We start from the raw sequence: 117,924 nt of genomic DNA on the forward strand, positions 1-117,924 counted from the left end.
GACTTATCTAGCGAAGGGCCCAAAAAAAGGTTTTGTTTTACCCCTATTCTTTACTTGTGCATGAACCTTCAACCGTTTTATATCAATTTTAATAAGCAGAAGCTTATGCAAAGGTATGCGCTGTTTTATTACTGTCGTAGATACTTATTTACACAACAGTTTGTTTTACCGTGATGAAAGCAAATGAAATAAAAGCTGGCCATGTAAGTGAAATATTCCTGTCTATTCGCACGATGGTTTTCTGCACGGATTAGTGCTTTTATATATATATATCCAAGTTTATAGGTAGAAAGCGACCCAGTCAAGCTCTGAGGTAAACTACATGTAGAGCCTTTATACAGCAATCTCTCCCCCGTGCATGGAAAAGCCTTCAGAAGTTTTTTGTATCCCCAAACTTACATACAGGTGTCCAACTTTGAATGATTTTTGCATCAATGATAATAACTCCATTACTTATACAGATGTAGCTTTATTTTCATATCGCTACCGATGTTATTATTTTTTCATTCAGCAAAGACTTTTTCGATCTGTGGATTTGAAACTACTTATATACACACGAAGTTCGATATTTCTCAGCGTAAAAAATTCACTATGCTGTGTACCATGGAAGATCATAAATTTAAACATTTGTGGCATCACCATATATAGTTCTGTAAAGATTTGTAAATTTTAACCTTTGAGATGTTTGTTAACGATAGTAATGATATAGTCCTAGCGAGTTAACAAATAGGACAGGAGAACCTTATTGTAACCTACCTGTGTTTAGGTATAAGTCTGTCTGTCACTCTATCTTTACACTTCCTCACGGCTGGACTGATTGCCTTCTTCTTTTGACACATCTACAAGCATTGCAGGTTTATATACACGTAGAGCAGAGGGTCGTGTGTGGGGGTATCGAAATGCGCTGTTTGTGGCGTGTGGTGTGTGTATTTCTATCCCTGTCACGAAAGGATCTTTAAAACCTGTATCTATCTGATCAAAAAATATTTGTACTGGAAACAGTTTCTGTTTTGTACAAGAACGAGATATCTGAAAAATTAGTCATGTATGAAATAATAATCGGACGCCTGGATGCCGGATACAATCTACTCCTCCTTGTCCTGAATGTTCGAATCATGTCCTCGATTTATTTGTTTGATTTTATTGGTGTTTTACACCGTACTCAAGAATATTTCACTTATACAACGGCGACCAACATTATGGTGGGAGGAAACCGGACAGAGCGCCGGGAAGCCCATGACCACCCATAGGTCGCTGGGAGACCTTCCCACGTATTGCTGGAGTGGAAGCCAGTCTTGTCCTAGAGTTCGAAACTAATTGGTGATGTTTCCCAATATGTATCCCAAAAAGCTTAACAAAATCTTGATTGTGATTAGGGACATTGTTCTTTTGTGTCACTACTTAAAAAGTGCAAATGTCCGCAAACCTTCAAATGGTTTTATTTATTTATTTATTTATTTGATTGGTGTTTTACATCACCAATAGTTACAAATGGTTTGTAAACTGAGATATACATCGATGATGAAGGGCAAATCCACAAATTCTCCTTTGGAAAAAACATACATGTATTTTGTGAGCATTTTTGTTGATTGACAGGAACAAATAATGAACAGATTTTCAAATCCCGGTACATGAATGATTTTTAAAACCTACACTCGAGTAAGCGTATACACTGCGAGCAACTGATGTGTTTTTACATACCGGTTCATACATTTCACAATGGTTTGGTCCCGGTTTCACGGAAGTACTTAAGTTCCATACAAATTATAGAACTGCTTTCCAGTAAACATTAAGACAAATACCACTTAAATTCAGCTACCTTCCCTCTTCGCTGCGAGTTAAAGGCCAACCAATTCTGGCTTTCTCTCCGGTCGTGCGTGGAAAGGTCTACTGGCAGCCTTCGGATGATCGTGGGCATCCACCAAAACGAACATTCAGTCGATATTTAGTTCATGTGATGTTTTTTCAATTAAACTTAAGTCAAACACTACTTTGAATCAAACGTCCCTCGCTCTGAGCGGAGGCTCATCTCATGCACGCTTTCTTTCCGGTCATCACCCCCCTCCCACCCTCAACCCCGAACCATAATGTTGACCACCGTAGTACAGTCATAGATTCTTGAGTACATCGTAAGAGACTAATCAATAAAGTAAGTACGAAACAAATCAATCAGTCAAAAAATACTTGAGAGTAGTAATCAAAAGAACACCTTTGTACAAGCAATAAAATCGAGAGAAAAAGTTTGTTGAACCGGATATTGGTGTTTACGAGGGTGTGCTTGGTTTACGTGTGCTATGGTTTACGTGAGTAAAATCTATGTGTGAATTAACAAACGTCTAGCGCATTGATCACGAATGTTCGCAATTCGTAAATCCATACATTCAGTTTCAATACGCACTGTCTCGCACTGGTTTCAGTCTCAATTGGCAAATAAAAGTCTTTACTTGTTAGTTTCAATGCTCCAGTCAGTAGATACGGTGTTATTAGATTTAAGGTAAAAAACCATTGACACGTGACAAAATAGGATCCTTAAGTAGGAACGCCTTTACATTCTTCCGCTTAAAAAAGGAATAAGACCCGACTGGTACCGATAGTCAACAGTCCAGTGTACATGTAGGTCACTCAATGCAGTGCAGGTGTATGTGGACGTCCGACCTTGATGTTGAACTTTGTGAGGTAACGTCCCTCGGTCCGCCTATTATTTACCGGAAAGGCGTTGATTGGTTGAACGACATTTTTGTTGTTTTGAATGAATGGACGAGATATTTATAAATGAATATGTAAATCATGTAAGAGGATTGGCGAGCTCTGCATTCTTAAGACTTGCATGAAATATCTGGGATAGCAACCGCAGTCTTGTCGCGCAGAACTTTGCAGATAAAAAAACGAATGACAGTTTCAGATGTTCAGTTAAAAACAAACTCTATTGCTTAATTTCCCGTGGAATGTGGTTAGTTGTAAAGATTATTAGATCGAAGCAAAAGTGTTTACCTCCAGCCACATGTCATTTTCGCCTGGCTGTGCTAAAACAAATATAGTTTTTCAGATTATCTTATTTTTTAATAACGTATGCACCATCTGAAAAACCAGTATGTATCACTTTTAAATATGGTTTTCATGATTTTTCTTACATTTTTGGACAATGAATAAAATTTAGATATAGAGTGAGGTGATTCGGTGGATTTTTGGATTAATGGATAAGCTTTAGAACAAATGACGCAGAGAATATTTTAGATACTAAACAGTCTCTAATAGCTATATGTCATCATTAAATATAGCTCTGTAGGGCTGTGATTCCGTATACTATCACAGCCCTGTCTTGATCCATAAGCTTACCTTGAACACTTCTGTATTTCTGCCAAATAACGTGTCTGTCCACACTCATAATCATCTCAGCTATCGATTTTTGCTAGATGTCATAGTTATAGTATACGTAATGATACTATATGATACAGTATACGTATACGTAATCACAGCCCAAAAGAGCTACACTGAACAGAGATCCAGAAGTACAGACCTATGGCACTGGCAACCCTTCATTTATTTTATTGATTTTATTCATTTATTTTACCGCGTACATCAGAACATTTCACTTATACGACGGCTTCCAGCACTGTGATGAGAGGAAACCGGACAGAGTCCTTGAAAAACCCACAAAAATCCGCAGATTTCTGCCGGTTCTTTTCACGGTAAAGCCGGAGAAGAAGCCAGCATGAGCTGGACTTGAACTCACAGCCACCACATTGATGGAAGGCCCTTGAGTCAATTGCGCCTTGGCAACTATTAATTCTACAGTCTTATGTAGAAGCAATAAGGAACTGACACTGTCCTTTCAAGTCGGGTCACTGAGCAGATATGACAGAGATTGCGTATAGATAACAACTTTCTGATTGTGGTAACTTGAATGGTAAATTATTTACATGCAGTGTGTCGATACATGATATTGTAATGGTATATCATGTAATATATAATGTAATTTTCGTTAGACAGCACAATTACAAGTTTATGTATGTAGGAAGCAGTTGGCAAATCGTGAAGAAAACATTTCACCTAGATAGTCTATTCAAGCTTTGTCCCAAAACAGGGCATTTCGTACACCAGCCGTCAACCAGGATGGACGTTCCAGGTTAATAATCACAAGGTTAGTTTTTCCTAGCATGAGGTACCAAAGAACCAAGTATATAGTATACAAAGTACGAAAGTAGAACGGAATCATGCGAAGAGAAACAGTGAACAGATTTCAATAATATTGGAAATGACGTTGTAATCACCCGCTAAAGCAGGGTTTGCACTGAACCTGTTTGGAGCGCGCGACTGGCGAGGTATGGTCTGAAGCAACAGCCATAGAGGCTTGGTGTCGCCTTCAGCTGCGGGAATGTTACCTGTACGCTGGCGTGAGTGGATATTTCATTTATTTATTTATTTATCACTTGTTGCTTAACGTCATGCCCAACATTTTTCCAATCACACGCGTTTGATGGAAGTCAAGTTCATTATTTTCAAAACTGATATTGGCTCGTAAATGATCGCATTCAGCATTTTTATTTCCAATTTTGGACTTAGATCCAAAGGTTAGTATAGGTACTGTCATGTCACAAGTAGTCAGATTAGAAATGGCAATTTACAGGTAGTCAGATCTGAACTGTCATTTTACAGGTAGTCAGATTCCTAGTGGCATTTTACTGGTAGTCAGATTCCTACTGGCATTTTACTGGTAGTCAGATTCCTACTGGCATTTTACTGGCAGTCAGATACTATTCATTCGTGAATAGTATATAATCGTTTTTGCTTTTTACCGATAATATAACTCGTGCCTGGCCCGGCTACCTCTCGCGATAACATTGGCCTCTCTCGTGGAAGTCAATTTTATAAGTATATCAAATACATAATTAAATATGCGGATTCGTTTTTTCTTCTGTGACTGGGATGCATTTCGATCGGTATAACCATGATAAACAGGTTACATACTGACTATACCTCAAACGTTCTCACGTACCACGATAAATTGCCCTACATATTGATTGTACATGTACAATAGTAACCAGATGCTCCACTTATATGTAGGTTATATTTAGACGGTAAAGGCGTTACGTGTATTACTGGAGTATCTCACAAAATAAAAGAGGTTTTTTTACATCGTTTGTTGAATGTAGATCAAGGACATTGGGGTATAACCCATTCATGAATGTCGCGAAGTGTATTCCACCAAGTAGTCATAACAAATAAAGTAGTGCAGAGAGAACATTTCTTAACATGTTATTGATTTATTTAGTTGTATAATGATAAATAAATATATCATAATACATTCACAGCTGATGGTATATATATATATATATATATATATATATATATATATATTATAATATATATATATATATATATATATATATATATACGCTCGACAGACCTACATTAATGACCTTCATACTATGGAGTATGACTACCAGTAAAATGCCAGTACAAATCTGACTATCAGCTGTGATCGTGGGACTTTTAAGACAGATTGCCTCTGATTTTTGAAAACGGGGAGAGTGCTTCGAAAATCCATGACAATCCGCAGGTTGCTGGGAGACCTTCCTTTGCACGGCCTGAGAGCAGCCCAGCATGAACTTGACTGCAACTCACAACAACTCACAACTCATAATATGTATTTGAAATGAACTTAAATTACGGTATCAACCAAAGAAGAAATCAGCCTTGAAGGGATAACCTCTGTTGTATTGCTAGAATAGGCTCGACAGGCCTACATTAACCTCAATAAATAGAACTAAAAATAAATAAAGATATGCCAAGTGTCACTTTTTAGTAGCTTTTCTCCTCAATCCGCGCTCACTCACTTCCTTGTTTATACGGCCTTTTCCTCCTTTTCTAAGTGTATGGCAAATATACTTTTCGTACACCTTTAAAGCGTGTTGAACACCCGGACTAGCGTAATAAGGAAATTGCTCTCTTTTAGAACATTTGAGTCATGTAATGGAGATCACTGTTTTTACAGCAATACTTCTTTACAACGATTTAAAAGTTTTCATCTTAGTTGATAAGTTTGTCTCTTTGTGGGTCTTAAGTAATGTAATCATGTTCAATTAATATTTAGTGTCATTTCTTCGCTTTTGTTTTTGGCATTCACGTATGACTGATATGGCTGCTATAAAATATTTAATTTAGGAAATAGTGGAATAAACCTTCAAGTGCCTAGAAACCATGTGCCTAGAAACGCACAGTTTAAAAGTCAGGACAGGGAAAACCCTTCAAGAGTAAGAGAGTGAGTGAGTGAGTGACTGGGTTTAACGTCGTACCCAGGATTGACCTTGGATCTACCCGAAGCGGACGCTCTTACCAACCGTGCTATTGGAGCCTGTTAAGTGTAAGAGAAACCACGTGTCTAGAAACACACACTTCAAAGGACAGACAAGATAAAAGCTTCAAATGTAAGAGAACCCAAGTGTCTAGAAATGCACACTTTAAAAGTCAGACAAGGAAAAAGCCTTCCGGAACAAGAGACACCATGTGCCTAGAAACACACAGTTTAATAGTCAGACAGGGAAAAACCTTCAAGAGTAAGAGAGTGAGTGAGTGAGTGACTGGGGTTTAACGTCGTACTTAACACTTTTTCGGTCATATGACGACGAAGGAATCCTTAGGGTGCATGTACATGTAATGTGCCTCTTTGTTGCAGGGCGGATTTCCACCGCTCTTTTATCTTAGTGCTGCTTCGCCGAGATGACTTACCGAAGGCAAGTTAGCTGACCCGCCCGAGCCATTATATTGATACTGGTCAACCAGTCTCTGCACTATCCCCTTAGTGCTGATCGCCAAGCGAGGAAGCTAAAACTTCCTCTTTTAAAGTCTTAGGTGTGACTCGACCCAGGATTGACCCTGGATCTACCGGTCCCGAAGCGGACGCTCTACCAACCGTGCTATCGGAGCCGGTAAAGTGAAAGAGAAACCACGTGTCTAGAAACGCAAACTTTGACACCCAGACAGGAAAAAAGTTTCAAGTGTAAGAGAACCCATGTGTCCAGAAATGCACACTTTAAAAGCCAGACAGGGAAAAACCGTCAAGTACAAGAGAAGCCATGTGTCTAGAAACATACATTTTAAAAGTCAGACCAGGGAAAACATTCAAGTGTAAGAGAAACCATATGTCTAGAAACATACACTTTAAAAACAGACAGGGGAAAAACTGCCAAGTACAAGAGAAGCCATGTGTCCTGAAATGCACACTTTAAAAGTCAGACAGGGAAAAATCTTCAAGTACCAGAGAAGCAGTGTATCTAGAAACACGCAGTTTAAAAGTCAGACAGAAGAAAACCATCAAGTACAAGAGAAGCCTTGTGTCTCGAAACGCACAGTTTAAAAACCTGACAGGAAAAAGCCATCAAGTACAAGAGAAGACATGTAACCAGAAATGTACACATTAAAAGTCAGACAGTGAAAAACATTCAAATACAAGAGAAACTATGTGTCTAGAAAAGCACAGTTTAAAAGTCAGACAGGGAAAAACATTCATGTGTAAGAGAACCCAAGTGTCACGCCGTAAAAGTAAAACAAGTGAAAGGGAAACCAGAAGTTCTGAAATATACACCGTGGTAGTCAAATGAAAAAAAACAAGTAAGAGGTAATCCAGGTGATCAAAAATACATGAAAACCTTGGAAGACAGAAAGCCTTTACCCCGGAGGAGTATGACAGTTACACTGTGTATTTTTCGGAGAAGCTGTTTATTTTGAAGACTAAGACAATTCTGGACCACTTAGTCTTGAAATTAAACCTTTTTTCACACCTTCAATTAACCTGGGAGTTCCGTTTGAACAATATACTCTGTCGAAGATGCAATAGTAAAATAATCGATAAAACAGAACAAACGAGGAACGAACAAATCAGAAGAAAATTTTATAACATGTTATATTTTCGACGAACGTAAAGTACAGTAGAATAGTAATCTGGTGAAGGGAAACATCCTGGGACTTAAATCATAAATAGATTGCGAGGGAAAGGATCAGTTATCGTGGTGTTGTTCATGTTATTGTGGTGTCGAGCATGTGACTGTAGAGTTTGGCACGTTAAGATGATGGGCATGTTTTAGTGTTGTTGTTCATGTTATTGGTGTTGTTCATGTTATTGTGGTGTTGGGCATGTGACTGTAGAGTTGGGCACGTTAAGATGATGGGCATGTTTTAGTGTTCTTGTTCATGTTATTGTGATGTTGTTCATGTTATTATGGTGTTGGGCATGTGACTGTAGAGTTGGGCACGTTAAGATGATGGGCATGTTTTAGTGTTCTTGTTCATGTTATTGTGATGTTGTTCATGTTATTGTGGTGTTGGGCATGTGACTGTAGAGTTTGGCACGTTAAGATGATGGGCATGTTTTAGTGTTGTTGTTCATGTTATTGGTGTTGTTCATGTTATTGTGGTGTTGGGCATGTGACTGTAGAGTTGGACACGTTAAGATGATGGGCATGTTTTAGTGGTGTTGTTCATGTTATTGTGGTGTTGTTCATGTTTGTGTGTTGTTGATCATGGTAATGTGCTGTTTGGCATGTTATTGCGGTTTTGTTCATGTTACCGTGGTGTTGTTTATGTTGTTCAAGTTATTGCGGCTTTGGGCATGATATTATGATGTTATTCATGTTATTGTGGTGTTGTTTATGCTATTCTTTGTGTTGTCCATGTTCTTGTGGTGTTTGGCATGTCATTGTTTTCATGTCAGTTTGGTGTTGTTCACGTCATTGTGGTGTTGTTCATGGTATTGTGGTGCTGGGCATGTTAGTTTGGTATTATTGCTGTTGCTGTGGCATCGTTCATGTTGTTGTATTGTTGTCTATGTTATTCCGTTGTTGTTCATGCTGTTGTGCCGTCGTTCATGTTATTGGGTGTTGTTCATGCTATGGTAGTGTTGGCCATATTATTGTGGTGTAGTTCATGTTATTGTTGTTCTGGACATGTTGTGGTGTTGGGCATGTTATTGTATAATTGTTCATGTTATTGCGTTGTTGGGCATATTTTGCGGTGTTGTTCATGTTACTGTGGTGTTTTTCATGCCATTGTTGTACTGGGCGTATTACTGCGGTGTTGTTTATTTTATTGTTGTGTTGGACATGCTATTGTAGTGTTGTCCATGTTATTGTGGTAGAGTTTGTGTTATTTTGGTGTTGTTTATGTCGCTTTGGTGTTGTTCATGCTATTGTAGTGTTTTTCATGTTATTTTTGTGCTGGACATATTATTGTGGCGTTGTTCATGTTATTGTATTTATGAACCGTCAGTTCTTTGTCAATTTATTTATAACACTTGTTTCATGAAAACATATACAAACCAGAAGCAGAATATGCCAATTCATCAATAACAAAGACCATTTTGGTGGCTTAATGGTGAGAGCGTCCGCCTCGAAGTCGGGAGACCCGTGATCAGATCTGGGTCGGGTCATACGAAACACATCAAAAATAAGAAAAAAGACCCCAGTCATAGCATCAGGCCAAACAATCCTGTTTCCTTGTTCTAATCTCTGAGTGCTGAGCGGCAAATGAGTCAACAACAAGTACCATTTTTAAAGTCTTGGTATGGCCCGACCCGGGTTTGATCCTGGGCTTGTCAACTTCTCTTGAAAAAATATGTTTACTCACATGAAAGATTAAACAATATCACATAGCAGGTAGAACGTTTTTTTCAAAAATAAAATTATTATCCGTGGTTAAGCTTGTCGTGCAGAAATCATCAGACCTATTTTATATAAAAGTCTATGTCAACGGCAGTGAGGTAACGACTTTATCTGAGTTCTCAAGTCTGACATACGACATTTGCGAAGGCACGTGTTTGTTGAAATGATATGAGATTGTACCCAGCTTTACGAAGTTAAAGCCTAAGCACTCACTCACTCATTTTGGCTGCTATCACTAATACATTTTACACTGAAACTTTTAATAACGTCAAAGTCACTGAGGTCACAGAGATGAAGCAGGAAGCGATGTCATAAAAACACAAAATCTCTTTTCAAACGTTTGTTTTCCATTAATACTGTTTGCATATGTATTCTTTTTGTCGAAAAATGCATAATATGCTTGTAACGAATATTTGATTCAAATTTACAGTTCCGTATAAGGACATCAGTGATGAGGCTAACCCTGAGCATGTCTACATGCTTCGCAGTGGAACTAAAGCTCAAATTGGTCTGGTGATCGCGGTGATGGCGCGATTCCACATTCACAAACATGGCTCTCGCTTGGTTTGGGACCTCCAGTCAGACTCTTTCGTAAGTCTGCAAGACGACAGCCCATAAAACCCACACTATTTATTTTTTTTGGTTCACCGTTTGCGCGGTACCCAATTCCACTCGTAAGACCTCGGTAAACATGAGGTGGGGCGCAGGGCCCGCAGAAACCTGCGACCATACACGTACGAAACAATCCTTGACCCAGATGGTTTCGCGGTCCAATCCCATTTCCAGGGAAGATTGTACTGAAGGAGCCGAAGACAGAAACGATCGATTAGGTCGAGAAACCCTCACTCAATAGACAGAAGTGATGGAATGAGTGAAATGTAACTCTCAGAAGTCTAGAACAGCTCCAAGTACATAAAACTTACCCGCCGATTACTGGAGACACGACGGAAGGACATGTTGGCTTTAATCCATCACTGCTGCGGAATTCATTGCTATTTATTTTATTTAATTGGTGGTTTACGCCGTACTCAAGAATATTTCACTTATACGACGGGGACGAACATTATGATAGGAGGAAACCAGGCTGTTCCCAGGGGAAAAAAGCCCAATTATCAGCGGGATGGTGGCAGGCCTTCGACACGTACGACTGAAGAAGCCAATATGGGCGTTCTTTTTGATTCCTACTCAGAAAAGAGGAAACAGTCATGAGGTGGGTTTTGTACAGAGAAAGCCTAATGTAGCCTCTAAAAATAAGTACACAATAACCTGTCCCGAAGTCGTGCAAGGACAATCTCCGATCATATATACCTGCGGCACATTTATATATTTATTATTTATTTGGTGTTTTACGCCGCACTCGAGCATTATCTGATTATGATGGGAAGGATAGGAGGAAACCGGGCATTCAGAGCCCGTGGGAAATCTACAACCATCCGCATACGTTCCACATAGTTACGTACCATCATTGTAATCCTTTCTTCACCTGCAATCACTATAATGCTCACTGTATGAGCAATCCTTATAATTTTCTCCATATTTCCCAAGTATCAGATAAAAACCCACGAGATACAGTGCCATACTTTCCAGGCGGCAATATTCTCATTGGCTATTTGTAAAACCGTAAAATGCGACTCTATACGTCTACCTTGAGAACAGAATGGAATGGATGCAGTAATCGAGTGTCCAACAGTGCGTATCTGTATGGTCTCTGAAATCGGCTGCAGATGCCAACCATGCCTTTCGGGGCTAAGGACACATGTATCTAAAGTTCCCGTTTCAAGCTCCTGGCTACACAGACCTTCCAAGGCAAATGAAAAGGCCCTTTGATATCACAGGCGGTCACCAAGCCATTGCCAAATGTCATGTGATCACAACAGACAAGCTAGAGACAAATGGTATTTTTCGGCTTGACTACCATCCATTGCATGTATACTGGGTATAAGACTACTACGACTGATATAAAAACAAAACCAAAACAATTCGATTGGAATGTGAGTTCAGGTACTCTTTGAGTACGGCGTAAAACATCAACCAAATGAATAAATTCATCGTTTGTCTGCACAAATGATACTGTGTGCACGTATCAGTTCCTTTTTGTACTTTTTATTTCTCCAACAGATGACAAATAACATACTCCTAGTGTACACTGAAACGTCGAATCTGTCCTTTTGTTTGGGTAGATATGCTTTTGTATTGTGCTCAACTTATTGGCGTAGCAACACGCTTTAGTCAAATCCTCAACTAAGTAAGAAGCTGTCTTGGGATAATATATACATATATGTAGATACATGAAGTAAATGACTCAGTAAATGAAAACATAACAGACTTTTTCTTTGTCATGTGTATTGACAAAACGAGGAGATAACAAATCGACAAAATACAAACTCTCCATGTATTTAAAACACAATTTCTAGAGTAATGAACTGAACTAATGTTCAAATATCTCTCTGTCTCCTCTGGCGCCAACAGGACCGAAAGTTACCTTTCCAATGGAGGCCCTTCAAAAGTAACTAGGAAACAAGATAAAGTAATTAGTAAGTTCACTGCAACAGAATAGGATACATTTATTACACGTGATGAAAACACGGCGTTTTTAATAATTCTAGACCAGCGACGTCAAATATATTGCAATTAAGAACACGGCGTTATTATTATTATTATTTTTTTGTCTAATTCTTTTGCAGCCTTGTACGCGCCGAGGCTGTAAATGCCTCTTATTTAATCATTTAGAACAGTTAGACTAAAACCCTAACTGAGATAAATTGACTAGTTTCAGCTTATATGCTGACGCCGTTGCCTTTTTTTAAAACTCTTCATGCTGTACACTATTTTGTGTTGTGGTTTTGGATGATGCCTTCATGTACACAACACACTACAACAAAATAACTTGCTATTAGTCGAAGAACCTATATAGAAAGAGTGCTTTGACAGATATAGGGATCAGATGTATGCAAACATTTGGATAAGGTCAATCCAAATTTAACGAGTAAAAGCCAACCAGACTTATTTTTTAAAAAATTGAGATGAAAAAGAAAAAGTTTTCTCGTAATTAAAAAGACAGACACAGAAGTCGGCTCTGACTTCGACCTCGTCTCAATACTTTAAAACAACGATTAAATAAATAAATAAATGCTCTGGACTTACCCCATACACACCTCGCGGTGCACGTGTGACAGTTTGCCCTTGATAATATGAAAGACAGAGCATTGCAGTTATCTCATTTGGATACAAATCAAGACTGTAACTTAGGGTGATCATAAACGATGTGACAAAGTCAATCATCGCAGTTATCTCACGGGATACAAATCAAGACTGTAACTTAGAGTGATCATAACCGATGTGACAAAGTCAATCATCGCAGTTATCTCACGGGATACAAATCAAGACTGTAACTTAGAGTGATCATAACCGATGTGACAAAGTCAATCATCGCAGTTATCTCACGGGATACAAATCAAGACTGTAACTTAGAGTGATCATAAACGATGTGACAAAGTAAGTCATTGCAAATACAAATCAAAACTGTAAGTTCGTGGAATCAACGCATCAAAACAGACATTCTTATACCAGTCGTCAACCAAAAGGAGCAATTTCCAAACGACGCTTAACACAAATTACCAAAGAACTAAAACAGTATATGACGTACAAAAATAGGACGGAATCAGGCAAATAGAAGCGGTCAACAGTACCTAATTTCAGGACTCACCTCTGGAGTCTCAGGAATACTAACTTTCTCTACACCTTCTTTCCCCGCCCTCGCCCATCTCATTATGCCTTGTTTATTTCTATTTATTCGACATTTATTCTAGTAATTTGGAAAAAGAAAATGTGGACTTCGGGTGAGTAATTGTTTGAAAAATGTGACATACTCACTTACTTGCATTGGAAGCCAGGCTTACATGTTTGAATGGCACAGGGCTGAATCAGGCAGTTCGGGCATCCTGAAGCTGAATATTAATTTATTTATTCGTCTATTCATTTATTTATTTACTTACTCACTTCCTTACTATTTCAATCCATACTACAGGAACAGAATTTTTCACTGACATGACCGTGGGTCATTTTGCGGGTGAAAGATACCGTAGATTGCTCGAAGTAAAACCATCGGCAAGTTACTGACGAAATGTCCCACGTCTGACGCCCAAATATGCACACCATATTGGCAACAGACAACCAGCCACATGAGTGTCGTACACCATGCTCCAGATCTACAGATTAACTGTTCAAGGTCGTGTTTGAACCCGAACTTTGTGTGTCCTTGGGACTGAAAGATGAGCGGCTTAACGACTCCCCCACGACCCGCTCACGGAATTTGAACATAGCTTTATTTATTAATCGGTACATCATCGATGGACTGAATTAAATTCTCTATATGTAAACAATGGCTTGCTATATCTTTTACAACAAAGAAAATACAACTGTAAATACGTTACCGAGCAAGACGATGTAAAGGTTACATACAATTAACAGTGTGGACACCGTACACAAGTATGTATACAATTTTTGAATTATTTATTTGATTGGTGTTTTACGCCGTACTCAAGAATACGGTAGGAGGAAACCTGGCAGAACCCTGGGGAAAGCCGTGATAATGTGCAGGTTTATACACTTTTTGGCTGTAACTTTTAAGCTTCGCAAAAAAAAACAAAAAAAAAAACGTGCTACCTTCAAATTTTTTCCGTAAAACTTCAAATTTACATTTGATCAGAGATTTTCATTAATAACTAAACAAAAATTAAATGGAACGACAGCAACGGGGTATTTTAGTGACTTTGGATGCCATTACAAGCTTCTCTTTATGATGACCGTTCAGGACAATCAAAGTAGAGATGAAGACAGTTTGCGAGCCACAAATAATATAGAAGCATGTGAGGTACAATACAAAGTATATTATACTAGATGTGGCGAATGCCACGTGAAATAAGGCAGACATTGCTTATCTTATTTACTTATTTATTTGACTGCAGGTTTACGCCGTACTCGAGAATATTTCACTTATAAAACAGCGGCCAGCATTATGGTAGAGGAACACTCCATGGCCATCCGTAGACGGCTAACAGACCTTCCCACGAACGAATTAAAGCTAAAAAAGCGATGTGAGACACAACAGAAATTATATTAGAAGTAAAGAAAGCGATGTGAGACACAACAGAAATTATACTACAGATGAAGAACGCGATGTGAGACACAACAGATATTGCAGTAGTACTTACCTTGCGAGATGGCACCTGCAAAACCCAAAAGAAGGAAAAACATGTGATCAACACTAGCCAATCAGCGTGGCATATGGGTTAAACTTGTTTTATTTGAATAGACAAGGTATGAGGTGCTTTCGGAAGCCTAATGCCTCGTTCCCACCTAGATGAATTTGTGAAAGAGTCAGAGTCATTGCAGTTATCTCATGGAATATTTATTTACTTATTTGATTGGTGTTTTACGCTGTACCCAAGAATATTTCACTTATACGACGGCAGCCAGTGTTATGGTCGGGGGAAACCGGACAGAGCCCGTGGGAAAGCCAAGACAATCCGCAAGTTGCTGACAGACCTTCCCACGTACGGAGGGAGAGGAAGCCAGCATGAGCTGTACTTGAACTCATAGCAACCGCATTGGCGGGAGTCTCCTGGGCCATTCCGCCGCACTGCGGTGCTAACTCCGTCGACCACTGAGATAGGTTTTAAGTTCTCGTCTACACAGTGTTTAAGATTTAACCTTACAGAAGCAAATACTCCTTGAAATGTGGTACAAATAGCTCGTAATTTATCTGTATTTATTGATGTTTATAACAAATGAATTACTGTATGTAAAGTATGTTAATAAGTAACATAATATAAGGCAATGGTTTGAAAAAATAAGATCAAGAAAAAGGTATGTCAGAAAAAATCAGTTTGAACGTGTGACATTGAAGGTAAAAAATACAGAGCTACAGAAACCCAAAGATATACAAAATCAAACCCACATACCTCCGATAAGGAACATTAAAACAACAACTGGGAGGGGACTCATGTCTAAGCCTTAGTAGCAGATACGACCAACTGAAAAAGATTTATGTATTGATTTGTCTACCGGTATTTATTTATTTGATTACGCCATACTCAGGAATATTCACTTAAACGACGGCGTTAAAATCTACAGTTTTTCTGACCCGGGTAGTCAAGGCTGGAATGACATTTAGGTACAAACAACTCTGCAGGGGAAAGACTCGAACATTGGGCGCCAAATTAATCCCGCAGTTTATCTATGACGTCAATTCCGACAATTTACAACCATTGCTGGAAAATTTGAACAAAACAGAGACGTTACTAAAACATACCTCAAAAAGGTAAACGAGAAAAAATAGGATACATGCAACTTTCATCATTACTTTCTTCAAAACATAATTTTCATTTTAGTGTTTTCCTTTTCATGAATCCTCTAGTTTCACAGTGCTAAAGATTACTCCGCGATGGGAAAGTTGCTCAGAGGAACAAAGGTTTGCTCACCGCTAGGCAAGTAGTTTTCTGTCCGGATATAAGATTGTTCCGCCAGACATTTCATGTCGTTTTACTCACTTTTAGTGCTACATCGAGGAACATGGAACCGCTCGCCTGTACAAAACTTAAAAATTTAGCTTGGATATTTTGAAGAAAATTCAGTCCCGTGATAGCCTACCTGTGATCAGGTACAAGTTTCACCAAGTCTTCAGATCTTTCTGTCTCTGTGTAAAGCCGCCCAATGTCTTCAATTATAAACGCAACCAGGGTGTGGTTACACAAATACAGTGCAAAGGGTCATATCCCTGTTGGGCAATCTAAATGGTAAACCCCCCTCGTTATCAAAATGTGCGCTTGTGAAGTGAAAAGATATGCCTACCTAATGGACATATACTGTAATTCATTCGTTCAATATTAATAAAAGGATGTCGTTTTGAATAATGCATTACACGGCTTAAGGGTATTATGATGTGATGACTGTCTGAAAATGTTTACATCTGTAGTTGATTCTTTGTCACTAATTTACATCAAATTACCCCAAATGTGTCAACACTATATAAACCATATAAGTCGGTGGTATTATGTTTTAAGGGCATGCCGTGAATTATATAGCATACAAAGCTTTTTAAAATACACCCCTACCCCGGCAGAAATTTCCAAAATAAAAAATGCCATTTACTATTTAATCCCTTAGGGAACCCATTGCCATGTTAATTATTCACACTTTACTTAATTAAATTGTTTAAGCTGTTTAGAGGCATAAACTATTAAATTTTCAAAACGCGCATGTGGGGTACACGAGAATTGTTTGAAAACATACAGCACCGTATATGTAATGTGTACATGAAAGTGCATATGAGAAAAAGAGAAAATTATGCTCGATTTAGTCGATACCATAGTCATTATCGTAGAACATAGTTAATGTAAATTACTGATAGTTTCACGTACATTTATGTCGCATAGGTGTGCTGTCTGGTGGATATCCATCAATCAGTCTGGTGCTATGTTTAATATAAATAAAGATATGGTTGAAAAAAGTGCGTGTCTTCTTATCGTTTATGTGTCTTCTTCGAGTGTCCTTTTCGCTGTAAGCTCAAGTCCAGCTCAGGCTGACTTCTTCTGGGAAGGTCTTTCAGCAACCTGCGGAAGATCGTGCGTTTCGCCCGAGTTTCCTCCCACCGTATTGCTGGCCGCCGTCGTGCAAATGAAATGTTCTGGAGCACGGCGTAAAACAAAAAAATAAAAAATATAATCAAGTAAATCATATTTAAAAAATGAGGTGGGTTATTTCATTCAATTCGAGTATCTCTCTGACCACGTTTCTCAATACATGTTCCAATCAGTCGCAATGGGCCATGTTCCTAGGCATACTCTCTCCAAGATCTTCCACCGACTGCGGTTGATGATTGGTTTATGGCCCTGCCTTCCATAATGCTGGCTGCCTTTGCATAAGAAGTATTCTTTAGAACGTCTTAAAACACTAACTAAATCTAAACATAACACACCTGATTACTTCCCCTTAGTTGTGTGAGCGGAAAAGAGGTTTTTGCAGCTGGCTTTTTTTTTTAGGCAGTGTACAACCGCCATGGTTCACTTCCCGCTGGCAAATAGCTCACTACGGGCTGTGTGAGGAGTATAACTCTTCAGGTACAATTTGTAGTTACTATAAGGATGTTAAGTGTAAATTTCAAACCTTTGATAAAATTAAAATAAAAACATAAATAAAAAGAATGTTTCCCATTGGTTTCAGAACTGTTGTTTTATGCTGATCTTTACGTTGTCCAAAACAACAGAACTGAGACAAATACAGCAAGCGACAGTCTATCGGACGTTGCACTCAAGGGCAAGATTGCTAATGTCAGCTAGTGTCCTGTCCAGTAACTGGACGAGTGCATTTTCACGGTCTAAGAGTGAAAACAGTGCCCCTTGATTGCAGAACATTTTATCTTTACAAACATTTAAAGGAGAGGGTCTAAATGGAGACCATAGAGCAAGTAAGCACAGAATACGCTGCAACAACCAGGTCAAACCACACTCGTAAGAATCCTCGTTATATAGTCTTCTTACCATTTTGGCTTGCAATGCTCATCGAACATTTGGACGTTATTGTTTTAGTGCTTCATAAACTATTCTGAGTTTCATATCTTCACGGCAACCCATTTTTGGCAATCATTGATCAATGGTAGGCCTATAGTTTAAATTGGTTGGAGATTCATCCATTTCGAAACAGGACGTGTTTAAAAATTTAAATTGTTGTTGTTGTAAATCCCGTGTATCATGATGCCTTTGCTGAATTCAAGAAGCATGCAAAACACTGTCACAAAATTACTTTTGAGTCATAGATTGAAATTAATGACTTCCGGTCACCGGTTAAAACGTGCAGATAGCTCCAAAAGTGCCAATGCTACGTGAGCACAGTCGTGAGACGAACCCGCTCTCAGGTAGGCATGGTTATAGTTCCATTCATACTTTGTAGTATACATATGAACTGGATATTACACTCAAGTCTCTAAGTAAATCATATATTTTTAACTAAAGTGTAACAGTCACGAAACTCGGACCATGAAGGTAACATACCTGTCCCAGTAACAAATACAAACGTAACCAGAATGTCGTACTGGTAATGAATTCTCACGTGTCCAGTATTGTAAATAGCGACTGTTTTGTACTTCTCCCGTACAGTTTAAGTACGATAAAATTTAGTTACATTCTACAAGCTCTACATTCTAGTCAACATAAAAATAGATTTGTGTTTATATAAGGGACAAGGTTGCACTCAAGTTGCTTTTCACTGAACAAATAATACAAAAGAATGTATTTTTTCATGACGTTTATGAAAGTGAATTTTAATTTTTATTAGGTCGTTTTAGCGTTCTTGCTATTTCATGTCTGTGAATATGTGTTAGGGTGAATACTGAACATGTGGTCAATTCATCGGTTCAGAATTCAGTCAAATCGGTGTAATAATCTCACTCGTTCCGTCATATCTGTGCATTCGTCTATTATATTCCATTGTTCTTTTAGAACATAAGGTCTCACCTACATCATTCGTCATATTTCAGGTGATTTCACTGTCAGCTTCTACTTAACGATAAGCAGTACGCTATATATCTGGGTATCTTACAAACCTTTAACACGATACAATTTTATTTCATTTTATATTTATTTATTTATTCACCATATAAATATAACAGAAATTTACACACATACTTTGGCATTCCACTGGAGTAAAGTCTCCGAAAAACTTGTTCAATGTCAAAATCAGGACAGAGTAATAGTTAATGTTATGTCGGTTTAGATTTTAAGTTGTGTACAATAGATAGACGGAACGGTAAATAGTTCTACGTTCGCCGACACTTGATTTTTGATGCGTATATTGATGATGTGGAGCGATAAATTGATAGTATTTTAGAGTTGTAGTTGGGTAATTCTGTATTTCAGAGTGCCGTGTAAAAATTCACCAGAGCCCGGAGTAAACAGCTGTTCTTTGCAATGTACACCGAAAAAAATCACATAACATAAAAATTTAATTTTCTGAAATGAAGGGCAAAATACTGCTAAAAAGTCTTTAAATCACTCTTCGAAGATGGGCCATTATTAGAAAGTACACAATCTATATAACATCTAAAGCTGACATTTTCTTTTATATATGGATTGAGGTTTGCTATTAACAAGGACTGGTGTGGATATCGGATCTTTTATTCTACGCCTATATTATTTAGCATTGCTAAGGTATCGTTTATTGATGGAGATCGGAAATAAATTATTATTGTTAGAATTGTAGGCAGTTAACAGAGGTATATTTTTGTGTTACCTGGATTATTAGAACTTTTTCATAATTCACTGAAGGGTTTGAAAGCAGAGTCTTTACTGGTTAACACCTCAACCAAAACGGCCAGGAGGGATAATAAAGGTGTAAAAATACAAACCTTTCTTACGGCCAAATCTACCATTAAAGCGGAGGGCACATTGAGATTCCGTCGGGCTGTGCCCGGTTTCCTCCCACCATAATGCTGGCCGCCGTCGTATAAGCGAAATATTCAAGAGTATGGCGTAAAAGGCCAATCAAATCAATCAATCAATCAATCAATCAAAACAGATAAATTTGGTTGTTTCGAGATTTGATTGCTTTTTGTTTAAAACCATACCCAAGAATCTTTCACTCATGCGACAGCGGTCAGCCGGAGTGGTTTATCGACGGACGCAACTAATATTCAGGTTGACCCCACCTGATGACCCCACCGTAATTGAAAGTCATGCACCAAATAAACCAAACCACCTCACCACGTCATTAAAATGTGCAGACCAGTATTTAGAAACTCTGTCAAGGCAAGTATAAAGCTGTTCTCCATGGAAGTTTGAATTGCTAACCCTAGAATCTTTTTTTTTCTCTTCGAAATGATGAAACTTGACAGTACGCTTCTAAAGGATTTATATGGCTAATTAGTCTTTCACGCATTTATAAGTAATCAGTAAACATCTCTTCATCGCGAGATATACCCGAGAGAAAAAAATTACTCAACACAGCGACTTTATAGACTTATGGCAATTCGAAAAACCGACAATATCAACTGATAAACTTTTAGATAATAGTTTAGACAGCTTACATGGCTTTAGGGAAAGGAAAGACATTTAATTTAGAACGGCCTCCAAAAATTTGAATAGATGCTAAATTTTAAGATAAATACGTGACAAGACTACAGATGACGAGTTCGTCCTACTAATTATACACAAGCCGCATTTTTGACAAACATTACCCGAAACGGCCTGGTGGGATAATTAAAATGTCACAAAACAACCCTTCCCTAGGGTTAAATCTACCACTAAAGCGTAACGCAAATTAGCCTACTTGTATAACCTCAAACCTATCGTGAGAACGGTCAAATTATGATACTCCCCGATGTTTACTCAACCTATCTTCCCGTATATGCAAAACAAGTAATACTTCTTAACAAACCAGAATGGCTTTTTTCATAACTGACTTAAACATTATAAATCAACACTGAAAATTTAGTGTAGAAGTAGCAGCTTGACATGGCCTGATACTACGAAAACTGCAAGATGGGTTGTTGGAAAAGGCTATTTCAGTGAAATGACGGTTTATTTGTTCGCACACTAATCTCCATGCGATCATCTCGGGCTTTACTTAAGTAGCAAAGGTGAGGGAAACGAAATTTTCGGCTTTTTTCATGACCGACTTTAAAATTAGAAACCAATTATATATTTCTTGTTGGTGGCGTACTTCCAATGATTCTTTGTCATTTTGCATGCAATCTGTGGACTGTATGCTGACAACGGGGAATGATTGCAGCTGGCTACAAGGAATGCAGGCTGGCAACGGGGAATGACTGCAGCTGGCTATAGGGAATGTTGCCTGACAACGGGGAATGATTGCAGCTGGCTACAGGGAATGTAGGCTGGCAACGGGGAATGATTGTAGCTGGCTACAGGGAATGTTGGCTGACAACGGGGAATGATTGCAGCTCACTACAGGGAATGTTGGTTGACAACGGGGAATGACTGCAGCTGGCTACAGGGAATGTAGGCTGACAACAAAGAATGATTGCAGCTGGCTACAGGGAATGTTGGCTGGCAACGGGAATGATTGCAGCTGGCTACAGGGAATGTTGGCTGGCAACGAGGAATGATTGCAGCTGGCCACACGGAATGTAGGCTGACAACGCAGAATGATTACAGGTGGCTACAGGGAATGCTGGCTGGCGATGAGGAATGATTGCAGCTGGCTACAGGGAATGTTGGCTGGCAACGGGGAATGATTGCAGCTGGAAACAGGGAATGTGTTTTGCGGGAAGTAGTTTTAAATTTGCTTATGATACCATATACCTGAAGTCTTCTAATTTTTTGGTATAGATATTAGTAAGGCTGAAAGCAAAGAATAACAATTCTCTCCCACTTTTTGTGGAAAGTAAATATATTAACATATACCGGCACAGAGATTTTAAACTCTTTCCAATGCATTTTATAAAATTCCACACCTTAGGTAAAAGCAAAAAAACAAAGTAAACACATCTGGTTTCCATAGTTACATAATGTTTTATTACAATGAAAAGCTAGAACCGGTTATTACAGACATCAATAACAAGCCTCGACGGTCAAATCGCACTAACTGCCATTTATAAATAGATTATTCATTAATTTACTTCTTTATCACAGACTTGAGAACAGGACTTGGAATTCAAAGCCAGTCAGGCTTTAGTACGGCGGCTAAATATTAAGGATGGCCTCGTGCTTGCCATCATACGACCCTTGACCTGTGACTATAAGTCTCCTAGGCTCCTCCCCTAAAACTCCTTGAAACACGAAAACGGTTTCGTAAGACTCCGCATGTCTGAAAGAAAGTACAAAACAAAAACATAAAGAACTGTATCTGTCGTGAAAGTTCAAATCAGCTGTCTAAAATCAGGAGACGCTCTCACGATCGGACAAAATGAGTAAGTTGCCGATGGACAAAACTTTAGGTTAAACAGTGAAGGTATAACCCTGTTCTATCACAATTGCTATTTCTTGGCTGAAGCCTCCAGCATTGTGGAAAAGACGGCAGGATCTTACATGTAATACATATGTAAACAAAAACAAATTCCATACCTCTTGTATTCCTCACAATGTACCTCGCCCCTCCCCCAACCACATAGCCTTAATGCATGATTGTCAGGCATATACAGTTTTGGACACAAAAGGTCACAAAGCTAATAGAGTGTAATATGAACTTATGGCCTGACATATTGGTTGAACGGTCATTTGCAGTGTTTGTAATATCTGATCAGTTATGGACAGCTACCACCAATGGATCCATATTTGGAGTTTTATGGCATTTAGCTATGTACTTAATGGCATAACGGTTGCAATGGTAAGAAACAAAAAAATAGTATGTCAAAGGCCATTTATGCTGACCACACTCAATATAAATAATAGTCTGAGGCGACAACCAGTGGCTCCTTATAAACATGCACATGAATGAAATTTTACTGAATTTGGTTCGCTAATTTCGGGGCTATAAAACTTTCAAGTATTAAAACTGTGAACTCCCAGTAGACCTATAGGTCAGTTTTGCTGCCTACAACGTTTCCCTCTAGATGGTCAACACATGCTATTCCTCATACTGTACCAATAATAATGGCTCAGTAGTTTTGAAGAGAATAGCGTTACATGCCCAAGTGGACATGGAAATTGCAGATTCCTCCGTTTCAGTGCATGTGGGGCTTTGGCATGTGTCTGGTGACAAATAGTCATGATAGTTGTTCACCATGCTCGTATGGTTGGTTCAGCTTGTCTTCCACCAACATAGAGGGCATATATGAATAACACCTGCAGGAAAGTTTTTTAGTACAAGTATTAAACTGACCATGACCGGTTTCCTTCACCCTTGAAAATGACAGTCAAGTTAAAAACTCGTATGGGGTTTAACAACAATCAAAGAAATAAATATGAACTCATGCGTCACAAAGTCCGTCAAGAGACATTTGCTCTCACCCATATCTCATACCTCCTGCGGGATTGGCAGTCATCGGTGAAACTCTACATGCATTTTCATTGGTGGTGGTGATGGACACTACACCTATACCAAATGTGATTTGTGCTAAAGACGTTCTCGGAGGCCGACTAGTGAATTCACGTACGAAGTCTTACTGAATTCTGTTCAGTACTTCCAGAGATCAAACCAAAGGAGACCAAAGCCTATTCCACTAAAAGTGCTATACAAGTGCCAATCACTTCCAGCTTCTCACCAATGGCTCAGTGGGGCAAACTTCCCATACAGACCAAGGAGGTACAAACACAAACTCAGCTGGATCATACTGGATGCCAACACTGATATCTTGCATAGTTTTAGTACTGGGGTTGTGTGGCTTAACATCCCATGAAATGATATGCTTTTTTATCAATATCATGGCTCCATATATACATACACATCAATGAAATTGATGTTTTTATATTTCTGAAAGGTCTTACATGGCAGTGAAAGCACTTTGATAGAAACTTACTTGGCAGCGAAGGACACTCTGATAAGGACTTACTTGGCTGTGAAGAACACCTTGATGAGAGACTTGCTGTTGGAGACGTAAGTGACGTGTGCCTCCAACTCACCACTAGAGGGGACCACTTGGAAGGTTTCAGGAATGCATGTGTCTGTCTGGGTCTCTGTCAAAGAAAAGGCGACACAATAGTGAACATTACAGTCCTTTACAAAACCTAAAGGAAAACAAAATAAAAACAAAACACAACACAGCAAAACAAACAAGTAACATACATGTAACATGCAAATTGAGACAATTTACATCTCATACTAAAAGTACTGGAATGCCAAACTTATGCATGGCGCCAACTGTTTTTTCTTGTCCTGAGGGGTTACACACAGAACTTGTGCACAAGTATTTATCAAAACAGACGGCAGCTATTTTCAAAGAACCCATGATCAATGAAAGCCACAGAGTTCATTAGACATACCATCATTAAAGATAGTGTGCAATGCACCAACTAACTCTCGATCATAAATAGGCTTGCACGAGCTAGTCTGTAAGTTAAATGGGACCTTGAAAAAATAGATAAACGTTACTGAAAAACAATCTAGGCTTCTTCTACACGAATAGGATGCTCAGATGTGGTTTAAAATGCTTAAAATCTTCACGAAATATTGAGTTTATTTTCTTGTCAAGAAATATAACTAAAATGACCTACAGTGGCCTTGAAGAAATCGGTCATGGTCAATGAAAAACCAACAAGGTTCTGTGACACAAACTTGCCACAAAACAGAATATGAGCATTAACACAATTACCCTGAAGAGACTGAAAAAGTTCCAGAAAATCATTGGGTCTTCCTACCGCCTAAGGCTACATAGGCAAAAATTTGGCCAATGGGTAAAACCAAAACAAGATATATATCAGCAGTTATGCAACCTCTAGTTTGCAATTAGCAAAGTTATCTTGTTTACAGTACTTATTTCGCCAACATTGATGGTTTCATGAAATCATCTTTTTTTTCAATCTCTTTATGACACATATTCACTAGTACCTTTTTTTTTCTTTGTTCCACATCTTAGGTGTTAAACATTCCCAATTTGTTCATTTATTTTCATATATTTATTCATATTTTATTTTATTTGATTGGAGTTATATGGAGTACTCAAGAATATTTCTGATCAATTATATGCTGATGGCCAGCATTATACATGTATGGTGGGAAGAATCCTTGCCGAGCCCAGGGAATTGACAATTTCTCTTAACGCTCTCCCTAATGTCCCCAAAACAAGTATATTCTTCAAATCACAAGTTACAATATCTCAATTCTAACCCAGAGCTCGGAGATCAGAGTTCAGTGCTCACATTCAAAGGAGGAAACCATTCAGGGCCCACACAGAAAACCACACCATCTTGACCAGGTACTTGCAGCACTCTTGACATGAGGCTGCAGCCAGGTTGGCAAGAGCTGGTCTTGAACACTCGAGCTCACTGCTGACATAAAAGCTTTGTAACTCAGGCTGCCTATGCCACTAAGTCATATACCACCAGCATGGGTTTGATTTCACAAAGCCATTTCTGACTTAAATCAAATTTTGGATACGATTTTAGAGCTTTATATTTTTGGGCATGTTAAACAATATATAAAAAAAACACTTTAAAACAGTATAAATTAAAGGAAAATGAGGGAAAAAAATTCATTTTTGAGGCATATTTTATATTTTTTAATAACCTGTCTAGTTCATGTGTATTTTCTGACAGTGATCGAAATATAGAGAAATGACGTCACTGAAGTCCCCAATTCAATTTCCCCTACAAAGTTACTTTGAGAGGTATAACCATTGATGTCCCTACTTGATTTCCAGACTGACCAATTGGGCCTTAGGGAAGTCATAATTGAGAGTCATTTTCACACCCCTAGAAAAAAGCTGAGACGTTTTTTTGTATTTTTATTTGTTTATATGTATCCTTTAAGAGAAATGTATCAAAAATTTCAACATCCAGTACCAAAATTTTAAGCGCTGTCTCAAAGTTTGAGTCAGAAATGGCTTTGTGGAATCGGCTGCTATACAGTACACTCTAGCCCAGTACTGCAGGTTTGGCTTAAATGTTCACACTGACCTGTAGTCACAGTCCAGTGGCTGGCAGACGCTGTCTTGTTGCTGATTATCAGGTCCATCTCTCTCCTCTGACCAACCAGACAGGTGCCAAAATCCAGGGTGTCTCGAGACAAGATCAGGGAGGGGACTGACAGTGTGGCGTGCAGTGGGAGGTTCTGAAAGTTTAACACAAGTGAACAAATAAGAGTCTATAAACTAATTACTGAAGTTTTTGAAAGCTGGACATGAAAGACAATGCAGTGAGAATCAGAACAGTAAGAGTTTTGGGTCACCACTGATTGTTTTTCAATAAACTTTGAGCTTTTTGGTGCAAAGACTGTATTAAAAATGAACACATGGTGGGAGATGTAATTAAGATTTTAGAGGAGAGCATTTCAGCACTTTTAGAGGAATATTTTGAGTGTATCTGCAACAGAGAATGACTAAATAGTCTGCTTTTTTCAACTGGCATTCCAGCTTATACATATTTCCCATCAAATCAAATTTAAATTGAGTGTTTCAGATATATGATGAGTGTTTCTGTGCCAATATATTATGCTGGACATTGACAAACAGGCTTGCAAGTTTGACGGCAAATATCAATATGTTCTCCTAACAAGATTCAAGTGTATGACATGTAAAACTTCTCCATGACACAGATATGCTTTAACAATCATCAAAACACTTTGTGAATTACGCATGTAACTGTATATTAATTCACCCACATTATTTTATAAAATTATATTTTCAAGAAATATCAGCAGAAACTAGAATATCTCCTGCTTTGTTGTTTTACACTTTCATATATTTCTATGGTGATGAACCAAGTCACAATAAAGTATTAGAGTTTTGTTACTGAATACTAATATTACACACATTTCCGGTAGGATATCAGCCTATCTTCCAACCAAGCCTTTCTATTAAAGATCATTTGACTCCTATGAATAGCTTAACATGAGTAACTTAGTCAGGGATTAAACTTTAGGTCAACTAAAATATATACTGTATTTCAAATAAAGTATAGTGTATTTCACCTAAAGTTTGGTGTGTAAAAATATTTTCAGAAGCAAGTAAAAGCCTTAAAATGATACACTTGAGACCAACATTATAAAGTTTTTTGTGTTCAGAAATTAATCAAACTTCACAATAAAATCTTCTGCGTCACTACAAGGTGGATGAACCAGTCAGTATCAAGCAAAACGTGTAATCTGAAACCTGCTAAATTTTAGGTGAAATACAAAACTTTATTTCACCGAAAGTTTGTTCAGAAGCATATAAAGGCCTCAACATGATGCCTTTGATGGCAAAACTAGTTTTTGTTATCAGGAATTAAATAATAAATAATCAAACTTTACAATACTGGAAATCTTTACAACACTGGTTGAGGTAACTATACCTTCCAGCTAGGAAATCTTCACAACACTGGTTGAGGTAACTATAGCTTCCAACTAGGAAATCTTCACAACACTAGTTGAGGTACATGTAACTATAGCTTCCAGCTAGGAAATCTTTACAACACTGGTTGAGGTAACTATAGCTTCCAACTAGGAAATCTTCACAACACTAGTTGAGGTACATGTAACTATAGCTTCCAGCTAGGAAATCTTTACAACACTGGTTGAGGTAACTATAGCTTCCAACTAGGAAATCTTCACAACACTGGTTGATGTAACTATAGTTTCCAACTAGGAAATCTTTACAACACTGGTTGAGGTAACTATAGCTTCCAGCTAGGAAATCTTTACAACACTGGTTGATGTAACTATAGCTTCCAACTAGGAAATCTTTACAACACTGGTTGAGGTAACTATAGCTTCCAACTAGGAAATCTTCACAACACTAGTTGAGGTACATGTAACTATAGCTTCCAGCTAGGAAATCTTTACAACACTGGTTGAGGTAACTATAGCTTCCAACTAGGAAATCTTCACAACACTGGTTGATGTAACTATAGTTTCCAACTAGGAAATCTTTACAACACTGGTTGAGGTAACTATAGCTTCCAGCTAGGAAATCTTTACAACACTGGTTGATGTAACTATAGCTTCCAACTAGGAAATCTTTACAACACTGGTTGAGGTAACTATAGCTTCCAACTAGGAAATCTTTACAACACTGGTTGAGGTAACTATAGCTTCCAACTAGGAAATCTTTACACTAGTTGAGGTAACTATAGCTTCCAACTAGGAAATCTTCACAACACTGGTTGAGGTAACTATAGCTTCCAGCTAGGAAATCTTCACAACACTGGTTGATGTAACTATAGCTTCCAACTAGGAAATCTTTACAACACTGGTTGAGGTAACTATACCTTCCAGCTAGGAAATCTTCACAACACTAGTTGAGGTAACTATAGCTTCCAGCTAGGAAATCTTTACAACACTGGTTGAGGTAACTATAGCTTCCAACTAGGAAATCTTTACAACACTGGTTGAGGTAACTATAGCTTCCAGCTAGGAAATCTTCACAACACTAGTTGAGGTAACTATAGCTTCCAGCTAGGAAATCTTTACAACACTGGTTGAGGTAACTATAGCTTCCAACTAGGAAATCTTTACAACACTAGTTGAGGTAACTATAGCTTCCAGCTAGGAAATCTTTACAACACTGGTTGAGGTAACTATAGCTTCCAACTAGGAAATCTTTACAACACAACTAAGAGTACTGGTTAATTTGTTAATGGTGTTCAACGAGGCATTTTAAGAATCCATTTTTTTCAAGAACATATTAACAAATATCAGATTTATGCATGTTATATTTGGATGAGCCTACAGTGAACCACTGTCCCTATGGCAATGTACCTGACAAACCTCCTGACGTCCTAATGAGACCTGGATTAAAGTCTGTGACTTCAATGACCGTCAGGGCCCAGTTGTTGGAGAGTGTATTAGCTAACGCTAATATTTAAAATATTACGCAGAAATTGCAGTTGTCCAAAGTCAAAGTATAACAGCAGCAGCTTAATTCATATTTAATATACTGTTATGCAATTTTTTTTTAGGCAAAGTCCAAAATCGAAGACTTAGATTAAAGTTAAATCCGGTATTAAGTCTAATTTAAACAGATCTGAACAAGTGGGCCGTGGGGTTTATCAGTGGTGGCAAGAACACCTGTCTGTAGCCCTAACCACAATATACACGTACCTGTACAGCAGAGTTGTTGAACTCTATGAAAAGGTCATAGAGGAATTGCAGCTTCCTCTCTCCACTGTTCACATCCAGCTCTATCCCATCCACTTCTTCCCCTGTCTCCAGGGCATCCAAGTACTTCAGCAGATCAATGTCCACCTTAAATGCCACTTTGATCTGCAAGATACAACCTCGACTGATTGATTTATGCGTAACACTTATTACCCAAGCCCTACACTTGATTATATAAGGGATATTTGCTGACATTAGTTAATACTTCTCAATTACATATGTAATTTTTTAAAACTTCTTTAGATATTTTTTTTACGCCAGAACAGCGAAAGAGATTTCTGATGTCAGAAAAGCTTGAAAAGCAACTTGTGTATTTCCAGAAAAATTATTTTTTAAGAATTTTGAGACATTTTTATCTCAAATAGAACAAATATCTCAAAAAATGAATTTTTTTTTTATTAAGATAAAATCTATTAAAAACTATGTCTCTTCACACCATATGTACATGTGAACGTATAATATACATGTAAGTACGAGAAACAGTTGGGATGCCATCATTGTTTGTCGTCTTTACCTATTTTAAATATACCTATAAAAGAAACACAACACAGAGAGTAAAACCACTGCAGTGACAATAGTGGGATAACTGGCAACTGTTCACACATACATTGTATACAACAGTGAAATAAGGCCTCTTGTCAATTTACCTCAGTTAGCAACTCCTATTCCAAACTAATTCTAAATGAAGTTACAACAATTATAAATCTCTGTTTAAAGCAGCCCATCAGTGTTTACTTAACTACAGGTGAGCTACAGGTAACTACAGGTATAAAAGGTGAGCTTACCAATAAGCTATGCTGGGGTTTCAGCGAGCACATGTCAGTGACGAATGAACTGGTGGCACCATCTGAAGTTGATGCTGGATCCAAATCCACCAGAACAAATGGACTCTTCACACGCAGACGGAATGTCATGTTTGTTTGGGTCTGATTGGACAGCAGAGCACTGCACACGTTCAGACTTTCTGCAGACATCTGCGAATAATGAACAATTCTGTGTAGCATGTTTGATAGGTCAAACACGTAGGGAAGTTACATGTAGTAAGGTTGTTTATGGTTATCTGGAGAAGATGATGCTACTAACTTTATTGTCTGAAAAATAATTGAACACGTGGTTAAAACATGCTATGCTCTTGCTTGATGGTCATGGTAAATGCATGCTCCTGATGGTGGTAAACCCTCCAGAGTTACACACACACACTGTTACAGCTTGAAAACACACCGGCTGACTGAACTGTTACAGCTTAAGAACACACCGGCTGACTGAACTGTTACAGCTTAAGAACACACCAGCTGAATGAAATGTTACAGTTTGAGAACACACCAGCTGACTGAAATGTTACAGCTTGAGAACACACCAGCTGACTGAAATGTTACAGTTTGAGAACACACCAGCTGACTGAACTGTTACAGTCTGAGAACACACCGGCTAACTGAACTGTTACAGTCTGAGAACACACCGGCTAACTGAAATGTTACAGTTTGAGAACACACCAGCTGACTGAAATGTTACAGTTTGAGAACACACCAGCTGACTGAAATGTTACAGCTTGAGAACACACCAGCTGACTGAAATGTTACAGCTTAAGAACACACCGGCTGACTGAAATGTTACAGTTTGAGAACACACTGGCTAACTGAAAGGTTACAGCTTGAGAACACACCGGCTAACTGAAATGTTACAGCTTAAGAACACACCGGCTGACTGAAATGTTACAGTTTGAGAACACACCAGCTGACTGAAATGTTACAGCTTAAGAACACACCAGCTGACTGAAATGTTACAGCTTAAGAACACACCAGCTGACTGAAATGTTACAGCTTGAGAACACACCAGCTAACTGAAATGTTACAGCTTGAGAACACACCAGCTGAATGAAATGTTACCGCTTAAGAACACACCAGCTGAATGAAATGTTACAGCTTGAGAACACACCAGCTGACTGAAATGTTACAGCTTGAGAACACACCAGCTGAATGAAATGTTACCGCTTAAGAACACACCAGCTGAATGAAATGTTACAGCTTGAGAACACACCAGCTGACTGAAATGTTACAGCTTGAGAACACACCAGCTGAATGAAATGTTACCGCTTAAGAACACACCAGCTGAATGAAATGTTACAGCTTGAGAACACACCAGCTGACTGAAATGTTACAGCTTGAGAACACACCAGCTGACTGAAATGTTACAGCTTGAGAACACACCAGCTAAAAACAGTCTACTCACCACTCCTCCGTGCATAAGATCACTCATAGCCCCTCTGAATCTCATTCCTTCCTCTTCGGTACACTCTATTGTCAGCCTTGTGAAGAAAAAGTACAACATGACAATGAACACAATACACTGTGAGAATAGATGGGACACAATATGATAATGAACAGGACACAATGAGAGAATGAACAGGATACACTGTGAGCATGAACAGGACACAATGTGAAAATGAACCTGACACACTATGAGAATGAACAGGACACAATGTGAGAATGAACAGGACACAATGTGAGAATGAAAAGGACACAATGTGAGAATGAAAAGGATACAATGTGAGAATGAATAGGATATAATGTGAGGATGAACAGGATGCACTAGCTATGAGAATAAACAGGACACACTAGATGTCAGAACAAAAGGGACACAATGTGAGAATGAACAGGATACACTGTGACAATGAACAGGACACAATGTGAAAATGAACACGATACACTGTGAGCATGAACAGGACACAATGTGAAAATGAACCTGACACACTATGAGAATGAACAGGACACAATGTGAGAATGAACAGGACACAATGTGAGAATGAAAAGGACACAATGTGAGAATGAAAAGGATACAATGTGAGAATGAATAGGATATAATGTGAGGATGAACAGGATGCACTAGCTGTGAGAATAAACAGGACACACTAGATGTCAGAACAAAGGGGACACAATGTGAGAATGAACAGGATACACTGTGACAATGAACAGGACACAATGTGAAAATGAACACGATACACTGTGAGAATGAACAGGACACATTGTGAGAATGAACCTGACACACTATGAGAATGAACAGGACACAATGTGAGAATGAACAGGACACAATGTGCGAATGAAAAGGACACAATGTGAGAATGAAAAGGATACAATGTGAGAATGAATAGGATATAATATGAGAATGAACAGGATGCACTAACTGTGAGAATAAACAGGACACACTAGATGTCAGAACGAAGGGGACACAATGTGAGAATGAACAGGATACACTGTGACAATGAACAGGCCATACTGTGAACGGAACAGAAACCAATGTGAAAATGAACACAATAAACTGTGAGAATGAACAGGACATTATGTGAGAATAAACAGGACACACTAACTGTGAAAATGAACAGGATACACTAGCGGAGAGAATGAACAGGACACACTAGCTGTGAAATTGAACAGGACACTATAGCTGTGAGAATGAACAAGACACAATACCAGAATGAACAGAACACTGAGAATGAGCATAATATAATGTGAGAATGAAGAGGACACACTGTGAATATGAGCAAAATACACTTGCTGTGAGAATGAAAAAGGACATAATTTGAGAATGAACAGGATACACTAGCTGTGAGAATGAACAGGTTATACTCGCTGTGGAAATGAACAGGACACAATATGAGAATGAACAGGGCCCAATGTGAGAATGAACATGACATGAGACGAGAATTAAGTTGGAATATGAGAAGGAATGAGATACATACCTTGCATTTATTCATGAGTATTAATGGTGAGAATATACTTTGAAATTGAACATCAGGAAGAATGGGATATAAATTAAGAATAAGCTCCGAGTTGATACAATACCAGAAAGATGGAATACAGCCCATTGAACAGAGTTACATGTACATGTACATATACCAGTGGTCAAAAGTTTGCCGTAAAAACGAAAGTCCACACGTTCTATCAGTTTATCATCAACAGTAGTACTGACATTCAGGCCCAGGATCCGGATGACTTACAGTGCTGGTTTGACATGTGCTGTCATATCCACTCTCAATGTCTCAAGGTCAAACCCCTGCTTCCTTCGCAATCGCCCATCTTTACTGGAGTCCTGCGACAGAAAATGATACTTGTGTTTAATTAAAATTACTGCACGTATTTATCCTTATTTATAATTAAGCTACAAGTATATGTATTGTAGATAGTTTTTTTGCCCACACACCAGGTTAACCATGTCTACAGGTGTTTCCAGATTGAGGCTTCAGGCTGATTAATGGAAGGAAGGATACCCAATTGGCTAAATGTTTGAGAAACCCATGGTAGCAGTATAGGTGCTAAATTACGGCTCACCAGGAGCAACGTCTCACCTGGATTAAATTTTCCCCTTTCCATAGCACAGCTACAGCTGTACAGGACGTTTGACAGGAAAACTACCAAACATGGGGCCTAGTTGTTTGAAAGTGTATTATGTAATAAAGGTATTACATGTAAGTGATATTTAAATTCAAAATTTTAGCTATGCAAACTCAGCAGCTAATGCAGTTGTCCAAAGTCAAAGTACAGGAGAAGGAGATTTACTTCATATTTAATGTACTGTTATGCAATTATTTTTGAGTTAAAAACAAAATTGAACACTTGGCTTTAAATTAAATCTGGTATTAAGTCTTAAAACAGCTTTGAACAACCGGACCCAGCTTGCTGATTTATATTTATCACACGTCCTGACAGGCCATTTCAGGATTTTTAAATTTGGAGGCATGGCCCTCACACAGCTTATTGCAATAAATTAATACATACGTTTCACAAATCACATAAAGAGACAGGTAAATTTTCACTCCCCTCAATGTTAGTTAGATTTATCATTTAATAGGTAAGTGATATGATCAGATTCTTCATCACTGTAATTTAGATCTGGCAGGCCATCTACTTTCACTTTCACTTTTGCATGTACATGTATATACCAGACATCATTCTGAAATCCACTTTTCCTTTCTTTTTCTCAGGTATGTTTAGCACTGCTAAGTACCATGTTTAGAGAAAAAAAAATGTAGCAGGTAACTTGTCCAGATAAGTTTGGGCATACACGACAAGCAAATTAGATCCGTATGTTAATCATCAACCTGTGATCAGTGTCTGCATGTAGTGGATATATCTCAGCAAGGGATTTGTGACATCTGGGGTAGCTCATCAATCAAAAAATGCCTGTGACAGAAAAAGTTTCTGCAATCCCACAAGACAAACCTATGACCTGGCTTTAACAGGGCCTCTGTGACCAAGGTGGTTAGCACGCCAGCACAGCACAATGACCAAGGGGTCAGTTTTCAAGAAGCATATTTAGTGTCAGGTAACCCTAGCTAAGTGCACTTCATATCTCTACAACATATGTCATCGTGTTAATTAAGGGTGTACTTAGACAAGTGACCTTCATGAAACTGGCCCCAGGAGTCTCTCGCCAATAATGTTGCTGCAAGTCCCATTCACGCTAGCTTCCTCTTCAACCGTACGTGGGAAGGCCTGACAGCAACCTGCCGATTGTGGTGGGTTTCCCACAGGTTCTGCCTGGTTTTTTACCATCATAATGCTGGTTGTAGTCATTTAAGCGAAATATACTTGAGAACGGCATAAAACACCATTCTAATAAATAAATAAAGCCTTAAAAGCTTTAACACAACAAATGTGTATTATATTAAACGTACAGCGATCAACCTCAATATTCTCAAAATGACCACAAGTTTCTCCCAGGACTTTCTCCCAGGACTTTCTCCCAGGACTTTTTCCCAGGACATTCTCCCGTAAAGTTGTATTTTGCCTAACTCTGATCTATTGATCTTACAAAGGTATTTTGAGATTTGTTTGGGAAGTATGATGATATCCTACTGGAAAATTGAAAACTTAAGTGCCAAAAGTCATATTTTATGTCATATATTAGCCTTTATAAATGCACCTTTTGGGGGAGAAATTTGAGGTCATTCACACACCGCATAATGTACACTGTACATACCGATCCATGTGTCTAACCAAGAAAACAAAGTCTAACCAAACACCAACATCAACACATTCCCAAACCCTCACAACAGAAGTTAAACCCCAAGCATAAAAACAATAGAAAATCTCACTTTATAATGGCGGTATTAACTTTATCAGCCACATTAAAATTAACCGTTACATTTTTTTCGTCAGGTTACTACCAACACGTCTGTAATACCTGTACCTTTTCACTGAGTGTCAGGTAGGCGTGGGCAAATCCATGACAATCCATTCCCATGGAGATGGTTTCTGTTGGGGGCGGAGTGAAGCGTATGGTGACGATGCTGCTAGACTTGGCAGGAATCGTCTGGTGGATGGAAACCATTAAAACTGTTATAATACCATTCTCTACTCCATGTAATACTATTGACATAATGATTTAAGTCTATAAAACAAAATATACATATTTATAAACAGATAAATAAAAAATTTGTTGAATGGTTTTAGGTAAAACTTTTACAATAAACAGTTCAAACACAAAAATTAACCCTACATTAGAAAACAGAGTGAAAACTTGAAATATAATTTCAAATTAGAAATTGTTTAACTGTTCCGTGATTGTGAAAAGTTTTAAATTTTGTCAGGAAATTACCGCAATGGAATGACTCCATTTAAAAGTATCAAGAAACAGTTTTTAACGTCTCTGTTTTGATCAGGAACAAGTCCAGAATTTAACAACGTCCTTAACTAAACCTTTGAATTACATGTCTTTATCTGATAAAGCTCCTAAAAAATCTACAACATAGCAAATTATTATTTTTTGTTTTACAAGATAAAATGTCTAAACAATAAATTTGTTTACGTGAAATTCATGTAAAAGTGAAATCAGGTTTTAGAAACAGATCTGGCACATTCATATGTCAGTCAACCATTTTTACGAATCTTCACGATAAAATGCAGGAATTCCTGTTACAAGAGCTTTATCTCTGTAAGAGACCCTGATGTTCTCACCAGCTGTTTCGGAAACACATCATAGGGACGCTCTGACGCGATGCCATCATGAACTCGCAGACAGACGGTGACGATCTTGTCCCTCTGGCCTTGGGACGGGCTCTCCTCAATAGTGGATGGAATGACGCGGTCGTGAGTGTCCATCAGGGTTGTCTGACGACTGAGCAGGGGGAGTGTGTCTGGCGAGTCGCAGATACGATCAGTGTTGTAATGCTGCATTGTGGGCGTGCCTGAAAGTCAAGATCATTTTCATTTTTTCTTAATGCTATACTCAAAAATGTTTCATTTATACAATGGTGGTCAGCTGTACTGGAGGAGGAATTTGGAATGCCAGATGAGAAACCAACAACTGATGTACACATATACACACCACACTGGTTGTAGACCAATAGTCTTCAATCAATGTTAGACAAAGCAAATGGCCAAGCAACTGACATTGGCAACTTACTGTCAACAAGGCCCCAAGCCCTGCAAACAGTGAGGGTGGGGGAAACCTACAAATTCCCTAACCAAGGTCAGGTTTGAACCAGCAAATCACATTTAAACACTCAGCCATGACCTGTTCTCTTGAAAGTCAAGATTTAACCTGCAACACATTTACACATTACAGACAAACAGCGGCCGAGGAGAGGTGTAAATGATAAAGTTAGAAACAGTGGTAGAGGAAGAGTTTATCAAGATGTAAGCTCCCAGGCATGTGTACAAGTGTACCATGCCAGTACTAGAGAGATCAGACTTACCTGGCAATGTCGGCACGATCTCATTGCCCTGGGGGTCTAACGGTGGGAAAGGGTCACCACATTTCACTACTAAGTCCACCAGCTTCTTGTCATTGGGGGCTTGGTAGAATGCCTCCCAGTCAAGGCGGATGTCTGTGAAAAGGGCAGTGTCAGACAGACAGGCATTAATGACAATAAGTTAGTTATTTATTTGCTTGTTGTTTAATGCCATACTCATATTTTTTTTGTTTACAGTCAATTTAAATTTTAATTTCCCATATACCCATATAACCCATATATAATACCCATAATATTTGGAGAAGATATGAAAGGTATTCAATTTGGACAATTAATTTCAAAACTTCAATCACTGTAACCAATCAGGCTGATGAGTTATTTAATAATGAAGATACTATACTGTGAAGCAGAGAAATGATATTAATATTATTCTTGTCCTTTCAATATACATACCACAAGGACTTGTATTGTTTATTTTCATTTTCCTGCAAACTGGGGCTGTACCAGCTATGTGACTTCCAAACCTGTGAATCCAACCCACATTTCCATCACATTACCCAAATCTGCTTCTAATGGAAGACATCAAATACACATCACAAAAACACCAATCCATCTTTTAAGTGTACAAAACTTATATTTTAAGTGTACAAAACTTATCTTTCAAGTGTACAAAACTTATCTTTTAAGTGTACAAAGTTATCTTTAAAGTGTACAAAACTTATCTTTTAAGTGTACAAAACTTATCTTTTGAGTGTACAAAACTTAACTTTTGAGTGTACAAAACTTATCTTTTGAGTGGACAAAACTTATCTTTTAAGTGTACAAAACTTATCTTTTAAGTGTACAAAACTTATCTTTTAAGTGGACAAAACTTATCTTTTAAGTGTACAAAACTTATCTTTAAAGTGTACAAAAATTATCTTTTAAGTGTACAAAACTTATCTGTTGAGTGTACAAAACTTACCTTTTGAGTGTACAAAACTTATCTTTTAAGTGGACAAAACTTATCTTTAAAGAGTACAAAACTTATCTTTTAAGTGGACAAAACTTATCTTTTAAGTGTACAAAACTTATCTTTTAAATGTACAAGGCTTATCTTTTTAAGTGTACAAAACTTATCTTTTAAGTGTAAGTGTTAAAAAATAATATGCGCCTCAAATGAAATCATCGTGTACAGTAATAACATTAATCTATCTTGAAAGACCCTTTTTATAGATGGCTCATAGCAATATGAACTGGACAGCTGTTTCCAGTATGCATAATCAAGATTTCATCACTGCTGGAATTATTTCACTCTACAGTTACACACAGTTCAGCAAAATCCGTGTATTTGATTCCCCTCTTTGTGACATCTGACTCTACATGGGTTCAAAGACAGCTTCCAGTTGAAAATTTAGAAAAACATGTTTTAAGAGATTGGACTGGAGTTGAATTCTGCACTGTCGCCAAAGATGGTAACGTTGTAACATAGACATAAATGATCCATGCGTACTGAGGCACCACTGGAAACAGCTACCTGGTTTATATATGCTTGACAAAAGCAGCAAAAGATGCAGTCTTACATGCAGCTCTGAATATTCTTATTGTGTTTCAAACTTTCAGTGCTATGTCTCAATATTGTCTTTGTGGCTGGGAAATGTGAAGCTTAATGAGTTTACGGCTGCACACCACTGAGGGGAATCAAGGGGGATAACTTTAAATGAAAACCACACAAAGGGAGATAACTTTTCTCCTCAAGTTCATCCACATTTATTACTCTTGAATTAACACACATACTATTCTCCAGCACACATCAAAGATCACTCCAGATATACATGGAACATAAGTCAACCAATGATAACTGCGGTAACACTTAATATGTGTAACCATGTGTAAGATGCATCAAACCTGATGATTGGTTGCTGATTTGGATGAGCGGCAGTGAGCTGGAAGTTGAGGGGACAGCCAACCACATTCATTTGGACAGGGATAAGGACCGCCTCTAAATCTCCAACCTGAGGTAATCAACAAGGTAACAATATAGATGTACAAGGCTTAAGAGATGATGAACCCCAACAATTAACATTTTATATAATAAATAATAAAAAAAAAAAAACAGTCAAACAAAAAATAAAGGCAAATTCCATATGTTTTTATTAGAATAATTACCTACTGAAACAAAAAAGAATAAAACTGCAATATGCTATGCATGCTTTAAGTTAGAATTTCAAGAAATTTCAAAACTTAAACGCTGAATGCACTGCAATAATTTATGAGAAGTAGATGTTGCTATAGAAACAGATGTTACCTTGACAACCATGTTGTCGTTGTACTCTCCCCACATGTCACTGAAGCCTGTGACCTCAATGATCTCCTCTTGGAATGGCTTTATTTCTCCACAGGCAGGAAAGACGAGGAAGGCCGCTCCATTACCCTCCCTTAGCATGGTCTGACAAACCTCTGGAAACACATATGGCAAATGCATCCAATTCCTTTAGAAATCTTCACTACTACCTGTTCAAGTGTGGACAAAAACTTTAGCTCTTGAGAACTAACGATTGGAATGCCCAGATCAATACTGAATGTATCCAAATCCAAATCTAAATCTCTACATGTATCCAATAAACCGCACGGGAATAAAATTTAAAGGTTCTTCTTTACTTTATTGTAGACCAGATTGTTAAACAAAAGAAAACATATATATCCCTTTTCATGTGTCCTTTAATCTCTTTCCTACCGGAATAAGTACCCTATTAGTACTTGTGACTATTCACTGGGCCAGGTATGCACCAAAGCTTATTGGCCATGGAATGTTTGGGATTTATGGTTAATTAATAGAGGTCTGAGGTCCGTACTTTTAATACAATACCCCAAAAGGCCCCACTGTTCTAACCAGCTGGCTAAACAACTGGAAGATTGTACATATTATATATCCTGGTGCCAACTTTAGACAGAGCTGGCAAATGCCATAATACTGTACAATACCCTGGTAAGATTGTGTATGAGAATGTTTTATCCTGGTGTCAACTTTAGACAGCACTGGTATACAAACCCTGGTATGCCTTCGATGATGTTCTTGAGAATGGATCAGCCAAGTTGGGAGTCCGACTTAGGGTAACTCTTCTCTGTCTGAAGGTGAAAAAACACAAAACATTTAGAGGGATTGGAAATTCACATTGACATGTTAGACATAAGAATGCACAAAAATTATTTCGCAGTATTAAGTCTCCAATTTGAAAAGAGGTATAATTCGGGTAAAAAAAGTTGGTATGTATCTGACACACGTCTAAATGTGATACTGTGATTGATCGTAAATTTCACCCCCAAAAAGTGCATTTTTAGAGGCCAATAAATGTCATAATACATTATTTTTGATGTTGATATCATTTTATCTTCCAAAAGACATCAAATAACTAAAGAAATATCTGCACGAGAGCAATGGATGAAATTTTACATCAAACACAGCATATCTACCATATCTGCATTACCACTGAAGAGAAAATAAGTTGAAAAAAATTGAAACAATTTTAAAAGGCAGTAAATATTGTTCAAAAAGGCTTTCCATTTTGTTAGGTAAAAAACTTCAATGGATGATCCTTACCCTTTTTGCTGCCTAAACCCAGTGAACTGACCCTGACAGGCAGGGGTGGCATTGGGTGGGGTAGGTGGTTTGGCACAGAAATACTCCATGTTGATGGAGAATGGAGCTGTGACTCCCGACTCATTCATGATGTGCAGGTACTGTTTGGGAGTGTCACCCAAGTATGTCTCCTCGCCAAAGTTAAGTTTCAACTTCTCCATGAATTCACTGGAATGGCACAAATTTTTTTATGGCATTATCATGAATCTGCAATTTTACCACTCGCAGTTTTCTGATAGAGAATAAATACACAGTATAGCGTTAGTAAGCTTTGTAACATTAGATGGAATATTTATAAATTATTTTGTGGCTTTTCTGTCTCATTTGAAGGGGCTTTCTATTTGCTCATGTGAGAACCCTTGCTGGTTAGTTCAGCTATTTCTGAAACAGGCGATCAACGCCTGACGTATACATGAGGGTGGAGGTTCAACTCCACCTCTTGCTACCTGTAGTCACTGTACAAGTGAAAAAGTCCACAGTATGCATAAGGTGTTAAACAACCAATCAAATACATGTAAATAAGTCTTTGTATGTAAGTGTAGGCCATAAGAAAAGACACATTCTGTCAGCTGAAAATATGGACACAGAATCAGTGCCATAACTGATATTTGTATAATATAGAAAGAATGTGCATGTCTATGTATTTTACTGTAACTATTTCTTCAGTTTCGGGAATTTGTCAATATTTACATTTTTGTCCACCCTCAAAAACCATCAACCAATCCAACACACACAAACTACAACTGTTAAAACCACTTGCCCTGAAGAAATTTAACATGTCTGGGTGATGTGGACATGTGCTAATTTCGACCCCCTGATATACATTTACATGTATACATGTATATGGTTTGAATTGGTCTGGGCTGGTTCATTGTTATACTCACCTGGCACCCTGGCCTTCTAGGGAGACGCTGTAATTTACAGACAGCCCCTTAACTTGGCAGCTGACTTGTAAACACAGAGGATTGTCCATTCCCTCAATTAAACAAGGTACACGGATATCAGATAGCTCAGCCTGCAAATAAAATGTCAATGTTCTATGAAAAAAAAGCACATGCAAAATACTGAAAACATTCTTCTCTCCTTTCAGGTAAACATGCCCAAAAATTGTGACGGAATCATGGACAGGTAAAATTGCATTACAGAAAATGGTCAATGTAATCTTTTTTAAATAAATGTGGTCACAGAAAGTTCCCATACGTGGACATAGCGCTGAATCAAAACTTCAATTTTCAACCCACATAAAAAAAACTTTATTTAACTAGCCATTTAAATGTTAAATTTCAAATTTCTTTGAATTTTATATAAAAAACAAAATCTTATGTTTCAAAAACAAAACGTTTCTTTTTCTTATTATGATCATCACGATCATCTTATTTTATTTTAACAGGTCTCATTACCTTTTAATATTCTTTCAGGAGTGCATTTAAATCTGTTTCCAAAACTTTTTGCAAATAAAGTCATTTGCATTTTTCAGCAGTGTGTCCACTAATTTATTTTAAAACCTTCCTTAATACAGTGCAATACAAGTAAAAACATCTTGTGCACATTAAATGTGTCATATCTGTTCCAACCGATGTGTACTCTGAGTAGTCTACTATTGTACCTGTCTGTGAGCCCTGAAGTGTAGCGTGAGCTGGAGTTCTTCTCGTGGCTGTAGAATACCCTCACTAGGTTCCACTGTGAGGCTGACAAACTCGAGTTAGGGCCTTCTGCCTATAGAAGCACAATTTAAATATCTGCGAAATGGTGGAAACAACGTCAGCTACCTTCTGCCTACAGAAGCTCAGAGTAGTATTGGTAAAATGGTTGGAAACGTCAACAACCTTCCGCCTACAGAAGCTCAACGTAAATATCGATGAAATGGTGGTAACAACATCAGGAACCTTCTGCTACAGAAGCTCAACGTAAATATGGGGTGAAATGGTGGAAACAATGTCAGCATGATTCTGCCTACAGAAGCTCAACGTAAATATCGGTGAAAAGGTGGAACAACGTCAGCATCCTCCTGCCTAAAGAAGCTCAACGTAAATATCGGTGAAAAGGAAACTATTTCCTTGACTATATCATTGAACATTTCCTTGACTATATCTTTGCACATTTCCTTGACTATATCACTGAACATTTCCTTGACTATATCATTGAACATTTTCTTGACTATATCACTGAACAATTTCTTGACTATATCGTTGAACATTTCCTTGACTATATCACTGAACATTTCCTTGACTATATCGTTCAACATTTTCTTGACTATATCACTGAACATTTCCTTGACTATATCATTGAACATTTCCTTGACTATATCGTTGAACATTTCCTTGACTATATCATTGAACATTTCCTTGACTATATCACTGAACATTTCCTTGACTATATCACTGAACATTTCTTGACTATATCGATGAACATTTCCTTGACTATATCACTGAACATTTCCCTTGACTATATCACTGAACATTTCCTTGACTATATCGTTGAACATTTCCTTGACTATATCATTGAACATTTCCTTGACTATATCATTGAACATTTCCTTGACTATATCACTGAACATTTCCTTGACTATATCGTTGAACATTTCCTTGACTATATCACTGAACATTTCCTTGACTATATCACTGAACATTTCCTTGACTATATCATTCAACATTTCCTTGACTATATCATTGAACATTTCCTTGACTATATCACTGAACATTTCCTTGACTATATCACTGAACATTTCCTTGACTATATTGCTGAACATTTCCTTGACTATATCGTTGAACATTTCCTTGACAACATCATTAAACATTTCCTTGACTATATCGATGAACATTTCCTTGACTATATCATTGAACATTTCCTTGACTAAATCAGTTCAACATTTCCTTGACTATATCACTGAACATTTCCTTGACTATATCGTTCAACATTTCCTTGACTATATCACTGAACATTTCCTTGACTATATCGTTGAACATGTCCTTGACTATATCACTGAACATTTCCTTGACTATATCGTTGAACATTTCCTTGACTATATCCTTGAACATTTCCTTGACTATATCATTGAACTTTTCCTTGACTATATTGTTGAACATTTCCTTGACTATATCACTGAACATTTCCTTGACTATATCGTTGAACATTTCCTTGACTATATCGTTGAACATTTCCTTGACTATATCACTGAACATTTCCTTGACTCTGTCGTTGAACATTTCCTTGACTATATCGATGAACATTTCCTTGACTATATCGTTGAACATTTCCTTGACTGTATTACTGAACATTTCTTTGACTATATCACTGAACATTTCCTTGACTATATCGTTCAACATTTCCTTGACTATATCACTGAACTTTTCCTTGACTATATTGTTGAACATTTCCTTGACTATATCACTGAACATTTCCTTGACTATATCGTTCAACATTTCCTTGACTATATCGTTGAACATTTCCTTGACTATATCACTGAACATTTCCTTGACCATATCACTGAACATTTCCTTGACTATATCACTGAACATTTCCTTGACTATATCACTGAACATTTCCTTGACTATATCGATGAACATTTCCTTGACTATATTGATGAACATTTCCTTGACTATATCGTTGAACATTTCCTTGACTATATCCTTGAACATTTCCTTGACTATATCATTGAACATTTCCTTGACTATATCACTGAACATTTCCTTGACTCTGTCGTTGAACATTTCCTTGACTATATCGTTGAACATTTCCTTGACTATATCACTGAACATTTCCTTGACTCTGTCGTTGAACATTTCCTTGACTATATCGATGAACATTTCCTTGACTATATCGTTGAACATTTCCTTGACTGTATTACTGAACATTTCTTTGGACTATATCACTGAACATTTCCTTGACTATATCGTTCAACATTTCCTTGACTATATCACTGAACTTTTCCTTGACTATATTGTTGAACATTTCCTTGACTATATCACTGAACATTTCCTTGACTATATCGTTCAACATTTCCTTGACTATATCGTTGAACATTTCCTTGACTATATCACTGAACATTTCCCTTGACCATATCACTGAACATTTCCTTGACTATATCACTGAACATTTCCTTGACTATATCACTGAACATTTCCTTGACTATATCGATGAACATTTCCTTGACTATATCACTGAACATTTCCTTGACCATATCACTGAACATTTCCTTGACTATATCACTGAACATTTCCTTGACTATATCACTGAACATTTCCTTGACTATATCACTGAACATTTCCTTGACTATATCGTTGAACATTTCCTTGACTATATCACTGAACATTTCCTTGACTATATCACTGAACATTTCCTTGACTATATCATTGAACATTTCCTTGACTATATCGCTGAACATTTCTTTGACTATATCACTGAACATTTCCTTGACTATATCGTTGAACATTTCCTTGACTATATCATTGAACATTTCCTTGACTATATCGCTGAACATTTCTTTGACTATATCACTGAACATTTCCTTGACTATATCGTTGAACATTTCCTTGACTATGTCGTTGAACATTTCCTTGACTATATTGATGAACATTTCCTTGGCTATACCAATGACTATTTTCTTGGTAAATTCAATGACTACTTCTGGACTATGTCAGTTAACATTTCCCAGACTATATTCTAGAACATTTCCAGACTATTTCCTTGAGTCACCTTCTGCCACTGGTACTTGCGTCTTCATCAGTGTCTGGTTCAGCAGAGTGACCTCCCTTGTCAGGGGAACCTCCAGGTAGACCTCATCCAGATGGAGGTCACTAGACAGCAGACATGCCTGGGGTAGCTGTACCTCACCACACACACCAAGCGTACTGTAACAGAGAAAAGAGGAAGAGATATCAGAGTGAAATATGTATGGTGACCCCCAGGGTAGACCTCATCCAGGCAGAGGTCACTAGACGGCAGACATGCCTGGGGTAGCTGTACCTCACCACACACTGAGTGTACTGTAACAGAGAAATGAGGCATAGATATAAAGTAGACTATATCTACAAATGTGATACTGAATTCTGGAGACCGTTATTGCCAAATGCTATTTGGTGAATGCCACATGATCAATTAAACATTTTCTAAACAAATACATTAAACTAAGGTATATGTATAATATGAGCTTACAAAAAGTGTTTGAAGTCAAAATTCTTGCAATTTCCCCTTCTCCTGTACAGAAGTTGAGATCAGATTACCAGCCACTCGCAGGCAAGACAGGTTTTGATTCTTCTGTTCTATAAGCCGTGGGTTAGAAGACCATCTGATTGCATCTTCAGAATTACAACAAGAGTGACATACATATCTACAACTATATAGTTGGATACTAAAAGTTCCAGATCAATTTTGACCTTTTATCCAACACTAACACGTAGCACATGACCAGTACATCTGTTAATAACTCACCAATCCTGTCCATCTGCAACCAGCACCCGGAACATGGTTTTCAACGACTGGGCATGAGTTGGCGTGAAGGTAACTGTCAAGGTCTGACTCGCCAGGGGTTTGAGGTCACCAGAGTCTGGGCTGAAGGTGAATTGGGGAGGGAGTCTACAAGGACATGACAAAAAGAAGCAGACGCACTGATTAAACACCGACATGGCTCAGTACTTAGCCCACTGCTAATACGCTCCTCACAATCAGCTTCAACACACAGTTAATCATTTCTAATGTTATGGAAATAATCACCTATTAATTAATTCATCCTGCGGCACTATACAGTTACCTGAATTAAATTATACAGATGTCTATTACCTAGAAGTATGCAACTTCTCTACAGCTAGTCTCTGCAGTATTTACACTTTATGAATAAAGAGACGTCCATCACCTAGAGGTATGAAACTTCCCTATGAAAATTACGACAACAGAGAGTTTTGTAAAAGGACAACAATGTCTTTGATAGTAACTGTTTTAAAGTTGACTGGAAATATAAAAATAGTCACTGGGTTATTAACTGCAGAGCGAAAAGCATAGTTTTTAAATACAGAATGTAATGTGTAACGTAACACTAGCTACAGGGAAGATGCCAACTTCTAGGTACCGGTAATGGACTTCTGACAGTTATATAATCACAGATAGCATAACCTCACTCTTCTACACTACACTGCAGGTTCTGACAGCTGGACCACCACTTGGGATGATTTCCCGTGGAATTTACTGACTGAATATAATCAGTCCTGTTGCCACAGTAACCTTCAGATGGCACCATTCTATACATGACATTTATACAAATAGCATCTTTCAAACAGCTTTAGTACCAAGATTATTTTCTCCTAAATCACATACCGCGACATCATTTCATTTTACAAAATTTTTGTGATCATTTATTGCATATAAAAATGTCACATCAATTATTAATGATCACAGTGAATTAATTTCAAAATATTAACACATATTTGCATTCACTGTATGCCATACCTTAAAACAACGATTTCCAAGCAAGTGTAAAGAAAAAAGCAGTTTCAAAGCAGAATCTGTTTAATTAATACAGTGCTTACAGATTCATCTTCTATCTCCTCCAGCTTTGTCCATTCCTCTATACGCCAGCTGGTGGTAACCTGGCACATGTTGGTGAGAGTAATCTCCCTTGTAATGGACTGACCAAGATGGGCCAGGCCAAAGTTCACATCAGGTTCCTCGATACATATCTCTGGGCCCTGTAATCAAACAAAAATGATATCAACAAACAATAAGTTATCAGAAAACATAGCATCACTTAACAAACATGTCTAAGTGACCAGGTCAAATTTATTTATTTATTGGGTAGGTGTTTTACGCCCTACTCAAGAATATTTCCCTTATACGACATAGTCCAGCATTATGGTGGGAGGAAACCGAGCAGAGCCCAGAAGGAAACCCACGACCATCCACAGGTTGCTGACAGATCTTCCAACATAAGTTTGGAGAGGAAGCCAGCATGAGCTGGACTTGATTTCACTTCAACCGCACTGATGAGAGGCCCTTGAGCCTTTGCACTGCGCTGGTGTGCTAACTGGCCACGAAGGACCCTAAAACCCGTCTAAAGATTGATATTAAATCAAAAGAGCATAATCAAGTGAACACATACACCTAACCTGGAATACAACAAGTCTATTATGAAGTTGGACCATATACACATCAATCAGTCAATTCTATGTGTGCACTGGCTACTTCCTATAACAACCACACTTGCCAACATCATCACAATACCTCGGTGAGCTCTTAGTAAAAATGACACATATAACACTGATGTTACCAATGGAACAACAAGACAAAAAACTATAAAGGGTTAAAATTAAAAGAATGCAGGCGTTTTTCTACATGTCCCATATACATGACATCAGTCTTCATCAGTAATGCCTGCATGTAATAAATGTTTCACTTGCATGCCATTGCATGTTTTGCTGTTTCACCTTGAACTCTGCCTCCACGTGCAGGTGAACTGGTTCCTGTAGGTTGTCCACAAAACACAGCAGGGTCTGGTCAATCTTCCCTGGGTGCGAGCCCGTGATGCTCAGCTCCAAATCCAGAGCCATGCCAGGACCTGTACACACATCGGGATAAAAGTCATCATTACTTATTTACTTTATACACGCTGTAATTCTTCTCGGATTTCTGACAATTTCAACTATCCCTGTCCAGGTATATAAACTTCTGAGAACCACGCTGAAGGAGGCATACCTTGAAATATATGCAGCTTTTTGCAAAGCAGTGCTTGGGTTTAATGGCAGGTTCTACACCCATCAATGTAATACGATTATAGAGCGAAATCTATAGCATTGTCTTAGTTTCTTGAAACATTTGGGCTCCAAACTGTTTTTCATGCCCAAACTAATCCATATGTATTGAAGTAACAAGTAATTTAAACCCAAAACATGAAAATTTATCAATAGAAAGATTAGTTTTGACACACATATTTTTTTCAATTAAAGAAGAGAAAGCTCTCAATGGGGTTCATTTTATTAATTTTAAAAAATTCTTCACACAATCTTGGGGTACATGTAAGTAACTTCCACTACTTTGTCTAGATAAGGTCATAGTTTAATATGACAGCTTGGGTCCCTTCTTTTCATTTCTTAGCTTGATTAGTGTTACATGTAAACTAGTATTTCTGACTTCTAAATAAGTTTTCTGGTTTTTGGTTGGGGAATACAGTGTGCTGAGTGAATCAACCTTCCTGACTTAAAGCCACAGCTGAGATGGATCAAGTCTGGTACCTGATAACCATGACAACTTCCTCACTTAAAGCCACAGCTGAGATGGATCAAGCCTGCTACCTGATAACCATGACAACTTCCTCACTTAAAGCCACAGCTGAGATGGATCAAGCCTGCTACCTGATAACCATGACAACTTCCTCACTTAAAGCCACAGCTGAGATGGATCATGCCTGCTACCTGATAACCATGACAACTACCTGACACTGGCCAGGGGCTAACGAACCAAGAAAACAAGACCTTATCCAAATGAAGCCACGAGAGCCAATCACTCCTTCTTAAGACCGTAACAGACTTTGTACACCATACTGAACTCTAAAGTCAGTGACATTGTTTACGGGCCATTCTTTAAATAGATATTTGCAATCTTCTACTCTGATATATTTACCAATCATGAAGAGGAGAAACGACTTGACTAAAATTGTAAAATTCATTTCGTCTAAAGCAGGCTCACAATGGGCTTACAAGATAACGTACAATTCAGCTGAAATGCAAATCAACCTATGCATAAAAGCTGTTGATCTGCCATGCTAATTACATGCACCTTTACTTGGCTATTGATGTATAGCTCATATATAACTGGACTCTCACTACAGCTTATAACGTCAGTTAGCCTGGATTCCAATGCTCGCCACTGCTCTCTAATCGAGTGAGTGAGTGCTTGGGGTTAAACGTCGTACTCAACAATTTTTCAGTCATATGACGACGAAGGAATCCTTAGGGTGCATGTACGTGTAATGTGCCTCCTTCTTGCAGGACGGATTTCCACTCCTCTTTTATTTAGTGCTGCTTCACTGAGACGATTTACCGAAGGCAAGTAAGCTGCCCCGCCCGAGCCATTATACTGATACGGGTCAACCAGTCATTGCACTATCCTCTTCATGCTGAACACCAAGCGAGGAAGTTACAACTTCCTCTTTTAAAGTGTTAGGTGTGACTCGATCAAGGATTGATCCTGGATCTACTGGTCCCGAAGCAGATGCTCTACCAGCTGTGCTATTCGGGCCAGTAATCGAGTGAGTGAGCGAGTACAGGGGATTAAACATCGTGCTTAACAATTCTGCAGTTATATGATGACGAAGGAGTTCATACAAGAGTGCAAACCATGAACCTCCTTGTTGCATGATGGATTTTCATCACTCTTTTATCTAGTGCTGCTTCACTGAGATGACTTACCAAAAGCAAGTAAGCCACCCCGTCCAAGCCATTATATTGATACAGGTCAACCAGTCATTGCACTTTCCCTTAACGCTAAATGCCAAGCGTGGCAGCTACAACATTCTCTTTTAAAGTCGTGACCCCACCCAGGATTGACCCTGGATCTCCCACCCTAGAAGCGGATGCTCTACCAAATGAGCCATCAGGGCTGGTGCACTCTAATCAAAGAACTAGCTGAAAATGAATTGACTTACCCAGCTCTCCAAAAGATGGTTCCACTTCTAGGATGTGATCCTCTGTATAGGAGCGCCAGTGGAACACGATTCCACTGTAGCTGTGGTTCACCAGCTGAGGGTGGGATGGGAAGAACAAGACACATAAGAGTGAGCTTGAATATTTGTGAGACAACCTCAGTCATAATTCTGTTTGAATCGAATCAGATGTGAAAGTAACAACCTGTTAATATATACAGAATCTAATGTGCTTGGCTGATATGAGAAATAGGCAATACCAGGCCATTCCTGGCCAAAGATGAATTTTAGGTATGGGAGATTTATTCAGGCATGATAAAGGCTGCAACGTAGTGGCTTTCTAACAGTATCTCGACTGTCAGCCAATCAGCATCGATTCTGTATCCCTTTAATAAAAGTTTTTTAATTCTTGAAGTTAAACGAACATAAATTGAAAACCGGGATCCACTAAACTGTTAACTCACCACGACTTGTTTCTTGACTGTGACCCCCACTAAAAATGTGCCAGGAATAATCATAGCATATGGATGAAGAACGACATTCAAGGGGACACACTTCCCCTTCACCTCCACTTCTAGGACTGTTTTATCCTCGAACGCAGGCACTGGAGCAACACAGACATAGATGGTAAGTCTAAAACTGTTGTGAACATGATGTAAAATGACAGAGCTTCAAAAATCAACAACATTTATACATATGCAGCCCAGTGAACTAATTACTCAGACTTTTTATTGTGATCATCAGTGACAATTCCGCATTTGTTTACATATTTGCTAAATGGCATGTTCAATCCATTATTGTAGCAATGACTTGTATGTATATATGTACTGTGTCTTCTTGTGGCAGGGAGATTCCATGTTACCAAAGTGCTGCTGCCACTGAACTATCATGCCGAAGACACCAGACATGACACCCCTACCCAGTCACATTATACTGACACCAGGACAACCAGTCATGTTTTCTTGCTCTAACCTCTCAGTGCCAAGTGGCAAGCAAGGCAGCAAACAAGTACCATTTTTAACATCTTTGGTATGACCCGACCTGGGTTTGATCCCGGGTTTCCTTGACTTCGAGCATTGATTTTGTAAATCTAATACTATAATCATGGCCAGGAACTAACCTAAACCCGTTACAGCATAAAGGTAAAGAAAAATCACATCACATCCCTGAACTAAAATTGTAAAGCAGAAATCTGCATACATGACGGTTTATTAACTAATCCCACAATGTGGCCTAGTGCTTAAATGTTGGTCTAATTAAATTCAGACCAACATTTTAGCTAGATCAGCCATCCAGCAGTGATCCTCATTTAACAGACACACATTATGACTAAATACAAACAGTAAGATCTGATGCACTTACTGGATGCAAGCAGACTACTGTCAGAAGTTTTCTCCCTAGCTTCCGATTCAGTTGACATGACTGATGACACCTCTGACAGGGAGGACACATCTGGCGGGGTGGGAGGAATCTGCTTCAGCTGCATGTGTAACACACTGGAGAAATCCCCTACCTGTGGCAAAACAAATGGTAGCAAAATGTACACAAATGGTGGCAAAATGTACAGAAATGGTGGCAAAATGTACACAAATGGTCCAAAAAATGTTCACTAAGAGTGACCAATGTATACATACATCCAAAATGTGCTCGCAGAGAGAAAATAAAAGATAATTCTCAAACAATGCCAACTCAAAAATAAAGATTAGAATTTTTAAGGTTTTTGTTCATCGTATAAATACATGTAAACTTTTGCATTTAGGATTAGGCAAGAAATAATGTGTGCACACTTATTCCTTAGCATGTGCAGACCCGTTTTCCATTAATTCCTTTCTTTCTTTCTTCCTCCCTAACCTCTGACCAGTAAGGTTACATTGCTGCCAAGCTGCCAAGTTAAGGCTTGCCTACCAGCCATGTCCAAATTAAAGATTAATAACAAATGAATAAAAATATTACCTTAGGCGGGGCAAAGGTGACCTTGAACTCCATGGTGTCATCTGCAGGCAATATGCCACTGGAAGGGTGAATGCTGAAGACCGAGTCAATGTCGCTCACCCTCCCAGAGGCCAGTCTCATAGTAGTTGCAGTCTCCTCATCTGAGTTATCTGCACCTGGTAAGACTGGTGTCTTCAGCAAAGGTTTGTAGATGTCCCACACAAAGTGCATGTTAACATTACTGAAAAAAAAAAAAAAAAAAAAGGACAGGATTTAAATTACAAGTTTAACTTAACAATGATCACAGTTGCATATTTTGATATACATGAAACCCACAACCATCTGCAGGTTGCTGCAGACCTACCCACGTACAGCTGGAGGGGAAGCCAGGAGTTTGTTGAAGCTATCTGCTGAAGGACACCGCTAACAAAATTAATGCAATGTACATTGTGTGGACAATCATATAAAAAATAAAATTTTGTTTACAAGTAAATAAAGCTCTGCTGGAGCTGCTATGTATTTCTCAACTAAACAGTAATCATTCTATTGAACCATGGCTAGAGTTAATGGAAATTCATTACAAATGTTTTAAATAAACTAGATCACATGTATTGCCATTGGTAAATTTGAATGTCTAACAATGTCAGAATTATACAGACACATCACAAATTCAGTGAAAGACAAAAGGCCTCCTCTCAATTACACCTATTTTCACACCAAAGCAGCTATGGTGTAATGCAGGAAGTGAGACTTTGTCCACTGCAGTGTGTACATTACTTGTATGTCATGATAGGGGGGACTATGTCTGAGGCAATAGCTGGTCAAAAATCATGACGTGTCGCAGAAATGTCAATATATTGAATATGTACACTCGACAGAGTTCGTTGATTTAATTATTTATTTATTTATTTATTTATTTGATTGGCGTTTTAAGCTGTGCTCAAGAATATTTCACTTATACAATGGCGGCCAACCTTATGGTGGGAGGAAACCGGGCAGAGCACTGGGGAAACCCATGACCATCCGAGGGTTTTTGGCAGACCTTCCCACATACAGCCGGAGAGGAAGCCAGGAGTTCATTAAAGCTCTCTATTGTAGGACACATGTTCGTGTATTTTATTCGGTAGTGGATTTCTAAATTTCCTCGAAATGACTTTAGAAGGTCTATGCTGGGATTTCAGTCTTGTCAGTGTATGTACTTGGTGAACTTACATTTGGTTCTTGATCTCCATGGTTTTGTCAGTGTATGTGTTTGGTAGACTCATTTGGTTCTTGATCTCCACAGTCTTGTCAGGGTATGTGTTTGGTAGACTTACATTTGGTTCTTGATCTCCACAGTCTTGTCAGGGTATGTGTTTGGTAGACTTACATTTGGTTCTTGATCTCCACAGCCTTCTCAGGGTATGTGTTTGGTAGACTTACGTTTGGTTCTTGATCTCCACGGTCTTGTCAGGGTATGTGTTTGGTAGACTTACCTTTGGTTCTTGATCGCCACAGTCTTGTCAGGGTATGTGTTTGGTAGACTTACGTTTGGTTCTTGATCTCCACGGTCTTGTCAGGGTATGTGTTTGGAAGACTTACGTTTGGTTCTTGATCTCCACGGTCTTGTCAGGGTATGTGTTTGGTAGACTTACGGTTGGTTCTTGATTGCCACAGTCTTGTCAGGGTATGTGTTTGGTAGACTTACGTTTGGTTCTTGATCTCCAAAGTCTTGTCAGTGTATGTGTTTGGTAGACTTACGTTTGGTTCTTGATCTCCATGGTCTTGTCAGGGTATGTGTTTGGTAGACTTACGTTTGGTTCTTGATCTCCACGGTCTTGTCAGTGTAGGTGAAGGGATTGAGCTCCTCAAACTTGATGAGGTGTTGAGCAGTCACATCACAGATTTCCCCAGGCTCCTGGGATGATTCACCTCCCTCAATCGCTGCTAGCTTCACCCCAGCCAGCTGGGCCTCACCTAAAGGTTCATATAAATTTCTTTATTGAACATTTTTTATCATCCTAGTCAAAGATTTTTCACCAATATGACGGTGGTCAGTTTCTCTGGTGGAGGAAACCTTAACATTTCAGCAAATGACAGAATGCCCTATCAGCCAAACAAGCATCGATTCAACTTGAACCCTTTATGTCATCAAGGGTCAACAAGCACTGAAAGCAGGTGAATCTACAGATTGTCCAAGGTCGGGTTTGAACCCACACCTCATATATCCTTATGACTGTAAGACAAATGCCTTTAACCACCGACTGCTTCCAGGTTTGTATTCAAGGGGTAAAATAAGTAAAATATATGATAGAATCAGCTAAAGTATATTCACAAGTAGTAGAATTTTTGATATAGGCTAAACAGGTGAGAGTAGCATTTGTCTAGTTTTGTTTTTTTTAAGTCTGACATAAGTATATTCTCAACTCAGACTGGAGGTTCTCCTACTGGCCAGGCAGGCCTTGGGCCCTCTGAACATGTACATAAACTTTCTAGCATGATGCTGATTTATTAATTTGATAGTTTTATGCCATTCTTCAAAACATTTTGACTTACATCATGTATATGACAACAGACAGCATTATAATGGGAGGAAACAGGGGCAGAGTCTGAAGGAAACCAATGACCATCTGCAGGTTGTTGGTAGACCTTCTTTTGCATGACAGGACAGGAAGTTAGCATCAGCTGAACTTGAACTCAAATCAATCACATTGGTCATTGTGCTTCGCTAGCACGCTAACCACTAGGTCACAATAATGCTGATGACTTGACATTGTATACTGGATATCTCCCTTAGAACACTACCAATGACTTGACATTGTATACTGGTTGTCTCCCTTAGAACACTGCCAATGACTTGACACTGTATCTTGGATTTTTTTTTTTTTTTTTTTTTTTTTGATTGGTGTTTTACGCCGTACTCAAGAATATTTCACTTATACGACGGCGGCCAGCATTATGGTGGGTGGAAACCGGGCAGAGCCCGGAGGAAACCCACGACCATCCGCAGGTTGCTGACAGACCTTCTCACGTACGGCCGGAGAGGAAGCCAGCATGAGCTGGACTTGAACTCACAGCGACCGCATTGGTGAGAGACTCCTGGGTCATTACGCTGCGCTAGCGCTTTAACCGACTGAGCCACGGAGGCCCCTGTATCTTGGATATCTCCCTTAGAAGACTACCAATGGCTTGACACTGTATACTGGATATCTCCCTCAGAACACTACCAATGACTTGATATTGTATACTGGATATCTCCCTTAGAACACTGCCAATGACTTGACATTTTATACTGGATATCTCCCATAGAACACTACCAATGACTTGACATTGTATACTGGATATCTCCCTAAGAACACTACCAATGACTTGACATTGTATACTGGATATCTCCCTTAGAACACTGCCAATGACTTGACATTGTATACTGGATATCTCCCTAAGAACACTACCAATGACTTGATATTGTATACAGGTTGTCTCCCTTAGAACACTACCAATGACTTGACACTGTATCTTGGATATCTCCCTTAGAACACTACCAATGGCTTGACATTGTATACTGGAGTTCTCCCTCAGAACACTACCAATGACTTGATATTGTATACAGGATATCTCCCTTAGAACACTACCAATGACTTGACATTGTATACTGGATATCTCCCTAAGAACACTGCCAATGACTTGACATTGTATACTGGATATCTCCCTAAGAACACTAGCAATGACTTGACATTGTATACTGGATATCTCCCTTAGAACACTACCAATGACTTGACATTGTATACTGGATATCTCCCTTAGAACACTACCAATGACTTGATATTGTATACTGGATATCTCCCTTAGAACACTGCCAATGACTTGACATTGTATACTGGATATCTCCCTAAGAACACTACCAATGACTTGACATTGTATACTGGATATCTCCCTAAGAACACTGCCAATGACTTGACATTGTATACTGGATATCTCCCTAAGAACATTACCAATGACTTGACATTGTATACTGGATATCTCCCTAAGAACACTGCCAATGACTTGACATTGTATACTGGATATCTCCCTAAGAACACTACCAATGACTTGACATTGTATACTGGATATCTCCCTTAGAACACTGCCAATGACTTGACATTGTATACTGGATATCTCCCTTAGAACACTACCAATGACTTGACATTGTATACTGGATATCTCCCTTAGAACACTGCCAATTACTTGACACTGTATACTGGATATCTCAATGACTTGACATTGTATACTGGATATCTCCCTTAGAACACTGCCAATGACTTGATATTGTATACTGGATATCTCCCTTAGAACACTGCCAATTACTTGACACTGTATACTGGATATCTCCCTTAGAACACTACCAATGACTTGACACTGTATACTGGATATCTCCCTTAGAACACTGCCAATGACTTGATATTGTATACTGGATATCTCCCTTAGAACACTGCCAATGACTTGACATTGTATACTGGATATCTCCCTAAGAACACTGCCAATGACTTGACATTGTATACTGGATATCTCCCTAAGAACACTACCAATGACTTGACATTGTATACTGGATATCTCCCTAAGAACACTACCAATGACTTGACATTGTATACTGGATATCTCCCTTAGAACACTACCAATGACTTGACATTGTATACTGGATATCTCCCTAAGAACACTACCAATGACTTGACATTGTATACTGGATATCTCCCTTAGAACACTGCCAATTACTTGACAATGTATACTGGATATCTCCCTTAGAACACTACCAATGACTTGACATTGTATACTGGATATCTCCCTTAGAACACTACCAATGACTTGACATTGTATACTGGATATCTCCCTTAGAACACTGCCAATTACTTGACACTGTATACTGGATATCTCCCTAAGAACACTACCAATGAATTGACACTGTATACTGGATATCTCCCTTAGAACACTACCAATGACTTGAAATTGTATACTGGATATCTCCCTTAGAACACTGCCAATGACTTGACATTGTATATTGGTTATCTCCCTTAGAACACTGACATTACTGTATAATGTTCTTGATTTATCTATTTACTTATTTATTAAATTGGTGTTTTTACACCGTACTTAAGAATATTTTGACATATATGACAATAACATTAAAACATACAATGGGAAGACTGGCTGTATGAAAATCCTTGAATTTTTCCCAACAGCTGTTCAATCGAACATCTTCAAACTCATCAGGTATACTGCTCAGGACTGAAGGATGAGCAGAGTTCATCAGGATTCAAAGTAGTGTGGTGTATGCAAATTGAACAATGTTGGTATCACAAACCAGTTGCTGGGTTGAAAGTGAAAGTGATCTGACCTGATCAATTTTTCCTGGGTGTACAACTGCAAAGTACTATCCTAATTAATAATGATTTTTATTACCTAATCCACCATTAGTAATGCGAAATGTAATAATCTCCTACCTTTTACTTTGAAATGTTTGACTTGACAGTTGTCACAGACCATGGTGATTTCCTCCGTGTACTCTCTAACTTGGGAGGGATGAAAAGCTACCTCTATGATGGTCTTCTGACCGGCTTGAAGTTCAAACACTGAAGGTCTCACTTCGAAGGGAGGTAATGACACTATGCCACTCTTCATCGAGGACTGATGGCAGGAAAATCAAACCACAATAATAATTAAGCATCTTTATAGAATGAAAAGTTCATACAAAAAAGCAAGGTGAAAAAATCATTTTAATCAGGCCAAACAGGTAAGAGACATATTAACCCCTTCCTGTGATTAATGACAGGTAAGAGGCATAATTCTTTCTGTGTTTAAAGAGATAAGGGCAATAACTCTTTCTCTGCTTAGTAAGAGGGAAGGGGCATAACTCTTTCTCTGTTCACTGAGCATACTCCTCAACAGCACATGTGCCGCTCTCTAACTTTCGCTTTACATCACTGCCCCCTATAGCAAATTTTGGATAGAAATCTTGAACAACACCAATGTCAGGAGGTCAACGCTAAGGCAGGAAGTGATGTCAGAAAACACAAACAATCGGTGTCAACCTTCGTCTCCAATAGTACTTTATACATATGGATTCTCCTTACCTCGAGTGTGTGCAACATGATCCTAACCAAAATCTAAAACAATTTTACTGAGGGATGTTGATTAAACAGTTCCATAGGGGAGGACAAAAGTGATGATGCTAAGACTAAACAAGTCTACAGGCTCCAAACTTATCTACTGATGGCAGTGACGTAAATCCAAAGGTAGAGAGCAGCACATGACCTGTTGAGGCGTATGTTTAATAAGAGGTCAGGGGTGTAACTCTTTCTCTGTGTAATGACCGGCCCGGATAGCACAGTTGGTAGAGCGTCCGCTTCGGGACCAGTAGATCCAGGATCAATCCTTGATCGAGTCACACCTAACACTTTAAAAGAGGAAGTTGTAACTTCCTCGCTTGGCGTTCAGCATGAAGGGGATAGTGCAACGACTGGTTGACCCGTATCAGTATAATGGCTCGGGCGGGGTGGCTTACTAGCCTTCGGTAAGGCGTCTAAGTGAAGCAGCACTAAATAAAAGAGCGGTGGAAATCCGTCCTGCAACAAGGAGGCACATTACACATGCATGCACCCTAAGGATTCCTTCATCGTCATATGACTGAAAAATTGTTAAGTATGACGTTAAACCCCAAGCACTCACTCACTCACTCTGTGTAATGAGAAGTAAGGGGCATAACTCTTTGTTCAATGAGCATTAGCAATATCAGAAATAGGGAAAGCTGGATTTGAGGCCTTATGGGGGCCATAGAGCAACAAATGCTGACGAACACAACTTTAGTCAACATTTGTTCTTACAATCATACATGTACTTTACTTTAAGTCTGTGGCTAAGCAGATCAATGTCGGCATCAGACAGTCTTAGAGAGCCACACTTTACCTGACATCTGTCATCACAGCCATACTTACCTTAAAGTTTGTGGCAGGCCAGAACGATGTGGGCATCAGACAGTCTTAGAGAGCCACACTTTACCTGACATCTGTCATCACAGCCATACTTACCTTAAAGTTTGTGGCAGGCCAGAACGATGTGGGCATCAGACAGAATCGGCCGGGCCCTCCCTCATTGGTCACCAGGAAATGGGCGATATGCAGGTCTCCAACCAGACAGAAACCTACATCTAGCTCGGGGGGCACTGCCCGAAAAACAACACAGCACAACACAGGGGTACTAGATGTAGCACAGAAGGGGGCATCAGTGCATCCAAGACCATGTAAAATTATGTGTGATTTAATGGTAATCATAAAAGGTTAATCACAGGGCATGACAACTATGTTAAAAACTCCACAAAATTACAAGGATTTACATGAACGTTCATATTTCGTCATATTTCTCACAACTTCTTTCAAAAAATACATTGTCTAAGGTGTAGTGCCATAAGGCAATGTGATTTAAGTTAAGGTAACTTTTAAGGAAAGTTATAAAAAAATCAGTAAGAAAATGGGTCCAGTGCTTTGTCTTTTTTCAGCTGTAGAGAATGCTGTTATTGCTACACGTGAACAGTGAATACTGTAGCTGATCAACTCACGTGACAAGACAGGTGGGGGTCTTCTTCCCTGAAGCTGGATCAACATGGGTCTTGAAGACTGAGTCTGTACCTTTATAACATCATCATAGTCCCCCAAGGAGTCGGGGTTAAACCTGATGGTGTAGTGACAGCTCATGCCCGGGGCAACCAATCCCTGTTCTCCAGGGAACTGTCCTGTAAGGAGGAAACTGGGCTTAATACAGCAGAAAAAATGAGCTTAATACACGAGATGGGGGATTAGCCTAATACATCTGGAATGCTGAGTTTAATACAGAGGGACAGCTGAGCATAATACTGAGGGAAAGCTGAGCTGATAGAAAATTGAATACAATGTTGAAAAACTGAGCTTAGGTAATAGGTAAAATTCAGTCCAATACAGAGTACAGAGATGATATTTACTTTAATACTGAGAGCTTAATACAGAAGGGAAATTGAGCTTAATGCTAATGGGGAAAATGAGCTTAACACTGAGCCAAAGATGAGCTCAAGAAAGAGGGAATGCTGAAGGTAAACTGAGCTTAACACTAAGGGAAAATTGGACTTATTGAAAAGGAAGAATTAGGTTTAATACCAAGGGAAAATTGAACATGGTGTTGAAAAATGAGCTTAATAGGTAAAATTGAGTTCAATACAGAGAGGATATTTACCTCAATACTGAGGGGAAAATTGATACTAAGAGAAAATTAAGCTTAGCACTGAGGGAACACTGAGCTTAATACAGAAGGGAAACTGAGCTTAATGCGAATAGGAAAATGAGCTTAATACGAATGGGAAAATGAGACTTATGCGACTGGGAAAATGAGCTTAATGCGACTGGGAAAATGAGCTTAATACTGAGGAGAAAATGGTCTTAATACAGAGGAGAAAATGGTCTTAATAAAGAGGGAATGCTGAAAGTAAATTGAGTTTAATACTAAGGCAAGAATGAGCTTATCGCAGAGAGAAAATTAAGTTAACATGGAGGGGAAAATTAAAGTTAATATGGAGGGGAAAATTGAAGTTAATATGGAGGGGAAAAATGAAGTTAATAATGGAGGGGAAAATGATCTTAATACACAGGAAAACTGAGCTTAATACAGAGGAAAAATTGAGCTGAATACAGAGGGAAAATTTAGCTTACTACAGAAACGTGAGACTGCATCTAAGCGTGAGACTAAGCTAAGAAAACAAAAATTCTTACCAAGTCCAATGGAGAAGTATGGTGTGGTAGGGGGGAGAACTCTGCAGGGTCGTAAAACAGTTGTCACATTCTTCAGTTCTAACGTCATCTGTGACAAAAATCAGCACAATTCACGCTCATCTTGGTACAAATTTTCACCACACATGGTCTGTGTGTCTTCTACCCTGAGGAAGGTTGTTCTGTACCCATAACATTTTTTCCCATTATGATGAATACCGATATATACCATAGAAATAGTCATTTTATGTGAAAACTGACTGTTGACAGAACAGTGCAAAATATCAATCCTATAACAATAAAAGTATGAGTTCACTTTTTAAAGGACTATAATTTTTCTTCACCTTTCTCAACTTGAAAACAAACATGACATTGAGAGACTTTACCTCGTAGACTTGTCCCTACAGCATATTGGGAAAACGTGACAACTGGAGGAGAGGCAAGGAACACAACGGAGGGCTCTTTATGCCTGAAAAGTCAACGATTACAGCTACATGTACATACAGCAGTGCAGTTTGTCTCCAATCCTATCAGTATCACTGCGATTTTCAAAACTAAACTTCTTCCCCCAACAATGCTGCCAGAACAGACATATGTATGGGGAAGGACTCAAACAAAATGACATCCATATATTACTACAATTGTCAGACTTGTGTTACCAGCCAGGTTGTGCAGGTACATCATGCACTGACGGGATTATTCAATCTTTTCGCATGTTTGCAAAGGTGTGTATTCAAGGCATTATTCTGTGCAGACGAATAAAACTATTTGCAAAGGTGTGTATTCAAGGCATTATTCTGTGCAGACGAATAAAACTATTTGCAAAGGTGTGTATTCAAGGCATTATTCTGTGCAGACGAATAAAACTATTTGCAAAGGTGTGTATTCAAGGCATTATTCTGTGCAGACGAATAAAACTATTTGCAAAGGTGTGTATTCAAGGCATTATTCTGTGCGACGAATAAAACTATTTGCAAAGGTGTGTATTCAAGGCATTATTCTGTGCGACGAATAAAACTATTTGCAAAGGTGTGTATTCAAGGCATTATTCTGTGCGACGAATAAAACTATTTGCAAAGGTGTGTATTCAAGGCATTATTCTGTGCAGACGAATAAAACTATACTTTTTGTGAAGCCCTGAAAGTGGCCAATCCAAAATCTAATAATAAATGAGCATAAATTGCACTGAAAGTTACTATTTCATATGTGAAAAGGTTGAGGAACTAGGGTATATGTACACATAGGTGTGAGTTTGTAGCATTCACTGGCCTTCATACGCAGGGATGACGACAAAGTGACATCCCAGTACAAAATGATATGACCGCTTTGTGCTACATGTAGGGCTACTTTCCTATCTTTACTCTTTGGCAGTATGCATTTTTCTTGGATAAAACATCAAGCAGAATATCATTATTTTCGCCATATTTGACAACCATAACCAATCAAGAAAATTTATGTACATGTAACCCAGGAGACACTTTCAGAAAATTCTGTAAGTCACATTTCTTGTAACTTTTTGAAGTTATGAAAAATTGATTTATGAAGTTTCGTGAAAGTGACCCCAGGGCTTTAATTTAATCCTGTATAATTAGCTTGCTATATTCTATATACCACCCCTTGTTAAAATTGCCTGACCGAAAATACCATGCTGTAAACCTTGTATTCAAAGCAACAGTACCACACTGCAAAACAAAATCACTTTGTTGTGGTCAGTATGTCTTTCAAGGCAAGCATATCGCAACCAGCAACAGGCTTACTGGCTCATTACTATCCTGTTTGTACTCGCTATTTATTTATTTGTTTTATTTCATTTATTTGGTGTGCTTCATGTTGTACTTAAGAATATTTCGTTTATACGATGGCAGTCAGCATTATGGTGGAGGAAAGCAGATGTAGCCCAGGGCAAACCCACAACCATCACTAGGTTGCTGAAAGACTTTCCCATGTATGGCTGGAGAGGTAGCCAGTATGAGCCAGCATGACTTGAAATTACGGTTTCCACATTGGTGAGAGGCACCTGGGTCATTGTGCCGCGCCAGCATGCTAAGCACCTAGGCCACGCAGGCCCCTTAAGAATTGGTGTATTGGCCAGGTAGTGGTAATTCAAAATATTTCTAAATGACTGACAGTTATTTGAAAATCATGGCCTGCCAACAGCCTACAAACATACGTAAGGAACGCCATATGAATGGGCAAAAAAATAAAAATGAATCATTTCCCTACACAGGTTTTTCTGGCTTTGACTTGATTCCAATCTCTTTGGGCTTCTTCTTGCTGTGTTGAATGAGTGACCTGCCACCAGGGGGAGCTGACGGGGGAATGTGACGTGGGTTGCACATGAAGTTGACCTTGGACTCCAGATTTGCCATGTCTCGTTTGTCAACTTCTCTCTGCTCCGTGGGTAAGTGGTTCTGCCAGAGCTTGTTCAGGGGCACCCCAAGCTGCTGCAACACAGGGAAAGTAAATGTTTCTCTCTTCCTTTTGTGTCCTGAATACCTGCTGTATATTATACATATGTAAGCTTGGGGTTTTATGTTGTACTTAACAATTTATCAGTCACATGACGATGGGGAGTTACTTAATGCATACATATACTGTGTCTTCTTGTAGCAGGATTAGTCCATGCCCTCAAGAGATGCCGTCACTGAAGTATCATGCCACACACACCAGGCATGACAACCCACCCAGTCATATTATACTGACCCCAAGCCAACCTTCTTGTTTCCTTGCTCCGATGTCTCAGCAAGGCAGCAACAGGTACCATTTTTAATGTCTGTGGTATGACCCGACTGACCCAGGTTTGATCCTGGTTCTTCCGACTCCAAGGCAAACACTTACACCATTGGGTCACCAAAGCAGTCGGATATACCTTGCGTACATTGTACATGACCTACAAGTTCATGCAAGACTAATTTGCTCTCCTTTCCTTACTGATATTAGAAAGGTGTTTTGAGGTTTGTTTGGAAGGTAGGATGTCTACCAGAAAGGTGTTCCTAGGTATCAGAACCAAAAGTCATTTTCTTAAGGGCGGGAGGGATGGCACGAAACTTCAAACCATTTACAATGCATACAGAATGATTTCTCACTTATTTTTGAATCTGCAGAATAAATATACAGACGGTCTTTGTCTTAAGCTTGTTCTGCAAGCAAAAGTCCCTTGATCAGTTTGGATATAAAAATGAACAAAACGTACAATGCAGTCCAAGCTATGGCAGGGATGTGAAAATGACACGACAACATGATCAACCAAATTAAATTGTGACCGACTGACAGATTAACAGACTGGAATACAAACCTTGAATGGTAATTAACAGGCAACTATTTATTTACTTGATTTATCTGATCAATGTTTTTATGCCATACCCAAAATATAACACTTATATGACAGGGGCCAGCATTACGTTGGGTGGAAACCGTGCAGAGCCCCAGGCAACTATTTATATATTATAAAGATATCAACATTACATTTTCTGCTGGACCATCTTGTCCCAGCTTCTCGTCCCCTCCCTCAGAAAGGCTGCTATCAGGGCTTGAGCCTTCACAACAACTGGACAAGCGAGCACACTCTTCCTGTTTCCTCTGGTAGGTACGCTGACTGGAGCTCAGAGTTTGTTCCAAGTAGCTAGGAAGGCCTGTGTCTGTGACAGAGAAATACATGGTAATTATAACACTAAATAAGTGTGTATATTTTTTTTCTCCCAGGACATGCAGGAGAAAGAGCTTTTACAGTTTTTAGCATCTGTTGACTGGTATTTTTTTTTTTTTTTGGTGCATAATGACAGAAATACATGTGCAAAAAGTACAAGGGCAAATGAATGATAAGTAAAACAAAGCACACGCGCTTAATTTTCCACCGTGACTAATTTGCCCAATTCTCATAGTTCAAATATTCAGATTCAGGTTGATCAGTGGTGGAAAGTGGAGTACCTGATGAAGTACAGCAAACCTCCAGATCTGAAGCTGCTGCCAACACAGCGAGAGCTGGATTTGAACATGCTACCTTATTGGTCATGGCCTAGTAGTTACAGTGAACCTTAACGATCTGAGCCACAGAGGCCCTAGGTTTGTGTGGAAAAAAGGGTTCTATCTTACTTGGAAATTGTAAATGCATTTTATTTTGCCTCTAAAATTACACTTAATGCACAATAATCAACATTGGGATTTGAGCGAAGGACCCTGAAGACAGTCGCTTGCATATCCTGATGGATGCAACTGTAGGAATTATTTATTTATTTCAAGATTATTTCGCCGATACGATGGCAGCCAGCATTATTACAGGAGGAAACAGGGCACAGCGTTAGGGGAAACATGCGTAGGTTGCTGCAAAACCTTCCTATGTACAACTGGAGGGGAAAGCAGCATGAGCTGGACTTGAACTCACAAAAACCAGTGAGAGGCTTCTGAGTTATTACACTGTGCTGACACGCCAACAACTTGGTTATTGAGGCCCCTTGTAGGTATTAAGGTTTAGATTCTAACCGAGGAGAATTAAGGACACGCTTTAATGTATGGCCTAACCTTTTGGAGCCCTGACAGGGGACGGTTCTCTTGTGGAATAATCTTCGGGGACGATCAAGCCATGGCTTCTTAACAGGTCAGTGTCCAGACAACTGCGGAAGTGAGGGCGGCCTGAAATGGGAAACTTACAAGTTACATCACACATGTATTACATAAGCAGCTCAAAAGACATTCGCATTTATGAATGATGTTTATATGATGACATTCCTTCTCACACTTTGCATGATATCTTAATAATAATACCAAATTCTGCAAATGTCACTCAAAGCCAGAGGTTTTGTCAGCTAAATCACAGAGGCACTCTGGTTTTCTCCATTAACTAACACAATTCAAACAAACAAATACACAAATATTGCTACTCTCTTGCTGGACAGGCATGACAAATACTGTAAAGGCAGCGAGATCAGAATCTAAATATGAGAACATGAAAAATCTGAACTTGAGAGTAGTATATTACCATTATCTCAACAAAAACAAACAGAAGCAATAGCACCATAGAGAGGTTAGCATGTCAGCAAGGCGCAATGACTCACAAACCTCTCACCAATGTGGCTGCAGTGAGTTCATGTCCAGCTCATGCTGCCTGGTTTCCTCCCACCACAATGCTGGCTGCCATCGTATAAGTGAAATATTCTTGAGTACATCATCAAACACCAACCAACTAAATAAATATGTCAGATTTTTACACCTATCTTCAAACAAACAAAAAAAACAAATAATAAGGAATCCACATCTTTTTTCTTATTCTTAATATTTTTAGTCATTCAGCCCACCTGTTGGCAAACCAAGATCAAAGTAGTTATCACAGCTGGCTGCAGTTTTGTTTAGTTCCCTCTCGTCTGTAGACATGGCTCTGGCCTGGGCCTGCATGATGTGACGCTCAAGCATGGCACACTCTGCCATGCGACGCTCTCTCTCCTGGTAAATCTGACAATACAAACAGTTACAAACTGAATCAGTCAAGGGTGTTCAGGGTCAAAAAACCTGTCAAATACCCAAACTCTTCAATCTTTTCAACCACCTCTGCAACCAATAGTTGGAATCATCCTGAGAGAGCTGTAGGGTGTGGAGAAATATTTAGCACAGTTTTATAAAGCTTGTATCTTCAAAAAATCATTTATGGTGTCATTTCCATAACAATTGAATAAATAAATTACACTGGAATTTGTCTTTTAGAGGTTCAAAAGGTTTAAGATTTACACTTGCTACAAATTTGTTGTTTAAAAAAAAGGTATATTAAATGTACATGGAAATTACCCAAACCAGAAATCACATACATGGCACAGGACATATACATGCACATGTAAATGGCTATCATACAGTACATACATCATGTAACAAAAGAGAAAAATTAAAGATATAAGATATCAACAAAAAAAATCAGTTTTTTTAAATTTTGCAGCAAGAATATTTCACATTAGCAGCCAAAAAAATTGCTTGTACAAGTACCTGGATGAACGGAGTCAGCAAAGCAAAACTTAATATGGGAGTAAACAGACCAAATCATAAGATGCCATATTTATAGGTTAATGAATGAGTACCTGCTGATGTGGAATAGTTCTAAATAAGTGGCATGGAAGTGTAACGAGTTAATTTGGGAGTCAGCATCAGCCGATATTCACTCATTAACATTCTGTAATATAAATCAAAGAATTTTCTGACCTTTATGGAACTTACAACATAATATAGTCACCAAAAATAAAAATTTGATACCATTTTAGATATTAACCCTAGTAGTAAATATTTATGAATGGCATAATGGAATGTTCAGAGAAAAAAGGTGCAGGGCACTGAATGTTGTTATATTAATGTCTGGTTGCCACTGCACTGCTATATACACACCACATGAACGTTGCTGATAGTGACATGCAATATAAACTATGAAACAGCCATAAAAAGATAGGCAACCATGTGTAACAAACCTGCTGTAATGCATTGACATAATGCTTGTGATACGCATCGTCATTGTCCTTTGACACTGTGAGACTTTGGATTTTCTCAGGATCGACCACATCACGCGTGAACAGCTCGCGAAATGTTTTGGTGAGGATGTGACGGATGTCTTGTGACCTGGCCGAGGACGGACGTTCTAGATACATCGATGGTTCCTGACCACTGGACTGTGTCAGCATCTCTCCTGAAGCGTGAAACATGATGCTGGTCTGATGTGACACTGTCCTATCTACAAAACATAGAGCACAAAGTGAATCATGCTGGCAGATTTTAACAGTTCTGTTTCCTGAAATCTGATAGATACAGTCCCAGCTCAAATCAGAAGAACTTTATCCAGATAATAATATAAGCCAGCATGTATAGCAAATTTGGAACTGCTGTGTGAAACGCCATGTTTTCTGTAGTGTTCACGTCAGTGAAACAGGCTATTTTCAGTTCAATGTCATGAATACCAAAAATCTGATCAAAGACAGCTCCAGTTTTAGGTCTAATTACATTTTCACACCCTTTTGTGTCCTACCTCATTCTTTGTTTATTTTCTTCTTTAGTAAACTAGCATGGAAATCAGAAATCCAGTGCATTTATCCTAAAATTTACTAGTATGATGTGTTAGAATGGTCCCAGAGCGTTCAACTAGAAATCTGCCAGGTAGCACCTGCAAGGTTTAAAGAGAAATCATTGATAACTTATTGGGTGCCCAGATACCGTTCTGGTTGTAAATCGATTGTACTTTTCGTTTAGTAACGGCACACGATGGCTCGTATTAGCTACATTTTGGTTTGCTTTAGTCATTTTACCTTCAACTTACAAAATTAGAAAGTTAGAAATGTCTGCAGATGGCCCTGAAATCAAACCGATTCTTCACTGATCCCTGCGTTCGTTTGTTTCTTTCCGCATTTGTATCCAAGCCTTTTCCCGTCTTTAAACACATAAGAGTAGTGTACACAGAGTACTGTCCCCTGGCTACAAATGAAAACGTAAACATTGTAAATTTAACGATATTTACGTCTTCAGTAATAACCTATTGAGACTTGAAGTGTTAATTTTGTCTGTTGATATGAAAACGACGAATTTTTTTCCCATTAATTATCAGGATGACACTTGAAGGTGATTTATATGCTTATAACTGTTCGGATTTACGTTTAAGTTCAGAATTCGGATAGACCCAATGAAACTTTGCACGCAACAACGCACTTGGAAGGAGAGTCAGGTAGAAACCCATGAACATCTTCATGTTACCTCAGGTTCCCATGTGCGACCAGAGGGGAGGCCAGCATTAGCTTGACTTGAACTCACAGCGGTAGCGCTGACATGATTGCATGGTGAGAGGCTCATGAGTCCTTGGTACGCTAACCACTCAGCCACTGATCGAGACCCCCATAGGCCTACACTTTTGATTGTGATTTTTCACGGTTCAAATTTTAGATGACAGTGAATGCAGAACCGATCAGAGCGGTGCAATGACCCAGGAGCCTCTCACCAATGCAGTCGCTGTGAGTTCAAATCAAGCTCATTCTGGGTTTCTCTTCGGCTGTAGCCTACATGGGATGATCTGTCAACAGCCTGTAAAGAGTTGTCGCTTTCCCTCAAGCTGTGCCGAGTTTCCGCCCACCATAATGCTGGCCGCCGTGATATAAGTGAAATATGTTCTGTAGTACGGAGTAAAACACCAATCAAATATTAAATAAAAATATACTTATAATCAAATGCGGAGAAGATGATGTTTAAATACAACTTTTCACATTGCAAAAGATGCAATAAGATGGGCATCTTTAATTTGTATTTCTGTATTTTCATAACTCGATCTGTCATACAGTGGGCTCATACTAATTATGCTAACAATAAAATCTGTAAATCATCACAAGTGCCACAAGTAATAAGCTTTGAATATTTACTACAGCTCACCACCAAACTCTCATTTAGGCTATATGCAACAACCTGCAAAGGGTTGTAGGTTTCCCTCAGGCTCTACCCGGTTTCCTCCCACCACTATGCTGGCCACTGTCGTATAAGTGAAATATTCTTGAGTACAGCGTAATACACCAATCAAATAAATAAATAAATAGGCTTTATGACATAAGGCTGTGACATCCGTAGGCCTATATCACAAGCATGACAAGTAGAAAAATCACCTGTTTAACATTATCAAATATACACTTGTCAAACACATATACACGGTTCACTTCGGTTCTCTCCAGTTTATTTCACACATAAAAATATGTGATGCCTGAATATATAGGATGCCTGAATATATAGGATGCCTGAATGTATTTGAGACTGCAGACATTCACGCATTTGCCATATCACTAGAATCTAAATGCCTTCTGGCAGCGAGAATATTTTGTTATCAACATCTTACAACCTAACACAAAAACTCCAAGACATGAAAGATAAAAGGTCAAAACCGTGCTTCGTTTCACATTCACAATTTATGTCTGCTGTGCAGATTGTTCTGTTGTCTAGCATACTGTAATTTCATGTTATTCCTCAGAATATTTTCCATTCTTCTTATGGTGTGTCTTTCCATGTTATCTGTCATCTCGTCCTCTGCAGTCATGCTATGCTCTGCCACAGGCGGGTGAAGTGTTTTTTTTTTTTTTTGGTTTCATTATTCAGGCTTGAGCTACATGTAGGTCGCAAGATGTCTGTTGGCTATAGTATTCTGGTTGTTGCGGTGACTGGATTTTTGGCATGGGCACTCTTCAAGCTATTGCCAGCATTGTTATCTCTAAAAGCCAGGAACAAGGCTATGGCCAAATTCCCATTCAGAAGTCCAGTTCACTGGTTGATGGGAAATATACCACAGGTAGGTAAAAGATGTGCCACAGGTATTTTAAAGGTATGTGTACCACGGCACGGCACAGTAAAAAATAATTAGTGTACCACAGGTTAAAGACAGAGATGAATAACCTAGTACTACGATATACATGTACGTGTGCCACAGGTGGTAAATGTGTACCAAAGTTAGGATCTGCTTATGTGTACCACAGGTAGATTAAAGACACATGCCACAGGTGGTAAATGTGTACTGTAGCTAGCGTAATCATGTGTACCACAGGTAGGTTAGAGATGTGCCACGGGTGGTAAATGTGTACCAAAGTTACGGTAAGCTTATGTGTACCACAGGTAGAATAAAGACACGCGTTACAGAAGGTAATTGTATACTAAAGCTAACGTAAGTATATGTGTACCACAGGAAGATTAAAGACACGTGCCACAGGTGGTCAGTGTGTACCAAAACTAGGGTAAGCATATGTGTACCACAGGTAAATTGAAGACTCATGTGCCACAGGCTTGCACTATGTGCCACAAGTTGGTAATATGTGCCACAGGTTGGTAATATGTACCAAAGGTGGGTTTAATTGTAAAGATACCTATACAGTGTACCACAGTTAGGTGTATATCTATTTCATATATGGCAATAGTTGGTAATATGTGCCACAGGTTGGTAATATGTACCAAAGGTGGGTTTAATTGTAAAGATACCTATACAGTGTATCACAGTTTGGTGTATATCTATTTCATATAGGGCCAACATATGTAAATACAGTAGATTTGTGAACATGTACATTCCTCAGGTACATGCATTACACGACATTTATTTCAAATGTACTTTAGTATGGCATTGAACAGCAGTCAGAGGAGTAATCAGGTACCGGTATATGAATGCTGTACTGAAGAATGTCTCTATCTATATCGCTGAGCGAACCTCCATAGCTGAGGTGGTTAGCTTGTCAGCTTGGCACAATGACCTGGGAGCCTCTCACCAATGTGGTCACTTCCACTTGGTCTGTTAGTGGGAGTGTCTGTAAGCAACCTGCAGTTAGTCATGAGTTTCCCATGGACTACATGTATTTCCATGAAATATTCTTGAGTACAGCAAATCAAATATCAAACAGATAAATAAATATATCCCCTAGGCACGGTCTGCCGAAGGCTACCTGAAGTTCTGCACCGAGATGATGTTAGAACATGGCCGTGCCTTCTCCATGTGGTTCAGTACTACCCCTCTCCTGTACCTCTGTCACCCTGACACAATCAGAGAGGGAATCAAGAACACCGAGGCCAAACCCAGATCTGGCCTGCTCAAAGGCTACGCCATGGTGGAACCCTGGATAGGTTAGTCAGTAGGATTAGGTGAACAGATGGATGGGCAATATGTGGTGCTGTGGTTTATCGTAACTTGGCAAGTTTTACGAATATGAGGGTTGAAAGTTTTTGAGTTTTTGTCATTTCTAGTCAGTTGGTCAGTTAGTCAAAGGATAGTCTAGGAATTTGAGGAGTTGATGAGTGGATGAGTTTGGTTAGCTAGTTAATTTGAAAGGGTAAAAAATAAGTCACGTGTTAAAATGACATTTAGAGTGGGTCTGTTTAGTAAGATTTATAAATGTGTCTAATAAATTGGTTATCTCATCTTAGAAAAATAACCTTCTGGAGAAAGAATACTGAAATAAAATATGTGTTCATTGAAATAATTTTGAATTATTTCATAGGTGAAGGCCTTCTGTTAGCCTCGGGAGAGAAGTGGGAACGAAACCGAAAGTTGTTGACTCCAGCTTTTCATTTTGATATTCTCCGTCCCTACATCAAAGTTTATCAGGAAGCAGCGGAAAAGTGCTCAGTATGTAACCAATGAACCCACTGTAAATCCAACCACCATTAGAAATCAGTAAAAAGGTGTCTTGCCTTTGAATCCCTAGAACACACAAGGTGGGGGATCAAACCCAGCATTGAACTCGGAATTTGCTGATTCCTTTTCTCACTATTTGTGAGGTCATGGTGACAATAAGCATCAAAATTTCATGTAACAGTAAACATCATGTGTCTTACACCAATCTGATATGTCAGAAGTGGGAAAGATGCCAGGGGCCTCCGTTGCTCAGTTGGTTAGCGTGCTAGCGCAGCGTAATGATCCAAGAGTATCTCACCAATGTGGTCACTGTGAGTTCAAGTCCAGCTCACACTGGCTTCCTCTCCGGCCATATGTGGGAAGGTCTGCCAGCAACCTGCGAATGGTCATTGTTTTTTCCTTGGGCTCTGCCCAGTTTCCACTCACCATAATGCTGGCTGCCGCCATATAAGGGAAATATTCTTGAGTACAGCATAAAACACCAATCAAATAAATAAATAAATAAATACAGTAAGATACAGTGAAGTGGTTGCATCGTTTAGCCTGGGCACTCTGGTTTCCTCCATCAATACATCCATAAAACTAACTGCTTTCGTGTAAGTGGAAAATTCTTCAATATGGTATTAAACTACAATCAGATCAAATCATAAAGATCAATATGTATTGTCCTTTAATCTCCAGCAAAATAAATAAATAAAAAATTTCTTTTCAGAATAATTTTAAAAAGCTGATCGCAAAATCAGACAGTGACAGTGTGGAAGTTTCAGAACCTCTTGGTTTATGTACTCTGGACATCATGCTGACGTGTGCTCTGTCATTCCAAACAGACCTGCAGGAAAATGGGTGGGTACTAAAAGCTTCAGACAGGTCTGTTAGGATGTAAGAATAATAAGATTTATACATACTGAGGTATATTTAGTGATAAGGGCGAATTCGCAATAACTGCAACACCACACAAAAGGTTCATAGGTATATTAGGTGTGATTGTCAGCTTGGCGGACGTGTATTGATTGGGGCTAATGATGAGCACAAATTTGACCAGTCACTCCATGTTACAGATGATCAACCATCTGACTGACAGAGAGCTCTGCCCGCTTTCTGCCAACCTTAATTCTGGCCGCCGTCATATAAGTGAAATATTCTTGAGTACTGTATAAAGCACAAGTCCGATAAATAAAAAATTTTAGTTGCAGTTTGCTCAAATTTATACAGTTGTAGTTTCTTTAAAGCACAAGACAATACCTGGCTAAGGCGAAAGCTTTATTATTTTAATGACATTTCACCGAATAACATGTAGAACAAAATGTCAATACTGCACAGTTTTCTTGTGTGAATCGAGGCAGGCATCTGGAGAATTTTATCCAATCAAACATGTTGCTATCAGATTATGCAGCCTGAGCAGTATCGTAGCCTTTACCTGCTCACTCCATGAAGTGACATATGATAACACAGAACTACTGCAGAAGACATCATTTTGAGATCGTGTAAAACAATTTAGTTACGTATAGCCAAGGGGCTACTTCACACAGTGTAGTGGGACAGGTTTGTATCATTTACGGGCCACCACAGACATAAAATTAGTTGATTTACAAATCGTGTAATATTGAATAACGTTATCACAAATTATGTCAGTCAATAGCATACCATTTTGGCCCAAACCACATTCATCTCCCCAGGTAGACCTAGGCCTACTCAGATATGCTGTGCAAATTATACAAATACAGTTTTGTCATTCATTTTATCATTTAGTCAGCAGTTTCTAAATAACAAATATTAGAGTCAGTGAAAAATTCGTTAGAGATGCACAAGGTTGATGGGAATGAGAAGACAGCATCTCTCCAGACAATGCTTGAAATTGATTAAATCTTATGAAATAATTTTTTTTCTCTAAATTTACAAGAATTGAAATATTTAACTTTTGCTCCTTTATCTTTCTTGGATAGAAGGGATGATTTTTCTGTTTTCTTTTATAAAATACAGTAAAATTATTGAAACGTTGTATTCAAGCCACGGGGCTTCTGACATCTGTGATAACTTTGTCAGCACTGCTCTCTAAACTGAAGCATCAAATTCAGCGATAGTGAAATGCCTAGATCAACCTCAGTGGTGCTTACATTTATTTCCATTTCTTTTGGAACTCTGCATATCTAGTTGTACAACAGTTCTATTGTAATTTCATAAATATTAATAAGGGTCAAAATCACCAGCACATCCCCTCCGTACGCTTTGACCTGACCGGCTCCGATAACACAGTTGGTAGAGCATCTGGTTCGGAAGCGGTAGATCCAGGGTCAATCCTGGGTCGAGTCACACCTAAGACTTTAAAAGAGGAAGTTTCAGCTTGCTCACTTGGTGTTTAGCATGAAGGGATATTGCAACGACTGGTTGACCCGTATCAGTATAATGGCTCAGACATGCCTTCGGTAAGGCGTCTCAATGAAGCAGCACTAGATAAAAGAGCGGTGGAAATTCATACTGCAACAAGGAGAAACATTACATGCACTCTAAGGATTCCTTCGTCATCATATGACTGAAAAATTGACACTCACTCACTCGGACCTGAAGCAGGAATACCCCAGCCATGCATGTTTAGGCTACCTAAACTGTAAATGCAGCCTTACTATATCAACAGTTCAAACAGTGGAAGAATTATCCTTCCAGTATGTCCAATTTCATAGAAAGCTATTTATCACTTGTACCTTCATCATCTAAGTCCACAACTTTTAACTGCCATAGGTCACTGCTTTGAATATAACACGGACAATAACTTCAGAGAGCTAGAGTAAACGTGACGTCACCTTACTGTGGTTAATGGAAATGCACTGAAGCTGTGTGAAGAGGGTGTTAAGTGTGCGCTCAAAACCCACAGATGACTGGCTCAAATACCCAGCTGGTAAACCAATCAAGGTCACACTTGACCTTAACTCACAATAACCATGGAAATAGCAAAATGTATTTATTATTTAAACATCAGTGAAATCCCAATATTTCCTTCACTGATAAAAATGATATCTTCACTATTTAGATATCACTTTTGTTATTACATTTTGCTATTACACTGCTGGAGACCTTGAACCTTCGTGGACCGCATCACAAGGCTGTGCACTTCTGTTCATGTGCTTAATTTACACAAATACCTACATTGCATTAGCATTAAGCACCTTTGTAGAATGTATAATTACTTAAAGACAGCATTTAAAACTGTAAAAAGTTTTTGTGAGCACGGACATGAACAAAATTGCAGCGCGTATGAATAGAATCAGAAATACAAAGAAGATGGCACATTGTTTATTTCTTTCACGGATGCAACAGATAAACGGATAGGCATTTATATACATGTAGAGAAAAGGTCAGGATATAAATAATAAATACAGTATTGTACTGTGAAGGTTGAATACCATAAATATTGTTCTCATGAAAGGTAGAAATGATAACCACTCGACGCTTCGCGGCTCCTGGGTCATTACTTCCACCTCTCACTCAAACAATATTTATGGTATTCAACCTTCACTGTGCACTATCCTCTATGAGCTACACAGATACATGTATATGTGAATATACTGTGCTCAGTCATTTTCCTTTTTAGAGGGCCGGGGCACACTGATACTCTATGAATGGTATATTAATCAAAAAAAAGCATACACCTGCAAAGTTTTTGTTTATTTTCTATTACAGATATTAATTTTACACACCAAAAAACGTGTATGTCATGTAGATGAGATACATGAAAATGAAGTCATCTCTGCTAGTCAGTCACACATTAACTCACCAGATTCTCTTGTCAGTCTTAGTTGTCTCTACTATTCAGTTATTTATTAACTCACCACACTCTCTTGTTAATCTTAGTCGTCTCTACTAACTAGTCAGTGATATATTAACTCACCAGACGCTCTTGTCAATCATAGTCATCTCTAGTAGACTCTCACATATTAACTCACCAGACTGACACATGAATGACACATGTTTTGAAAATCAGTTATTAATAGTGCTTACTGTTTTCAGGCATCCTTATGAAAAGGCTGTTGGACGACTGATGGAACTTGTCAGAGAACGTTCAGTGTAAGTACACATACCAGCGTATTTGTGTACGCTCAGTGTAAAGTACACATACCAGCGTGTTTGTGTACGCTCAATGTAAAGTACACATACCAGCGTATTTGTGTACGCTCAGTGTAAAGTACACATACCAGCGTACTTGTGTACGCTCAGTGTAAAGTACACATATCAGGGTATTTGTGTATGCTAAGTGTAAAGCACACATACCAGCATATTTGTGTACGCTCAGTGTAAAGTACACATACCAGCATATTTGTGTGTGCTCAGTGTAAAGTATACATACCAGCGTATTTGTGTAGGCTCAGTGTAAAATACACATACCAGCGTACTTGTGTACGCTCAGTGTAAAGTACATATACCAGCGTATCTGTGCACGCTCAGTGTAAAGTACACATACCAGTGTCTTTGTGTACGCTCTGTGTAAAGTATACATGCCAGCATATTTGTGCCAAAGTAGATACTCAGCCATTTGTTGCCTGTTCATATCTCAAAGTGAACCCCATTAACATCATTAACACAACAAGCAATCCTAACAAGCCATTCTAGGAAAAAAGGCAAGATAAAATACCATTATTTATTTATAGTCATGACAAAGCTCTTGTCAACACAGTATCTCCAAAACTACATGGCATAATTCAAACAGAAATTTCATTTATGGGAACTTCGATGGGAAGGATTTTTGTTTTAATTTGATCCAATCAATATCAGTTTCTATAAAAACTTGTCTTATAGTCACAGCATTTTGTTTAGATAAGAAAAAAAAATGTTGAAAGTGTTTCACGAACCTGTTATTTCAAATTTCATATAGTACATCAGTTCTGTTAACCTAAAACATCAGTGAGAATTAACCCCATCTGTCTGCAATATATGTTAATATTTCGGCATTTATTTTGCCAGCCTCGGGATATATTGTGAAGCATAATTTAATTGTGCTGCCTCTATACAGGCACCCTTTGTACCTTGTGAACTTTATCTGGTGGCGATCTAAACTTGGAAAAGAGTTTCAAGACTTGTGTGATTACACTCACCAAATCTCAGGCAACGTCATCAAGGCCAGGCAAGAGAGTCTGGTAAGTTAATATGTGGTTGACTAGATTCTGGTGGGTAGAGATGACTAAGATTTACAAGAGAGTCTTTTGAGTTCTCACGACCGTGACTGACCAGGGAGTCTACTCTGAGTAAATATGAGAGTGACTGACGAGCAAATAAACTGTATGTGAGTTTCTGGTGAGTAGAGATGACCAAGGTTGACAAGAAGGTCTGTATGACTGAGTGACACATAAATCTGGTGATTGACAAGATAGTCTGGTGAGTGAATATGACTGTGATGGACAAGACAATGGTGAGTAGCCTATGTGATGTATTTTACTGTGAGTGAGAAGTCAGTCTGGAGAGTTAATATTTATGTATGTATTTGATTGGTGTTTTACGCCGTTCTCAAAAATATTTCACTTATACGACGGCAGCCAGCATTATGGTGGGAGGAAACTGGACAGAACCCGGGAGAAACCCACGACCATTCAGAGGTTTCTGGCAGATCTTCCCACGTAGAGGAGAGTTAATGTGACTGACAGACAGGACAATGGTGAGCATACATTTGATTCTGAGTAAGAGATCAGTCTGGTGAGTAAATATGACTGTGACGCACAGACAAGACAGTGGTGAGTAGCCTATGTGTATATATTTGACTGTGAGTGAGAAGTCAGTCTGGAGAGTTAATATGACTGTGACTGACAAGTCAATGGTAAGTATACATTTGACTCTGAGTGAGAGATCAGTCTGGTGAGTAAATATGACTGTGATGTACAGACAAGACATTGGTGAATATATATTTGACTGTGGCTGAGATGTCAGTCTGGTGAGTAAATATGACTGTACAGACAAGACAGTGGTGAGTATATATTTGACCTTGAGTGAGGAGTCAGTGAAGTGAGTGAGTGCTAGCTACCAGTGACACTGTACATATAGTCCAGGGTCACCGTACCAGAATAGACAGGCTCCTCAGGTGTGACTGAGTTAGTGCTAGCTGCCAGTGACACTGTACATATAGTCCAGGGTCACCGTACCAGAATAGATGGGCTCCTCAGGTGTGACTGAGTTAGTACTAGCTGCCAGTGACACTGTACATATAGTCCAGGGTCACCGTACCAGAATAGATGGGCTCCTCAGGTGTGACTGAGTTAGTGCTAGCTGCCAGTGACACTGTACATATAGTCCAGGGTCACCGTACCAGAATAGATGGGCTCCTCAGGTGTGACTGAGTTAGTACTAGCTACCAATGACACTGTACATATAGTCCAGGGTCACCATATCAGAATAGACAGGCTCCTCAGGTTTGACTGAGTTAGTACTAGTTACGAGTGACACTGTACATATAGTCCAGGGTCACCGTACCAGAATAGACAGGCTCCTCAGGTGTGACTGAGTTAGTGCTAGCTACCAGTGACACTGTACATATAGTCCAGGGTCACCATATCAGAATAGACAGGCTCCTCAGGTGTGACTGAGTTAGTACTAGCTACCAGTGACACTGTACATATAGTCCAGGGTCACCATATCAGAATAGATGGGCTCATCAGGTGTGACTGAGTTAGTGCTAGCTACCAGTGACACTGTACATATAGTCCAGGGTCACCATATCAGAATAGACAGGCTCCTCAGGTGTGACTGAGTTAGTACTAGCTACCAATGACACTGTACATATAGTCCAGGGTCACCATACCAGAATAGATGGGCTCCTCAGGTGTGACTGAGTTAGTACTAGCTACCAATGACACTGTACATATAGTCCAGGGTCACCATATCAGAATAGACAGGCTCCTCAGGTGTGACTGAGTTAGTACTAGCTACCAGTGACACTGTACATATAGTCCAGGGTCACCATACCAGAATAGATGGGCTCCTCAGGTGTGACTGAGTTAGTGCTAGCTACCAGTGACACTGTACATATAGTCCAGGGTCACCGTACCAGAATAGATGGGCTCCTCAGGTGTGAATGAGTTAGTGCTAGCTACCAGTGACACTGTACATATAGTCCGGGGTCACCATATCAGAATAGACAGGCTCCTCAGGTGTGACTGAGTTAGTACTAGCTACCAATGACACTGTACATATAGTCCAGGGTCACCATATCAGAATAGACAGGCTCATCAGGTGTGACTGAGTTAGTACTAGCTACCAGTGACACTGTACATATAGTCCAGGTCACCGTACCAGAATAGACAGGCTCCTCAGGTGTGACTGAGTTAGTGCTAGCTACCAGTGACACTGTACATATAGTCCAGGGTCACCGTACCAGAATAGATGGGCTCCTCAGGTGTGACTGAGTTAGTACTAGCTACCAGTGACACTGTACATATAGTCCAGGTCACCGTACCAGAATAGACAGGCTCCTCAGGTGTGACTGAGTTAGTGCTAGCTACCAGTGACACTGTACATATAGTCCAGGGTCACCATACCAGAATAGACAGGCTCCTCAGGTGTGACTGAGTTAGTAATAGCTACCAGTGACACTGTACATATAGTCCAGGTCACCGTACCAGAATAGACAGGCTCCTCAGGTGTGACTGAGTTAGTGCTAGCTACCAGTGACACTGTACATATAGTCCAGGGTCACCATATCAGAATAGACAGGCTCCTCAGGTGTGACTGAGTTAGTACTAGCTACCAATGACACTGTACATATAGTCCAGGGTCACCATACCAGAATAGACAGGCTCCTCAGGTGTGACTGAGTTAGTACTAGCTACCAGTGACACTGTACATATAGTCCAGGTCACCGTACCAGAATAGACAGGCTCCTCAGGTGTGACTGAGTTAGTACTAGCTACCAGTGACACTGTACATATAGTCCAGGTCACCGTACCAGAATAGACAGGCTCCTCAGGTGTGACTGAGTTAGTGCTAGCTACCAGTGACACTGTACATATAGTCCAGGGTCACCGTACCAGAATAGATGGGCTCCTCAGGTGTGACTGAGTTAGTACTAGCTACCAATGACACTGTACATATTGTCCAGGGTCACCATACCAGAATAGACAGGCTCCTCAGGTGTGACTGAGTTAGTACTAGCTACCAGTGACACTGTACATATAGTCCAGGTCACCGTACCAGAATAGACAGGCTCCTCAGGTGTGACTGAGTTAGTGCTAGCTACCAGTGACACTGTACATATAGTCCAGGGTCACCATATCAGAATAGACAGGCTCCTCAGGTGTGACTGAGTTAGTACTAGCTACCAGTGACACTGTACATATAGTCCAGGGTCACCATATCAGAATAGATGGGCTCATCAGGTGTGACTGAGTTAGTACTAGCTACCAGTGACACTGTACATATAGTCCAGGGTCACCATATCAGAATAGACAGGCTCATCAGGTGTGAATGAGTTAGTACTAGCTACCAGTGACACTGTACATATAGTCCAGGGTCACCATATCAGAATAGACAGGCTCCTCAGGTGTGACTGAGTTAGTACTAGCTACCAGTGACACTGTACATATAGTCCAGGGTCACCATATCAGAATAGATGGGCTCATCAGGTGTGACTGAGTTAGTACTAGCTACCAGTGACACTGTACATATAGTCCAGGGTCACCATATCAGAATAGACAGGCTCATCAGGTGTGACTGAGTTAGTACTAGCTACCAGTGACACTGTACATATAGTCCAGGGTCACCATATCCGAATAGACAGGCTCATCAGGTGTGACTGAGTTAGTACTAGCTACCAGTGACACTGTACATATAGTCCAGGGTCACCATACCAGAATAGATGGGCTCCTCAGGTGTGACTGAGTTAGTGCTAGCTACCAGTGACACTGTACATATAGTCCAGGGTCACCGTACCAGAATAGACAGGCTCCTCAGGTGTGACTGAGTTAGTGCTAGCTACCAGTGACACTGTACATATAGTCCGGGGTCACCATATCAGAATAGACAGGCTCCTCAGGTGAGACTGAGTTAGTACTAGCTACCAGTGACACTGTAGATATAGTCCGGGGTCACCATATCAGAATAGACAGGCTCCTTAGGTGTGACTGAGTTAGTACTAGCTACCAGTGACACTGTACATATAGTCCGGGGTCACCATATCAGAATAGACAGGCTCCTCAGGTGTGACTGAGTTAGTACTAGCTACCAGTGACACTGTACATATAGTCCGGGGTCACCATATCAGAATAGACAGGCTCCTTAGGTGTGACTGAGTTAGTGCTAGCTACCAGTGACACTGTACATATAGTCCAGGGTCACCGTACCAGAATAGATGGGCTCCTCAGGTGTGACTGAGTTAGTACTAGCTACCAGTGACACTGTACATATAGTCCGGGGTCACCATATCAGAATAGACAGGCTCCTCAGGTGTGACTGAGTTAGTGCCAGCTACCAGTGACACTGTACATATAGTCCAGGGTCACCGTACCAGAATAGACAGGCTCCTCAGGTGTGACTGAGTTAGTACTAGCTACCAGTGACACTGTACATATAGTCCAGGGTCACTGTACCAGAATAGACAGGCTCCTCAGGTGTGACTGAGTTAGTACTAGCTACCAGTGACACTGTACATATAGTCCAGGGTCACCATATCAGAATAGACAGGCTCCTTAGGTGTGACTGAGTTAGTGCTAGCTGCCAGTGACACTGTACATATAGTCCAGGGTCACCGTACCAGAATAAACAGGCTCCTCAGGTGTGACTGAGTTAGTACTAGCTACCAGTGACACTGTACATATAGTCCAGGGTCACCATATCAGAATAGACAGGCTCCTTAGGTGTGACTGAGTTAGTGCTAGCTACCAGTGACACTGTACATATAGTCCAGGTCACCGTACCAGAATAGATGGGCTCCTCAGGTGTGAATGAGTTAGTGCTAGCTACCAGTGACACTGTACATATAGTCCGGGGTCACCATATCAGAATAGACAGGCTTCTCAGGTGTGACTGAGTTAGTGCTAGCTACCAATGACACTGTACATATAGTCCAGGGTCACCGTGCCAGAATAGATGGGCTCCTCAGCTGTGACAGGCATCCAGTGGAAATCTGTAAGCCTATGTGTAAGAACATGTCTGTAGTGTTAATTTGAAATCTTCAAGAACGAGAACAAGATTGTATCAGTTGTCAGTATCTTTGTATATTTATTTGTTTGACTGGTGTTTTTCGCTGTACTCAAAAGTATCTCTCTTATATGGTGGCAGCCAGCATTATAGTGGGATGAAACCAGGCAGAACCATCCGCAGGTTGCTGTAAACCTTCCCACATACGGCCAGAGAGGAAGCCAGCATGAGCTGGACTTGAACTCACAGTGACCACTTTGGTGGGAGGCTCCTGGTCATTGTTCCATAAGGTGCGCTACCTCCCTAAGCCACGGAAGTCCTCCATTGCCTCTCCTCAACAAAGTTCTACCTATAGTTTTCTTTCGTGGCCAACAGAATTTGAGTGAAATCTTTTAACTGTTATGTTATATGAATAACCGAATCATTGACAAAGCTCATTTAAATTCATGAACATCTTGCTTTCTCAAACCAAAATTTTGTTACATTTTGATATTTGTTGCGCAGAAAGACTTGCCTGAAGACGCAAAGAAGAGTCGTCACCTGGATTTCCTAGACATTCTTTTGACTGCTAGAGATGAAAATGGCACTGGTTTGACTTTTAAAGAAATCCGTGATGAAGTTGACACGTTTCTGTTTGAAGGTTTGGCTGCAGTGAATAAACATATATGCATTTTTAATAGAATTAAAGTGAACTGTGAGAACTTATAATACGTGTTGGAGGGGCCTCTGTGGCTGAGGGGGTTAACATGCCAGTGCGGCAAAATGCCCCAGAATCCTCTCGCCAATGCAGTGGCTGTGAGTTCAAGTTCAGCTCATTCTGGCTTTCTTCCCGGCCATACAAGTGGGAGGTCTTCGGCACCCTGGGATGATTGTGGGTTTGCCCAGGCTCCAACCGGTTTCCCCCCACCGTAATGCTGGCTGCCACATCCAGAGTGAAGGGATGTTGACGTTAAAAACATAAAAAAAAAGACTTTAAAAATGACGTACTTGTTCACATACAAGTGTACCTCTGACACGGAGGTCACAGAGCGATCTTTAATAGACTTAAGTCCAAATTTCAAATCTCTTTTAAATTCTTATGTAACAAGGTCGAAATATTGCATTACAACGTAAATTGTGGCTAAGTTAGTGTGAAACAAATTTCAGCTAAAATAATGGAAAGGAACATGCCAAGTTTAATGATTGCAATGTTGACGTAAGTGGAGATCGCTTTGTTACCTCGGGGCCTGTCTGTTTGGCTTGCCATAACAACACACCTTGACCATTTAATATGTTGTTTATGTCAGAGAGTTTATTGGGTTTGTGTAAATGCCTCTTTGTCTGACACATGTACCATTGTCACATGTTATAAAATTATTTGTATGATATAGAACTTGGATTGGTGGCGTAATATTTAGAGTCGGGAGACCCGGGGATCAAACATGGATTGGCTTATATCAGAGGCCTTTTAAAAACTGGTACTTCCTGCTGCCTTGCTTGGCGCTCAGCACTGAGAGGTTAGAGCAAGGAAACATGACTGGTTGGCTCAGTGTCAGTATAATGTGACTGGGTGGGGTGTCATGTCTGGTGTCTTCGGCATGGTACTTCAGTGATGGCAGCACTTTGGCGGCATGGACTCGCCCTGCCAAAAGAAGACACGATATGTGTACACACTAATAACTCCTCGTCGTCATCATATGACTGAGAAGTTGTTCAGTATGATGTTAAATCCCAAGCATGCATGCATACATTCTTGTGAAATAGGGTGGCAAGAAGCACTTGTCAGTAATGATATTACAGATGAGATAGATCAGGTGGCTCTAACTATTGTGCACTCAGTGACATCAGCACTGGAATCCTGTGATATAGTGATACTGAATGAAAATATGGTGACATCGTTTAAAACTGTGGGTTGTTCGTAAGGCATCATTGAGTTGAACATTTAGGATTATTTTCAAATAAATTTCAATCAGTTTTAATATCTGGTTTCACTTTCCGTTGCGTAATTTAATATTTTAAAATCTCATCTGAGATCGAACTGTTGCATCCGTATCAGTATTTGGGCTCGGTTGAGACGTCTGCCCGACCACAGACAATCGATGTTGATAAAACTTTGAGGATCACTCAGTGTCATGATCATCTGTCTGTATTTGCATGCACTTTATGACAGCACTGAGCCAGTCTCTTGGATGCAGGAAACCACAATAGTTTGCCAGGTTGCTTTAAAACCTTTGACTCCTGCCGATAAACCTGAGAGAGATTGAGTAGCCTCCTTCAGTGCCCGAACTGTTGCTTCACTAAGTCCTAGTCCTCATTGGTGAAAGGCCAAATAAGGGTTGGCAGAAGCCAGTAGGTAGTGAGGACTGCTTGGTATGTTGTATCTGTGGTCAGATGACAAGGATGAAATAAAGAGACGAACTGAAACTATTGTAGAGCTCATATTTTAGGTCATGATACAACTAAGGCAGCTCTCAGCTGGTGCCTGTACTGCCTGGGCAAATACCCGGAGGAACAGCGCAAAGTCAGGGAGGAAGTCATCCGGGTGTTTGCTGACAAACAGGAGTTAGAGTGGTGAGTATATGGTAACAAAGTGTAACAGAGATGTGTTAGGTTGGTGAGTTAGTGGTAATACATTGTAACAAAAATGTTAGGATGGTGAGTCATTTGTAATGCCGGGATGTGCTAGGATGGTGAGTGTATGCTAATACAGTGTATCAGAAATGTGTAAGAATGGTGAGTCAGTGGTAATACAGTATAACAGGGATGTGTTAGGATGGTGAGTCAGTGGTAACACAGTGTAACAGGGATGTGTTAGGATGGTGAGTCAGTGGTAATGTAGCAGGAATGTGTAAGGATGTAACAGAGATGTTAGGATGGCGAGGCCATGGTAATGCGGGGATGTGCTGGGATGGTGAGTGTATGGTAATACAGTGTAACAGGGATGTGTTAGGATGGTGAGTCAGTGGTAGTACAGTGTAACTGAGATGTGTTAGGATGGTGAGTCAGTGGTAATGTAGCAGGAATGTGTAAGGATGTAACAGAGATGTTAGGATAGTGAGGCCATGGTAATGCGGGGATGTGCTGGGATGGTGAGTGTATGGTAATACAGTGTAACAGGGATGTGTTGGGATGGTGAGTCAGTGGTAGTACAGTGTAACAGATGTTAGGATGGTGAGTCAGTGGTAATACAGGGATGTGTTAGAGTAGTGAGTGCATGGTAATACTGTGTAAAAGAGGTGTTTTGTGATGATGACTGAATGGTAATATTGAAATTTGGACAGTGTAACAGAGATGTTAGGATGGTGAGTCAATGTGGCATTAGGGTGGTGAGTGTGTGGTAATGGTGTGTAACAGCCGTGTGTTACAATGATGACTGAATGGTAATATTGAAATTTGGATGTGTTAGTATGGTGAGCGAATGGTTATACAGTTACAGGGATGTATTAGGATGGTGAGTCAGTGGTAATACAGGGTAACAAGGATGTGTTAGGATGGTGAGTGAATGGTAACTGTGTAACAGGGATTTGTTATGGTGACGAGTCATTGGTAATACAATAGCAGGAATGTATTGTTTTCTGGCCTTCCATCAGTATGGCCGGTAACTTAATAAAGGTCAGTGGTTTTAATACAGCGGATATTTCAGTTCCTCCACCAGTAACAATGCCACCATTGTTTATATGAAAAATAAATACTTAACACTTCTTCATGAGACATTCATAGCACAATTATAGTGTAGCCAAGAGGGTATGAGTTGTTCTGGAGATGTAATTCTCAGATCTTAAATAGAGGTGCGTATGTATAGGTATATTTTGAATGAGTGCTGATGTCTTTGTTCATGTCTTTGTTGATATTTGTACTTCTATACAGTTTCCTATGTATGTATATTTTAAGGGAGGACATACAACAGCTTCAGTACACCAGTCTCTTCTTGAAGGAGGTGCTGAGGATGTACCCCTCTGCACCACAGATTTCTAGGGTAACAACACGCCCGGTTACCATTGACGGGATTGAGCTCCCAGAGGGCTCAACTATAGAGGTCCACATATATGCGTTGCACCATAACCCGCTAATCTGGAAAGACCCAGAGGTAGAAGATTTCTTGTTTTGCTTATGCTGTTTATTTACTTGTTTAGTCATGTCTTTAGTTCCCTGCCAGCACTGACTTTGAATTTACCCTCGTTGGTCAGTTATGGGTTCATCACATAACATCAAAGTAAAACCATAGAACATTGTCCTAGTGATGAGCTCTTGGTTTGCTAGTGGTAAGATGAGGATGTGCTAGTGGTGAACTAGTGGTGAGCCTTTAGTGGGCTTGTTGATGTAGAGGTTTGAATTTAGTTGTGAGCCGGTGGTGTCCTAGTGGTGAGTAGAGGTGTGGTGATGTGCCTGTGGGCTAGTGCGTAGTGTGATAGGTGCTGGACCCCTGGTGTGCTTGTGAGCTATTGGTGTGCTAGTAATGATCTAGATGTGTGCTGCTTGTGACCTGTAGGTGTGCTAGTGATGAGCTAGATGTGTGCTAATGGTGAGCTGTTGGTGTGGTAGTGGTGAGCTGGAGGTGTGCTGTTGGTGAGTTAGTAGTGTGCCAGAGGAGAGCTGTTGGTTTGCAAGTTGTGTGCTCCTGGTGGGTTGTTGGTGGGCCAGTAGTGTGCTAGGTTTGTGCTGTTGCTGTGCTAGTTGTGTGCTGTTGGTGAGCTAGTGGTCAGATAGTGAGGAAGTGTTGGTGTGCTAATGGTGCGCTGTTGGTGTGCTGTTGGTGAACCAGTGGTATGCTGTTAGAGTGCTGGTGGTGTGCTGTTGGTGTGCTTAATGGTATCCAAGCATGGTGGTGTTGGTGAACTGAAGGTGTGATAGTGGCGAACTGCTAGTGTGCTGTTGGTAAGCTTGTGGTGTGTTGTTGGTGAGCTAGTGTCATGCTGTAGGTGTGTTAGTGACATGTTGTTGGTATGCTAGTGGCATGTTGTTGGTATGTTTTTGGTGTGCTAGTATGCTGTCAGTGTGCTCGTGGTATGCTTTTGGTGTGCTAGTGGTATGCTCTGGGAGTGCTAGTGGTATGCTCTGGGTGTTTTAGTGGAATGCTGTTGGTTTGTTAGTGGTATGCTGTTGGTGTACTAGTGGTATGCTGTAGTTGTCCTAATGGTGTGCTGCTTGTGAGGCAGGGGTGTGCTGTTGGTGAGCTAGTGGTGTGCTGTTGTCGAGCAAATAGTGTCCTTTTGGCAGACGAGTGGTGTGCTGTTGGTGAGGTAGTGATGTGCTGTTGGTGAGCTAATGGGGTACATTTAGTGGGCTAGTGGTATGCTGTTGGTGTGCTAGTTGATTGCCACTGTGATCCTTTCAAGAGCAGATCTCATGTCACATTCTACATTTTCATTTTAGTTTAACATGGGATGACAAAATGAAAACCCTTGACTTATTAGCCAAGTGTTTGTCAATAAAAGTGAGCTATTTCAAGTTCTCATTGTGTCATTTTAACTTATTATATACATGATGTGTGAACCTCGCACGTGTTTTCTTTTCTATTGTTCAGACCTTCAAACCTGCAAGGTTCAGCCTGGAGAACTTTGCCAAGCATGACCCATATTCCTTCATTCCTTTCTCTGCTGGACCAAGGTAAATGTTTAGTATTGTTCTCCATGTATATCCACACTATTCTGTGTTGACACCATGTATCTCCACACTGTGCTGTGTTGACACAATGTTTGTCCACACTATGCTGTCTTCACACCGTGTATCGCCACACTATGCTGTGCTGACACCATGTATCTCCACACTATGTTGTGCTGACACCGTGTATCTCTACACTATGCTGTGTTCACACCATGTATCTCCACACTATGCTGTGCTGACACCATGTATCTCCACACTGTTGTGCTAACACCATGTATCTCCACACTATGCTGTGCTGACACCGTTTATCTCCACTCTATGCTGTGCTGACACCGTGTATCTCCACACTGTGCTGTGCCGACACCGTGTATCTCCACACTATGCTGTGCTGACACTGTGTATCTCCACACTATGCTGTGCTGACACTGTGTATCTCAACACTATGCTGTGTTGACACCATGGATCTCCACACTGTGCTGTGTTGACACCATGTATCTCCACAGGGTGATGTGTTGTCGGACATTCCATCGTTGATTCGGTGTACATATTGAATTCCGTGAATTTCTGAATTCTTGTATTGATCTCCCCAGTGTGCTTTGTTGACTGACACCATGTATCTCTACAGTGTGCTGTGTTGATATCATGTGTGGCCACCTTGTGGAGTGTTCACAGCATGTATCTCCACACTGCTGTGTTCACACCATGTATCTCCACACTGCTGTGTTCACACCATATATGTAAACACTCTGCTCTGTTGACACCATGTGTATCACCACTGTGCTGTGCTGTGTTAACATATAAGCAAAAAGCTGTGCTGTGTAAATGTGAACTGAAAACATCAGGACATGAAATGCATGTAAGTATATAAAAATAATTTTCATACTCATTGCAGGAACTGCATCGGACAAGTATTTGCCCTGAATGAAATCAAGACAGTACTGGCATGTTTGGTGAAGTGGTAAGGCTCTCTGCTTCGTCCTTGACCTCACTTACATGTATTATTGCATCAGCATTAGATCCGGCCTGCTACAAGAAGGCACCATTGTTATGTCATTGGAATTTAAAGCACTGTTGAATGCTAAGCAAACAAATATAATCCATGGTTAGATGAAAGATCCAGAAGGACAAGTATGTGAAACATGATTCTGCTCGACACCTAATATGTACCATAAATGTTTATACCAACAGATCCTTCTTGCCCCCAAGTCCATGCACGCTGAAAGGAGGAAAAAAGCATAAAAATGATGGTCTTTAATATTTTTTTGTGATTGTTTTTTTTTTTTTTTTTTTTTTTTTTTTTTTTTTTTTTCAGGAGAAAATGGTATGTGAAAATATTTTTGTATGGTGGGTATTTGGGATTTATCGTCGTTGCATAATAATGTTGTAAATAAGGATGCGATGCATGTCAAATAAATTTATTTGAATGTAAATTTGTTGTTTATGTCCAAACATATGCATTTGATCTTTTTTTTTTTTGATTGGTGTTTTACGCCGTACTCAAGAATATTTCACTTATACGACGGCGGCCAGCATTATGGTGGGTGGAAACCGGGGGAAACCCACGACCATCCGCAGGTTGCTGGCAGACCTTCCCACTTAAGGCCGGAGAGGAAGCCAGCATGAGCTGGACTTGAACTCACAGGGACCGCATTGGTGAGAGGCTCCTGGGTCATTACACTGCTCTAGCGCGCTAACCGACTGAGCCACGGAGGCCCCCCATTTGATCTTAATTATGATCATATTTTATAAATATATTAAGAATATAAATATGATCAAAGTTCAGGTTGAAAAAAAACCAACTGTAGTGCACTTATATTTATTAAACATGTGTTACATCCTCATTTTAAAGTGTTATTACACAACAACTGTATATACCAAAAGGTGGTCCCAAATACCCACCATACAAAATATATATTCACGTGTCATTTTCTCTTTAAAGAATAATCAATTGAAAATATTGAAGATCATATTCACGACTAATATTCCAAACTCTTCCATCTGAACTTAATGTTTATGTTTTCTCCGCGTTTAAGACTTTAAATTAAGAAACATTGGTACAACTGTATCTCCCTTGATGCTTTATTACATGGTGTTAGTGTAAGACAGGTACTGGCTATCCTGGTGTCAGTATAACGTGACGGGACTGGTTGCAATGGATGTCTTCTGCAAGCTGTACCTGTGATAGAGCCATATACAGTGTCCACATTGGTGCATGTGGTAGTGGTGTTGCACCAATGTTGTTAAAGGAAAAGACCTCTGAATATCGAATTATTACCTATAGCTTATCCATTAAATACTATATCCAATATCTTTTCTCACTAATGATTCAAACCAATATTTTACACTTTGTTTACAGGTTTGAGTTTGGCTTTGATGAGGCTCACGAAGACAAGGTTTTGCTACAGCCTCTAGGAACATTAAAATCCAAACATGGGATAAAAGTCCGAGTGACCCCATGCAAGTAGAGGTGGGCCATCACTAAAATATGGTTGACCAGCCCTAAGCTTTTATTGGGATCCTGTTACAAGTTCTTATTATTTTTCTGTTCATGTTATTTTCTTTAAAATCCCTCCATTTTTCATAACCATCCATATTTTATTCTTGCAAGATGAGATGATTTTTATAGATAATTAAGGGGAGAAAAAAGGAATTTTATTTTTAAGGATACATGTACACTTATATATGTATTTTGTGCATGCTATACTTTTTAGCCTTCGTATGTTATACCCTGAGCGTCGCGATCGTGGCCCGGCGCGGCCACTAACAGCAATGTGAAACAAAATGTTAGAGGAGGTATCATAAAAAGTACAGCTGGTATTGAGAACAGGGTTTGAACACCTGTAGAGCACAATAGCATGAGGGGGATATTCCATCGTTGATTCAGTGTACATATTAAATACTGTAAATTACTGACTTCCTGACTTGTGTATGAGAATTAATGTTAAACAAAATGTTAGTGGTGGTATCTCAAAAAGTACAGCAGGTATGGACCTGAAGTTTAACGTGGATCTAAAACACAATGGGTATGTTCTATCACTGATAGTCTCTGTGCATATTAGTTGCCGTAAATTACCCAATTCATAATTTCAGTACTTTCTGTATTCCCTTATCCTTAAAAGGTGCACTAGAGGCATGCGTGTGGTACATCTGAGGAGTACCAATGGGCTGTAGAATGCCTGAACTTAAATATACTTTAGGTGTGTGTGAGGTGTACTCAAGGTGTATCTGAGTTACTGCCAATTATGCAAATTAGCACCTCAGTGGAGGTGTACCCTGTAAATATTAGGTAAAAAATATGTCTGAGGTGTATCAGAGGTACAGCTGAGGTATATGCTTGTAGGCAAGGTGGATGTACACTCTTTTCACTTTTATTTTGATAGAAACAAAGCTCAAAACACTTAAATATTGGTTGTATAAATTATGGATGAATTTAAGTAAGTTTGCAAGGGCATGGTGTTCCTTGTTTACAGTATCTGTGTATCTCAAGTGATTTACAACAACAGAAGTCATATACGTTTACATCAGGCTTTCAAGCTGCTTGATCAAAATTTAGTGTACTCCTGTTTAGAACTGTTCATTTGCCCAAACATGTTACAAATTCTGTCCAAGGAACCATAAATCAGTGCATAATTGCATTGTTTTCCCACAGCCTGGAATATATATGCGCATTATTCAGGGCAGCCATCTTGGAATAATCAGGGCCAAATATATCTGTGCTGTGTGATTGGTCAGTATTGTGCACACTGAATGGCAAGTCCATATAGGGTGAAACAAAGGCTTATATTTATTTAGTAAACATTTTTGGGTTTTTTCAGGTACATTGTATCATATTCACAAACTGCTCAAAACTGTCAGTGTTTCTAAGGTGCACCTGAGACCCAGAAACACGATGTCATATCACTCGTACCTCACGCACACACATGGTTAAAAGGCAAAATAAGATTTGGGTGATGTCAGCAGAAACAGTCGCATTGTCAGGTTGTAGAAATAACTTGTGTCTGATTGGTAAAACTTGGTAACATAATGGCACTTTCAGTTTTCACAATCTGTCACTTTTTCTTCCCGTGAAATGCGATTTCTCGGTTATGCAAATCTTGAAAATACAAAAATGGGACATTTTTGAGACGCACATATACATTTGGTGACGATTCCACAGAAGCATTTCTGACTCAAGTCAAAATTTAATTTTTGGTAGTGGAAGTTAAAATTTGGACACATTTGTCTTAAGATAATATTGATGAGATGAACACAATTTTATTTACTAAAGCCGAAAAATGAGTTTTAATATCTCATTTCAAATTCAGAAATGAAGTCAAAAATGCCTTTGAGGAATTTGGCTTCTGGTCTAGTGTTGTCGTTTAAGTTTGTACACTGCTTCAGTTTGTGTACAGAACAGCTGGATCTTACCCATACATGGATGTAAGCCTTGACATTTTGTGGTATAACTTGTAATTTTGCCTATATATATATAATTTACTTTAGTCTGAATAATTATTCTGTGAGGATTTTATATCAGATAATTGCTTGAGACATATTTTGAAACGTATTACCGGTTCTGAAATTTTGAGTTTTGCAACTAATCTCAGGGGGAAATTATGCAATGCGTAGTTTTGTTTAATATGATGACCAGCTATTGTTAAATAGGGTTAATTTGCTCAAATTTTAAGATGTATAACTTGTAATGTATTATTAGTTAGATAATTAGTGTATTTTGCAATGCAATTAATGATATACATTTAAAAATATTACTTTATACTGTAAGCCACATATCAAGTGGGCATAAAAAATGGACCTTACTTTTGACACTCAGTATCTCCGAAACCCTCAAAAGCCATTATATCCTAAGTATACAGACCACATTTCAATTTCATCTTTTAAGATTTCTGTTCATGGGACCAAAAAAACCATCTTGATTCAGCAAAACTTGTGCCTATCTAGCAGAAGGGTTTCTCTGACACTAGAGCCAGACAATTTTTCCAGATGACACTTTCTGACACGTGTCAAACAGGTGCAGCGCACGCTCTACTCCTGACACCTGTAAGGTGATGCAATGTGGGTCACCAGAACGTGCGTTTTTGAGGCTATGTTTTCATTTTAACCCTTTCTACACACTACACAAGCTGTGACCTTGAAAATGGGTCATTATATTAACAAAATCATGCCATTTGAATGACTAAAGTTTGAAAGGGTTTGGATAAAGGATAATGGAGCAATGCAGCATCAAAGTACGGCTCATTTTTATGCCCACCCGATATAACATTATTTTAACTCCTTATACACTTTTTTTTTGGCTATTCGTTGTAACAGTATTTGAAGGTAATGCAAACAAGTAATCATGTATCATGCTTACATGTAGCTGTTTTGTCCACCACGCTTAAGTTGTACTTGCATCTGTTATTATCGGTGTATACATGTACTTACACTTATACCATAGATGGCTTTATATATACAATAAAGGAAATTTATCATTTAATTCCCAGTTTATTGGTCTCCAGATCAGCAAATCAGATGTCAAGTGATAATTTACAAGACACAGACTGGCTTCAGAAGAGTCCTTTTTAAAGAGCAGATGCCTCCGTGGCTCAGTTGGTTAGCGTGCTAGCGCAACGTAGTGGCCCAGGAGCCTTCCACCCATGCGGTCGCTGTGAGTTCCAGCCCATGCTGGCTTCCTCTCCGGCCATATGTGAGAAAGTCTCCAGCAATCTACGGAGCGCGGTTTCCTAAGAGGAACCATAATGCTGGCCGCCGTCGTATAAGTGAAATATTCTTGAGTACGGCGTAAAACACCAATCAAATAAATAAATAAATAGGTGTAGGTTTGCGTCATAACATTGTTATATTGAATGGGTAAAGTGCACATTCGCCGATGGCGCAAATGCCAGTTGGCGGCGTTTGTTACAGATACAAACATGACGAACACGTAATGCAGCTGACAGCTTCGAGGGGCGTAATGGTTAGAGCGTCCGCTTCAAAGTCGGGAGTCCTGGGATCAAACGTGGTCAGGTCATACCTTTGACTATGTTAGTCGTATAGCATAGTGACTAAAACCAGAGCAGCGACGGCAGTGTGACCGATGAAATATGGCCCCTTGTCGGTTTACCTCTGCGAGGGTTTTATTCTAACTGCTGGTGTAAATGCATAAATCGTAGCAACTTCCACGCTCCCCTAGCCCCATTGCGTCTGCACAATTAGGTAAAAAAAAAAAAAAAAAAAAAATGCAGTAATGTTCAATTGTTACTGAAAAATTGTTAAATATGACTCAACGCCCCAAGCATACTTATATACATGTACGCAGTACAAACACACACCCTATAGTACATCTGTGAATGCTTGGATTTTCGAAGCGGATGCTTAACAATTTTTCACTCAAATACATGTGTGCATTTCTTTCTTTATTGGTGTTTTACGCCGCACTCAATGCTGTTTCATTTATCCGTCAGCATTACGGTGGGAGGAAATAAGCGGTGTATGAAATAGAACTAACTCTTAACACACTTTACCTAATGGGAAGAACATGTCGTTTGGTTAAACAGTGCTTAACCGGATAACACAGCTCCTTCATATATACACAGCCGATGATTACCGACGTTTACCGAACCTCGCCGCCGTGACGTTTCTAAGCATACCATGGACACATTACAATCCTAGAAACAAACGTTACGCGCGCACAGTCGATATCATGTAGAGTTTGGCTCTGGAAAGACGTCTATGGAGACAATTTTCTGGTGTATTAATAATAATTTCAAGTAAACTTGCACGTAAGAGAAACTCCTAGCAGAGGTACTCAATCATACTTCAATTCTGGAGTGGGAATGTGTTTTGTGCCGAGCAATGCCGACATGACGCGGCGTGACTGTGACGTCACAAACACAGCGTCACTACTTGTGCAGATCATTCTAGCGTTAAGTGATGCACTACACACACTGAGGCGACTGATCACATGTGACAGGCGAGGTGTTTGATCTGGTTTTGTCAACGGTAGCCAGAATCACACCACCTGCTGACATTTTCACTGAAATTATCATGATGGCATAGGACACGTTGATGATCAGTAAGGACAACAAACAATGAAAGATACCTTTTCAGAAAAAAAAATCTAGGAAATATGAGTTATCTACCTTTGTTGTCTTGTACTGTTTATAGAAAGACAAAAATACTGGAAAATATGTTACGGTTTTGTGCCACTGATTTATTTATTTATCTCATCCACATGTTGTTTGTCTATATAGGTGTGTTTTGTCTACATACTTATGTTATAAACTAATGTATTCCTCTCGTACGCTGTTAGACAAGAGTGAGAAGTTGACACTTCTAGTCCGGCTATCATTATGTAGTCCAAATCACATAAACTTACAGAGGTTATGCACCGGAGATTTTTTGGCAAAACAATCCATATTCTCCAATTAAAAAAAAGTTTCTCTATTTACCATGCAAGGATAGTTAAAGTTTTTGCCTATTATTAATATCAGACTCGTATACCTGTACTATTTATAGCGTTAAATTGAGTTAAAAATTTGAATAACTTGTAATGGGAATCGTTTCAAAAACTTTACGAACTTGATTACCAGTATTGAACGGTAACACCTGTATAGGCGACTGCCCTATCAATGAATATCTACGGAAAATCGATGACCTAAGAATAGGAAAAACGTTCAAAACCTTTATGGTGACATAAGCTAAGAAGAGTTGATGTAAAACACGTTCTACTGAGTCACTTCAGCTGAAAGGAACACACAAGATCAGATCGTCTTTTATGTTTGTCGGATTTTGGTCACAAGTCTCTTTCGACAGAATTTCAGTTATATCACAACAGTATCTTCCCGTATTAGGAGATACTAGGCACGACACGGATTTTACCAAGTGTAACTGTACTGAGAGCTGACAGACAAGGACATGGCGTATCCTTTCATTGTGAGAACGCATCAGGGATCCATCAACATTCTACGCCAACACTAAAGTCTTTAAAGTCACATGAGATTGACGTAGACTCTTTGCCAATTTGCAACATTATTCAAACAACCCTCACCCTCACCCCCAATCCAAAACCCACAAACACCACTATAACTTTAAGATTGAGTTCCTTTGTGTTTGGAAAACACTTATTAGATTTTAAATCCTCCATGTATGTATAGGCCTACAGCTTACAGGCGAATGAAACCATTTTTTTCTACATGATTGTCCATAGTGTTGGATGTTTTGGGATGACATAAAACAGTTTCTATGATTTACACCAATTCTATATGTGCTACTTGTAGCTTTACAACTTCCTATCTTTTGATGTATCATTTTATTATATTTAATTCAAATATCTTTAGTCACGCAATCTTTTATTTTTCATGGTCTGACGTCAGTATAATTATAGACCTACATGTGCAATTAAATGAATCAATGAATGTTATAACTTACAACGCCACATCGACAGCAGGACAGCCCTATTATGACCAGAACTATTCAAATGGAAGAGGAGATATTTACAGTACAGTCTGTGTTGATATTTCTCAAATATACGATTGCATATCCATGTTGATCAAGAAGGAATTCACTTACTAGTATAGCGTGTCTTCATAATCGCATGAACACGCCAGTACCGCGTATGCGTTTTGCATTCAGGCAAGCACTTGACTGGTTAGGGTACATTTGTAAATTTGCATTGAAACGTGTCACTGTTATACTTACACCATACACTTGGTGTTTATTAATTGGGTCGGTGTTTCACGCTCTACTCAAGAATATTTCACTTACACAATAGGTGGGAGAAAATCGCTGGCAGAAACAAGGGGAAACTCACGACCATCCGCAGGTTGCTGCCACATTCCCATGTATGTAGACCGGATAGGGCTTGAGTGTTCAATCCATGACTAAATTTTGTCCACATGAATCATTTCTCTCATCAAATGTGCAAGTGTTATAAACTGCTTATCATATCAAAGATATTAAATAATAATGAGCATGCCTTATGTATACATAGAGTGTCCCCTTCATTCAATTAAATGAATATATGGTAAGACTGCAACAAGGCAACACTATTGTTACGTATGGTTGGGTTTTCGACTCGTAAACTTTACAGTTTTTCACTGAAAAAGGTCTGTGCATTTATTTATTTCAATGGTGTTTTATCCCTCACTCAATAATGTTTCACTTATACGTCAGTATTACGGTGGGAGGAAATAAGCCGTTTACAAAATAGAACTAACTCTTAACACACTTTACCTAATGTGAACATGTCGTTTGGTTAAACAGTGCTTAATCTGATAACACATCTCCTTCATATCTGCACAGTCGATGATTACCGACATTTACCGAAGGTCGCTGCCGTGACGTTGCTAAGCATGCGATGGGCAGTTTACAATCCTAGAAACAATTGTTACGCGCACACGGTCGGTTATCATGTTGAGTTTGGCTGTGAAAAGACGTCTATGGAGACAATTTTCCGGTGTATTTATTATAATTTTAAGTAAATTTACACGTTGGAGAAACTTTAGGCGGAGGTACTCAAACATACTTAAATTCTGGATTGGGAATGTGTTTTGTGCCGAGCAATGATACACGACATGACGCGGCGTGACTGTGACGTCACAAACACAGCGTCACTACTTGTGCAGTTCATTCTAGCCTAAGACTGCTAACACATCTCCTTCATATATACACAGCCGATGATTACCGACGTTTACCGAACATCGCCGCCGTGACGTTTCTAAGCATACCATGGACACATTACAATCCTAGAAACAAACGTTACGCGCGCACAGTCGGTATCATGTAGAGTTTGGCTCTGAAAAGACGTCTATGGAGACAATTTTCTGGTGTATTAATAATAATTTCAAGTAAACTTGCACGTAAGAGAAACTCCTAGCGGAGGTACTCAGTCATACTTCATTTCTGTTGTGGAAATGTGTTTTGTGCCGAGCAATGATACACGACATGACGCGGCGTGATTGTGACGTCACAAACACAGCGTCACTACTTGTGCACTTCATTCTAGCGTTAACTGATGCACTACACACACTGAGGCGACTGATCACATGCGACAGGCGAGGTGTTTGATCTGGTTTTGTCACCGGTAGCCATAATTACACCACCTGATGACATTTTCAATGAAAATCTGATGATGGCATACGACACGTTGATGACCAGTAAGAACAACCAACAATGAAGGAAGATTTTTTAGCAAAATATGTAAGAAATATGAATTATCCATGTTTGTTGTATTGTACTTGCACCAAATGTAGAAAGACAAAAATATTGGAAATTATGTTACCGTTTTGTGCCGTTTATTTATTTATTGATCTCAATCACATTTTGTTTGTCTATATAGGTGTGTTTTATCTACATACTTATACTATCCACTAATGTATTCCTCTTGGACGCTGACAAGAGTGAGAACTAGACGCTTCTAGTCCGGCTATCATTATGTAGGCCAATTCACATTAAGCGGTCATGCACCGGAGATTTTGGGTAAAACGGTCCATATTCGCCAATTAAACAAAAGTTTTTGTATTTACCACGCCGGAATAATTAAAGGGATTGCCTATCAATGAATTTCAGGGTCCTATACCTGTACGTTTTATAGCGTTAAAATGATTTTAAAGTTTGAAAAACGTGTAATGGACACGGCTTTAAAAGCTTTAGGAACTCTTGAAGGTTAACACCAATTTTGAAGGTTAACACGCGCACAAGCTGATGTTTTGTGACAGATAATTATTTCAGCTATTCGCAAATAAGAGTTACAAATAGATTGGAATTGTGCCGATGTCTTCGGTAGATAGCCTCTTTAACTGATAATGTATACCAATAATGACGCAAAGACAAGTTGTTGTTTTTTGATAGAATATTCAAAGAGATCAACAAGTGACTAATTTTTAGCATTTCCTGCAGAACAGAGGAAATCCATGTGTTCCTTAAGATTTCCGATGACAGTGGCAAAGGGGAGAAAATGGCACGAAGTGCCAGACGAATCCGATGTGAAGTGATGTAAAGTATCTACTACTGAGCCATTAATAGTAATGAGGTTTGTATCACACACGGCTAGTATGGAACAATCTAAAATGATGACGAGTGCTCGGTAAGTGCTCTGTCGATGAATATCCATGAAAAACCGAGAACCTGACAACGAAAAAACGATTTAAACGTATTACGGCGAGATAGAGATTTGCCATTGAAAAGACGTCTTTGGAGACAATCTTTGATCGGCAACTGCCCTATCAATGAATATCTAGGAAAAATCGATGACCTAAGAATACGAAAGAAAACAAAAATGTTCAAAACCTTTACGGCGACAAAAGCTAAGAAGAATTGATGTAAAACACGTTCTACTGAGTCACTTTTATCTGAAAGGAACACACAAGATCAGTTCGTCTTCTTTGTTTGCCGGATTTTGGTCACAAGTCTCTTTCGAATGAATTTCAGTTATATCACAACAGTATCTTCCCGTAATAGAAGACATCATGCACGACACGGATTTTACAAATTGTAATTCACCTTCATTGAAACATATAACGTATTACAACAAACAAGAAGTGCTTTAATTTTCTCGTCGATATTTTGCTCATCGAGGGTTCTAGAGATAACAAACGCTATATGTAGCCGTGAGATTATATAGACAAATCAATACTGTGTATAATAAACAAAGAGAAATATATAATCCAGACCATTAAACTCTGACAATTGTGACATTATTCAAACAACCCTCACCCTCACCCTCACCCTCATCCCCAACCCCCACCTACACCACTGTGACTTTAAGGTTGAGCTCCTTGGTGTTTGGAAAGCACTTATTAGATTTTTAAACCTCCATGTATGTATACAGCTTACAAACGAGTGAAACCACATGGTTGTCCATGCTCTTGGTTGTTTTGGGATAACATTAGACAGTTTATGTGATTTACACGAATTCTAAAGTTGCTACTTGTAGCTTTACATCTTCCTAATTTTTGATGTATCATTTTATTATATTTAATTCAAATTTCGTAAGTCACGCAATCCTTTACTTTTCATGGTCTGACGTCAGTATAATTATAGACCTACATGTACGATTAAATGAATCAATGAATGTTATAACTTACGACGTCACATCGACAGCAGGGTAGCCCTTCTATCGCCAGAACTATTCAAATGAAAGAGGAGATACTTCCAGTACAGTCTGTGTTGATATTTGTCAAATATACGATTGCATATCCATGTTGATCAAGAAGGAATACACTTACTAGTATAGCGTGTCTTCATAATCGCATGAACACGCCAGTGCCGCGCATGCGTTTTGCATTCAGGCAAGCACTTGACTGGTTAGGGTACATTTGTAAATTTGCATTGAAACGTGTCACTGTTATACTTACACCATACACTTGGTGTTTATTTATTGGATTGGTGTTTTACGCTCTACTCAAGAATATTTCACTTACACAATAGGTGGGAGAAAATCGCTGGCAGAAACAAGGGGAAGCCCACGACCATCCGCAGGTTGCTGCCACATTCCCATGTATGTAGACCGGATAGGGCTTGAGTGTTCAATCCATGACTAAATCTTGTCCACATGAATCATCTCTCTCATCAAATGTGCAAGTGTTATAAACTGCTTATCATATCAAAGATATTAAATATTAATGAGCATGCCTTCTGTATACATAGAGTGTCCCCTACATTTTATTAAATGAATATATGGTAAGACTGCGACAAGGCAACACCATTGCTACGTATGCTTGGGTTTTCGACTCGTAAACTTTACAGTTTTTCACTGAAATAGATCTGTGCATTTATTTATTTCAATGGTGTTTTACGCCGCACTCAATAATGTTTCACTTATACGTCAGCATGACGGTGGGAGGAAATAAGCCGAATATAAAATAGAACTAACTCTTAACACACTTTACCTAAGTGTACATGTTGTTTGGTTAAACAGTGCTTAACCTGATAACACATCTCCTTTATGTATACACAGCCGATGATTACCGACGTTTATCGAATTTCGCCGCACCGCGACGTTGCTAAGCATGCGATGGGCAGTTTACAATCCTAGAAACAATCGTTACGCGCACACAGTCGGTATCATGTAGAGTTTGGCTCTGAAAAGACGTCTATGGAGACAATTTTCTGGTGTGTTAATTATAATTTCAAGAAAACTTGCACGTAAGAGAAAGTCCTAGCGGAGATACTCAAACACACTTTAATTCTGCAGTGGGAATGTGTTTTGTGCCGAGCAATGATACACGACATGACGCGGTGTGATTGTGACGTCACAAACACAGCGTCACTACTTGTGCACTTCATTCTAGCGTTAACTGATGCACTACACACACTGAGGCGACTGATCACATGCGACAGGCGAGGTGTTTGATCTGGTTTTGTCACCGGTAGCCATAATTACACCACCTGATGACATTTTCAATGAAAATCTGATGATGGCATAGGACACGTTGATGACCAGTAAGGACAACCAACAATGAAGGATGATTTTTTAGCAAAATATGTAAGAAATATGAAATACCCATGTTTGTTGTATTGTACTTGCACTGAATGTAGGAAGACAAAAATAATGGAAATTATGTTACCGTTTTGTGCCGTTGATTTATTTATTGATCTCAATCACATTTTGTTTGTCTATATAGGTGTGTTTTATCTACATACTTTTGCTATCCGCTAATGTATTCCTCTCGGGCGCTGACAAGAGTGAGAACTAGACGCTTCTAGTCCGGCTATCATTATGTAGGCCAATTTACATTAAGAGGTTATGCACCGGAGATTTTGGGTAAAACAGTCCATATCAGCCAATTAAACAAAAGTTTCTGTATTTACCACGCAAGAATAGTTAAAGGGATTGCCTATCAATGAATTTCAGGTTCCTATACCTGTACGTTTTATAGCGTACGTTTTTTAGGAACTTTTGAAGGTTAGCACCAATTTTGAAGGTTAACACGTGCACAAGCTGATGTTTTGTGACAGGTAAAATTATTTCAACTATTCGCAAATAAGAGTTAAAATTAGACTGGAATTGTGCCGAAGTCTTCGGTAGATAGCCTCTTTAACTGATAATGTATACCAATAATGACGCAAGTCGTTGTTGTTTTTTGATAGAATATTCCAAGAGATCAACAAGTGGCTATTTTTTAGCATTTCCTGCAGAACAGAGGAAATCCATGTGCTCCTTAAGATTTCCGATGACAGTGACAAAGGGGAGACAATGGCACGAAGTGCCAGACGAATCCGATGTGAATTGATGTAAAGTATCTACTACTGAGCCATTAACAGTGATGAGGTTTGTATCACACACGGCTAGTATGGAACAATCTAAAATGATGACGAGTGCTCGGTAAGTGCTCTGTCGATGAATATCCATGAAAAACCGAGAACCTGACAACGAAAAAACGATTTAAACGTATTACGGCGAGATAGAGATTTGCCATTGAAAAGACGTCTTTGGAGACAATCTTTCATCGGCAACTGCCCTATCAATGAATATCTACGGAAAATCGATGACCTAAGAATACGTAAGAAAACAAAAAAGTTCAAAACCTTTACGGTGACATAAGCTAAGAAGAATTGATGTAAAACACGTTCTGCTGAGTCACTTCAGCTGAAAGGAACGCACAAGATCAGTTCGTCTTGTTTGATTTGTCAGATTTTGGTCACACGTCTCTTTCGAAAGAATTTCAGTTATATCACAACAGTATCTTCCCGTAATAGGATTTTACAAATTGTAGCTGTACTGTGAGCTGACAGACAAGGAAATGGCGTATCCTTTCATTGTGAGAAGGTATCAGGGATCCATCAACATTCTACGCCAACACTAAAGTCTTTAAAGTCACATGAGACTGACGTAGACGCTTTATCAATTTGGTTTATAACACATAGCGATGATCTAAATACAGTCTGTTTTAAACTCGTTATGTTTTTTCGTTTAATTCACCTTTATTGAAACATATAACGTATTATGACAAACAAGAAGTGCTTTAATTTTCTCGTCGATATTTTGCTCATCGAGGGTTCTAGAGATAACGAACGCTATATTTAGCCCTGAGATTTTCATAGTAAAATCAATACCGTGTATAATAAACAAAGAGAAATATATAATTCATTGCGCTGATCTAAATATCATTATTCAAAACATCCTTCCCTTCGCAGTATCCATTTGAAGGAATTTTAGGCACACAATCTGTTTTAAACTTTTGATAATTTCATAGTTGAGGATTCCAGAGATAACGAACGCTATATTTAACCCTGAGATTTTCATAGTGAAGTCTACAAACAAAGAGAAATATATAATCCACCCCATTAAACTCTGACAATTGCAACATTATTAAAACAGCCCTCACCCTCACCCCCAACCGAACTCCAACTCACACCACAATGACTTTAAGATTGAGTTCCTTTGTGTTTGGAAAGCACCTGTTAGATTTTAAATCCTCCATGTATGTATACAGCTTACAAACGAGTGAAACCATTTTTTTCTACATGGTTGTCTATACTTTGGGATGTTTTGGGATGACATTAGACAGTTTCTATGATTTCCACCAATTGCATATTTGTTACTTGTAGCTTTATATCTTCCTAACTTTGGTTTATCATTTTATCATATTTAATTCAAGCTTCTGAAACAGTCCAGTAATCCTTTTATTTTTTTAATGGCCTGACGTCAGTATAATTATAGACCTACATGTATGTTTAAAAGAATCAATTAATATTATACCGACAGTACGGCAGGCCTACTATGGCCAGAATTTGTGTAATAAACGAGGATATATTTACAGTACAGTCTGTGTTGATATTTGTCAAATATACGATTGCATATCCATGTGGATCAAGACGGAATACACTTACTAGTATAGCGTGTCTTCATAATCGCATAAACACGCCAGTACCGCGTATGCGTTTTGCATTCAGGCAAGCACTTGACTGGTTAGGGTACATTTGTAAATTTGTATTGAAACGTGTCACTGTTATACTTACACCATACACTTGGTGTTCATTTATTGGATTGGTGTTTTACGCTCTACTCATGAACATTTCACTTACACAATAGGTGGGAGAAAATCGCTGGCAGAAACAGGGGAAACTCACGACCATCCGCAGGTTGCTGCCACATTCCCATGTATGTATACCGGATAGGACTCGAGTGTTCAATCCATGACTAAATCTTGTCCACATGAATCATTTCTCTCATCAAATGTGCAAGTGTTATAAACTGCTTATTATATCAAAGATATTAAATAATAATGAGCATGCCTTATGTATACATAGAATGTCCACTTCATTTTATTAAATGAATATATGGTAAGACTGCGACAAGGCAACACCATTGTTACGTATGCTTGGGTTTTCGACTCGTAAACTTTACAGTTTTTCACTGAAATAGATCTGTGTGCATTTATTTATTTCATTGGTGTTTTACGCCGCGCTCAATAATGTTTCACTTATAGGTCAGCATGACGGTGGGAGGAAATAAGCCGTATATAAAATAGAACTAACTCTTTACACACTTTACCTATGTGAACATGTCGTTTGGTTAAACAGTGCTTAACCTGATAACACATCTCCTTCATGTATACACAGCCGATGATTACCGACGTTTATCAAATCTGGCCGCACCGCGACGTTGCTAAGCATGCGATGGACAGTTTACAATCCTAGAAACAATCGTTACGCGCACACAGTCGGTATCATGTAGAGTTTGGCTCTGAAAAGACGTCTATGGAGACAATTTTCTGGTGTGTTAATTATAATTTCAAGAAAACTTGCACGTAAGAGAAAGTCCTAGCGGTGGTACTCAAACATACTTTAATTCTGCAGTGGGAATGTGTTTTGTGCCGAACAATGATACACGACATGACGCGGCGTGATTGTGACGTCACAAACACAGCGTCACTACTTGTGCACTTCATTCTAGCGTTAACTGATGCACTACACACACTGAAGCGACTGATCACATGCGACAGGCGAGGTGTTTGATCTGGTTTTGTCACCGGTAGCCAGAATCACACCACCTGATGACATTTTCAATGAAAATCTGATGATGGCATAGGTCACGTTGATGACTAGTAAGGACAACCAGCAATTAAGGATGATTTTTAGCAAAATATGTAAGAAATATGAATTATCCATGTTTGTTGTATTGTACTTGCACCAAATGTAGAAAGACAAAAATATTGGAAATTATGTTACCGTTTTGTGCCGTTGATTTATTTATTGATCTCAATCACATTTTGTTTGTCTATATAGGTGTGTTTTATCTACATACTTATGCTATCCACTAATGTATTCCTCTCGGGCGCTGTAAGACAAGAGTGAGAAAAAGACGCTTCTAGTCCGGCTATCATTATGTAGGCCAATTCACATTAAGAGGTTATGCACCGGAGATTTTGGGTAAAACAGTCCATATCCGCCAATTAAACAAAAGTTTCTGTATTTACCACGCAGGAATAGTTAAAGGGATTGCCTATCAATGAATTTCAGGTTCCTATACCTGTACGTTTTATAGCGTTAAAATGATTTTAAAGTTTGAAAAACGTGTAATGGACACGGCCACAAAAGCTTTAGGAACTTTTGAAGGTTAACACCAATTTTAAAGGTTAACACGCGCACAAGCTGATGTTTTGTGACAGGTAATTATTTCAGCTATTCGCAAATAAGAGTTAAAATTAGATTGGAATTGTGCCGATGTCTTCGCTAGATAGCCTCTTTAACTGAAAATGTATACCAATAATGACGCAAAGACAAGTTGTTGTTTTTTGATAGAATATTCCAAGAGATCAACAAGTGACTAATTTTTAGCATTTCCTGCAGAACAGAGGAAATCCATGTGTTCCTTAAGATTTCCGATGACAGTGGCAAAGGGGAGAGAATGGCACGAAGTGCCAGACAAATCCGATGTGAATTGATTTTTTTTTTTTTGATTGGTGTTTTAAGCCGTACTCAAGAATATTTCACTTATACGACGGCGGCCAGCATTATGGTGGGCGGAAACCGGGGGAAACCCACGACCATCCGCAGGTTACTGACAGACCTTCTCACATACGGCCGAAGAGGAAGCCAGCATGAGCTGGACTTGAACTCACAGCGACCGCATTGGTGAGAGACTCCTGGGTAATTACGCTGCGCTAGCGCGCTAACCAACTGAGCCACGGAGGCCCCAATGTGAATTGATGTAAATTATCTACTACTGAGCCATTTACAGTGATGAGGTTTGTATCACACACGGCTAGTATGGAACAATCTAAAATGATGACGAGTGCTCGGTAAGTGCTCTGTCGATGAAAATCCATGAAAAACCGAAAACCTGACAACAAAAAAACGATTTAAACGTATTACGGCGAGACAGAGATTTGCCATTGAAAAGACGTCTTTGGAGACAATCTTTCATCGGCAACTGCCCTATCAATGAATATCTACGGAAAATCGATGACCTAAGAATACGAAAGAAAACAAAAATGTTCAAAACCTTTACGGCGACATAAGCTAAGAAGAATTGATGTAAAACACGTTCTGCTGAGTCACTTCAGCTGAAAGGAACGCACAAGATCAGTTCGTCTTGTTTGATTTGTCGGATTTTGGTCACACGTCTCTTTCGAAAGAATTTCAGTTATATCACAACAGTATCTTCAAGTAACAGGATTTTACAAATTGTACCTGTACTGTGAGCTGACAGACAAGGACATGGCGTATCCTTTCATTGTGATAACGCATCAGGGATCCATCAACATTCTACGCCAACACTAAAGTCTTTAAAGTCACATGAGACTGACGTAGACGCTTTATCAATTTGGTTTATAACACATTGCGATGATCTAAATACAGTCTGTTTTAAACTCGTTATGTTTTTTCGTTTAATTCACCTTTATTGAAACATATAACGTATTATGACAAACAAGAAGTGCTTTAATTTTCTCGTCGATATTTTGCTCATCGAGGGTTCTAGAGATAACGAACGCTATATTTAGCCCTGAGATTTTCATAGTAAAATCAATACCGTGTATAATAAACAAAGAGAAATATATAATCCATTGCGCTGATCTAAATATCATTATTCAAAACATCCTTCCCTTCGCAGTATCCATTTGAAGGAATTTTAGGCACACAATCTGTTTTAAACTTTTGATAATTTCATAGTTGAGGATTCCAGAGATAACGAACGCTATATTTAACCCTGAGATTTTCATAGTGAAGTCTACAAACAAAGAGAAATATATAATCCACCCCATTAAACTCTGACAATTGCAACATTATTAAAACAGCCCTCACCCTCACCCCCAACCGAACTCCAACTCACACCACAATGACTTTAAGATTGAGTTCCTTTGTGTTTGGAAAGCACCTATTAGATTTTAAATCCTCCATGTATGTATACAGCTTACAAACGAGTGAAACCATTTTTTTCTACATGGTTGTCTATACTTTGGGATGTTTTGGGATGACATTAGACAGTTTCTATGATTTCCACCAATTGCATATTTGTTACTTGTAGCTTTATATCTTCCTAACTTTGGTTTATCATTTTATCATATTTAATTCAAGCTTCTGAAACAGTCCAGTAATCCTTTTATTTTTTTAATGGCCTGACGTCAGTATAATTATAGACCTACATGTATGTTTAAAAGAATCAATTAATATTATACCGACAGTACGGCAGGCCTACTATGGCCAGAATTTGTGTAATAAACGAGGATATATTTACAGTACAGTCTGTGTTGATATTTGTCAAATATACGATTGCATATCCATGTGGATCAAGACGGAATACACTTACTAGTATAGAGTGTCTTCATAAATGGCATAAACACGCCAGTACCGCGCATGCGTTTTGCATTCAGGCAAGCACTTGACTGGTTAGGGTACATTTGTAAATTTGTATTGAAACGTGTCACTGTTATACTTACACCATACACTTGGAGTTTATTTATTGGATTGGTGTTTTACGCTCTACTCAAGAATATTTCACTTACACAGTAGGTGGGAGAAAATCGCGGACAGAAACAAGGGGAAACTCACGACCATCCACAGGTTGCTGCCACATTCCCATGTATGTACGACTAGATAGGACTTGAGTGTTCAATCCATGACTAAATCTTGTCCACATGAATCATTTCTCTCATCAAATGTGCAAGTCTTATAAACTGCTTATCATATCAAAGATATTAAATATTAATGAGCATGCTTTATGTATACATAGAATGTCCCCTTCATTTTATTAAATGAATATATGGTAAGACTGCAACAAGGCAACACCATTGCTACGTATGCTTGGGCTTTCGACTCGTAAACTTTACAGTTTTTCACTGAAATAGATCTGTGCATTTATTTATTTCATTGGTGTTTTACGCCGCACTCAATAATGTTTCACTTATACGTCAGTATTACGGTGGGAGGAAATAAGCGGTATATGAAATAGAACTAACTCTTAACACACTTTACCTAATGGGAAGAACATGTCGTTTGGTTAAACAGTGCTTAACTGGATAACACAGCTCCTTCATATATACACAGCCGATGATTACCGACGTTTACCGAACCTCGCCGCCGTGACGTTGCTAAGCATGCGATGGACAGTTCGCAATCCTAGAAACAATCGTTTCGCGCACACAGTCGGTATCATGTAGAGTTTAGCTCTGAAAAGACGTCTATGGAGACAATTTTCTGGTGTGTTAATTATAATTTCAAGAAAACTTGCACGTAAGAGAAAGTCCTAGCGGACATACTCAAACATACTTTAATTCTGGAGTGGGAATGTGTTTTGTGCCGAGCAATGATACACGACATGACGCGGCGTGATTGTGACGTCACAAACACAGCGTCACTACTTGTGCACTTCATTCTAGCGTTAACTGATGCACTACACACACTGAGGCGACTGATCACATGCGACAGGCGAGGTGTTTGATCTGGTTTTGTCAGCGGTAGCCATAATTACACCACCTGATGACATTTTCAATGAAAATCTGATGATGGCATAGGTCACGTTGATGACCAGTAAGGACAACCAACAATGAAGGATGATTTTTAGCAAAATATGTAAGAAATATGAATTATCCATGTTTGTTGTCTTGTACATGTACTGTATATAGAAAGAAAAAAATATTGAAAAATATGTTACCGTTTTGTGTCATTTATTTATTTATCTCACCCACATTTTGTTTGTCTATATACATATAGGTGTGTTTTATCTACATACTTATGCTATCTACTAATGTATTCCTCTCGTACTCTGTAAGACAAGAGTGAGAACTTGACACTTCTAGTCCGGCTTTCATTATGTAGGCCAAATCACATATACAGAGGTCATACACCTGAGAATTTTAGCAAAACAATCCTTATCCGCTAATTAAACAAAAGTTTCTGTCTTTACCATGTTAGAATAGTTAAAGTGATTGCCTATTAATAATTATCACACTCGAATACCTGTACTATTTATAGCGTTAAAATAATTTTAATGTTTGAAAAACACGTGCACAGGCTGATATTTTTTGGCAGGTCAAAAATGTTTAGCACAGCCCCCGGTGTCATGAATGACATTTTCAGTGCTGGGCAGTGCTAGCCAGACACACCTAGCTTAATATCGCTACCAAAAAGCTAAACTAGACCAGCTGGTCAGTTATCCTGAAAAAACTAAATTAAAAATGTTTGGCATAGTCCCCGGTGTCATTAATGGGCACTGCCGGACATTTTCAGTGGTGGGCAGTGTAGGCCAGACACACACACCTAGCCTAATATCGCAGCCAAAAAGCTAAGCTAGATCAGCTAGTCAGTTATCCTGATAAAACCAAATTAAAAATGTTTGGCATAGCCCCCGTTGTCGTGAATGGGCACTGCCGGGCAGTTTCAGTGATGGACAGTGTTAGCCAGACACACCTAGCCTAATATCGCAGCCAAAAAAAGCTTAGATCTAAGCTAAGCTAGATCAGCTAGTCAGTTATCCTGATAAAACTAAATTAAAAATGTTTGGCATAGCCCCCGGTGTCATGAATGGGCACTGCCGGGCATTTTCAGTGGTGGGCAGTGCTAGCCAGACACACACACCTAGCCTAATATCGCAGCCAAAAAGCTAAGCTAGATCAGCTAGTCAGTTATCCTGATAAAACCAAATTAAAAATGTTTGGCATAGCCCCCGGTGTCATGAATGGGCACTGTCGGGCAGTTTCAGAGGTGGGCAGTGTTAGCCAGACACACCTAGCCTAATATCGCAACCAAAATCTAAGCTAGACCAGCTTGTCAGTTAAGCTGATAAAACCGAATGGAAAATGTTCCACATAGCTCAAGGGATCATGAACAGACATTCCGGACGCTTACATCTCATCCAAAATGTAAGCCGTATTTGTCTTTTCAGATGTCGAATTTTTGGCCAACATGGCGGTTGTGGTTGGAATTTATCCAACTTCCACTATAGTTTCATGCTTGTGTGGAATTACTAGTGATGACACATTGGAACACCTACCTGGAATTGGTAGCTGAGACAACTGTGACTACGGACAGACAAAGTGTTTGGTGCCTTGCAGTAGTGTACTGAGTGAATGAGAAAGTGCTTTGGGTTTAACGTCGAATTTGTCAGTAATATGACGACGAAAGAAATCCTTAGAGTGCATGTAACGTGCCTCCTTGATGCTGGACGGATTTCCACCGCTCTTTTATCTAGCGCTGTATCAATGAGACGACTTACCGAAGGCAAGTAAGCCGCCTCACCCGAGCCATTATACTGATACGGGTTAACCAGTTGTTGCCCTATCCCCTTAACGCTGAACGCCAAGCGAGGAAGTTACAATTCCCTCTTTTAAGGTCTTAGGTGTGACCCGACCCAGGATTGACCCTAGATCTAAGCAGTATACTGAAGCCAGCAAGGGAAGTACAGAGGTGTTGACGGTAAGTTTATGGAACAAGACAGGGCTGTAATAATACACATAATCACAGCCCTATATAGATATATCTCTGTGTAAATCCCTCTTCTATACAACGCCCTGGGTTACAATTCAGTCAACAACTGGGAATGTCTGCACAGACAATCAATGATGTAGGCTAGCCTTGTAAACATCATAAACACAGTCAAGTCATAAAAATACATTGGCCATTTACGGTTAACTGTTGAAAACACTGACTGTTGAGATTATGACTACACTACATCTGCGTATTTTTTATGATTATGTGCGAATTAATTACCACGCCGGAAACTAAACCGTTTGTGAATATTTTTTGTTTTATCCCGAAGTAACAAACAAGGTTGATGTCGAACAACGGGGCATTTGTTGTAAGTTAGATATGTTTATGTGTGAATGTGAGTGTGTGTCACGGATCAGATCTTACGCCCATCATACGTGGATCCTACGCCCATCATACGCGGATGGTACACCCCTCTTGCCTGTATGGTTGGTGTTAAAATCATATGATGCCATGGGAGTTATAATCAACTTACATTTTAGCCTTAGAGGGTCTCACACCCATGCAAGTTCATACCGTGGCGAAGTCGTACGTAAGATTCGCGTTATTCGTGTGTCATCAAAATATATTAATTACCAACTAGATGTATTATTACGACTTTATGTTTAATTTTTGTTACAGGTTTGAGTTTGGCTATGTCCCAGAACACGAGAATAACGTCATTCTTCAGCCATTAGGGACATTAAAATCAAAAAACGGCATTAAAGTGAAAATAACCTCACGGACATAACCCAGTGACCAGACATGTTGTAACTGTATAAGTTTGCCAAGTAGGCCTGTGAGAGGCCAGGATTCAACCTGGCCGTCCAAAAGAATTTTGCACTGGACATAAAACTGTTTTGTGTGGAACGGCTAGTATCTGGTCAATCATTTGTAATGTCATGGATTTGTTTCTGTCGACGATTACCACATAGTGACAGGATCCGTGACAGCAAGGTTGTAAGTGTGATGGTTCATGTAAAAACTATCAAGAAAGAGTTGCAATATTAGATGGCAGTAAAATCTGACCATGCTGGCTTCCTCTCCGGCCGCAGGTGGTATGGTCTGTCAACAATCTGCGGATGGTTGTGGGTTTCCCCGGGGTTCTGCCCGGTTCCCTCCCACCTTATTACTGACCGCCGTCATATAAGTGAAATGTTCCTGAGTACGTCGTAAAACACCAATCCAATAAATAAATAAGTAAATATAATCTGACAACGGCCCTAACGATCAACACGCATACGGTACCAATGTCCCTTTGATGGTTAGGGTATATAATCAACATCACATGAGCTCAGCTAATATCAAATATACATGTACATGGCACACTTGAACCAGGACAATAATATTATCATTTTCAAATGGATGTCAAGCCGATTCCTGTCACAGTGTGTAGTTTTCAGTAGACAACAAGTGCATACATTTACAGGGTCTAAAGTTGTCCTCAGTTGTGGTTTTGGTGCTTTACGTCACATGACTTCTTTCAGAGGCATTTAGGAATTGGGGTGGTATAGACTGACAGAGGCATTACTTATGGATAACAACTCCTGGATTTATTGTGTTGGTGACGTTTCGATGTAGGTTCTTACATCGTTATTAAACCATCATTTTTTTTTTATAAGTCACTTGCTGGCTGTGTTAATAATCTTCTTTGCTGCATGTGAATACACTGGACATTTCAAGGTAAGTCCATTGGGTGTCAGGTTGTTGTTCCTACATTTCATCAAAAAGGTGAAGTGGTTGCTGGTTTTGACATAGTTTTTCTCTGATTTGTTGAGCTTGTTGATGTCCACAATTGCCGCATCTCCATGTTGATGACGTATGGCTTCTTTCAGAGGCATTTAGGAATTGGGATGGTATAGACTGACAGAGGCATTACTTATGGGCAACAACTCCTGGATTTATTGTGTTGGTGACGTTTCGATGTAGGTTCTTACATTGTTATCAAACCATGATACTGTATCCAGGGTTATTTATTTATTTTTTTAATTGGTGTTTTACGCCGTACTCAAGAATATTTCACTTCTACGACGGCAGCCAGCATTGTGGTGTGATGAAACCATGTCCGTCTACAGCTTGATTTCGCCTCACATGAACTTCACTTCAGGAACCTTGCTTTAATACAAGGACACCCTAAGGAAAAAAACCTACTTGGGTTGGAGTGTCTTGTCTGAGGGTTCACAATGATTCTATGGTTAGGCAACACTATCGGCAGACAATAACATCTGAAGACAACTGCATTTAGATACAAACTTCAGAGACTGGTCTACACAAAGCTACACTCTATTTCCTCAAAAGCCAACTTTATTGCTTTGTTCGAAGTACATGTACATGTACATGTACCTACCAACATGTGATTCTGCATAATTTGTGTAAATTAACATGAAGTTTTGTTTATCACAGAGGGATTTCTATATTATGTTACAAAAACTTACATATGCATGTAAGTCTTGCTCTCTCAGTCAACAATTCCAGGACTGTCTGTACAAGTATAAACCTTTGTGAACACGCACAACAACGATATGAACACATGTACATTTAAACACACACATATACGCACAACGCCTGAGTTTTGTTGGCCTTGGCACAATTATCACAGAATCCCAATGAATGTGTACAAACACATGTATGAGACCACTGTATCCTTGGTAGGTGTTAATAATACTGTCGTCGTTAACGAATCCTGAACTGTGGTTTAAAACTAAAACCATGGGGTCTCCCTGGCTGATGGGTTTCGCGTGCCAGCGCGGCGCAATGACCCAGGAGCCTCTCACCAATGCAAGCTTCCTCTCCGTACGTGGGAAGGTCTGTCAACAACCTGCTGATTGTCGTGGGTTTCCTCCGGGCTCTGCCCGGTTTTCTCCCACCATAATGCTGGTCGCCGGGGCATGAGTGGAATATTCTTGAGTACCGCGTACAACACCAGTTAAATTAATAAACAATACCATTCAGCAGCTCGTTAATTTATAGCAGTATATCTGCAAATATACAGTAAATCTGTTCTAAGCTAAATTTTAACATTTACAAAACATATACAGGCGAAAAATGTTACCATACTGCTTGATACCAACGGCATCTATTAAATGAGCATGCTTTCCATGTCAAGAGGAACTTTAACTGTCAAAAGTAAGCTCAGGCTCACACGTGTTTAGACAATAACAGGAAAAACTTGATAATGTCAACACATATGTAACACTTTGAAATGAGTTCACGTAAGTGGAGTCTTAGTTACGATTATGCTTCTATATAGGCAATATCACAGTCCACGGTGCAAAGCCGACCTATATGCATGATACGTACACATCACTCGGACTTGGAGACGCCAGTGCGTAATGCCCATGTGGTTAGCAGGAAGACGTTCTACAGAGATAATATTCATATCAGACAAGTGTTCCCAGTTGTGATGATAAATCACTGTGACTATCATATCAGACAAGTGTTTACAGTTGTTGTGTTATGTAACAATGACTGTAGTCTATTACAATTCTCTGTATACACCATTGTTCTTTGTGTAACAAAGACTGTTGTCTATTACATTTCTCTGTATTCACCATAGTTTTCTGTGTAAAAATGACTGTTGTCTATTACATTTCTCTATATTCACCATTGTTTTTTGTGTAACAATGACTGTTGTCTATTACACTTCTTTCTTTATTTATTTATGTACTTGATTGGTGTTTTACGCCATACCCAAGAATATTTCACTTATATGACAGTGGCCGGAATTATGGTGGAAGAAAACCAGGCAGAGCAACGGGGAAACCCACGACCATCCGTAGGGTGATGCCAGACTAACTGATATACATGTAGGACTGGAGATGTTGTTCTTTGTGTATCAACAACCATATGTGTCACCAATCAAATAAATTAATTTAACTGCACCCTACTAACATGTGTATCTCACCGTTCCTTAAGGTTATAGGCTTCATCCAGAAAATGTGCTGACTGAATTTCCTTCTAGTTCCAACACTAAGTTTCTATGCTGGGATGGAGAGCTTGTCAAACCTGATCTGGTCTGTTTGCCCCTGGCTTTAATTCCACGCCTTCTTCCAATCTGATTGGATGATGGACTGTTACTGGTTACCGGGTGATCCCCTGGATGGTTGCCAAGAAAAAGTTCTTCTAAAACCTGTCACAAATAAGAAAAAAAAAAAAGAAAATAAAAGAAAAAGCCATTTTTTTTTTTTAAAAGAAAGCTTTCAATGTCATTCTTATCACATGCAGCAAACTCTCCTCTAAAAGTAAGAATGAATGAAGGAGAGGAGTTAACCCCCACGCTGACAGTATGTCAGCCTTACTGATCTAAATGTACGACAGAGGCAAAAGCATAGCAAAATGCCTGAATTAAGTGTCTCTCAATTACCCGAATGAGGGTTACACACAGCCAAGTCCTCACCAGTACTAAATGTATACGTATATATGTACTGCACAGAGCTTGTGGAAACTGTAGAGACTCTGTAGACTTGAAGAGGACAAATCTTACAAAGCACCCACAAAAATTACACACCTACACTGCCAAACTATGATTACAGGTATGGTACTCTGGTGTAAATACTCCAGTCTTGCTACAGTTTATACACATACACAAACACTGGAAATTAAACAGTGTGGTGCCAACATAAAATTATCCCTCACTTCTGAAAAGGTACAACCATTTAAGACCTGTAAATGTTATCAGTTGGCTGTGTACAGTGACAGTCAGATGTGTGTAAAGATGCTGTCCTCAGTGACAGTCAGATGTGTATGCAATGTTGTCCACAGTGACAGCCAGACGTGTGTACAAGTGTTGTCCTCAGTGACAGTCAGATGAGTGCATAAGTGTTGTCCTCAGTGACAGTCAGATAAGTGTACAAGTGTTGTCCACAGTGACAGTCAGATGTGTGTACAAGTGCTGTCCTCAGTGACAGTCAGATGTGTATGCAATGTTGTCCACAGTGACAGCCAGACGTGTGTACAAGTGTTGTCCACAGTGACAGTCAGATGTGTGTACAAGTGCTGTCCACAGTGACAGTCAGATGTGTGTACAAGTGCTGTCCTCAGTGACAGCCAGATGTGTGTACAAGTGTTGTCCTCAGTGACAGTCAGATAAGTGTACAAGTGTTGTCCACAGTGACAGTCAGATGTGTGTACAAGTGCTGTCCTCAGTGACAGTCAGATGTGTGTACAAGTGTTGCCCACAGTGACAGTCAGATGTGTGCACAAGTGCTGTCCTTAGTGAAAGATAAGTGTACAAGTGTTGTCCACAGTGACAGTCAGATGTTTGTTCATGTGCTGTCCACAGTGACAGTCAGATGTGTGCACAAGTGCTGTGGACAGTGACAGTCAGATGAGTGTACAAGTGTTGTCCACAGTGACAGCCAGACGTGTGTACAAGTGCTGTCCTCAGTGACAGTCAGATGAGTGCATAAGTGTTGTCCTCAGTGACGGTCAGATAAGTGTACAAGTGCTGTCCTCAGTGACAGTCAGATAAGTGTACAAGTGCTGTCCACAGTGACAGTCAGATGTGTGCACAAGTGCTGTGGACAGTAACAGTCAGAAGTGTGTACAAGTGCTGTCCTCAGTGACAGTCAGATGTGTGTGCAATGTTGTCCACAGTGACAGCCAGACGTGTGTACAAGTGTTGTCCTCAGTGACAGTCAGATGAGTGCATAAGTGTTGTCCTCAGTGACAGTCAGATGAGTGCATAAGTGTTGTCCTCAGTGACAGTCAGATGAGTGCATAAGTGTTGTCCTCAGTGACAGTCAGATAAGTGTACAAGTGTTGTCCACAGTGACAGTCAAATGTGTGTAAAGATGCTGTCCTCAGTGACAGTCAGATGTGTGTGCAATGTCGTCCACAGTGACAGTCAGATGTGTGCACAAGTGCTGTCCACAGTAACAGTCAGATGTGTGTACCAGTGCTGTCCACAGTAACAGTCAGAAGTGTGTACAAGTGCTGTCCTCAGTGACAGTCAGATAAGTGTACAAGTGCTGTCCACAGTGACACTCAGATGTGTGCACAAGTGCTGTGGACAGTAACAGTCAGAAGTGTGTACAAGTGTTGTCCTCAGTGACAGTCAGATGTGTGCACAAGTGCTGTCCAGTGACAGTAAGATGTGTGTACAAGTGCTGTCCTCAGTGAGGGTCAGATAAGTGTACAAGTCAGAAGCTGTTTACAATGACAATCAGATGTCCTGTATAGTGGTTGACAGACAGATATGAAGATGTGGCCTCATTGGTTAGAGGCTTGCAAATCCCCAAAAACTCACTCCAGCACTGTATGTACATGTAGATAGTCTGGATGAGGCAGTGACAAAAGATCTAGCTTATTTACCAGGTGGTGACCCCCTGATGGTTGCTCCCTTGATGAGGATCGCGTACGAGACGGTCCGCCACTGGCTCGTGTAGACTCAGAATGAGGCAAGGAGTTGGTTCTGTGTAGTGAGCGCCCTCTATGGTCAGTAACTGTCACCAAAGTACATAAAATCAAGGGAGGTACCACATAGCCAAGAAGAAGGATTAACAAGGGCTAATGTAACAAGATTACATGTAAGTATGTATTTAACTTTTAAATGTCAAGCCTCTGTTAGAGCATGAAATAAGACTTCCACAGGATTTTGTGCACTTTTGATAGGGGTTTTATGTGAATATGTTTAATACTTTAATGAAGGCTACCACATTTACGTATAGAGGAAACCGGAGTCTGGAGGAAACCATAGGATGGAAGAAATCACAGTCTGGAAGAAATCACAGTCTGGAGGAAACCAAAGTTTGAGGGAAACAAGATTCTGGAGCAAACCACAGTTTGGAGGAAAACAAAGTCTGGGAGAAACCAGATTCTGGAAGAAACCAGAGCTTGGAGGAAATCAGTTTGAGGAACACCACATGTAGCACTTGATCCTCATCCAATTCCTTGTACAGCACATGTGCCACTGATCACTTTACACCAATGCCACCACTATCAAGCTTGACGTTTGCAGCCAGGTCTGACGCATTTTGGCTTGTTTTGTAACAGGCTACTGTGTTTAAACCCATCAAAATTGTTTCATGCAGCTAGACATGCGACATGTTGCACAGATACCATGGATAGACAAAATGTATGTGTATCAAGTGACAACAGATGTAAATGTTCAGGTAGATTTTTTTCTGACTTTACACTCCCATCCTCATCACAGCTCCCTCAGTGAGTCTGGCATTGTTTAAAAGTTCTGCGCAATTTTTCTATACAATTTGCCATTGTTGGCGAATGATGT

General features: G+C 39.3%; 2 protein-coding genes across 2 annotated transcripts; one reads left to right on the forward strand and one right to left on the reverse strand.

Annotated features, from left to right (window-relative positions):
• Nucleotides 1-22,075: 22,075 nt before the first annotated feature.
• Nucleotides 22,076-68,394, reverse strand: LOC135478211 (deleted in lung and esophageal cancer protein 1-like). Its single transcript, XM_064758482.1, is given in 39 exon segments — nucleotides 22,076-22,478; nucleotides 24,163-24,286; nucleotides 26,225-26,378; nucleotides 29,346-29,507; nucleotides 30,188-30,376; nucleotides 31,632-31,707; nucleotides 33,397-33,488; nucleotides 35,589-35,711; nucleotides 36,356-36,585; nucleotides 37,096-37,227; nucleotides 37,546-37,616; nucleotides 38,980-39,086; nucleotides 39,380-39,531; nucleotides 40,124-40,200; nucleotides 40,673-40,879; nucleotides 41,596-41,726; nucleotides 42,318-42,399; nucleotides 45,391-45,561; nucleotides 46,142-46,285; nucleotides 46,825-46,895; nucleotides 47,233-47,391; nucleotides 48,127-48,257; nucleotides 50,343-50,436; nucleotides 50,804-50,943; nucleotides 51,702-51,852; nucleotides 52,293-52,512; nucleotides 54,065-54,227; nucleotides 57,725-57,908; nucleotides 59,309-59,442; nucleotides 59,836-60,009; nucleotides 61,016-61,103; nucleotides 61,399-61,413; nucleotides 61,415-61,481; nucleotides 63,236-63,456; nucleotides 64,478-64,650; nucleotides 65,531-65,641; nucleotides 66,304-66,457; nucleotides 67,453-67,712; nucleotides 68,292-68,394. Coding segments are annotated over 38 exon segments (5,229 nt in total). The 5' UTR covers nucleotides 67,684-67,712; nucleotides 68,292-68,394; the 3' UTR covers nucleotides 22,076-22,354.
• A 503-nt stretch (nucleotides 68,395-68,897) lies between these two features.
• Nucleotides 68,898-93,258, forward strand: LOC135478212 (cytochrome P450 4F12-like). The gene is made up of 14 exons (XM_064758483.1): nucleotides 68,898-69,137; nucleotides 70,100-70,289; nucleotides 71,404-71,602; nucleotides 71,977-72,104; nucleotides 72,826-72,956; nucleotides 76,116-76,172; nucleotides 77,116-77,239; nucleotides 82,728-82,863; nucleotides 84,650-84,773; nucleotides 86,094-86,289; nucleotides 87,727-87,809; nucleotides 88,699-88,764; nucleotides 90,163-90,273; nucleotides 91,622-93,258. Exons 2-13 carry the CDS (start codon nucleotides 70,125-70,127, stop codon nucleotides 90,269-90,271), a joined length of 1,518 nt encoding a protein of 505 aa, XP_064614553.1. The 5' UTR covers nucleotides 68,898-69,137; nucleotides 70,100-70,124; the 3' UTR covers nucleotides 90,272-90,273; nucleotides 91,622-93,258.
• Nucleotides 93,259-117,924: the final 24,666 nt, after the last annotated feature.

Source organism: Liolophura sinensis, chromosome 11, assembly GCF_032854445.1.
Source record: "Liolophura sinensis isolate JHLJ2023 chromosome 11, CUHK_Ljap_v2, whole genome shotgun sequence".
Classification (NCBI taxonomy): domain Eukaryota; kingdom Metazoa; phylum Mollusca; class Polyplacophora; order Chitonida; family Chitonidae; genus Liolophura; species Liolophura sinensis.

Bases quoted from the DNA above. Each gene is read 5' to 3' on its own strand.
- LOC135478212 (XM_064758483.1), top strand. From the start codon at position 70,125: ATGTCTGTTGGCTATAGTATTCTGGTTGTTGCGGTGACTGGATTTTTG. The intron at 77,240-82,727 runs GTAAGTTAATAT...TTTGTTGCGCAG, and splicing joins AGGCCAGGCAAGAGAGTCTG to AAAGACTTGCCTGAAGACGC. The intron at 88,765-90,162 runs GTAAGGCTCTCT...CTTTGTTTACAG, and splicing joins CTGGCATGTTTGGTGAAGTG to GTTTGAGTTTGGCTTTGATG.